Here is a 144,179-nt window from a genome sequence, read left to right on the forward strand (position 1 = left end):
CAACTGGGCAATTCTGATGATCTTGGCTGAACTCAATCATGCATCTGAGGTTGGCTGATTCAACTGGGGTTGGCTGGGGTGACTTGGCTCCACCCTACCTGTTTCATCCTTCTCCTAAGCCAAAGTCCAGCCCAGGCACTCAATACTGCCTCGAAATCTCACCACATTTCCCTAGAAAATTGACTTCTGACCCTCCAGTATGACTATTTCATACTTCTTCCGTTTCCTCAAATCTCCGTCTCATCTATTTCTCACTCCAACCTCCACCATGCGGGTCTCACTGGCTACCTCACCACATCCTTCCTCTGGAAAATAGTTGCAAGTCTACAAAAATTCCCTCCTCTTCTACCCCGTCTACTTGTACCCACTGCTTCTGCTTTATCCTCTATAACAATGGAAAAAACGATCTCTCCTCCTATTTAAGTCCAACCCCTCCATGTGCATTTCCCTGTGATTGGCTCCAACCTCCACCTTCCCTCACTCCAGCCAAGGCTCCTCTGGTCTACCGCACACTGGAACTTGGCTAATGCCACTCGTGTAGCCTGAATGTCACCTCATACTGGAACCCTCTGTGCAGGGCACAAGGAACGGAACCTTAGCTCGCCCCAACACGAATGATCTCAGGAGCTAGTAGAGGGGCTGAGGGCCCTGTTGGGCCTCTGGTCTGAAGGAAGATACCCAAGGTAGTGACAACTAAATTGTAGTTCTATTCATAGTACTGGCATTCTGTAGAGGTTGTAAAGAATAACCTGTTACCTTTGAGAGTTTAAAACCTAACTGAGGATAAGGAACACATCTGAAGGAGAAGGAAAATATTTTATTTGATATAATATTAGATATTAGATATTTTCCCTACATTATATCCTTACCCTTACAACAGACCCAGGAGTTGAGTTTTCTTTGCCTCTAATTCTTGAAGAACAAACCTAGAGAGATTAATTGTCAAGGTCACATTGCCAGGATGTAGCAGAACGTGCATTTAAACACAGATCTTCATGGCTGCAAAACCTCCTCTTTTTCCTGTACCACCTGCAACAATAGAAACGCAGGATGTATATTTATCTGGGTGTATAACTCCAGTCAACCAGTATGAAAGCGACTGCATTCATCACTCTCCCACAGTGGGAAGCATGTGTAGTGTTGGGGCCTTAGGAATCGACACTAAACAGTTTCTGAACACTTGGTGAGTGACTTGTTACAGGATCTTGGTTATTGTTTGTGGCACCAAGAGCTTGAAGGACCTGGATCAATGATACAGTCTCTGTGCCAAGCTGATTGAACAGTCCCTAAAATAGAGGCTATGGGTCTTGGCTCCTCCTGAAACTTTGAGACATAAAGAAGGGACTTCTAAGGGAGGGTTGGGAGAATAGCACCAGTTCCCCTGACAGTGAGTTGCAATGTCCCTGGAGCCTAAAGGCTACCTGATGCCGCCTGGGGAGGCAGTTGCTTTCCGAGTTGTACCTTTGGATCCATGCAATGAAAAGTCACTGGTGGCCCCGAAATCTATACTTATTTCAAGCTGGTCCAAACTAAGACATTGGCCCACTGTCCCCTTTTTCTCCTCTTCCATGAGCTTCTCTTTCTCTGTCTCATGGTGAAATCCCAGGGCTCTCCGATATTCCCTCTCCTGTGCCAATCAAATGCACAGTGCTGTAACCCCAAAGTCCTGAGCCTCACCAGCCTTTAAGGAAGGAATAAAGCTACATCTGAGTTACAGCGTTGCCCGGCACTCCTTAAACCGAAAAGAATGTAGTATTCTATAACACCTGCACTAAAATTAACAGTGACTTCAAGAAATTAGATTCCCAGAAAGTACCTACTCTAGGAGGTCAGCGGTAGGGTACGGTGGGGGGCCGAGGTGGATAGGGACAAGAGATCAAACAGATTTGTGAAAAGTGATGTGACTAATTAGAGTTTACATTGTATGAATTAGCTGCTGCAAAAGTAACCCCCTCCCCCCATATCTTACTGGCTTAATCCATTGAGGTTTATTCCTCTCTAGGATGAAATCCAAAATAGGTCTCTTGAACAGCTGCCAGTCTTCTTTCAGGCGGAAACTTGAGGACCAGGCTCTTTCTATCTTGCGGCATTCACCCGCTTTGACACTTGGCTTCCAGGACCATTTGCCAGTGTGCTTCAGCCTAGTACTGGAAGAAGAGAATGGAGGACTGTGCAGGGGTGGGGGAGGGCAGTTAGGGTCTTCGCGCCAGAAGTGGTGCACAGCGCTTCTGCTCACATTCCATTGCCTAGAACCCAGTCTCACGGCCATAGGTACCTGCAAGGAAAGCTGGGACCTGTAATCTGCTGTGCTCTCAGGAAGAAGCAATGAGTTTGGTCAGTGAGTCTGCCCCTCATACAGAGTTCGCCTTCCTGATTGTGGCCAAAGTTGAATAGACCTGTCCTTAGTGACCAACATTCCAGAGTCATCCTTATAAAATGAATGTTCTTCCAAACAGCTTCGCAAAAGAAACAATGAAACTTATACTAAAAGCTGGATCACTATTTCTGAGAACATGTAGTAAAGGCTGAAAGACTCTGTACAAAGCAGAAGAAGGAAAGAAGGTTGTGATACTCAGATGTGGGGTTTTCCTCGCATGGGAACATGGCTGGAGGCTTATTTACCCAAGACAATGTCTCCTTGTTTGGATTTCAGGTAGTGTGATCAAACAAGGAATTCTAGATAGTTCTATGGAGATTGGGGGGAGAGGAAAGAAAAGAGGATGCCTTTCTCTGTTCCTAGACCAGCACTGAGCCCTGTAATATTAATGTTTGGATGTGAAGTCTGGAGAATGAGAGTGTGGAAGGAAAAGGCATAAACAAGGTCATGTGGAGGAGAGAGCTTCAGATTTGGAGTCAGAAAACCTTGGGTAAATTAAGAAGCTGTGTAACCTGGGGAGTTACTCTCTCTTCTGGTGTGAAGTGGAGATGACCCCTGAGAAGACTTTTGATCTCTATAGGGGGTGGAAATATATATATATATATATACACACACGTGTATGTATATACGTACATATATATGTATTTATATACATAATATTATTTAAAAGTAAATATATAAAAGATTTGTTTACGTGTGTGTTGTAAAATCTGGCACACAAAAGTGCTCAATGAATGCCAGTTCCCTGTCTCCTCACCCCATTGCCCCTGTCGTTCAAAGTGCCCTCCAGTCTTCAGTAGTCTTGAGAATTAGGTGAAGAAGCTATTTCTCTTGGCTCAGAGACCTCTTTGAAAATACATCATTACTCAATGGTAAACACAGGCCCATGTCATCCAGAAAGGTCAGCTGCCTGTCAGGGCTTAAGCTTCCAAATCCGTGTGCCTTGACCCAGGTTCCACATGCTGCCCAGCTCAGTGGGAGGAAGATAGAATCGCAGCCCATCTCTTGCATCTGTGTTGTCACCAAAGGAGACTCCACTCAGCAACGTGACATGGGGGTCTTCCTCCTCCTTGCAGCCCTCCCCACTCAGCACAGAGCTCAGGGGCCGCCCTCAAAACTCACAAGGTGATTGGTGAGTTCAGGCAGCAATGGCGTGTTAATGTCAGGAGAAGGAACTAGATAGAATGAAGTCAGGGCCCAATGTGTACAAAGATGGGAAGAAGGGGGGGCTGGCCCCGTGGCCGAGTGGTTAAGTTCTTGCACTCCACTGCAGGCAGCCCAGTGTTTCGTCAGTTCCAATCCTGGGCGCGGACATGGCACTGCTCATCAAACCACGCTGAGGCAGCGTCCCACATGCCACAACTAGAAGGACCCACAACGAAGAATATACAACTATGTACCGAGGGGCTTTGGGGAGAAAAAGGAAAAAAATAAAATCTTTAAAAAAAAAAAAAGATGGGACGAAGGGGAAGGGAGTGGGGAGGGCAGGAGACACAAGACATTCCACATGAAGGAGGGCAGGGGGGCATTTCCAGTGCCACCTCCACATCTGCTCCCAGGCTCTCCTCTTCTTTTCCAGAGCTCGTGCCTCAGCTGCACTCCCCACCCTGTCCTGGGCCTCCTCTGCTCTTGCACTTGCTGTATTCACCATGGTGCCTTCTGCACATGTAAGAGGAGCTCAATAATACAGAGTTCATTTCCTTTCAAGGAGAAGCTTCCTTTCTCATGTCCATGTGAAGGGAAAGCTCTCACATTAGTCAGATTTTTTTTTCTTTGCTGACGAAGATTCTCCCTGAGCTAACATCTATGCCAATCTCCCTCTATTTTTATATGTGGGTCACCACCACAGCATGAGCAGCAACAGGTGGTGTGGGTCCACACACATCCACACCAGGGAACTGAACTCGGGCTGCCAAAGTGGAGCATACAGACCTTAACCACTAGCCCATGGAGCCGCCCCTCACATCAGTCAGTTTTAAACTAACAACTCTTCTTGGAAAGGAGGAAGATTGAGTACCATGCATAGAGACGACATGACTTATCCAAGGTCACACAGTGGTGACTCTGAGGCTAAAACCTGGTACATTTAGTTACAAATAGGATTTCCTTTTAAAAATAATACTATCAATAAGCCTGAAAACAGCAACGTTTGTTGGGTGCTTGCTCCCTCCCAGGCATTGTGCTGAGTTCTGAATATAATTATCTCATTGAATTCTCACCCCAACACTGGGGGGCAGGTACTATTCTTATCTTTATCTTACAGGGGAGGACACAGAGCTTCGCAAGGTTCAGTGACTTGTCCAGGGTCCCACAGCTACTATCTTGGAGTTGGGATCTGACCCAGGGGTCGGGCTCCTGAGCTCAGACTCTTGCTACATTCTCCAGGTCTGGTTCAGCACACAGAGGTCTAGGTGGGAGGACACACGCTTAACGTCTTCATGGTGTCCAGATCTTACCCTCCGGTCCCCGCCAGTCACCTCAACCTTGGACTCATGCTCTAGTCTCAGAGCACAGGGAGCAGCAGAGCTGGTGTTTGGGGCAGCTGATTATTCACTAGTCATTCTGAGAATGAGCCCGTCACCTTGCAAAGGCTCTCAGGGGGAGCAGAAACCCTTTGGCTGGAGCAGTCCCCTCTAGACAATTGGTATGCTCTTTCCCACCTTGTGGAGAAGTGATGTAAGATTGTTTGTCACTTAATTGAACCTCCTCTAGCCAATGACTACACCGAAACTGGCCAAATACTAAACTTCCTGACCTCCTTATGGGATCACGAACCCACCACAGTCGTTGAGGTGACAATAACGCCAGCTTAAGCCCTGGAGTCTCTTTGTGGCTCAGTGTATAATTTCCAGCAATAAAATATGGACAGGTTCTGATTCATTTTTCTTTTGTGATATTTCCTTAATGAACTGATAAACTTTTCCACGAGCCGTCTATCAGTGCCCTGCTACAGAAGATAGAAGGACATACATTCCCTTTCACAGAAATTAATTATAGTAGCAGCACCGGTTTTGAGGACACTGCCAGGAGGAGGTGTGTGTACATACATGTTCACTTAGTCTGCCCGACAACCCTGTGAGCTAGGAATCATGATGCCCACTTAACAGGTGAAGAAGTGAGGCTGAGAAAAGGACACTAATTTTCCTAAGGTCACACAGGGGGCAAGTAGTGGAGCCGCATGGAAATCGGATCTGTTATACTCTAGAGCCTCACTCCTATCCATGGTGCCATACTGGCATCGGGCTTAGTCTCACAGCCTTGGAGTGGCACGAGTAAACAGCCAGAACTAGGGGCCGCACATTGTTCCTCAACTCTCTGAAACCCAAAGGTGCACTTTTGGGTGGATGAGTCCTGCCTTTGATCAGACTGAGTTCTCTGAATCCTCTATACTATCAATGCAAAATAACCATAGAGAAGAGAAATGAGGGAAGTTTTACTTGAGCCAGAGTGAGGATTATAACCCAGTAAGGCCTTAGAAAACATTCCAGAGAAGCATGATTTTCAGTACAGTCTTATATCTTTTTAGAACAAAGAACATACGTTAAACATGCCCAGGTTACATATTCATCAAAGTTTCAAAGAGGTATTCAGTTGCAAATTAGCAGATCGACGTGACCCTAATGTCCAAAAAGGGACTAATCCAATAGGACATACGAGGGTATGCATTCTTAAGAGAGGGCATTCTTTACTTTCATGGTTAAGCAGATGTACAATGCATATTTGATAGGCCATGAGCCAAGCTTTTTAGTTCAAACCAAATCAGTTTGGAACCCAAGTAGATACCCCATATACCTCAATAAGTGAAAATCTCTTGTCAGTAGCAAGCAGCTTGCCTGAAAGCAGTTGTGCCCTGCTGAGATCTTGACAATGAGTGCCAGGCCAGACAAAGCCCAAGTCTGTGTCCTCAAAAGCTCATTTCTCGGTGCCCCAGAGAGAAGTCAACACGATGCTCTGAGAATGTGGACTCAGCCTGACAGTACTGGGTTCTAGTGAAGAGCACTGTCTTTGGCGTCTGACCTTGTTCTGCCATTTAATTATTATTTTGGGTGTGTCACGAAACCTCTCTGTGACTTAGTTTTCTCATCCGTAAAAGGCAGTAACAATGCCTGTCTGTATTGGAAACCATGTGGGATGTCTTCCTAACTACAACAGCTCCCTGAATGTGCCTCCAAAAGACACACACAGGGCCCTTGGCAGTCAGGAGCGAGGAGTAGGTGAGGTGACATCTGACTCAAACCAGGCCTGGGAAGTTCCTCCTCCAGCATTTTAGATTTGCGGCTGAGAAAATCTAGCACTTTCTGCACTGATCCTGGACTTGGGGGCTCAGGGCTGGTCACATTCCCCCTACCATATGGTTTGAGAAACAGAGGAAGGTGGTCAGCAGACAGAGAGAGAAAGATGAAATAGATGCGAAAGTGAAGTAGAGATGACACCCTTGTATCTTCACATTAAATCCTCCTTTTCAACAATGGGAGTCCTAGCCGACAAACAACCTCATAGCCTTATATGATTAAAGGGATGTCTGTAAAGAGCTCAGCCTGGAACAAAGCAAATGCTCAAGAAATGGTGGTCATGACTTGGTATGCCCTCAGCTCATGTCTGGGCTGGGCTTCTATTCAGACACAGGTCTTGTTGAGTTTTTTTGTCACAAGTCAAAATTAATTTTCTGTAGACTTCATAGACCCAGAACACTTAAAAATCTATTTAACTGGCAGCACAAAATAGCTGCACGCCAATTCAAATCCAGGGAAGACAATCTTACACCAACAACAGGGAGCCCTCCGAGGGTTATTTATTCTTTCCTGGGCAGGCTGGGAGCCCCATCAAGTTTAGATGCAAATGGGATTCCCCTTGGGAGGCCCTGGGCAGCCGGATGACATTTGGTTTCCACCGAACGGTTTCTTTGTACTGGCACAACAGTGTCTTTTTCTCCTATACCAATGTGGGGGCTGTAGCATGTTTATTTGTTTACCTCCTCCATCAAAGCACACCTGCCTTGTTCACACCACATCCCCAGCATTTAGCACAGGGTGTGGTACATAATAGGACATCAATAAGTCCTTTTCTGAAAACTGAATGCAATTTTATATTCACTCACATTAATAATTGCCCACTGCCCCATACCCAGCAAGTGGCCACCTGGAAGGATTCAATTAGGGGTTTATCCAGCTCCAAACCAGATCCTTTCTGCTGTTAGTGCATTTATGGAGCTTCCACTCTGGCAACTGAAAGATCTCACAATGGGTCCAATCAGATACATCCTCAACCCTGAGCTCCACTCGTTCTCTCTGCACCCTCCTCAGTCAAAACTCCAACTTATTTATCACTCTGTCCACCACATGTTCACTTAATAATTATTGAGCACAGTACTTATTATTACAATGATTATCATATAATTAAAACTATTATAATTAGAATTATTGGGATAGGCAGAATTGAGTCAAGGCAGTTTGTAAAACTGCTTTACAAATACTGTATAACTGTATCCCTTACCCCACTTGGGGGAATTAGCAATGTGTGAGGTCAGTTGTTTGCCAAAAGGACTTCTAAGTGGTGGCATTAGAGGGACTGTGGCAAATGAAGCAGAACAGGAAGAGCCTCTTTCTGTGGCTCCAGAATTAGGAACCAGGGCCCCTGGTGAAACACTAAGTCCTCCACTTTCTAAAGGGAGGTCAACCATCTCCCCAGGGCCTTATTAAGAGGCTGCAAATTGGTCTTACCATTCCCAACCAGCCCTGTCATCCTTATCTCACATGAAGGAAGACGTCTTATGGGACACAGCATACATGGCCAAAAGTTATATATGCCTCCCCCTATTCCTGCTGCCATTGTGGAGCGAAGACTGCACATTCCTCAAAAAAAAACCCATGGGAGTATGTGCTTCAGTAAAGCGCTCATCTAGATGGGGAACACCTACAAGAAGGGGGAAATGAAATCTCACTCCCCAGCTGGTTGGTTACTGCAGCCCCGCCCCACTCCCACCCCAGTGCTGCACGAAGACAGACATCCTGGAAGAGCTTAACATATATCATGAGTTTGGGTTCTCAGAAATGAAGGTGGACGAGACGACGTACAACTCCATCCCCAGAAACCTACACGTGTCCTATAGACAAAGACCGCTGTACCTGCTAGGTCAACAGGGGTAGAGAGAATCAGACCAAGCCAGGAGTAGACCAAGGTCACCTCCTCACCACCAGGAAGTGACCTGGGAGCACCCTTGCTGGCTCTCCTACTGCCTCTTCCTGCCCTCAGTACCAGACATGCTGGGGCCCAGAGAAGGGAGGGGAGAAATGGAAGAGTGAACAGCACTCTCACCAGCCAGCACCCACTTCCTAGATTTTAACTTCTACAAGGAGGTATTCCTCATGCTTACCATGTGCCCTGCCCAGAGAAAACATTTGTTGCTTGTGTTGAAAATGAATGAATGAATGAAAGTGCATAATAAGAGTTAGTGCCCACCCACACCCCGTTTCTCAGTCATTCAAGGCTTTCCTAGTTTAGGAGTCTTATTTGTATGTCAGAGGAGGTGGGGTTCCTTGGCTCAGAGACTTGCTTAGATAACAACATGGCATTTCCCAGGGTACACACGGTGTGGGGTGTGCATTCTCCACATGTCAGTCTCTGAGCAGGTCTGAGACTCCCACAGTCCCTAGTCCCTCCCAGCCCTGGCCTTGCATTGCAGCTCAGTGGGTGGAAGAGCATAAATTTCCAATGTCCTCAGTCCTGCTTCATCTTTACCAAAGACTTCCAACAGCAACGTGAAGTTGGGAGGCCTTCTCCCCCTTTTGACCCTCATCACCGTCAGCTTAGAGGTACAGGAGCTTCAGGCTGCAGTGAGACCCTTTCAACATTTGGGTGAGTCCAGGCAGAAGACAGCCCCTTTCTTCTTTGAATGAGGGAGCCAGAAAGTAGGACATCACAGACCATTGTGGGCAGGGGCAGGAAGAGACGAAAGGAGGGAAGAAAAGATATTCTAGTCAAGGAGCCATTGCAGGGACCCACCTTGACTGCAGAATCTCTCTTCTTCTGCCTCTGCTTTCTCCCCTCCTTTCCCTGGGTCACCACTCCACTCTGAACTCTCCACTCTTCCGTTTGCCCCCTCACCAGCCAACTCCATCTCTCCTGCATCTCTTTCTCCACCAACTACTTTGTCTTTGGCTACAGATTGGATCACCTAGAGACAATATATTCTTAATCATGTGAAACATGAATCATCTCAATCTCTTTTTTCCCTTTTACCACCAACATTCTGAAGGAGTAATCTGAATTCTCTTTCCTTACCTCTCCATACTCATTCATTAACCCCTTGAAGACTGACTGTAGTCATTCTTGCCCCCATCATTCTCCTGAAACTTCCTCTCCCAGGTCCTGTTGACAAATCTCTTGAGTCTCCTCAGGAGCCAAAGTCTTTATCCTCTGCAGCATCCAACATTGTCTGCTACTTCATCAAACCTCAAACTTCCTTCTCTTCTTGATTCTCTTCACTGGATATTGTCTTCTCCCTAAAGATTATTCCAGTTAACTCTTACTCTTCTGACTTCTTTGCTCTCCGTCCCTTACATTAAGCCGGTTGTCAAATGCATCCATACTGTGAAACTGTCTCTTGCAGGTGTTCTTTGCTGTCCACCCCCATAGCCACACTGTAGTTCAGCCTTGACTTCCCCATCTTGGACAGCACAATCGCTTCCCAGCAGCTCTCCCTCCTCCTCTCTTTCTCCTGATTTTGCCTGCTTGTTGAATCCTGGTCCATTCTCTGCTCTCCTACCAGAATAATCTTCATAAGTAAACTGCAACCATATTCCTCTCTTGTTCTCCCAAAGGAAATCCACACTCCTCAGGTCCTCAAGATCTGCCTGCTGTAAGCTTGTCTCCTGCCTACTTCTCCTGCTCAACTTCCAACTCTTCCCTAATACTTATCCAGCCTTCCATTTTCTACTCCTCCCAGATTTCTTTTTTTCAGGATGTGGAGTGACAAGATGAGGCACCTAGGGTATACAATTGAAGGACGCGTTCATTCTCCAGGTTGTGCAAGCGCCTCCTTAAACTTTGTGCCCTACGTGCCTCCTGTGCCCCTCCCTGGTCCCGCCCTCTTGCATTTTCCCCTGTGGACTTTTGCTAGGAATTCTTTTCTGTCCTCACAGCACTCTACCACCTCCCTCAATTCGGCCTTTAAAAAATCCCTGTACTTTAAGACTCACCTTTTCTGATTAATCCCATTTGAAGTAATGTCTTCTCTCCTCTGAGCCCTAGTCCTTTGGATGTACCTCTCTCAGGACACTTCTCACAAACTGCTTTATTTCTAGTACTTTAAACATAAGTCTTATCTCCATTGTAAGACTTTAAACTTCTTGAAGGTAATGACCCTCTCTTACATCCCCCTATTTTCTGAATAACTTTCCTCTGTGCTTTATTCATACTAAGAAATCTACAGATATAGTGAGTGACCAAACTGCTGTCAGCAGGGACAAGAAGTCTTCAACCCTCTCACCATAAGCTAACAACAGCTAATAGAAATAGTCTAGTTTCTCCTTATGATGACCTTATGATGATGCTTATTATCACCACCATTTTACATGGACACTGAGGTCTGGAGAAATGAAGTAATTTGCTCAACATCATATAGCAGATAAGTGTCAGGGCCTTAACTATAATCTCATGTCAAACTCTAAGGCCTATGCCTTATGGCATAATGTTTGGGATCTCCAACTCTGAATTTCAAACCCAGGCCCAGCACAGGCCTGTCTGACCTTCAGCAAGTGTCCTAATCTTTCTGTGCTTCAGTTTCCTCATCTGTGTAATAGTATATACTTCATAGAGCTGGAAGGATAAAAGAGGTTAGTTCATGTGAAGTGTTCGGCATAGTGTTTGTCACATAGAAAACATTCAATAATTATTAACTGCAATGATTATTATTATTATTATGAAATAGATGGGCTAATGGCCCTTAGTCCCAATATTCTAAGACTTTCGAACAGAACCCAAGGCCAATCCTCTGTCCTAGGCTTATCTGGTGGAGAGCCTCAAGATCCTACAGGCTGATACTGCGCTTAAACTCTGGCCCAGTTCACTGTGCAGTCGGGAAGAAATCTCAGTTCCTTTGGCTTTGTTGCACAATCACCAAATGAAGTCTTCAACAAGCAACATTGAGATGAGTGGCCTCTTCCTCCTTGCCATCCTCCTCACCATTGACACAGGTCTCCAGGTTGTCAGTGAGTCCAGGCAAAGACCAGCCCCATCTTTTTCAGAATGAGAGAGTCATAAAGTTGGAAATCAAGGACTGGGCATGTGCTGTATAAAAGAGGGATGGAGGGAAGACGGGTAAACATGGAGAACAGTCTCCACAAGGAGACACTGTCACCACCCATCACCATGCCAGCATCTCTCTGTGTCTGCCTCCATCCCCTCTCTCTTTTCACCAACACCAACCTCTCCATCTGCACTCTCCAGCCCTCAGCTCTTGCTCTGAAGCTGCTCCATCAGCTCCTGGGTCTCTGCTCAGACTCTCCAACCCTTTTCTCTCCATTAATTTCTACCTACAAACAGATAAATCTCCACATTCTTGAGAAAACATTTTTCTGAACCCTGCTTCTGTCTTCTCTGTCTCTTTCTTCCCAGCCGCCAATCACTCTCGAGCCCTTACATATAGCTTCAGCCACCACCACCACCACCACCACCACTACCACCATTACAATCACCACCAGTACCCCTGACTCCCACTCTCCAATGGCACCAGTAACTTCATGGTTAACAATCTAATCGTGTTCTTCAATTTTCAACGGCCTTGACATTGTTCAGGATCCTTTCACTCCCGAAACCCTCTTCTCCTGTGGCTTCTCTAAATCTGTCTCTGCTCTTCCTTCTTCTGTGTCTTTTGCTTTCTCTTTTCCCTAAGCCTTATGGACTCATAGCTAACGATGAGTGCTCTGGCTGCCTTACCATATAATCAACTACCAGACTTTGTCAACCCTTCTTTCAAAATTTCTCTTACATCCTTTCCAAACCCACTGCCACCACCCTGATTACATGCCAGACCATTGCAATACTCTTTTAACTCTCTCTCTTCTAAAATCCCTGTTGTGTATTAAATCTGGCCAGTTCTATGCATGAAAGTGCAGCTCCAATCAGACTACTGATTTCCTGGAAATGCAGATGCGTTCTCTCATCTGACAACCTCCCACCTCTGGGTATGGAAAGGTCATTAATCCTTAAAAGCCTCATTTTAATGGCTATTTCCACCATAATATGCTCGACGTACTTGTTTCTTCTAGATGACAGCAGTGTGTCTCACACTTTAATAACAAAAGAATCACCAGAGCATCCTGTTAAAAATCCAGATTCTGATTCAGCAGATTTGGGGAGCGGCTTGAGAGTCTGCGTTTTTAATGAGCTTTCAGGTGTTGCTCATTTTGGGTGGGAAGGTTTCTGGCTCACATTAGAATCGCCTAAGAAGCTTTTTAAAATTACTAGTGCCGGGGCCCTACGCCAGACCAATTAAATCAGGCTCTCTGGAGCTCTCTAGCTGTGTGTGTTCCTTGAGATAAAATTCACCCTTTTAGCAATTTTAAAGTGTATGATTCACTGGTGTTTAGTATATTCACAACGCTGTGCATCCATCACCACTATCTCTTGCAGAACGTTTCCATCACTCCACAAAAACCCCATACCCGTTAAGTAGTCCTCCCCTTCCCCTCCTTCCCTCACCCTCTGTCAAACTTTAATCTGCCTTCTATCTCTAAGCAGTTTCCTGTTCTGGATATTTCATATCAATGGAATCATACAAGATGTGGCCTTTTGTGTCTGCTTCTTTCAATATTTTCAAGGTTCATCTAAGTTGTAGTTTCTATGAGAACTTCATTCCTTTTTATGGCCGAATAATATTCCACTGTATAGCTATACCACATGTTATCTATGCATTCATCAGTCAATGGGCATTTGAGTGTTTCCATTTTGTGGCCATTATGAAATATGCCTGCTATGAACATTTATGTAAACATTTTTGTCTGAACATGTTTTTAATTCTCTTGAGTATATGTCTAGGATGTTTAATTTTTTGAAGAACTGCCAAACTGTTTTCCACAGAGGCTACACCACTTTATATCCCCATCAGCAATGTATGAGGGTTCCAATTTCTCCACATCCTTGTCAACACTTGTTGTTACCTGGGGTTTTGATGATAGCCATCCTAGTGGGTGTGAAGTGGTATCTCATTGTGGTTTTGATTTGCATTTCTTAATGACTAATGATGTTGAGCATTTATTCATGTGGTTATTTGCCATTTGTATGTCTTCTTTGGAGAAATATCTATTCAATTCCTTCTTTTCAAAATTGCAGTGCTTGCCTTTTTGTTGTTGAGTGGTAGGAATTTTTTATACATTCTGTATACTAGTCCCTTATCCGATATGATTTGCAAATATTTTCCCCCACTCTGTGGATTGTCTTTTCACTGTCTTGATTGTGTCCTTTGATGCACAAAAGTTTTTAATTTGATGAAGTCCAATTCATCCACTTCTTCTTTTATTGCTTGTGTTTTTCATGTCATATTTTAAAAACCATTGCTGAGTCCAAGGTCACAAAGATTTATGTTTCATTCTAAGAGTTTTATAGTTTTAGTTCTTACGTTTAGGTCTTTCATCCCTTTTGAGCAAATTTTTGTATATATATGGCTTGAGGTAGTAGTCAAAATTCATTCTTTTGTATGTTTTTCTATTTTTCCCAGCACCATTTGTTAACAGACTATTCTTTTCCCATTGAATGGTCTTGGTACTCTTGTAGGGGTGTGTGTGTGGGGGTGTGGGTGCGTGTGTGTGTGGTAAAATCCCAGGCAATTCTCCAGTGCGGTAGTGGTTAAGCCATTCTTATCCTTTAGCTCTTTGCCGTATCTCTGACTACAGCTGCAAAGCTTTGAAGTGGAGTTCCATGACAGCAAGTTTTGATTTTCCACCCTAGATTTTCCTGCCTTGCTGACACAGAACATTATTTACATCTTTGTATTTCCTGGAACAGCTAATCCTTTCCCTTACATATAGTGGGCCTTTGTTTTTTAGAATGAGTGAATGATTTAGGGACAAGGGAGTGAATGAATGAGTATATGAAGAACGAATGGTTGGATGCTGGGAGACAGTTATAGTCCCCAACCTTCCTCCACAAATTGGCAACAGCTTATGGAATCTTAAAATGTCAGAGCCACACCGGCTCTTGGAGTTTCTCTAGTCCAGCTCTGCATTAGCATTACATGGAGCACTCACTAGAATACACATCGCTAGGCCCAACTCTGGAGAATTGGTCTCATTGGGTCTGGACAGGGTCCTTTACTCTGTAGTTTCATTCTTTTTAAACCTCCAAGGTCTTCTGATAATCAGACACATTTAGGAGTTACTGATCTAGCCCAGCCTCTCTCTACTTCCCCAAGACACACACAAGACACCCCACTCTAGAGATGACAAAAGTGAAACTGACAGAGACTGATAGGGATAGTGTTGGAAGCAGGTCAACTACTGGGCAGGCCCCAAAGTGAGAATTCTCTTGTTGGTGGTGTGGTGATTGCTGGTGTGAGTGTTGCTGTTTTGCCAAAGGCTTGAACACTGCTTCCACGGCCTGTCTCCATCTGTAATCTCTGTCTCCACTAGTATCAAGAAGCCACATTGAACCCTTCTTTAGGGGTTAGAACCCAGGAAATTCTATACTTCCATCAGAAATTACTTCTTGACCTTTGGAAACTCAAGTTTGTATTCAAGGTTAATTTCACTGAGTTGTATAGCAAAGGGACATGTGCTTCAGGGACAGATAGCCCTGGATTCAAATCCCAACTCTGCCGTTAACCAGGTAACCTCTCAATGTCCTCATCTATAAAATGCAAATGATAAAACCCACTGATTAAAGCCCATTGGGGTTACCAATAGCTGCTTTCTTTGAAGATTTCTTTCTTGCAAATACTCCAATCCTAAGGAAATACTCTAAACACTCCTACAAATATTTCAGATCTTATTTGTTGAGAGGGTCAGAGGAGATTATACATATGATCATGTTTAAACAGTGAAGTGCTAGATCAAAATGTAAGTGCCTTATACTATGCCATAGTCATTTATAAGCTAAGCGTTTATTTAAGAGTTTTAGCTGAGTCTCTTCTAATAACGAAGGTGTTTGCCTGGGGTAGTGCCAAGGAAACGAGGCCTGTGGAACAGGGGGATGGTGCAGCAGCCATGGTTGTGATTGTGTCTGCTCACCAGCCCTCACAAAAGAGGTAAATGAGAGAGCCCTCCCTGATTTCCTCAGCCAGTGGGAATATGTGCTTGGTCCTACCCAACCTTTCTGGAAATGCGTTAAATAATAACGAACTCATGAGTATGTTTTTCAAAGTTTTCATTATAAAATGTAAAGAAAACGGGATTCTTTGGACTCACTATTTCCATTGCATTCAATCACTCTCAGCTTTTTTCATTATGATAACTTCTTTTTAAGAGTAAATTTTAATGTTTTTATTCTCCCCATATGCATATTTTTGGTTGAAATACAACTCTCTATAGACAAAACTATACAAACAAATAAATGAATGGCACCCACAATATCATCACCTAGAGAAAAATCATTGTTAACCTTTCAGCATATATCTTTCCACAGCTGTGTGTGTACAAACATGTTAGTAATTTCACATTTTTTACTCAGTAAAATATTTTGAACATCTGTCAACATTTTATTTTTTAACTTTTTATTATGGGAAATTTTAAATGTATACAAGGCAGAAAGAATGGTGTAATGATAGACCACATACCCGTCAGCCAGCTTCAACCATTATCAACATGTAGTCTTTCTTCTTCCTTCTCTAAACCCATATACTTCCCCTCATTCTGTGTTACTTTGAAGCAAATTCCAGACATTATTTCATTACATGCTATCTCTATATGAATCTATAAAAGATAAGAGCTCCTTTTAATTGTATGGTTTAGCCTATCTTTTTGTTATTTTATTACTGTTGTAGCTTTATTCCCTCTTTATTAGATATATGGTCTTCCACTGTGTGATCTATTTTACTTGTGTGATCTCTCTGCCTTTCTCTCTCTCTTACTGTATGCTTTGTACTGAGAAAGATTTATATTTTTGTTTTAGTCATTACCTCGTACTAAGACCTTTAGGTACTACCCTTGATCCCTTCTTTTTTGGACTATTATCTATAGGTGTCCTACGATGAGTAATAGTAATAATAAAATTAGCTAATTTCCTCTTTTCTTTCCTCCCTATTTCACTACTCCAGCAGCTGATTTGAAGTAATATCCTTTCATTCCCACTTAATCATTCTAAGGTGCTCATCAAGCTTATTCTCCTTTTCATACGTTCTTTCCATCCCCCACCACAATTTTTGATAGGTATATCGCGTTCACATTGTCAGAGCATATGGCTATTTCATAGACTCTCTCCATACACCATTATTTAGTCTTAATTCTACTGTAAATATAAATGTAATGGCTGTACTAGTCCCCATTTCAATATCTGCCAGTTACTTTGGTTGGCTGAAGATCAATCTCTAGTAGATTCCTCTGGAAGTTCTCATGGGAGCAAAATCCCCTGTCTTCTCCATCAGTCACCCCATTGCTTCCCGAAGGTTCCTGCAAGGATGCAGATACCTCCCTGGTCTGGAGGATGTTAGTGGTCTGTCCCCTTCCATCCACCCATATTTTGGTGTTTGAAAGGATACCTTGTTCCCCAGTTTTGTTGTCTACATGTATTGAATTTTGCTATTTTAATTGTTCTGTGTGTTTTGGTGAGGAGATGTTGGAAGATTCAAAAATTATGTCAGCCTACTCTATTAAAACCACCTTCCCAGAATTTGATGTTATTTTTAACAACTTCTGACTTTCTCCTTGGTGAAGTGTCTGTTGGATCCTTTGCCCACTTTTCTATTGGTATCTGTATTTTTCCTATTGATTTGTAATGGATTCTGGATACAAGTTGTTTGTTGTATATACATATTATAAACATTTTCTCCCAGTGTGGCTTTCCTTTTCACTCTCTTAATGGTTCCATTTAATGAAGAAACATTCATAACTTTAATGAGATCCCATTGATCCACCTATTTTTATGGTCAGTAATGTTTCTGTAATATTTAAGAAGTATGTGCCTATCTCAAGATCATGAATTAACCTACTATAGTATCTTCTAGATACTACTTTTCACTTAGGTCCATGATCCATTTGGACAGATTTCTGTGTGTGATGTGAAGTAGGAGTTAAGGCTCCTTTTTTTTCCACATGGATAATCTGATTAATCCAGCCACATGTATTGAAAAGTCCATTCTTTTCCCCCTTTGTATTACAACGGCTCCTTTGTCATAAATTCAGAGACCGTGTGTGTATATCTGTCCCATTGGTCTCTTGTCTCTTTTGCACCAATACCACACTATCTCATTTACTGCCGTGGTATAATATCTTGATAAATGGTAGCTGAAGTCCTGCAACTTCGTTTAAGACTGCCTTGATTATTCTTTTTATTATGTTAGTGCTATTTTTAAAATTTGAGTTCATAATAGTTTACATCATTGTGACATTTCAGTTGTACAATATTTCTTGTCTGTCCCCACATAGCTGCTCCCCCTCACCCCCTGTACTCACCCCCAATCTCCCTTCCCCTTGTAACCGCTGAACTGTTTTCTTCGTCTATGTGCTTGTTTATATTCCACATATGAGTGAAATCGTCTGGTGTTTGTCTTTCTCAGTCTGGCTTATTTTGCTAAGCATAATTCCCTCAAGGTGCTTCCATGTTGTTGCAAATGGGATGATTTTTGTCTTTTTTTCTGGCTGAGTAGTATTCCATTGTATATATGTATACCACATCTTCTTTATCCAATCATCAATCAATGGGCACTTGGGTTGCTTCCATGTCTTGGCTATTGCGAATAGTGCTACAATGAACAAAGGAGTACGTAGGTTACTTTGGATTCTTGATTTCAAGTTGTTTGGGTTGATACCCAGTAGTGGGATAGCTGGGTCATATGGTAGTTCTATTTTTAGTTTTTTGAGGAATCTCCATGCCATTTTCCATAGTGGCTGCACCAGTTTGCATTCCCACCAGCAGTGTGTGAGGGTTCCCTTCTCTCCACACTCTCTCCAACATTTGTTATTTTTTTGTCTTAGTGATTATAGCCATTTTAACAGGTGTCAGGTGGTATCTTATTGTAGTTTTGATTTGCATTTCCCTGATGATTAGTGATGTTGAATATCTTTTCATGTGTTTATTGGCCATCTGTATATCTTCTTTGGAAAAATGTCTGTTCATATCCTCTGCCCATTTTTTGATCAGACTGTTTCTTTTTTTGTTGTTCAGTTGTATGAGTTCCTTATATATTATGGAGATTAACTCCTTATTGGATACATGATTTGCAAAAATTTTCTCTCAGTTAGTGGGTTGTCTTTTGCTTTTGATCCTGGTTTCTTTTGCCTTGCAGAAGCTCTTTAGTCTGATGAACTCCCACTTGTTTATTTTTTGTTTCCCTTGTCTGAGAAGACATGGTGTTCAAAAAGATCCTTTTAAGTTTGATGTCCAAGAGCATACCACCTATATTATCTTCCAGGAGTTTTATGGTTTCAGGACTTATCTTCAAGTCTTTGATCCATTTTGAGTTTATTTTTGTGTATGGCGTGAGATAATGGTCTACTTTAATTCTTTTGCATGTGGCTGTCTAGTTTTCCCAACACCATTTATTGAAGAGACTGTCTTTTCTACATTGTATGTTCTTGGCACCCTTGTCAAAGATTAACTGTCTGTATATGTGCGGTTTTATTTCTGTGCTTTCAGTTCTGTTCCATTGATCTGTGTGTCTGTTTTTGTATCAGTACCATGCTGTTTTGATCACTAAGGCTTTGTAGTACATTTTGAAGTCATGGATTATGATGCCTCCAGCTTTGTTCTTTTTTCTCAGTATTGCTTTAGCAATTCTGGGTCTTTGGTTGCCCCATATGAATTTTATGATCCTTTGCTCTATTTCTGTGCAGAATGTCATTGGGATTCTGATTGGGATTGCGTTGAATCTGTAGATAGCTTTGTGTAGTATGGACATTTTATCTATGTTTATTCTTCCAATCCATGTGAATGAAATCTCTTTATGTCCTGATCTATTTCTTTCAATAATATCTTATAGTTTTCGTTGTATAAGTCCTTCACCTCTTTAGTTAAATTTATTCTTAGGTACTTTATTCTTTTTGTTGCCATTGTAAATAGAATTGTATTCTTGAGTTCTCTTCCTGTAAGTTAGTGATTAGAGTACAGAAATGCAACTGATTTTTTTAAGTTGATTTTGTACCGTACAACTTTACTGTAGTTGTTAATTATTTCTAATAGTTTTCCAATGGATTCTTTAGGGTTTTCTATATATAAGATCATGTTGTCTGCAAAGAGAGAGAGTTTCACTTCTTCACTCCCTATTTGGATTCCTTTTATACCTTTCTCCTGCATAATTGCTGTGACCAAAACCTCCAGTACTATGTTGAATAAGAGTGATGATAGTGGGCATCCTTGTCTTGTTCCTGTTCTCACAGAGATGGCATTCAGTTTTTCCCCATTGAGTATGATGTTGGCTGTGGGTTTGTCATATATGGTCTTTATTATGTTGAGGTAATTTCCTTCTATCCCCATTTTGTTAAGAGTATTTATCATAAATGCCTGTTGGACCTTGTCAAATGCTTTCTCTGCATCTATTGAGATGTTCATGTGGGTTTTATTCCTCATTTTGTTAATGTGGTGTATCACATGGGTTGATTTGCAGATGTTGAACCATCCCTGTGTCCCTGTATAAATCACGCTTGATCATGATGTATGAAATTTTTGGTGTATTGCTGTATTTGGGTTGCCAATATTTTGTCAAGGATTTTTGCATCTATGTTCATCAGTGATGTTGGCCTGTAATTTTCCTTCTTTGCATTGTCTTTGTCTGGCTTTGGTATCAGGGTGATGTTATCCTCATAGAATGTGTTAGGGAGTGCTCTGTCTTCCTCAATTTTGGGGAATAGTTTGAGAAAGATAGGTACTGAATCTTCTTTGAATGTTTGGTAGAATTCTTCAGAGAAGCCATCCAGTCCTGGACTTTTATTTTTGGGGAGGTTTTCAAATACTGTTTCAATCTCTTTACTTGTGATTGGTCTTTACAGATTCTCTATTTCTTCTTGATTCAGTTTTGGGAGGTTGTGTGAGTCTAAGAATTTACCCATTTCTTCTATATTGTCCAATTTGTTGACATAAAGTTTTTCTTAGTATTCTCTTACAATCCTTTGTATTTCTGTGGTATCTGTTGTAGTTTCTCCTCTTTCATTTCAAATTTTACCTATTTGAGCCTTCTCTCTTTTTTTCTTAGTGAGTCTGGTTAAGGCTTTGCCAATTTTTTTTATCTTCTCAAAGAACCAGCTCTTTGTTTTGCTGATCCTTTCTACTGTTTTTGTTTGTTTCAGTTTCATTTATTTCTGCTCTATTTTTTATTATTTCCATCCTTCTGCTGACTTTGGGCTTTGTTTGTTCTTCTTTTTCTAATTCTGTTAGGTGTGGTTTAAGATTGCTTATTTGAGATTTTTCTTGTCTGTTAAGGTGGGCCTGTATTGCTATTAATTTCCCTCAGGACCACTTCTGCTGCATCCCATGTGAGTTGGTATGGTGTATTTTAATTTTCCTTTATCTCTAGATATTTTTTGATTTCTCCCTTAATTTCTTCAATGATCCATTTCTTGTTAGGTAGCATGTTGTTTAGTCTCTACATCTTTGTCCCTTTCCCAGCATTTTTCTTGTAGTTGACTTCTAGTTTCATAGCATTCTGGTCAGAAAAGATGCTTGATAGGATTTCAATCTTCTTAAATTTATTGAGGCTTGCCTTGCTTCCCAAAACATAGTCTCTCCTTGAGAATATTTCACGTGCATTGGAGATGAATGTGTATTCTGGTGTTTTGGGGTGGAGTGTTCTATATATGTGTATAAAGTCCATCTGCTTTAGTTTTTCATTTAAATCCACTATTTCCTTGTTGACTTTCTGTCTGGATGATCTATCCACTCATGTAAGTAGATTGTGTTGTTGTTGTTATCTGCTTTTATGTTTGTTGATACTTGCTTTTTGTACTTTGGTGCTCCTGTGTTGGGTGAACATATATTTATAAGTCTTATGTCTTCTTGGTGGAGTGTACCTTTTATCATTATATCCTGTCCCTCTTTGTCTCTCGTTACCTGTTTTATCTGGAAGTCTACTTTGTCTGATATAAGCATGGCAAGCCCCTCTTTCTTTTATTTGCCATTAGCTTCGAGTGTTGTCTTCCATCACTTCAGTCTGAGCCTGTGTTTGTCTTTGGAGCTGAGATGTGTTCCCTGGAGGCAGCATATTGTTGGGTCTTGGTTTTTAATCCATCCCACCACTCTGTGTGTTTTGATTGGAGAATTCAATCCATTTACATTTAGAGTGATTATTCATATATAAGGGTTTAATGCTGCCAATTTATCACTCATTTTCTGGTTCTTCTGCATTTCTTTTGTTTCTCATCTTGTGTATTTTGGACTACAAATTCAGTTAGATAGTTTTCTCTTTATTTATCATTTGTGTCCCTGTTCTGATGATTTGTTTAGTGGGTACCATTAGGTTTGTATTAAAGAAATCTCATAGATGAGATAGTCCATTTTCTGGTAGTCTCTTATATCCTTAGAATAAGCCAGTTCCATCCCTTCCCTCTTCCCCTTAAACTTATTATTGTCACAACTTATTCCATCTTGTGGTGTGAGTTTGTGGTTAAAATGACAAGATTATATCTATTTTTGGTGTTTTCTTCTCTTTATCTTTAATGTTATAATTGTTTGCTAACCTGTTCTGACAAAGAGCTGCAATTTCCTGATTTTGTCTACCTATTTATCTCCTTGCTCAAGGCTTTGTAACACTTTCTTTTTTCTTCAGATTTGAGGGCCTTCTTGAGCATTTCTTGTTTGGAGGGGTGTCTTGTGACGATGAACTCCCTCAGCTCCTGTTTATCTGGGGAAATTTTTATTTCCCCATTATATCTGAAGGATATTTTTGCTGGATTGAGTATTCTTGGCTGAAAGTTTTTGTCTTTCAGAATTTTCAATATATCATTCCACTGTCTCCTAGCCTGTAAGGTTTCTGCTGAGAAATCTGCTGAAAGCCTGATAGGAGTTCCTTTGTAAGTTATTTTCGTCTGCCTTGCTGCCCTAAATATTTTTTCTGTCACTGGCTTTTGCCAGATCTATCATTATATATCTTGGAGAAGGTCTTTTTACATTGACAAAGTTAAGAGATCTATTGGCTTCTTTCGCTTGTATTTCCATCTCCTTCCCCTTGTTTGTGAAGTTCTCAGCTATTATTTCTTTGAGTAAGCTTTCTGCTCCATTCTCCTTCTCTTCTCCTTCTTGAATACTTATAATCCTTATGTTACAGTTCCTAAATGAGCCCATATTTCTTGGAGAATTTCTTCACTTATTTTTAGTCTTAGTTCTCTCTCTTCCTCCATCTGAAGTATTTCTATATTTCTGTCCTCCAGACTGCTGATTTGCTCCTCCATAATATCAGCTCTGTTATTCATGGTGTACAGATTTTTAAAATCTCATCCATTGAGTTTTTCATCTCAAACCCTTCTGATTGGTTTTTCTTTATAGTTTCAGTCTCTTTTCTGAAGAAGCTCCTGACTTCATTGAAGCATCTGTATTTTCTTGTAACTTGTTGAGTTTTTTATGATAAAAAACTCAATTTAATTCTCTGTCACTTAGATTACAAATTTCTGTGCTTTCAGGATTAATGTCATTTTCCTTCTGGACTGTAGATTTAATGTATTTTTTTCATGCTGTTTGATGATGTGGATTTGTGCCTCTACATAGTGATAGTATCTGAATGCAGTTTCCACCTGCCCCACCTGGGTGGGTTTCAAAAGCTCTGTATTCTGAGCTCACTGTGATCTTTGGCTCAACTGCTCACAGCTGCTGCTTTTCTGCATGTGTGGGCACACTGACTGACCAGCTGAGCTGGAGTGCTGGGCAGTGGGAGGGGTGCTTTCTTTTGTCTGTGTGACCCTGGCGGGGGGGCAGTCTCCCTCTGCCCTTGCTATCTGCTCTCCTGGGGTGCTAGCCTGATGAAGACACCCCCACAATAGCTTAATCACTTCTGTGAGGGCTTTCTCATGGTCTGTGAGGGATCTTAGAGAGCGAAGGTGTTCCCATGGAGGGTCACCCCTCTGCCCTCACCTCTCAGAGCTGCATGGTCTGGAGCCCAGAGTGACATCCGTTGGAGGAGGGAAAGGAGATCCCCTTACCTCCTTCCACTTCCTCAGGGGGGTTCAGGACCTCCACCTTCAGATATATGGCTGTAAGTGTCTCTCAGATGTCTTTTGTGTTCTGTGGAAGTGCTCCACTGGTATATGAATGTCCTTTTAGTTGCATCTTAGTGGGGGGAGTCTAATGGGAGCGCTTACTCTGCCATGATGCTGACATCACTGAGACTAAAGTTTTTGATGAATCTTCTCTCACAGGTGTCTGTGAGCTCCAGTGCAAGAGAGACAGGGATGGCAGGGTGTGAAGATGGTGCATCAGGAAGGGCTGTAGCCAGGTCTGCTCCCCTCTCCCTGACCCAGGTAAGAAAAAACCAGGAACCCTGCTTGATTCCCCCAACAAGGTGTGCTCAGGGTTAGCCCAGCCTGGCCTTTCCAAAACTGCTGCTGATCAGAAAAGGGACAGAAACCCATCAGTATTCCTGGGGCCTCTGGCCCCACTCCTTCCCTCCAGAGGGAAAACAGCTCACAGGGCTGTGGGCCCAGTATCTCGTTAATAAATATCCCTTACAAAGACCTGTCATCATTTTCCTTTTTTCACAAGTAATGCTTGTTCTATAAAAATCAAAAACTAGTGATGAGTGCCTCTCTATGTATATGTACACATATATATAAAATCATCAATATTTTGGCTGCCTAGAAAACAACTATTTCCACAGCATTATATTTATTATTTATATTTATATAAATATTAATATTATCGTTATATTTTTAACCAAAAAGCCATTCTGTAAATACTTTTATGTAACTTAAGTTTTATTGTGAGCATCTTTTGCTGTCAACATAATTTAATATGTTTAACTTTATTCTATTTAACTATTAAATTTAATGAATATTTCTTCAATTAGTTTAGTTAGCTGTAGCCCACCATCTAGAATACAGTGCAGCCCCTCAGTAAATCGCCTTCCAGTGGACATTTCAGGTGGGGTTCTTGTTTTATTTGTTCTCCTGTTTGTTGCCGCTGTTCTAAGCAAGGGCTCAGTGCTGACTCTTCTTGCTCGGTGTGGCATACCTCCTTATTAGGGCCCCGTGAGGAAACTGAGGCTACTTGGGTTTAAGTGATCATGAATTGCTCATGGTTACAAAACTGGAGAGTGGCTAAGTCAGAATTTATCCTTGGTCTGCACTTGGCAGAGTGGGAGGTGCAAGGCGCCAGAGCCTTTGAACCCCACCTCCACAGCTCACCAACCTGGGGTTTAGGGCAAGTTGCTTAACCTCAGTTTCCTCACCTGCAAAGCGGGGTAATACCCACCTCAGAGGATCGTGGTGAGGACTAAATGAGCTAATGCAGTAACAAGTGGGCCCTGACCCTAGCACACAATTTTTTTAAAAAATTAGCAGTCGGGAAAAGAATGAAGTAACAGGAAACACTGTAAGTGGTGGCAACATTACATGGATTAAGACTTTACTTCAAAATGTTGTTCTGACACTTGGGAAACAAATGTAATTTTTTTAACCCTCAGTTTCCTCATCAGTGAAATCCAGAAAATGCTATCTCTGTTACTGTGTTGTGTGAGGATTAAATGAAAGGTATGAACATATACAGTGTAAACATCTGGTGAAACCTAAGTGCCCAGAAAACCAGCGACTCTCATTGCCTGGGCCACTCTGCAGCTGAACTCACGGGAGCTGGGGTGAGCAAGAAGAGAGTGAGGCTCCACTCCTCCTCTGATTTCTGTTTCCCCTAAATGAGGCTAATTTAATCACATCTCCCAGAAGAAGAAAATGGAATAAAAATTGGATCAGAAGTGCCTACAAGAAAGGGGAAATGAAATCTGACGACTCAGGGGTTGGTTACTGCAGCCCATCCCAACTCCTGGCCCAGTGCAGAAGGAAGTGAGACAACATGGAAGAGCTTAACATGTGTATTGGGAGTTTGAGTTCTCAGAAATGAAGGTGTATGAAATGAAATGCAACTCCATCCCCAGAAACTTACATGTATCCTATGGGCAAAGACTACCGTACCTGCTAGGTGCCCAGCAGTGGAGAGAATCAGACAAAGCCAGAAGGAGACCAAAGTCACCTCCTCAAAACCAGCAGGTGACCTAGGAGCACCCCTGCTGGGTCACCCACTGCCCCTTCCTGCCCTCAGTACCAAAGGTGCTGGGCCCAGAGCAGGGAGGGGGGAAGTGAAAGAGTGGACTGCACCCTCGCCAGCCAGCATTCAGTTCCTAGGTTGTAATTTCTATAAGGACATAATCCTCTTGGCTACCACATGCCTGGCCCAGAGAAGACATTTGTTACTTGTGTTGAAAAATGAATGAATGAATGAATGAAAGCACATAATAAAAGTGAGTGCCCACCCCCACCCCTTTCTCAGTCACTCAAGGCTTTCCTGGTTTAAGAGTCTTATTTTTTGGTCAGAGGAGGATGTTTCCTTGACTCAGAGACTTGCTTAGGTAACAACGTGGCATTACCCAGCGTACACATGTTTTTTGTTCTCCAGACGTCAGTTTCTGGGCAGGGCTGAGGCTCCCAGAGTCCCTAGTCCCGCCCACCCCTGACTTTGTATTGCAGCTCAGGGAGCAGAAGCACATAAATTTCTGCTGCTGCTCCCAGCCCTGTTGCTTTTTACCAAAGACTTCCAACAGCAACATGAAGTTGGGAGGGCTCCTCCTCCTTGTGAGCCTCATCACCCTCAGCTTAGAGGTACGGGGGCTTCAGGCTGAAGTGAGACCAGTTCAAGATGTGGGTAAGTCCAGGCAGAAGGCAGGCTCTTTCTTCCTTGAAAGAGGGAGCCAGAAAGTAGGACATCTGGGACCAGTGTGTGCAGGTGGAAAAAGGGAAGTAAGGAGAGAAAGAAAGATGTTGGAGTCAAGGAGGCATTGCAGAGACCCCCCTTGACTGCAGACTCTCTTCTGCCTCCACTTTCTCCCCTCCTTTCCCTGGGTCACCCCTCCATCTGGGCTCTCCACTCTTCCACTTTGGCCCCTCATCAGTCACCCTCCATCTCCCATGCATCTCCCTCTTCACCAGCTTCTTTGTCTTTTGCTACAAATAGATCGGATGGCCTAGAAAAATATTTTCTTAATCATATTAAACATGAATCATCTCAACCTCTTCTTTCCATTTTATCGCCAACATTCTCAAAGGACTAATATGAATTCTCTGCCCTTACTTCCCCATAACTCATTCCTTATCCCCTTAAACACTAACTATAGTCATTCTTTCCCCAGCACTCTCCTGAAATTTCTCTCCCGGGTCCTGTTGACAAATCTCTTGACTCTTCTCAGGAGCCAAAGTCTTTATTCTCTACAACATCAGACATTGTTTCCCACTTCATCAATCCTCAAACTTTCTTCTCTTCTTGATTCTCTTCACTGGATCTTCTTCTTCTCCCTGAAGATTATTGCATTCAACTTTTACCCCTCTACCTTCTTCGCTATCCTTCCCCTACCTCAAACTGGTTGCTAAATTCCATTCTTTGTAATTGCCTCTTGCATGTGTTTCTTCCTCTCCACCCCCATAGCCACACTGTACTTCCAGCCCTGATTTCCCCATCTTAGGCCAGCTCAGTCACTTCCCAGCAGCTCTCCCGGCCCCTCTCTTCCTTCTGAAGTTTGTTAGCTTGATGAATACTGGTCCATTCTCTGCTCTCCTACCAGAATAATCTTCATAAGTAAACTGTAACCATATCCCTCTCTTAGCCTCCCAAATGAAATCCACACTTCCCAGGTCCTCAAGATCCACCCACTGTAACTTTGTTTCCTGCCTACTTTTCCTGCTCAACTTCCCAAAGTGACACTGCCTCCTTGACATTGCTCAGTGATCCAATATAGACCTTTGAGTCAATCTGATTTTCTTTTCCTCCTGGGAATTTGAAATGTGGAATGCAGAGACACAGAGACTAGAAGGCTTTCCGGTTGAGTCACAGTAATGACAGCACCCTCAGGAGGAGTTTCATAGAGTTAAGAGAACTGTTACTTATTCCCTCTATGGACAGTGGTGTTCATACAGACTTATCAGGCTCAACAGAACTTATTTGTCTAGGGGAATCCCACAGAATTGGGCAGTATCTTACAGCAGAGAGCGAAAGATTTCAATTATGAATTTCAGTTCCTTAGATCCATATATATGTTCTCTTTCCAAGCCTGTGGGTAGGTTGAGTGGGATTGTGTTGTAACTGGAGTAGTTCGGGACAGAATGAGGATCTCCTCCCATGAGGAGGTATGGGTTTATCTGAGCATTGATTCTAGAACAGTTGTCATGCATTATAAGGACAGAAAGATTGACACCTGCCCAGAAGGGCCACACAGAACCTCTGGTGCTTGCTTGTAATAAGCACTGAGGATAATGAACATCCCACGGGTCATAAATGCTGCAGCAATGGTGTGGGCTGTACTCACTGTCCAACAAGTGAGTGTAAGAACCCAGTGACCTGCTTGTGAGTAGAGGACAGGCCCCCTCTCATCTTCTCAGGGGAAAGGAATACCCACCTGCCCTCTGCACATGGAAGTCTCAATAAGTCCTGGGGTAGAGGGGTTGGGTGCACATGGCAAGAGAACTGGCATTGTCCTACGTAACACAGGACATGGGAAGAATAAAGGATCCCCACCCCAGGCAAGGAGGCAGCTGCTTCCAGCTGCTCAGCTGAGACACACAGCCATGATCCTGGATTCCCAGCATCAAGGTGTCCCACGGCTTTTCACACTTCAAAACTCTGATAAAAATTCCTTGAGATGGTTCCTTCTGCATGATTGAGGTAAAAGATGAGATGTAAAAGATACAGGAAGTAAGCATTTATTGATTGCTGGCCAACACCAAGGCACTGTGCTTGGTGCTGGAATAAGAACACATATCAGATGAGCTCCGCAGGACACACTCATATGTATAATTATAATATCACCTGCCTGATGCCGCAGCAGAGATTTGCGCAAAGTTCTGCAGGAGCACGAAGGGAATTATTAGCTCTTGTCCAGGCTGTTGGGAAAATGTTTAGGTGGGAGGAACTGTGTGAGCTGGAACCTGAGGGGTGAGGTGGAGATCAGCAGGTGCGGGGGGAGCTGGGTGAACCGTCCAGGCAGCAGTACTACTAGCTGCACAGCCTTGGGGGTGGGAAGGGCTGGGGGCTGGATCTTGGGGGAGGTGGGGTTCTAGGGTAGTGGGCCTGGAAGAGGCTTTAAGGGGAGATCCAGGGCCAATTTTGGAGGGGCTTCATTGTTTTGTCCAGCAAGGTGGATAGAGATCCACTGGGGACGATCAAGCCCAGGCAGTGCGATGACCAAATGTGTATTTGGAACAGCACCTCTGGTGGCAGTGAGTGATAGATGAGATCCCTCCTACCTTGCCCATTGAGTCACCCTAGAAAAGTCCTCTAGAGTCTGTGTGCCCAGGATGAGGGGAAGCTCATCCATGGTCCTTTCCTGGCTCTTTTCTACTCCTGGACCCACAGCTGTGGACGGGAAAGACGATGAATGTTGGATTTCTGAGGATTTCGGGAAGCATTGCAGTGTGGTTCCTTTTGTAGAACTTTGATTCTATAGTACCTTTGTTCTTCCTTAACTCTATCCATTATGGGTCATTGTAAGCAATTAATGTGTGTGCAGGAGTTCCTACAATCAGCGTCACATTAAAGAGAAGATACTAACCAAGTGCCACGTGGGCAGATGATGGAGCTGCTAAGAGGACAAAGTAAACATCCTTCCCTCCAGTCTTTTCTTACTGACATCCTCCAGGCCAGGCCACCTGCACTCACTCATTGGGGTCAACTTCCTCAGCCAAGGGTGAAGACAACCCTTCTCTCTGGACAGCTATTAGCAACACAGCTCTCCCTAGGCAGCAGAACTGTAGGCTGTATTCTTACCATACATAACTCATCTGATCAGAATAAGTCAGTAAATTTTGAGTAAAGGAGATATAATAATTCGGATGGGCTTCATCCAATCAATGGAAGGCCTTAAAAAGACCAAAGTCCCCTAAAAAACAAGGAATTCTGCCACCAGATTGTCTTCACACTCACGCTGCAACATCTACTCTTCCTTATGCCAGAATCTCTCCTCTTCAGCCCAATAAGATGAAAACCTCTCACACCCCAACATGGATGACTTTAGGATCTGCAGATCAGTAGCCCATATAATTACTCAGAGTTCTGTAGGATCAGTGCTCTGGAGAAGAAAGTCAATAGGCCATGGCAGAGAGAGTTAAGAATACTTTAACTGAGAGTACAATTTCATTTAGAGTGAAAGGAAACAAGATTTACCTAGCCAGGCTCTCATAAAGTGTAACTTTGCGTGGGCTCAGCCATTAAGTGCATTAGCTAAGATCTGAGATTAGACATCTGTAGTCCTCAGCCCTGGCTCCAGGGTCCCACTGCGGGACATGGAATTGACCCGGAGTCAACGCTTGGAATGAAGCTCTGTTCACCACTCTTCCACCAAGAAAGCCCCAAGAATGCCACAGGCTTAGGGACTGACACCTAACCTGTAGGTAAGGATTCCTCCCTTGTTCTTGGCTTGGACATTTTACAAGGTCATGTCACAAAAGCAATGGAAGCCGGGGAGTGAATGACCTGCATCAGGTCACTGTCTGTCATTTATGTGTGTCTTTCTGAAAACTTGAGAGGTAGACAGGGAGCTTTAAGCAACTTCTATAAGAATGTGGTCCTGGGATGGAGGTCATCAGCTAAGGACTGGAGCAGGCTCAGCTGGGACTCGCTTCTGGTTTGTTAAGCAGTGCAAACTCAAGTGTGTTCCATCTCTCTTCTCCCTGGGTTTGGCCGTCTAAGCTTGGAGCTTGATGCCCTGAGACCATGGGATAGTTCTCCTTACTTTTCTTTCTACAGTGTACAGCTCAGCCACACAACCTCAGTCTGGTGGGGGAATGAAGGCACATTAGCATTTCTGCCCACATTTTCAGGGTTGCTGCATTGCATAACTCCAGGGGCGACTCCTCACACTGCAGTCCAGGGGAATAGCGCCCCCTGGTGCTGTGCAGTCTGCAGGCTCTGCAGCACTGTGCATAACTCTGCTCTTTGCCTGTGATGGTTGCTCTGCAGATGACTCCTCCTCGTCTGCCTCCCGACATCCCAGGAATTTCCAGGAAGGTCACTCCTTGAACATGAATAAACCCCTCACCTCCTTCCATTCTGACTTCTCAGTCCTGGTCTGACCCTTGCAAGGTCACATGATTATGGAAACTCACCAACCACTCCTGTCCCCAGGGCACTGTCTCCTGATCGCAGTATCTTCCTCAAAATTCATAACACTAGTCCAAGCATGAGAAAGCATCAGAGAAATACAAAGTGAGAGGCATTCTGCAAAATATCGGACCCGAGGAGACGATGGCAATGTCACATTCCAAAGGAAAGTAAGAAGATGTAACTAATAAATGCAGTGTAGTCTCCAGGATTGGATCTTGGAACATAAAAAGGAAATTAGTGGAAAAACAGTGGAAGTCAAATTCTGTATTTTGGTTAATAGTAGTATGCCAATATTGATTTCTTAGTTTTGACCACAATACCATGGTTACATACAATTTTAGCCCTAGGAGACTGGGTGAGAGGCATACAGGAAGTCTCTATTATCTTTGCAAGAAATTTGAAAACTTCAATGAAATGGTGAAATTCCTTGAAAGAAAAAAGCTAATTGTACCTCTTATTGATTTATTGCCTCCTAGCTCCAAATTCACCCTTTTAGACTGTCCTGTGAAAATAGATCTGGGCCCTTCAGATATATTTTTTCTTGCCAGACGGCGCAGGAGCTCTGTCAGGGGAGGGCCCTGGAGAGGCGTTTCAGGAGGAGGTTTGCCTCCTGCAGCACCTGCAGCTTGGGCAGTGCTCAGCTCTGCAGTGCTGGCAGCCTCTCTGGCGCTCAGCTCCTGCCCTGCGTGGTGGCCAGCAGCACTCAGTGGCCAGCAGTTCCTCCAGCATCGGCCCCCGCCCCATGGTTTGGGAGCAGAGTGCCTCCAACCCCTGCCGTGCAGGCGGTTCCTCCAGGGCTCGGCTCCTGCAGTGCTCAGCACCCAGGAGCACCCAGCACCCAGGGTCTTCCCTGACACTCCTCTTGGGCAGCTTTGTAGCAAAGTGCCCCTGCTGAGACACTTCCTGGTGAACAGTTTTCCCTGGCACCCTAGAGGGTGCATTTCTGGTAGGTTCTGCTGGGCCAGGACCAAAGTGACTGCCATTCCATGAACCTGACCATGCTTCCCCAACAGGGTCTGGATCTCAGCCCTGGGGGCAAGGGGTGGGGTAAGGGGCTCGTCCTTGGGCACTCTATCTCAGTCCTAGGGTTAGTGGCCATTCCTTACATCTGCCACCCTGATACTCTCTAGAATTCTCCTTACTTCTTACTAGTCAGTCCCTTGTTACTCTAATCCCCTATTGTAGTTAATCATTCTTTATATTAAAATTACCCTGTTCAAATTCCTGTGTGGTACCTTTCTTCCAATTGGACCCAGATTGATACTCTACCAAAGCCAACTCATGGAGACCTAGATAACCTGAATTGCTCTGTATCTATTACAGAGATTAAATTAGTAATTTAAATGCTTTCTCTGTAAAGTAGGAGGCAAGGTCACCTGCTGAGTGTGAGAGACTGAGTTTGAGGAGAATGGGAAGGTTTTCAATAGTCCTCATGAAGCGTGGGAGCTTGTGTTGATGTTGCAGTAAATTGCAGGGCCATGGGGAGGTCCTATGTGACGTTGTTCATCATGAACTTATGATGGAATTCATCCCTTTTGGTGGGACTTAGGTGCAGGGAAGGAGAAGGTGGACAGTTAGGTGCCTCCAACAGTGAGGTTTGGCCTTCAGGTACCATTAAAAGAGAGCAGAGTTAGGGTACTTTAGGTATTGGGAAGAGGGTGCGAAAGATGAGGAGGAAAGGCAAAAAATAAGAGAAACTGGAAAGGAAAGGGAGTTTGTCCTGATTTACAAGCAGGTGGCTAATTGGAATGAACATCTGGGTTTTATCTCATCTCCCTAAGGTCCCATCTCTCCAGATACAGTCAAAGTTGAGGCAAATTGACCTCAGTGGTGGTGAATTCTGTACAAGGCAGCGGGGACAAGGGGTAAAAACCAGAGCTTGTTTACACAGAGTTGGATCAGCCATTTTTTTGGACTAATTACACAAGGATGACCATTTTCCTTCTTCTGAATTTGTTAAGGTAGGAAGAGGAAGTAAACGCCTCTCAATGGTACCCAGCCGGAAGAAAGAGTGCCTGGCATCCAGGGACAAATTTTCCCATCTCTCTCCCAGCACCAGGAGGTCACTCACTGGTGGATTCTCAAGTCCTGTGGGGGGAAAATGGAGTTCAGATAGTTTAGAGGGGATTCCAGTGGTGTGATTCGGTGGGGCAGACCGGCTGGAGGGTGCCAGAGCCCTGCAGCACGACATGTTCCATCAGCCCTCCTAACTGCGTTTCCTTACTCCAGTCTTGCAGCTCTGCAGTCCATTCTCCATGTTTCAGGGGTTTTCTTCCTTCTTCTCTTAAGTTTTCATTGTACAAGTAATATATGAATGTCTTCTTACCTCAATCTTATTTCAGATAAGACTAAAGACCTCTTGGCTGCCTAAACCCTCCCCACTCCCCGCACCCCGCCAACTCACTCTGTTGTTCCTGAGAGGTGGTGCTGTTATTATTTGGGAGGTTATTGTTCCAGAATTCTTCTGCATTTTCCTGTATATATATGTAGATATAAATGCACACATATTTATCACTGCCTTAGGGAAGAGGGAGAACAGATATGTCCCTTAACGGTATCATGCAATGCCATATACTATTTAGACCTAGGTCCTGATGCAGAGGTAGAGTATTACAGAAAATAAGTCATGAAATCTGAAGCCCAAAATACCTGAATTTGATTTGTCAGGGAGGGGAAAATGTCCCCCTACCTCTCTTGCTTCTTTTGGCTGGTCTAATAATCAAATTGACATAAGAGAGATTAACAGGAGACAAAAAACCCAAATTTTATTTCCTATGTACAGAGGCCCCATGGTATGGGACCTAAGAAGCTGGCAAAATAGGCTGTTTGTATACCTTTTTTAGACAAAGAAACAATCACTTGTGAAGGTTTTACAAAACAAAGGAGTTTGGGCTTGGCGTAGCAAATTAATGAAGGAATAGCCAAGTCTGTTTGCACAGCTTTCTCGGCCTTGGGTTCCCTATCTCATGGGATAAGGATGCCTTCGATCCTGCTGGTGTAGGGAGGAGGCCCTCACAGGGGAGGTTTATTCCCTGCCTTCAGGGGAACAAAGAAGGTTCATAGTGTTCTTCTTGTATTGGCTTTTTCTCAAGCAACTTTAAAAATAATCACTATACCACCTGGGCATACTTTCAGGTGATCTGCCCTGGCTCCATCCAATCCCATTTCGTAACTCTATAACCTTGAACAAGATATTTAACCTTGTCACACCTCAGTTGTGATGCCTAGTAGATGAAGCACCTTGTGCACAGATGTTCTTGAGTTATCTTTCCTCCTCCCTGTCTATATCATCTTCTCCCATTCTCTCTCTCTCTTTCAATCTGATAGATTTCTTCATTACCTTAAGGACATATTTCCCTTGACCCAGAGAACTTGTTTGTAAAACTGCCCAACACCACACATGGTCTGTGTTCTTTTTAGCCAAGTCACTTACTTGGAGGAGCCTAAGATTCAAGTTTCCTACATGCTGATGCTGACCTTGACACTAGCCCAGTTCACAGTCCAGGAGGGTAGAAATCTCAGTTCCTTTGGTTTTGCTGCGTTAGCACCAATGAAGTCTTCAACAAGCAAACCTGAAGTTGGGTGGCTACTTCCTCCTTGCCATCTTCCTCACCCTCAGCACAGAGCTCCAGACGGTCGGCAGCTCTAGGCCAAGATCAGATGCACCTTTCTCAGAATGAGAGCCAGAAAGTGGGAAATCTAAGACTGGACATGTGCAGTATTAAAGAGGGGATGGAGGGGAAGATGGGTAAACGTGGAGAACAGTCTCCATAAGGAGACACTGTCACCACTCATCACCATGCCAGCATCTCTCTGTGTCTGCCTCCATCCTCTCTCACTGTTTTCACCAAGGCCAGCCTCTCCATCTGCACTCTCCAGCCCTCACCTTTTGCTTGCACCCAGCTCTGTCAGCTCCTGGATCTCTCCTCAGAATCTCTAACCCTTTTCTCACCTTTTGCTTCTACGTACAAAGAGATAAATCTCCCCATTCTTCTTTTATTGCTTGTGTTTTTCATGTCATATTTTAAAAACCATTGCCTCATCCAAGGTCACAAAAATTTATACCTATGTTTCATTCTAAGGATTGCATAGTTTTAGCTCTTAATTTAGGCCTTTCTCCCTTTTGAGTGAATTTTTGTGTATGCATATGGTTGGAGGTAGCACCCATCTTTGCAGGTGCAGTGGTGGCAAGCATTTGAAATGGTCACCCTGGACTGCAACAAGTACCTAGGAGGTCAGGGATGAGCGTGATTCTTGAAATGTTGATGAGTTTCTGTGCTGAAGGTCAACCATTAAACTCCCTGCAAAATAACCCAGCCGTTGGGCCTCCCAAAAGATGCTTAGGATCCTCAGCCATATAAGGCCCTAGGGAACCAATCTGACAGCATACATGCCTATGTGCATGTCAGGGCATCACAGAGAAGGTCTCTAATCAATACGGACTCAGGGCCAGGTCTGCCTGGGTTCCAACGCCAGCACCACTGCTACAAGCCCTGTCTGTGGGCAAGTCAGTTACATTCTCCGAGCTCCCGGCCCCTCATTTCTGAAATGGGAATTACATACCTCTCAACAACAATTTTTGTGCCACTGGCACACACTGGAGCTGCTGTATGAATATGGAAATCTCTCTTCTCCTTCTGTTTTCCTGCTGATCAACAGCTTTGGCCAAAAAGCTAAAGCTTATTTCTCTGAATTTTCTTTATTTTTTTAATTTTTATGTTTTTTGTTTATTCAAGTTACACATCTCTTCAAAAGTTAAAATGTCATAGATCTAAACAAAAAGGGCTAAATCTTCCCTCAGTTCCCTCTGCTTGAAATAATCACCATTAACAGTTGGATAAACATTATCTTCATTTCCTCTATGAATGTGCTAATAGGTGCTTATTTTTCTATGATGTCCTGTTTCATATGCCGTTCCTCTATGTAATATATACCATGTAGAAGTGGGCCCGTTGCCCAATCACCACCGCTTCCCTATACCCACACCTGGGGCTTCTTTGTATTCATGGGTCTTTTCTAACGTTAGGAATCTGTGTGGACCGCTGCCGAGGAGACCTGGACTGTGGGGCTGGACAGCGGTGTCTCAGGAGGGGATGTCGTCGAGTCTGCACTCCAGCCCTGGGACCAGGTAAAAGCCGCCCGGCCTGCCCAGGGCTCCAAACCCCACACAACCCAGCGAGACTGTGGCTTAGCTCTGCCCAGACTGCCTCCCTCAGGGGCTTAATCCTGTGGTCTCTGCTTCCAGGCTTGTCCTTCCTGAGGGAAGAGCATGTCACAGAGCCGTGTGTCCCGACTTTTGGAGCACAGAACCCTCCTCTCTTATTTTTTTGTGCAAGGAATGCCTGCTCATTACAGAAAACTCAGAGATACTAATAAAAAGATAAATTATCCATGATCCCACCACCTAGATAACCATTTTAAAGAAACGCTTTCAGTATCCATCCACACACACAGATATGTACTTTTTCTGAGTTAACAGTGGATAAATGTTTATTCTTGTGGTTACTGCATGCCTGGCTCTGTGCTGAGTGCTGGGCCATATTTAAGGAGAGGTCTATGTCCTTAAAGATCTTACAGTAATAGTTACCAGTGCTGTTGAGTTGATTCCGACTCCCAGCGACCCCGTGCACAGCAGAGCGGAACCCGGCCTGGTCTTTTTGTGCCATCCTTTCACCTTCCGGTGCTATATTTGCCATGCCTGCTGCTATTCTTAGGTTTTTCATGGCCAATTTTTCTGAAGTCGGTGGCCAGGTCCTTCTTCCTGGTCTGTCTTAGTCTGGAAGCTCCACTGAAACCTGTCCACCAAGAGTGACCCTGCTGGTATTTCTGATGCCGGTGGTATGATTTTTAGCATCCCAGCAACACACACCATCACAGTACAACAACTGTAGAAGAGGAATTTGGTACCCTGACTGGGAAACGGACCCAAACTTCGCCACGAGGGCACTGAATTGCAACCACTAGATCATCATCATACAGTAATAAGGATGAACAGAAAAACCAACAAAAATCTAGGAAAACAGAATATGTGTATGATTTTTACAAACATGGTGTCATGACATCGTCCCTAATTAATAAATGCAATTCTATCACGTTTTAAATGGCTTCACTGCTCTCCAGTAGAGGGATAGGCCTTATTTTCCACAACTTCTTCTCCTCATACAGATTGAGATAACCTGTCACTTTCAGCTACTTTTTAATAACAAATACAATACAAATGTCCTTAACCTAAATCATATTTCTTTAGGATAAATTCCTAAAAGTGGAATGGCCAAATATGCATTTGAAAGCTTCTGATGTATATTGCTAAACTGCCTAATGAAGATGTCTTTGACACCAAAAACATATGTAGCCTCACGCCACATATCTGTAACTTATTGGACAAATACCTGCTAACATTTTATGCACGTATATGTGTGTGTTATTGATGTGCTTCCACCTATATTTGTAAAAGCACAGAGAAAATTCCAGAAGGAGCTACAAGAAATAGGAGATATCTCCTGGGAAGGAGACTTGATACGTCAAGAGAAAGGGAGACTTACTTTTTACTTTATATATTTGAGTATTTTTTATCCTTTAAAAATAAAAATTATTACATTTAAAATAGTGGAAACTATGTAGAATCCATGTGCACATATTTTGAATTGAACAAAAGTTTAAAACAAATAACGCCCTCATAAACCTCCCTTGGTATCCTGCCAGGATTAACAGTTTTCGGCTGAATTTTTTCTAGTGATAGGTATCTGTGTGGAAGAATGCCAGAGACACCAGGACTGTGGCGTAGGACGTCTGTGTGTCAGCAATGGATGCGGCCGTGTCTGCCAGCCAGCCAGAGACCAAGGTAAAAGCAGCAAGCCCTGCCTTCTGCATCCCTGACCCACTGAATGCTTAGCCCTGCTGGGACATGGCCACCAGGCCCCCAGCACAGAAAGAGAGAGAAGGTGGCTACAGCTGGGGCCAGTGGTAGTCTCTGTGAGAATTAGAAAAGATGCTCCTTCCTCCAGGGCTGGAACACCGTGAAGCTAGATTAACAACATTTTGCTTTAGAAGAATTTGTAAGCTTGAAAAAGATGGAAATACTCTTAAAACAGAAGTTACATATCATTAGGGCACCAAATTATTCCTCAGCAAAGGCTGGAAAGAACATGGTTATGGACAAGTTAGCCTGTGTTTTGCACCCAACCACGTGTCCACACTGATGTGAAACACACAGGTCCATTCATTCATTCCACCAATATCTACACCTGCCCAAGCCTTCTTGCCAACAGTGGGTGGCAGCTGCTATTTCACCACAGAAGCTTCATTTCTTTACTCTCCTGACTGAAAGGCTAGGATCGATTGAAACCACTACAAATTTCGTGGGTGCATGCAGTGGACTGGGAAGGAGGTGGGTGTAGAGGGGTTAGGACTGCATGAATAATCCAAATAACAGCTTGCTAACACACCTCTACCTTATCTCAGGCTCAAGGGATAACCTCAGACTTTTAGGGAGGTGGGGTGTGGGGGATGGAGGAGTATGTAAGGGAATCCCACAGATGAAGGAGTTCTCTCCCCCGCATAGAGGAGAGAATTATCATCCACCAGATCTGCTTCACTTGCCTCACAAGTGTAAGAGCCAGCCTGCATTTGCCGTGCCCCTAAATGATAAGGTAGGCTGTTTGGGGGTGATGTCTAACGGGTTCCCGAACATCAACATGCATAAGAATCACTTGGGGGGTTGTCAAAATTCAGATTGCTGGGCCCCAGCCCCAGAATTCCTGAAGTATGTCTGGGGTAGGGCTCAAGAATCTGAATTTCTAACAAGCTCCCAGGGGATGCAGATGCTGCTGGTATATGGGACCCACTTTGCATAGCAGTAGGAGCAGAACTGGGGTTCTCTTTCAGATGGGGAGCAGAGCCAGACTCTGGGACTCAGTGTTAATTGGCACCTGACGGCACATAGCATTTGTGGGAGGCTGGCTCTGTTTCTGATCTGAGATTTAATTCTCTAGTCCCAGAAGAAAAAAAGGAGGGGGCTAGCAGCAATGTAGTCTCCTCTTCTCCCAGGATGCTGCAGCTGCTGGCTATCGGTACATTTTCCCATAGACAAAACAGCACTGTGTGCCCTCAAGGTTGAGAGGGGAGAAGATTGGGGGTGTTAAGAAGGGAAGAGGCTAAAGGTCCACCAGGGACCAAGGCACTTCAGCCCTCTCTCTCTCTCAACACCAGGTCCCACTCCCTCTACAGAGGTAGTCTGGGTTCTGGAAAGACTGTTTGGTTTTTCAGATGGATCAAGACGTGGAAGTTGTCCAAGGCTGCCTCCAGGAACTATAGGAACTTGTGTTGAATTGTGTAGTGGAGATGAATCCTGTCCCAGGGGACAAAAATGCTGCAGCCATGGTTGTGGCCACTCCTGCCAAACTGCTGTTCCAGACGTGAGTATAACATAGAGAGCTGCTCATGGGAAGCATGAGTCCCTGCCAGCCTTCAGAGCACAAAAGGGATCCCACCAACCCCTGTGTTCATTGAAGTCTGGGTGGCATGGGGAGAAAATTGGTTGGTAGCAAAGAACCGGAATTTCTGGAAAGTGTCATGATTACCTTTGTGTTGTAGGAGGAAGACTTCCTTATCCGTTTGGATGATTAATGAACCTTGGCCTCCTTCAGTGACCACTCCCAAGTTTCATCTTTATTCCAATACCTGGCTTCCCACTTTCCTACTGTCTTCTCCTGGCTGCTTTCTATTCCTGGAACCCCAGTACCACAGGATGAGGATCTAAAATAACTTTGTCTTGAGTGTTCAGTTCTGGCGATTGTTGGAGGTATCATGGCATAACTTCTTCCAAAATTATCCTTTTTCTAAATAAAATTACTTCTGTGGCATTATCCAACCTGGGTCATTTTTTTCTATGTAAGATTTTAGCTCACTTACATTAGTACCTCCATCTTCAAAAAGTATTTAATCCCAACCCTTGGAACCTGTGACGTTTCCATTATCCATAACCCCCCATATCTTCTCTGTCCCCCTTATCCTAACTCCTTATATCAGATATTTATAGTCACAACAACTATGTATAACAAGCTACCCCAAAACTCTTTGGCCTAAAATAACAATCATTCTCCCAGACTGTGAGTTGGCTAGGGGGTCAATGAATCTGTGCTGCACTCAACTGGGCAACTCTGATGTTCTTGGCTGGACTCACTCGTGCCTCTGAGGTTGGCTGATTCAACTGGGGTTGGCTGGGGTGACTTGGCTCCACCCCACCCATTTCATCCTTCTCCTAAGCCAAAGACCAGCCCAAGCACTCAATACTGCCTGGAAATCTCACCATATTTCCCTAGAAAATTCACTTCCTACTTTCCAATATGACTATTTCCTACTTCTTCTCTTTCCTCAAATCTCCATCTCATCTACCTCTCACTCTAGCCTCCACCATTCAGATGTCACTGGCTATCTCACTACATCCGTCATTGATAAAATAGTTGCAAGTCTGCAAAAATTCCCTCCTCTTCTATTCCCATCTATTTGTACCCATTGACTCCACTTTATCCTCTGTTCTAATGGAAACAATGATCCCTACTCATATTTAAATCCAACCCCTCCACTTACTAGTTGGATGCTTCTTGTCTAATCAAAGAATTCACTTCTCTAATTATTACCTTAGTACTGTGGATGTCTCCATTGCTCCTGGATCACTCCACCCTTGTCATACAACTATGTATTGACTCCTTGCTTCAATCCAGGTACCATCCACTCCACAGCTGAAATCCAACACACCATTGTGTATCTGTACTTGCTTTTCTGCTTCCTCACCCCTGCCCACCCCCATTCTCTCCTCAGGGAGCAGTCTCCCTCTTCCCTGTGATTGGCTCCAACCCCCACCTTCCTCACTCCAGCACTCCAGGCAAGCTTCCTCTGGTCTACTACACAATAAAACTGGGCTAATGCCACTGATGTAGCCTTAACTACACCTCATACTGGAGCCCTCCAAGCAAGGTACAAGGAACAGAATCCTAGCACACCGCAAAACATATGTTCTCAAGAGCTAGTAGAGTGGCTGAGGGCCCTGCTGGCCTCCAGTCTAGATGATGCCCAAGGTACTGACAACTGAATTGTGGTTCTATTCATAGTACCAGCGCTCCATAGAGGTTATAAAGAATAGCCTGTTACCTTTGGGAGTTTAAAACCTAACTGCGAATAAGGAACACATCTAAAGGAGAAATAAAATATTTTATTTGATATATTATTAGGTGTTAAGATATTTTCCCTACATTATTTCCTTATTCTTACAGCAGCCCCAGGAGTTGAGCATTCGGAGCCTCTAATTCTTGATGCGGTAACCTAGAGTGATTGATTCTCAAGATCACTTTGCCAGGATGTAGTAGAACCTGTATTTAAATCCAGACCTTCATGGCTCCAAAACTCCCTCTTTTTCATAAACTCTATTACCTCCGATAATAAAAATGCAGGATGTGTATTTATCTGGGAATTTAATTCCAGCCAACTACTTTGAAAGCGGTTGTACTCACCACTCTCCCACAGTGGGAAGCACGTGTAGTGTTGGGGCCTTAGGAGCTGACACTAAAGGGTTTCCTAACACTTGGTTAGTGACTGGTTACAGGATTCTGGGTAAAGTTTTGGGGACCAAGAACTTGAAGAACCTGGATCAATGATACAGTCTCTGTGCCAAGCTGGTTGAACAGTCCCTAAAATCGAGGCTATGGGTCTTGGGTCCTCCTGAAACTTTGAGAGGTAGAGAGGGGACCTCTAAGAGCGGGTTGTAAGAATACCACCATCTTCCCTGACAGTGGCTTGCAATGTCCCTGGAGTCTAAAGGCTACACGAGGCAGCGGCATTCTGTCTGGTGTATTTGGATCCATGCAATGAAAAGTCACTGGTGGCCCAGAAATCTGTACTCATTTCAAGCTGTCCAAACCAAGACATTGGTTCACCCTCGTCATTTTCTCCTCTTCATTGAGCTTCACCTTCTCCATCTCATGCTGAGATCCCAGGGCTCTCAAACATTCCCTCTCCTGGGCCAATCAAATGCACAGTGTTGTAACCCCAAAGTCCTGAGTCTCACCAGCCTGTAAGGAAGGAACAAAATTATGTCTGAATTACAGCCTGGGTCGGCATGCCTTAAATCAATAAGAATGCGTAATTCTGTAACACCTGCACTACCACCATTATTCAGGAAAAATGAATACTGACTTCAAGAAATTACAATTCTCAAAAAGTATCCATTCCCCTTAGGAGTGCAGTGTGTGTGTCTGTAGGAGGAAGGTGATGGATATGAGCAAAGGATCAAACAGATTAGTCAAAATTATTCTGATTAATTAGAGTTCACATTGTATGAATTAGCTGCTGCAACAAATAAACCCCTGAAATCTTACTAGCTATTTCAAATTGAGGTTTATTTCTCCCTGGTATGAAATCCAAAATGGGTCTTCTGGAACACCAAAGAGTTTTCCTTCAGGTGGTAATTTGGAGACCAGTCTCCTTCCATCTTGCAGTGTTCACCAACTTCAACACTTGGCTTCAAGGACCATTTTCCTATGTAGGTGCTTCAGCCTAGCAACAGGAAGAGAATGGAGGAAGGTGCAGGGGTGGGGGAGGAGAGTTAGGGGCCTCACCCCAGAAGTGGTGCACAGCACTTCTGCTCACATTCCCCTGCCTAGAACTCAGTCTCACGGCCATAGCTACCTGCAAGGAAAGCTGGGACCTGTAATCTGCTGTGCTCTCAGGAAGAAGAAATGAGTTTGGTCAGTCAGTCTGCTGCTCATATAGAGGCTGGCCTTCCCGATTGTGACCAGGGTTGAATAGACCTATCTTTAGTGACCAACATTCCATAGAGCCACTCTTGTAATGAAGGTTCCTCCAAATAGCTTTTCACAAAAAGAAAAACGAAAACATATACATAAAAGCTCAATCAAAATTTCTGAGATCTTGTAATAAAAGAAGTCCTGAGGATTCTGCACAAGGCAGAAGGGGAAAAGAAAGTTGTTATGATACTCAGATGTGGGGTTTTCCCCGCTTCAGAACATGGCCAGAGGCTTATTTACCCAAGGAAACTCTCCTTGTGTGCATTTCAGGTAGTGTGACCAAACGAGGAGTTCCAGGTAGTTCTGTGGAGACTGGCAGTGGGGGGAGAGAAGAGACAGTTCTCATCCCTGTTCCTAGATAAGCCCTGATCCCTTTAATATTAACGTTGGGATCTGAAATCTGGAGAACGAGAGTGTGGAAGGAAAAGGCATAAACAGTGTCATGTGGAGGCGAGAGCTTGGATTTGAAGTCAGAAAGAGTTGGGAAATTAAGAAGCTGTGTAACCCGGGGAGTTACTATCTCCTTCTGTGTAAAGTGAGGATAACCCCTGAAAGCACTTTAGATCTTTAAAAGAGATGGAGATAATACATATTTTTATGTAAAAGATTTGTGTGTGTGTGTGTTGTAAAATCTGGCACACAGAAGTGCTCGGTAAATGCCAGGTCCCCATCTCCTCAGCCCATTTCCCCTGTCATTGAAAGTGCCCTCCAGTCTTCAGTAGTCTTGAGTATTAGGTGAAGAAGCTATTTCTCTTGGCTCAGAGACTTGTTTGAAAACACATGATTATTCAATGGTAAACACAGGCCTATGTCATCCAGAAAGGTCAGCTGCCTGTCAGGACTTAAGCTGCCAAATCCTCGTGTCTTGACCCAGGTTCCACATGCTGCCCAGCTCAGTGGGAGGAAGATAGAATCGCAGCCCATCTCTTTCATCTGTGTTGTCATCCGAGGAGACTCCACTCAGCAACATGACATGGGGACTTCCTGCCCCTTGCAGCCCTGCCCTCTTAGGACAGAGCTCAGGGGCGGCCCTCAAAACTCACAAGGTGATTGGCAAGTCCAGGCAGCAAAGGCCTGTTAGTCAGGAGGAGGAATCAGATAGAAGGAAGTGAGGGCCCAGTGTGTACAAAGATGGGAAGAAGGGGAAGGGAGTGGGGAGGGCAGGGGACACAAGACATTCCACATGAAGGAGGGCAGGGGCTATCTCCAGTGCCACCTCTGCATCTGCTCCCAGGCTCTCCTCTTCTTCTCCAGAGCTCGTGCCTCAGCTGCACTCCCCACCCTGTCCTGGGCCTCCTCTGCTCCTGCACTCGCCTTATTCAACAAGGTGCCTTATGGGCACAGAAGAAATGCTCAATAATACAGAGTTCATTTCCTTTCAGGAAGAAGCATCCTCTCTCATGTCCCTGTGGAGGGAAACCTCTCACATCAGTGTCATTTTAAACCGACAACTCTTCTTAGAGATGAGGAAGATTGAGTCGCACACATAGAGAGGGCATGTCTTCTCCAAGATCATACAGTCGTGACGCTGAGGCTTAAACTTGGTGCATTTAGTTATAAGAAGTATTCCTTTTTTAAATAACACTGCCACTAATCCTGAAAACAGCAATGTTTGTTGGGTGTTTGCTCTCTCCTAGGCGTTGTGCTGAGTTCTGAATATAATTATCTCATTCAATTCTCATCCCAACGATGGGGGGCAGGTACTATTCCTATGTTTGCTTTACAAGGGAGGAAAAAGATCTTGACAAGATTCAGTGACTTGTCCGGGGTCCCACAGCTACTATCTTGGAGTCTGGACCTGACCCAGAGGTCGGGCTCCTGAGCTTAGACTCTTCCTGTTACATTCTCCAGGTCTGGTTCAGCACAGGGAGGTCTGGGTGGGAATACACATGCTTAACATTTTCATAGTCCCAGATCTTCCCCTGCGGTCCCTGCCAGTCAACTCAACCTTGGACTCACACTCTGGTCTCAGAGCACAGGGAGCAGCAGAGCTGGTATTTGGGGCAGCTGATTATTCACTAGTCATTGCTGAGAATGAGCCCCCCACCTTGCAAAGGCTCTCAGGGGTGTGGGAATGTTATAAACCAATGTGACCTCAATAAAAGAATAAATTAAAAATACAGAAATTAATTGCAACATAGTGTGCTAAGGGCTATGACCAGACAAGTACAAAAAGGAAGTTAACTCTCTCAGGGGTGGGAGTTGGAACTTTCAGAGGTGACACTGGTGCTGAGCCTTGTTACATAGGGCAGAGAAAGAAAGGGAAAAGGGATTCCAAGTTCAAGGAGCAGCCTGAACTGTGGTAGAAAGGCATGAAGGCCTTGACGAGGGGCAGCAATAGAGAAGCCCGGAGTGCCTGGGTGGTTGGGGACCTGGAGTGAGGAGCAAGGGAGGAGCAGGGAGCGGCTGGGCCCCATTGCCAGGGCTCTGAAGGCCCCGCTCAGCCCTGAGTAACCCAAAGGACCAACTGAGCACGTGCTGAGGGCTCCAGCAGAACAGGGACCCAAAATAAGGTGAGAAAAGAGGACATTGACAAAGAACAAACTGAATTTCAACATGCCTGTGAGTTTCTGCAATTTCAAAAAATGTTTATAGCATTTTCAGCATTTTTGAAAATTTGGAATTCCATATGGAGAATATCACTATAGCACTCTTTCCAGTGTTTAGGCTCTCTAAAAGTTTCTCTCTGGACCTGACTCTGTTACAGAAATTAGACTCCAACCAACCTCAGCTTTGGGATAGGCAGGATTTAGTTAAGGCGGTTTGCAAAATTCCTTTGTGAATAACCTATAACTGTACCCCTTATCCCACCTGAGATTATTAGCAATTTATGAGGTCGGTTGTTTGCCCAAAGGACCTCTAAGTGGCGGCATTTCAGGGAGAATGACAGTGAAGCACATCATGGGAGTCTCTTCCTGTAGCCCCAGATGTAGGAACCAGGACCCCTGGTGACACATCAAGTCCCTCACTTTCTAAAGAGAAGTCAATCATCTCCCCAGGGCCTGATTAAGAGGTGGCTAACTGGTCTTGCCATTCCCAACCAGCCCAGTCATCCTTACCACACATGAAGGAAGACATCAAATGGGCCACAGTGTACATGGCCAAAAGTTATACATGCCACCCCCATCTCCGCTGTCATTGGGGAGGGAAGAAGGCATATGTCTCCAAAAAACCAAAGGAAGTGTGTGATTCAGAAAAGCACTCATCTACATGAGAAGTGCCTACAAGAAGGGGAAATGAAATCTCCCTCCCCAGCTGGTTGGTTACTGCAGCCCCGCCCCACTCCTACCCCAGCTCTGCATGAAGACAGACATCCTGGAAGAGCTTAACGTATATCATGAGTCTGGGTTCTCAGAAATGAATGTGGAGAAGATGAAGCACAACTCCATCCCCAGAAACTTAATTCATGTTTTATAGGCAAAGACCACCGCACCTGCCTAGGTGCCCAGCAGTAGAGAGAATCAGACCAAGCCAGAAGGAGACCAAGGTCGCCTCCTCACCACCAGCAAGTGACCTGGGAGCTTGCCTGCTGGCTCTCCTCCTGCCTCTTGCTGCCCTCAGTACCAGAGGTGCTGGGCCCAGGGCAGGGAGGGGGTTAGTGAAAGAGTGGACTGTACTCTCGCCAGCCAGCACTCAGCTCCTAGATTGTAATGTCTAGAAGGATGTATTCCTCATGCCTAACACCTTCCTGTCCCTGAGAAGACATTTGTTACTTGTGTTGAAAAATGAATCAGTGAATGAAAGTACACAATGAGTTAGTGCCCGCCCGGACCCCTTTCTCAGTCACTCAAGGATTTCCTAGTTTAGGAGTCATCTGTCTACCAGAAGAGGATGTCCCTTAGCCTCAGAGACTTACTTAGATTACAACACGGCTTACTCAGGGTACACACGGTGTGAGGTATGCATTCTCTAGATGTCATTTTCTGTGCAGGACTGAGGCTGCCAAGGTCCATAGTTCCTCCCAGGTCTGACTTTGTATTCCAGCTCAGTGGGTGGAAGGGCATAAATTTCTGCTGTTCCCAGCCCTGCTGCATTTTTACATAAGACTTCCAACAGCAACATGAAGTTGGGAGGCCTCCTCCTCCTTGTGAGCCTCATCACCCTCAGCTTAGAGGTACAGGAGCTTCAGGCTGCACTGCGACCCTTCCAACATTTGGGTGAAGCCAGACAGGAGGCAGTCCCCTTCTTCTTTGAATGAGGGAGCCAGAAAATAGGACATCACAGACCAGTGTGTGCAGGGGCAGGAGGGGAAGAAAGGAGGGAAGGAAAGATATTCTAGCCAAGGAGCCATTGCAGGGACCCACCTTGACTGCAGAATCTCTCTTCCTCTGCCTCCGCTTTCTCCCCTCCTTTCCCTGGGTCACCCCTCCTTCCCCCTGCCCCATCATCAACTACCCTCCATCTCCCCTGTGTCTCCCGCTCCGCCAACTTGTTTGCCTCTTGCTACAAATAGATTGGATCGCGTAGAGATAATAGTTTCTTAACCATGTGAAACATGAATCATTTCAATCTCTTCTCTTCTTTTACCACCAACATTCTCACATGATTAATCTGAATTCTCTGCTCTTAGCTCCCCATAACTATTCCTTAACCCCTTGAAGACTGACCGTAGTCATTCCTGCCCCCAGCCCTCTCCTGAAACTTCTCTTCCAGGTCCTGTTGATAAATCTCTTGACTCTCCTCAGGAGCCAAAGTCTTTATTCTCTGCAGCATCTGACACTGTTTCCCACTTCATCAATCCTCAAACTTTCTTCTCTCCTGGATTCTTTTCACTGGATCTTTTTCTTCTCCCTAAAGATTATTGCATTCAACTTTTACTCCCCTCACTTCTTTGTTTTCCTTCCCCTGCATCAACTGGTTGCCAAATTCTGTCCATTCTTTGAAATTGTCTCTTGCCTGTGTTCCTTCCTCTCAACCCCCATAGCCGCACTGTATTTCCAGCCCTGACTTCCCCATCGTGGACAGCACAATGGTTTCCCAGCAGCTCTCCCTGCCCCTCCCTTACTTCTAAAATTTGCCTGCTTGTTGAATCCTGGTCCATTCTCTGCTCTCCTACCAGAATAATCTCCATAAGTAAACTGCAACCATATCCTTCTCTTGGCCTCCCAAAGGAAATCCACACTCCCCAGGTCCTCAAGATCCGCCCACTGTAACTTTACCTCCTGCTGACTTTTCCTGCTCAACTTCCAACTCTTCCCTAATACTTATCCAGCCTTATATTTTCCATTCCTTCTAATTTCTTTATATTTCAGGGTGTGGAGTGACAAGATGAGATGGCTTGGGTGCAAAATTGAAAGAAGTGTTCACTCTCAGGGTTGTGCAAGCGCCTCCTTCAATTTTGTGCCCTACGTGCCTCATGCGCCTCTCCCTGGTCCCACCCTGTTGCATTTTCCCCTTCTGAACTTTTACTAGGAATTACTTTCTCTCCTCACAACACTCTACCACACCCTCAATTATGTCCTTAAAAAATCCCTGTACTGGGGCTGGCCCCGTGGCCGAGTGGTTAAGTTCGTGCTCTCCGCTGCAGGCGGCCCAGTGCTTCGTTGGTTCGAATCCTGGGCGCGGACATGGCACTGCTCATCGGACCACGCTGAGGCGGCGTCCCACATGCCACGGCTGGAGGAGCCCACAACGAGGAATACACAACTATGTACCGGGGGGCTTTGGGGAGAAAAAGGAAAAAATAAAATCTTTAAAAAAAAACCAAAAAAACAGCTTCCAAAATCTTTAAAAAAAAAAAAAAAAATCCCTGTACTTCAGGGGGCCGCCCTGTGGCTGAGTGGTTAAGTTCACGAGCTCCACTTCTGCGGCCTGGGGTTTTGCCGATTCAGATCCTGGGTTTGGACATGGCACCGCTCATCAGGCCATGCTGAGGTGGTGTCAGACATAGCACAACCAGAGGCACTCACAACTGGAATAGGCAACTATGTACTGGGGGGCTTTGGGGAGAAGAAGAAAAAGAAATCCCTGTACTTCAGGACTCACCTTTTCTCATTAATCCAGTTGGAAATAATGTCTTCTGAGCCCCTCTGAGTCCCTTTAGTCCTTTGGATGTACCTCTCTTGGGACACTTTTCACATGCTGCTTTGTTTCTAGTACTTTAAACATAAGTCTTATCTTCATTGTTAGACTCTAAGCTTCTTAAAGGTAACGACCCTCTCTGACGTCTTTGTATTTCCTGAATAGCTTTTCTCTGTGTTTTAATCAGAATAAGAAATCAGCAATTATAGTGAGTGATCAAACTGCTGTGAGTGGGGACATGAAGTCTTCAACCCCTCGCCATAAACTAACAACAGCTTACAGACCTGAGGGATCATACTGATTTTGTCCTGGGTCTGCGGGTACATTGCAGACATCCCACCAGGCCCCCTTCTTACACTCTCACACATTGCTAACCAATCCTAGCACTCTTCTCTTGGAGCCTGGACAAAGCTTCCCAGCCTTCTCAACACAGCATGAGACAGCCATCTCTATGCGTTGGAGTTGACACTGGAGAATGAACTTCATTTCCCATCTGGATCTAAGGGTTCCATTTTACATATGAGGAAACAAAGGCCCAGAGAGGTCTAGGGTCAAAATCAGGTAGAGAAACTCCTGATTACAGCTGAGTTGCCGAACAAGCACAGCACACATTCGTCCAGAGCTCTGCATACATTTTGCCAGAAGGTCCTGTGAGAGCTAACCCAGCTTCTTGGACCTACTTCATTGATGCTCAAAGACTAACTTGAGGTCCTAGGAACTTCAGGAGCCTCCACTCAGGTCAGGAGTGACTCCTTGAAATTTGGAGATGTGCTCTTCATGTCAGTGTCTGCTTCACCATATGGGACTGCGGAGGGAGCCTGGGCGTGGGGGCCAGGCAGGTTCTGCAAAACAAGACAAGCTGAGGCAGAGGGCTCTTGACATAACGGTATCTCTTTAGACTGAATACTAATGCTGACAGCACTAATGCTACTAAACCGGATGGCATGAATAATACATTACTTCACCAATTAATGTTATGATGTTGCAAGCTGATGGAAAATAAACACTCAGAGCAAAAACAGAGGGAAGAAATTCCAAAAGCAAGTACAATACAGCAATCCATCTAATATCTCTCCTGGATTAGGACGTGGGACAATATTCTTGCAACTCTGCCAAAAGAATGCAAAATCAACAACAATTGTTGCTTTCTCATTGCCAAATTGTGTTCTACCCATGATGTGTCAGAGCAAAGACATTATACAGACGACTGTGATTCAAGGTAAATAACCGATGAATAGACCTGAGTTTCAGGTAACTAGGTGTGCCCATCAACAATGACTCATTGTGATGCTAGGAAATGCAAATTTTTAATTATCAAATTCTGCAATTAGTATAAAATTATATGCCATATGTTAAAACAAGTAACAGAAATAAAACAGATATAAAAGACATACAATGAGGATATCAGAAAACAGCTCAAATATGTATCTTGAACTGAACCAAATACGTATCAGTCCAAATGATCTTGATATTTCTCCAAGCATTAAGCTAAAATATTTTCAGAATATTACCCAAATACCCACAGATTTAGATTGATGGATAGAAAGACAGATATAGAGACTATCTCTAAATATGATAATACTGGCTGCTTTCGGAGAGGAAACAGGGCGGGAAGGATTGGAGGTCAGAGATGGGGAGGAATATAACTTTTCATTGTAAATCTTTATACTTAAATTCATGCATTTACATTTTTCAAAAATCACAAATACAACCTATAGAGGTCCTACTCCACTTACATCAGAAAGGATATTATCAAGAGAGAAGGTAGACTCTGACCCTCCTTTTTCTTCCTGAAAGCAGGAGATAAACCTCTCACATGAAAGGTGCCCTCACTGTACCAGGAGAAAGGAAGACATTCTTGTCATTAGAGTTGGAAATTCTGGAAAATGTGTGCAAACAAATCTTGTTAACCAGTCCTGATCTTCCCTGTCACTGCTCCACAGTTTACTACCCCAGCCCACACCCCTCTGCCTTGTCAACGCTTCATAAATTATTGTTTCTTATTTATTGTTTCTAAAAGCTATAAAAGCTTCTGCTTGGATCACTTCTTTGGGTCTTCATTCTCCTGTGAAGGCTCCCATGTACATGTAAAAATTTAGTAAAATTTGCGTACTTTTCTCCTATTAATCTGTTTTATGTCAGTTTCATTCTTAAGCCAAGGCCTAAGACCCTAAGAGGGTAGAGGAGAATTTTTCCTCCCCTACGTGCCTCATGTACAGCCCCTCATCTCCCCAGCCCCAGACAGGGTTGAAGTGACCTAAGCTTCACGGACACACTTTTCACAAAGTCAGCCTCCCAAGATATGAATATTCCCACCACCAGCTATGCAAAAGGAAACAGAAGTCCATAGCTAAGAGCTAGCTGAAGAAGACTGTAAAATAATTGTGAAACTTGGATTTTTAAATTCATTTTGTGTATATTTTATAAAAGAAGGCAAAGGCGAAGGAAAACCATTCATATCTGGGTATGGTCCCCTTGCCCCCATACAAAGTATAGCAAGAGACTGATTCCCCAAAAAGGACTGCTGACTGGTGGTCTCTCAGGTGGTTTGGCCAAGTGAAGGACTTCAGACAGGTGGGTGGAGTTCAGGAATCTGGGAGGGAGTGGAAGAGAATGCCCATCTCCTCCTTACCCTGGCCCCTTCCATATCACAGGTACACCTGAGCCCTGGTGGGGATGGGCAGTAGAGGAAAAGTCAGGGTAGGTGGTGTGGAGGAAAGAGCATGAGCTGAGGCGTCGGGAGAATTGGGTTAATCTCCTACCCACCCACACAACTAAGTTGCTCAATAAATCTGAACAAGTTACTCTGGGTCAGATTCCTCATCTGTGCATCGGAGACACTCAGTATGATGACTTTGTTGAGTTGGCACAATGAGGTGATGCCCAAGAACTTCTGGGTGTGGAGAAGGTGCTCACTAAATGTGAGCTCTGTCTCCCTACTCCACTTTCTTTCATTTGCTCACATGGCAAAAAGCAGTCATCTTTAGTGGACTTGTCTGCTGAATGGGGAAGGCTGCTGCTGCTGCTGTTGCGCAGGGAGCTTGTCTGGGAAAGCAGCACACACAGGTGTGTGTTATCCTTGGCCAGCTGCCTAAGGGCTTCATCTTCCACATACATACTCTCCGGCCCGGCTCAGTACGGGTGAGGGAGGTCAGGTTCCCTCAGCCCTGCTTCACCTTCACAGAACTGAGGCTCCAACAACAACATGGATTGGGCATCTCCTCGTGGCCCGCTTCTCTAAGAGTGGAACTAGAGACTCCCTGAGGCCTGAGAGGTCACAGGTGACACTCATCAATCTCAGGAGGATGGAAGTGAGAAAAGAGAACCAGAGGCTCAGTGTTTTATGTGTGTTTCCTTGCAGCCTCTTAGCCCTCAGCTCAGACATCATCTATAGGGACTGGGGACAAATCTAGGTGACAGTCCCCAAGCCCTATGGAGCCCACCCCCTCTGACAACCACAACCTTGTTACTGAGCTGAAATCTTCTACTCCAGTCTCCCTTTCCCTCAGGGTGAGCCTGTCCCAGGCTGCTGCTCACTCTCTCAATGCCGAGCACACTTGGCACAGTCACCTGACTGCCCAGTCTGACAAGCCCCAGACATGCTTTCCTGTGAGTGAGTTCACATGAATTGGGTGGTGAGAAGCTGCCGGGAAGTCTGGGGTGTCCACGTCAGAGACAGAGGCAGGAGAGATGGGGGAACTGATTTCCTACCTGTCTTCTCTAGCCAATCCCTCACAGGACTTCTGAGCCCTGTGAAGTGAGAGGTAGTCTCCCCATTGCTGTGCAGAACATGGTGTAACCAATGATATGAGGACTAATGGGGACATGGCACCATCTTAGCACTTGGAGGGACTTTAGCTTTGGGATGACCTGGAGAGAGTGCCCTGCTGCAGAGGGCAGCATGCCCCTGAGGACACTGATGATGGGGGCAGTGATGGGCCTCCAGGCTCAAGTGGCTTTACAGAGAGAAGACCACACCACAGAGGCCATATGAGAAGGACACGAGCGGGCTTGTTTGTGAGCACGTGTGGACACTTTGGGGACTCCTAGAAATATGTGGATGTGACTAGGGAGATGGGGTGGGAGTAAACGGGTATGAGATAGGAGCAGCGAGGCAGCCAGGTGTGGATATAAACACAATATGACCTCTTCCTCTCCCCAGGATGGTTAAGTCTCGGAACCTTGGGGTTCAAGATACGTGACACATTAGGAATAGGAGAGGGAGGGAGAGAGCTTTTGGAAAAAGTGTTGCCGGTCATATGGGCACTGGAGGGAGTATGGAGGGAACCCAGCTGTGTCCCTGGAATCCTTTTTTAGATCACCACAAGTCGAGGTAGAAGTTAGCGGAAGACCAATGCAACTCCCTGAGGCAGTCCTCCAACGCTCCGGCTCCTGGAAGCTAAGCTTTGGGTCACCTCACCTGGCAACAATTCTGCCCCACTGAGATGCTTGCTTAAGGCCAGGAGAACTCGGACTGGATGTTGGAGTTAGCCTCCTAACAATTTGCAGTATAAAGATGGCATCTTCCCCCATGTTTTTGTTCATACTGCTAAACTATAATGCATAGGAGATATTTTTCCTTTTCACAGAGAATCTTATTTTCAATAATATTTATTTTCTCTTTCTTAAACCCTCTATGATAGAAAGGCAGCACTTTTTATTTTAATCCAGGATTAGTATTGCTCTCTGTGTAAGGACAAGTAGAATGTCTAATTAATTAGCTCTTAGGTTGGATTACTTTCTACCCAAAAAGAACCTTTCAAATCTACCAAGGCAGACTCAGAGCCTAGTCTATATCCCTAATTACATAAATGCATTTATTATGACAATGGGAATGGTGAGTGAGCCATCCTAGGGACATGAAATGGAAAATCCAAGTGTGTGTGTATCATTTATAAAATGCTGAAACAAACTCTTTTGGGTTCATGATACTATATAACTTAGCTCTTCACTTTTGACACACATGAGAAATTCCTAGAACGTAATTCTCAAAGGTACCAGGAAATTTTGTATCAGAGACAGTAAACCGATGAGTAAATTAGCTGAGAACCTTTCCAACTATAAATCAATTGGCTTTTTCTATCTCCAAAAAGCCATCTGAACCAGACAGAAAATTCTCCCTCCACAGCAGAACAGAATAATGGAGCCACCTTACCATGTGGATATTAGAAGGTATTCAATATTACTTCTTCCTCTAGCCCAGTCCTGCTGCCTTCCCTCGTGATGGAAGGATGCAAACTCTCTGGTTTCTGTGTGTGCATCGCACTGTCTGCCGACAGGAAGCTCAGCACCACCTTCATCCTGGCAGCTCTCCTTACTTTGGGGATGGAGGGACTGGGCATACAGACTAAGTACCACAGGTCAGTCTGCTGAGGGCTTTCTGTCAGCCAGAACTTGGAGAGATTAATAAACTCTAGTCTTTGACCTGGAACCACCTTGTCCACAGAATCCCACAGAATTAGGCAATATTCCTATAGCAGAGAGTGAAATATTTTCAATTATGAGTTTGAGAGTCCATGTGAGTGTTCTCTTTCCAAGCCTCTGTGTAGGTTGAGTGGTATTTTGTTGCAACTGGAGTAGTTGGGGACAGAATGGGGATCTCTTCCCATGAGGAGGTATGGATTTATTTGAGCGTTGACTCTTAGAACAATCGTTGTGTATTACACGGACACCAAGATGGAGACCTGTCCAGAGGGCCAGAAAGCACCTCTGGTGCTTGCTTCCTATTATACACGGAGGATAATGAATGTCCCACAGATCTGAAATGCTGCGGCAATGCTGTGGGCTGTGCTGCAGGGTCGCTGTCCAAGAAGTGAGTGTGAGGAGCCCGGTGACCTGCTTGTGAGTGAAGGACAGGCCCCCTCTCATCTTCTCGGGGAAAAGGAATACCCACCTGCCCTCTGCACATGGAAGTCTCAATAAGTCCTGAGGTAGAGGGGTTAGTTGCACATGGCAAGAGAACTGGCATTGTCCTACATAACACAGGACATGGGAAGAATAAAGGATCCCCACTCCAGCCAAGGAGGCAGCTGCTTCCAGCTGCTCAGCTGAGACACACAACCATGCTCCTGGATTCCCAGCATCAAGGTGTCTCAGGGCTTTTCACACTTCAAAACTCTGATCAAAAATCCTTGAGATGGTTCCTTCTGCATGATTGAGGTAAAAGACGGGATGTAAAAGATACAGGAAGTAAGCATTTATTGATTTCTGGTCAACACCAAGGCACTGTCCTTGGTGCTACAATAAGAACACATGTCAGAGGAGCTCTGCAGGACACACTCATATGTATAATTATAATATCACCTGCCTGATGCCACAGCAGAGATTTGTGCAAAGTTCTGCAGGAGCACGAAGGGGAATTACTAGCTCTTTCCCAGGCTGTTGGGAAAATGTTTAGGTGGGAGGAACTGTGTGAGCTGGAACCTGAGGGGTGAGGTGGAGATCAGCAGGTGGAGGGGGAGCCTGGTGAACTGTCCAGGCAGCAAGATCAGCGTGTGCACAGCCTTGGGGGTGGGAAGGGCTGGGAGCTGGATCTCAGGGGAGGCAGGGTGCTGGGGCTGTGGGACTGGAGGAGGCTTTAAAGAGAGATCCATGGCCAATTCTAGAGGGCCTTCATTGTCATGACCAGCAAGGTGAATAGAAATCCCCTGAGGACAAACCCAGGAAGTACGATGATAAAATGTGTATTTTAGAACAGCACCTCTGGTGGCAGTGAGTGATAGATGAGATCCCTCCTACCTTGCCCAGTGACTCATCTCAGAAAACTCCTCTGGACTCTCTGTGCCCAGGATAAGGGAAAGTTCATCCATGGTCCTTTCCTGGCTGTTTTCTACTTCTGGAACCACAGCCATGGATGGGAATTGACGATGAATGATTTCTGAGGATTTCAGGTAGCACTGCAGGCTGGTTCCTTTTATAGAAGCTTTATTCTGAATAAACTCTTGTTTAACCCTATCCGTTCTGGGTCACTGTAACCATATAAGGTGTGTGCAAGAGTTCCTGCAATCAGCATCATCTTAGCGAGGACATAAGAACCAAGTACCACATGGGCAGGGCTCTTACTCCAGGTGATGGAGATGCCAAGAGGGCAAAGAAGATAAGCTGCCCTCCAGGCCTTTCTTACTGACATCCTCCAGGCTGGACCACCTGCACTCATTCATTTGTGTCTACTTCGTTGACTAACAGCAGAGACAACCCTTCTCTCTGCCCAGCCGTTGACAAGATAGCTCCTCCTAGGTCATGGGACTGTAAGCCATGTTCTTACTATATGTAACTCATCTGGTCAGAATAAATCAGTAAACTTTGAGTAAAGCAGATATAATGATGTGGATGGGCCTCAACCAATCAGTTGAAGGCCTTAAACAAAAAAAGACTGAGTTCCCCTGAAAAACAAGGAATTCTGCCTCCAGTCTGCCTTTGCACTCAAGCTGCAACATCGACTCTTCCTTATGCCAGAAACTTTCCTCTTGAGCCCAAGATGGTGAAAACCTCTCACACCCCAACATGGATGACTTTAGGATCTACAGATCAGTAGAACATATACCTGCTTGCAGTTCTGTAGGGTCAATGCTCTGGAGGAGAAGGAAGTCAATAGGCTATAGCAGAGAGATACCTAGCATATATACTTAGCTATAGCAGATATAGCAGAGAATACTTTAACTGAGAGTACAATTTCACTTGTGTGAAAGGAAACAAGATTTGCCTAGCCAGGCTCTCACAAGGTGTAACTTTGCACGGGCACAGCCATTAAGTGCATTAGCTGAGATCTGAGATCAGACGTCTGTAGTCCTCAGCCCTGGCTCCAGGGTCCCACTGCGGGACATGGAATTGACCCGGAGTCAACACTGGGAATGAAGCTCTGTTCACCACTCTTCCACCAAAGAAGCCCCAAGAATGCCACAGGCTTAGGGACTGACACCTAACCTGTAGGTAAGGATTCCTCCCTTGTTCTAGGGTTGGATGTTTTACAAGGTTGTGTCAAAAAAGCAATGGAGGCCAGGGAGTGAATGACCCGCATCAGGTCACTGTCTGTCATTTATGCGTGTCTTTCTGAAAACTTGAGAGGTAGACAGGGAGCTTTAAGCAACTTCTATAAGAATGTGGTCCTGGGATGGAGGTCATCAGCTAAGGACTGGAGCAGGCTCAGCTGGGACTCGCTTCTGGTTTGTTTAGCAGTGCAAACTCAAGTGTGTTCCATCTCTCTTCTCCTCCCTGGGTTTGGCTGTCTAAGCTTGGAGCTTGATGCCCTCAGACCGTGGGTTAGTTCTCCTTACTTTTCTTTCTACAGTGTACAGCTCAGCTGCACAACCTCAGTCTGGTGCGAGAATAAAGGCACTTAGCATTTCTGCCCACATTTTCAGGGTTACTGCATTGCATAACTCCAGGGGCGATTCCTCATGCTGGAGTCTTAGGGAAATAGCGCCCCCTGGTGCTGTGCAGTCTGCAAGCTCTGCAGCACTGTCCATAACTGCTCTTTGCCTGCTGATGGTTCCTCTCAGATGACTCCTCCTCCTCTGCCTCCCTTCTTCCCAGGTATTTCCAGGAAGGTCCCTCCTTGAACATGAATAAACCCCTCATCTTCTTCCATTCCGACTTCTCAGTCCTGGCCCAACCCCCCAACCCTTGCAAGGCCACTTGAGTATAGAAACCCACTAACCATTCCCGGCCCACAGCACTATCTCCTGTTTGTAGTGTCTTCTTCAAAACTCATAATATCAGACCAAGCATGAGAAAAACATCAGACAAATACAAGTTGAGAGACATTCCACAAAACATCGGACCAGAGGAGAATCATATTCCAGAGGAGAGTAAGGAAACATAACAATTGCAATGTGGTATCCAGAATTGAATACTGGAACATAAAAAAGAAATTAGGGGAAAAATTAGTGAAAGTCAAATAAATTCTGTACATTGGGTTAATAGGAACATGCCAATATTGATTTCTTAGTTTTGACAGAAGTACCACGGTTATGTGTAATATTTACTATAGGAAACCAGATGAGAGGCATACAGGAATTCGCTGTATTATCCTTGCAATAAATTTCACAGCTTCAATGAAATGTTCAAATTCCTTGAAAGACATCAACTCTCTGTACCAGTTATTGATTTACTGTCTCTCAGCTCCAAATTCACCCTTTTAGACTGTCCTGTGAAAATAGATCTGGGCCCTTCGAATATATTTTTTCTTGCCAGACGGCGCAGGAGCTCTGTCAGGGGAGGGCCCTGGAGAGGCGTTTCAGGAGGAGGTTTGCCTCCTGCAGCACCTGCAGCTTGGGCAGTGCTCAGCTCTGCAGTGCTGGCAGCCTCTCTGGCGCTCAGCTCCTGCCCTGCGTGGTGGCCAGCAGCACTCAGTGGCCAGCAGTTCCTCCAGCATTGGCCCCCGCCCCATGGTTTGGGAGCAGAGTGCCTCCAACCCCTGCCGTGCAGGCGGTTCCTCCAGGGTTCAGCTCCTGCAGTGCTCAGCACCCAGGAGCACCCAGCAGCCAGGGTCTTCCCTGATCCCTGTCTTGGGCAGCTTTGTAGTAAAGTGCCCCTGCTGAGACATTTCCTGGTGAACAGCTTTTTCCCTGGCACCGTAGAGGGTGGATTTCTGGCAGGTTCTGCTGGAGCAGCACAAAGCGACTGCCATTCCATGAACCTGAACATGTCTTCTCCAGCAACGTCTGGATCTCAGCCCTAGGGGTATGGGGTGGAGTGTGGTGCTCAGCCTTGGGCGCTCTCTCTCGGTCCTAGGGTTAGTGGCTGTTCCTTATATCTGCCACTCCAATACTCTCTAGAATTCTCTTTACTTCTTACTAGTCATTTCCTTGTTAATGCAATCCCCTAGTAGTTAATCATTCTTTATTTTAAACTTACCCTGTTCCGATTCCAGTGTGGTGCCTTTCTCCCAGATTGACACCCTACCAAAGTTAACTCAAGAAGATCTATATAACCGAATGACTCCATGTCCAATATAGAAATTGAATTCGTAGTTTAAATGCTTTCTCTATAAAGTAGGAGACAAGGTCAGTTGCTGAGTGTGAAGGACTGAAAGAGATTGAGATTTGAGGAGAATGGACAGGGTTTGCAATCATCCTTATGAAGAGTGGAAGCTTGTGTTGAAATTGTAGTGAAATTGCAGAGGGCAGTTTTGAGGTCCTCAGTAAAGCTATTGATCATGAATTTATAGTGGAATCCATCCCTGTTGGGTGGGACTCAGGTGCAGGGAAGGAGAAGCTGAATAGTTAGGTGCCTCCAACAGTAGGATTTTGCCAGCAGGTGCTATTAAAAGAGACCAGAGATGGGGTACTTTTGGGTATTGGCAAGAGGTTAGAAAGACGAGGAGAGAAGTCAAAAAATAAGAGAAACTGGAAGGGGGTGTAGTTCCTGCTGATTTAATATCACGTGACTGATCGGAATGAACATCTGCAATTTATCTCATCTTCCTAAGTTCCCATCTCCCCAGATGCAGCCAAGGTTGAGACGAATTGACCTCAGTAGTCTTACTTTCCATACAAGGCAGGTGGAACCAAAACTTGTTTACACACAAGAGCAGGCTCAGCTATATTTTGGACTAATTACAAAAGAAGGGTCATAATTTTATTTCTTCTGAATTTGCTAAGGTAGGAAGAAGGAGTAAATGCCTCTCAGTGGTACCCAGCCTGAAGAAAGAGTGCCTGGCATCCAGGAACAGGTTTGCCCATCTCCCTCCCAGCACCAACAGGTCACCCACTGGTGGATTCTCAAGTCCTTTGGGGGAAAAAAAGAATTTCAGATAGTTTAGAGGGGATTCAGCGGGGCAGACCGGCTGGAGGGTGCCAGAGCCCTGCAGCACGATATGTTCCATCAGCCCTCCTAACTGCGTTTCCTCACTCCAGTCTTGCAGCTCTGCAGTCCATTCTCCACATGTCAGGAGTTTTTCTTCCTTCTTCTCTTTTCATTGTACAAGTAATATATGAATGTCTTCTCCTTACCTCAGTCTTATTTCAGATAAGACTAAAGGCCTCTTGGCTGACTGAAGCCCCCTTCAACCACAACTGACTCTATTGTTCCTGAGAGGTGGTGTTGTTATCATTTGAGAGAGTATTGTTCCAGAATTTTTCTACATTTGCACGTAGATATAAATGCACACCTATTTATCACTGCCTTAGGGAAGAGGGAAAACAGATATGTCCCTTAACAGTATCACACGATGCAATATACTATTTAGACCTAAGTCCTGATACGGAGACAAAGTATTATAGGAAAAACTTCATAAAATATGAAGACAAAAATATCTGAGTTTGAGTCTGTCAATGGAAGAGAAAATTTCCCCCTACCTCTCTTGGTTATTTTGGCTGGTCTAATAATCAAATTGACATAAGACAGATAAACAGGAGAAAAACAAGTTTAATTTCCTATGTACAGAGGCCCCACGGTATGGGACCTAAGAAGTGAACAAGGCAGGCTGTTTATGTAACGTCTTTGTCTTTTGGACAAAGAAACAATCATCCGTGAAGATTTGACAAAACAAACAGGTTTGGGCTTGGGGGAGCAAATTAATGAAGAAGCCAAGTTAGCTTACACAGCTTTCTTGTCCTTGGGTTCCCTATCTAAGGGGATAAGGATGCCTTCGATCCTCCTGGTGTAGGGAGGATGCCCTCGCAGGCCAGGTTTATTTTCTGCCTTCAGGGGAACAAAGAAAGTTCACAGTGTTCTTCCTGCTTTGGCTGTCCCTCAAGTAACTTTAATTTGAAATAATCAATGTGCTACCTTGTCATTCTTTGGGGTGATCTGCCTTGAGCCCCATCCAATCCCATTTAGTAGCTCTATGACCTTGAACAAGACATTTAACCTATCACACCTCAGTTGTGATGCCTAGTAAATAAAGTACCTAGCATAAAGATGTTCCTGAGTTATCTCACCTCCTCCCTGTCTGTATCATCTTCTCCCATTCTCTCTCTCTCTCTCTCTACCATTCTCTCTCTCTCCTTCTCCCATTCTCTCGCTCGTCTCTCTCTCCGTCTTTCAATCTGATAGATTTCTTTATTACATTAAGGACATATTCCCCTTGTCTCAAAGAACTTGTTTGGAAAACAAGCACTACCCAACACCACACATGGTCTGTGTTTTTTTAGCCAAGTCAATTGCTTGGCAGAGGCCAAGATTCAAGGTTCCTACATGCTGATGCTGGCCTTGAACTCTGGCCCATTTCACTATCCAGGAAGGTAGAAATATTGACACCTTTGGCTTTGCTGCATTGTCACCAATGAAGTCTTCAACATGCAACATGAAGTTGGGTGGCCTCTTCCCTCCTTGCGCTCCTGCTCACCCTCAGCACAGAGCTCCAAGGCAGTCAGTGAGTCCAGGCAAAGACCAGCTCACATCTCAGAATGAGAAAGCCAGATAGTGGGAAATCTAGGACTGGGCATGTGCCATACAAAAGAGGGGATGGAGGGGAAGATGGGTAAACATGGAGGATAGTCTACACAAAGAGACACGGTCACCACCTATCACCACGCCAGCATCTCTCTGTGTCTGCCTCCGTCCTGTCTCTTTTCACCAAGGTCAGCCTCTCCATCTGCACTCTCCAGCCATCAGCTCTTGCTCTGACCCTGCTCCATCAGCTCCTGGGTCTCTCCCCCAGAATCTCTAACCCTTTTCTCTCTATTTGCTTCTACCTACAAACAGATAAATCTCCCTATTCTTGAGAAAAAATTTTTCTGAACCCTGCTTCTGTCTTCTCTGTTTCTTCCAAGCCACCAGTCACTCCCAAGCCCTCACATATAGCTTCAGCCACCACCATCACCACTACCACCACCATTACAATCACCACCAATATCCCTCCACACTCCCACTCTCCAATGGCACCAATAACTTCCTGGTTGACAGTCTAATCATGTCCTTCAATTGTCAACCTCCTTGACATCTGTGGTATCTGGCATTGCTCAGGTTCCTTTCACTCCTGAAACTATCTTCTCCTGTGGCTTACTCTAACTCTGTCTTTGCTCTTCCTTTCTGTGTCTTTTGCTTTCTCTTCTTTCTCCCTCTACTCCCTAAATGTTATGGGCTCATAGCTAAAGATGATTGCTCTGGCTGCCTTAACATGTAATCAATTACCAGACTTTGTCAACTCTTCTTACAAAATTTCTCTTACATCCTTTCCAAACCCACTGCCACCACCCTGATTACACACTAGACCATTGCAATACTCTTTTAACCCTATCTCCTCTAAAATATGTGTTCTGTATTAAATTTCAGCCAGTTCTTTGCGTGAGTGTGAGACTATTCTTCCTAGCAGGCAGCTCCAATCAGGCTATTGATTTCCTCAAAATGTAAGTCTGTTCTCTCATCTGACAGCCTCCCCACCTCTGCCTATGGAAATCTCATTAATCCTTGAAAGCCTCATTTTAATGGCTATTTCCACCATAAATATACTCGACACACTCAGTTGTTCTAGATGAAAGCAGAGTTTCTCAAACTGTAATATGGCAAGAATCACCCAAGGATCCTGTTAAAATGCAGATTTTTGATTCAGTAGGTCTGGGGTGGGGCTTGAGATACTGCATTTTTAACCAGCTTCCAGGTAATGCTGTTGTGCCTGGTCCACAGACCACCTTTTGTGTAGGAAAGTCTCTGCCTGCACATTAGAATCACCTGGGAAGCCCAGAATTAAATTTAAATTAATTATCACTGCCAGGGCCTTATGCCAGAGCAATTAAATCAGGGTCTCTGGAGGTCTCTAGCTGTGTGTGTGTGTGTGTGTAGGCATTCATTGAGATAAAATTCACTCTTTTAACCATGTTAAGGTACACAATTCAGTGGTTTTTAGTATGTTCACAATGTTGTACAGCCATCACCACTATCTAATTGCGGAACATTTTCATCACCCCAAAAAGAAAGCACGTACCCATTTAAGCAGTCACCCCCTGTTCCCTCTTTCCCCTACCCTCTGACAATCCATAATCTCCTTCCGTCTCTATTTCCTACTCAGACTGTTTCATATAAATGGAATCATACAATATGTAGCCTTTTGTGTCTGGCTTCTTTCAATATTTGCAAATTTCATATAAGTTGTAGTGTCTATGAGAACTTTATTCTTTTTTATGGCTGAATAATATTCCATTGAATATCTATACCATATCTATCTATACATTCATCAGTTGATAGGCATTTCGGTTGTTTCTACTTTGTATTATGAAATAATGCTGTTATGGACATTCACATACAAACTTTTGTGTGAATATGTTTTCAGACTTCCTGGGTATATATCTAGGAGTAGAATTGCTGGGTCATATGGCAATTCTATGTTAATTTTTTGAGAAACTGCCATACCATTTTCCATAGAGACTACACCATTTTACATTCCCACCAGAAACGTATGAGGGTTCCAATTTCTCTGCATACTTGCCAACTCTTCTTGGTACCTGGCATTTTGATTATAGCCATCCTAGTGGATGTAAAGAGGTATCTCATTATGGTTTTCATTGGCGTTTCTCTAATGACTAATGATGTTGAGCATTTTTTCATGTCATTATTGGCCATTTGTACATCTTCTTTAGAAAACTGTTCACATCTTTCTCTCTTTTCAAAATTGGAGTATTTGCCTTTTTGTTGCTGAGTTGTAGAAATTCTTTATACATTCTGTACACTATACTGTTATCAGATATATGATTTGCAAATATTTTCTCTCATTCTGTGGGTTGTCGTTCCATTTTCTTGATAGTGTCCTTTGATGCACAAAAGTCTTTAATTTGATAAAGTCCAATTTATCTACTCATTCTTTTATTGCTTATGTTTTTGGTGTTGTATTGTAAAAATCATTGCCTCATCCAAAGTCACAAAAATTTATACCTATGTTTCATTTTAGGGGTTTTATAGTTTTAGCTCGTAATTTAGGCCTTTCTCCCTTTTGAGTGAATTTTTGTGTATGCATATGGTTTGAAGTAGTAGCCATCTTTGCAGGTGCAGTGGTGGTAAGCTTTGAAATGGTCACCCTGGACTGCAACAAATGCCTGGTCTCAGGGACGGGTGTGATTCCTGAAATGTTGATGAATTTCTTCCCTGAAGGTCAACCATTAACCTTCCCCCAATATAGCCCAGCCATTGTCCCTCTGAAAAGATACTTAGGATCCTCAGCCATATAAGGCCCCAGCAGAGCAAATCCAAGAGCATCCTTGAATCTATGTGGGCATATGTGCATGTCGGGGCATCACAGAGAAGGTCTCTAATCAATATGGACGCCAGGGTCAGGTCCACCTGGGTTCCAACGCCAGCACCACCACTACAAGCCCTGCCTGTGGGCAAGTCAGTTACATTCTCTGAGCTCCCAGTTCCTCATTTCAAAATGGGAATTACATACCTCTCAACAACTCTGTTTTTGTGCCAGTGGCACACACTGGAGCTGCTAGGTGAGTATGGAAATCCCTCTTCTCCTTCTGTTTTCCTGCTGATCAACAGCTTTGGCCAAAAAGCTAAAGCTTATTTCTCTGAATTTTATTTTTTAATTTTTATGTTCTTTGTTTATTCAAGTTACACATCTCTTTAAAAGTTAAAATGTCATAGATCTAAACAAAAAGGGCTAAATCTGTCTACAGTTCCCTTCGCTTGAAATAATCACATTAACAATTGGGTAAACATTATCTTAATTTCCTCTATGAATATGCTAATAGGTGCTTATTTTTCTATGATGTCTTGTTTCATATGCCGCTCCTCTATGCAATATATACCAAGTAGAAGTGGGCCCATTGCCCAATCACCACCGCTTCACGATACCCACACCTGGGGCTTCCTTGTATTCATGCGTCTTTTCTAACATTAGGAATCTGTGTGGACCGCTGCCAACGAGACCCGGACTGTGGGGCTGGACAGCAGTGTATCATGGTGGGATGTCGTCGAACCTGCGCTCCAGCCCTGGGACCAGGTAAAATCCCCTCGGCCTGCCCACGGCTCCAAACCCCACACAACCCAGCGAGACTGTGGCTTAGCTCTGCCCAGACTGCCTCCCTCAGGGGCTTAATCCTGTGGTCTCTGCTTCCAGGCTTGTCCTTCCTGAGGGAAGAGCATGTCACAGAGCCATGTGTCCCGACTTTTGGAGCACAGAACCCTCCTCTCTTATTTTTTTGTGCAAGGAATGCCTGCTCATTACAGAAAACTCAGAGATACTAATAAAAAGATAAATTATCCATGATTCCACTGCCTAGATAACCATTTTAAAGAAAAGTTTCCATAATCCACCCATACCCCCAGATACACACTTTTTCAGAGTTAACAACAGATAAATGATTATTTCTTGGTTACCGAATGCCTGGCCCTGTGCTGAGTGCTGGAGAGAAATAAGGAGAGGTCTATGTCCTTAAAGATCTTACAGTAATAGTTATAAGAGGCATCCAGTTGATTCCGACTCCTAGCGACCCCGTGTACAACAGAGCAGAACCTGGCCTGGTTTTCTGTGCCTTCCTCTCACCTCTGGCGCTGTATCAAACAATGCTCTGCTGCTAGTCACAGGGTGTTCATGACCAATTTTTCTGAAGTGGGTGGCCAGCTCCTTCCTCCTAGCCTGTCTTAGTCTGGAAGCTCCACTGAAACCTGTCCACTAGGGGTGACCCTGCTGGTATTTGAAATGCTGGTGGCATAGCTTCCAGCATCACAGCAACATGCACCACCAAAGTACAACAAGCAACAGATGAATGCTGTGGTTCCCTGAGTGGAAAACGAACCAGAACCACTCTGGTGAGAGCACCAGATCGTAACCACTAGACCACCATATGGCGATAGAGATAAACATAGAAACCAACAAAAAACTAGGAAAATAGCATATGTACACAAATTTTACAAGGTATCACACATCATCCCTAATCAATAAATAGAACTCCACCACACATTTTAAATGGCGTCACTGCTTTCCAGTAGAGGGATGCGCCTTATTTTCCACACCTCCTTCTCCTCTTACAGACTGAGAGAACCTGTCACTTTTTGGGCTACTTTTTAAAAAAGAGTCCAAGATAAATGTCCTTGAGCTAAATCATATTTCTTTAGGATATATCTGCAAAGGTGGAATAGCCAAATTTGCATTTGAAATCTTCTGAGGGATGTTGCTAAACTGCCTAACGAAGATTTTTTTCAACACCAAAAAATTGTATGGCCTCAGCCCACGTATTTGTAATTTAGCAGACAAACATCTACTAACATTTCGCATATGCATGCGTGTGTGTTGTTGATGTTCTTATACGTATATTTGTAAATTCCGGAAGGAGCCACAGGAAACAGAAGCTACCCCCTGGGAAGTGGACTCGATGGACTGAGGGACGGGAGACTCACTTTTTATTTTATATAGTTGAGTACATTTTGTCTTTTAAAAATAAAAATGTATCACACTTAAAAAGTGAAAACTATGTAGAAGCCATATGTACGTATTTTGAATTGAACAAAAGTTTAAAACAAAGAAGCCCCCTCGCAGTCCTCCCCGGCTATCCTGCCAGGCTTAACAGTTTTCAGGTGAATTTTTCTCGTGGCAGGTGTCTGTGTGGAAGAATGCCAAAGTCACCGAGACTGTGCTGTAGGATGTCTGTGTGTCGGCAATGGATGCGGCCGTGTCTGCCGGCCAGCCCAAGACCAAGGTAAAAGCAGCAAGCCCTGCCTTCTGCATCCCTGACCCACTGAATGCTTAGCCCTGCTGGGACATGGCTACCAGGCCCCTTGCACAGAAAAGGTGGCTACAGTTGAGGCCAGTGGTAGCCTCTGTGAGAATTAGAAAAGATGCTCTTTCCTCCAGGGCTAGAAGACCATGAAGACAGATTAATAATATCTTGTTTTAGAAGTATTTGTAAACTTGAAAAGGCTGGGAATACTCATAAAAATTAAATATCATTAAGGTACCAAATTATTCCTCAGCAAGGGCTAGAGAGAACATGGTTATGGACAACTTAGCCTGTATCTTGTACCCAAACACATGTCTGCACTGGTGTGAAATACACAGGTCTGTTCATTCATTCCATCAATCTTTATGCCTTCCCAGACTGATTCTTGCCAACAGTGGCTGGGAGCTGTTATTCATCACAGAAACTTCATTTCCTTACTGCCTTGACTGAAAGGCAGGGATTGATCGAAACCACCACAAATTTGCTGGGTGCATTAAAATGGACTGGGAACTAGTGGGGCGTTGAGGAGTTAGGACTGCGTGTATCAGCCAAGCAACACTTCCTAACACACCTCTATGTTGTCTCAGGCTCAAGGGCCAAACTCAGACATTTTAGGAGGTGGGCTACAGGGGGTGGAGGAGTGTGTAAGGGAATCCCACAGATGAAGGAGTTCTCTCCCCCGCATGGTGTAGAGAATTATCATCCACCAGATCTGCTTCACTTGCCTCACAAGTGTAAGAGCCAGCCTGCATTTGCCATGCCCCTAACTTGATAGGGTAGGCCTTTTCAGCAGTGTTGTATGACAGGAGTTCTCCAACAGCAACATGCATAAGAATCACCTGGGGTCTTATGAAACTCCAGAGGGCTGGAACACAGCCCCATAGATCTTGTGTCAGTAGGTCTGGGGTGGGGCTCAGGAAGCTGAGTTTATAACAAGCTCCCAGGGGATGCTGATGCTGCTGGCTCATGGAACCCACTTTGAGTAGCACTAGGTGTAAGTTTGGGGTTCTCTTTTAGGCAGGGAGCAGGGTCAGGCTGTGGGGCTTAGTGTTAATTGGCACCTGAAAGCACATAGAATTGGTGGGAGTCTGGCGCTGTTTGTGATCTGGGATTTAATTATCTAGTTACAGAAGAAACAAAAAGGGGGTTAGCAGCAATTCGATCTCCTCTTCTCCCAGGATGCTGCAGCTGTTGGCCATTGGTATGTTTCCCCATGGACAAAACAGTACTGTGTGCCTTCAAGGTTGAGAGGGGAGAAGATTGGGGATGTCAAAAGGGAAGAGGCTGACGATCCGCCAGGTACTGAGGCACTTCAGCCCTCTCTCTTTCTGTCTCAACACCAGGTCCCACTCCCTCTACAGAGCCAGCCCAGTTCTGAAAAGACTGTTTTTCAGATGGATCAAGACCCAGAACTTGTCCAAGGTTGCCTCCAGGAACTAATGGGCTTTGTGCTGAAATGTGTAGAGGAGATGAAGCTTGTCCCAGGGGACAGAAATGCTGCAGCCATGGTGGTGGCCACACCTGCCAAATCGCTATTCAAGACATCAGTATAAGATAGAGAGCTGTTTACGGGAAGCATGGGTCTCTGCTGATCTTTACAGCACAGAAGGGAACCCATCCGCCCCTCTGCTCACTGAAGTCTGGGTGGCATGTGGAGAAAGCTGGTTGGTAGCAAAGAGCAGGAATTTCTGGAAAGTGTCATGAATATCTTGGTGTTGTAGGAGGAAGATTTCCTTATCCGTTTGGATGATTAATCAACCTTAGCCTCCTTCAGTGACCATTCCCAAATGTCACCTTTGTGCCAGTACCTGGCGTTGGGCTTTCTACTATCTTTTCCTGGCTACTTTCTATTCCTGGAACCCCAGTACCATATGATTAGGATCTGTAATAACTTTGGCATCAGTGTTCAGTTCTGGCAATTACTTCAGAAATCATGGGGTGAATGCTTCCAAAATAATCCTTCTTCTGAATAAAATTATTTCTGTGGCATTAGCCAACCTGAATCATTTCATCATTTCTGTGTAAGACTTCAGCTAATTTACATTAGTACCTCCACCCCCAACAAGTATTTAACCCCAACCAGTGGAACCTGTCTCTGTTTCTTTATCCCTCAGCCCTCATATAGTCTCTGTCACCCTTATCCTTACTCCTTGATATTTATAGTGACAATAACAATGTATAACAAGCTACATTCAAAACTCATTGGCTTAAAATAGCAATCATTCTCCCAGACCTGTGAATTGGCTAGGAGGTCAATGATTCTAGGCTGGGCTCAACTGGGTAACTCTGCTTATCTTGGCTGGACTCACTCATGCGTCTGAGGTTGGCTGATTCAACTGGGTTGGCTGGGGTGACTTGGCTCCACCCCACCCATTTCATCCTTCTCCTAAGCCAAAGACCAGCCCAGGCCCTCAATACTGCCTGGAAATCTCATGACATTTCCCTAGAAAACTCGCTTCCTACCCTCCAAGATGACTCTTTCATACATCTTCTCTTTCCTCAAATCTCCGTTTCATCTACCTCTCACTCCAACCACCACCATGCAGGTCTTACTGGCTACCTCATCACATCCTTCATTGAGAAAAATACTTGCAAGTCTACCAAAGTTCGCTGATTTTCTATCCCTATCTATTTGTACCCATTGACTCTGCTTTATCCTCTATAATAATGGAAAGAACAATTCCTCCTATTTAAGTCCAACCCTTCCACTTACATTTTGGATGCTTCTTATCTAGTCAAAGCCTTCACTTCTTTAATTATTGTCTCCAGTATCATAGATGTCTCCCTTGCTCCTGGTTCAGTCCACAATTGTCATACAACTAGGCCTTGACTCCATGCTTCAATCTAGCTACCATCCACTCCACAGCCGAAATCCCAGACACCACTGTTCGTCTGTAAATGCTTCTCTGCTTCCCACCTCTGCCTACCCACATTCTCTCCTTAGGGAGCACGCATCCCTGCTCCCTCTGGTTGGCTCCAACCCCCACCTTCCCTCACTCCAGCCGAGATTTTTCTGGTCTACCACACACTGAAACTTGGCTTACATAGCATGAAAGTCACTTCATACCAGATCCCTCTGAGCAGGGCACAAGGAACGGAACCCTAGCACACCCCAACACAAATGATCTCAGGAGCTAGTAGAGTGGCTGGGGGCCCCGTTGGCCTCTGATCTGGAGGATGATACCCAAGGTAGTGACAACTAAATTGTGGTTCTAGTCACAGTACCAGCACTCCAGAGAGGTTGTAAAGAATAGCCTTTTACCTTGGGAGTTTAAAACATGAGGATAAGCAACACACCGGAAGAAGAAAGAAAATGTTTTAGCTGATATATCATTAGGTGTTAGACACTTTCCCTACATTACTTCCTCATGCTTACAACAGTCCAGGAGTTGAGCAATCTGAGCCTCTGATTCCTGATGAAGAAACCTGGAGAGATTAATTGTCAAGGTCACATTGCCAGGATGCAGTAGAACGTGCATTTAAATACAGATTTTCAGGGCTCCAAAAACCCCCTCTTTTCCCTATACACTACTACCTCAAACAATAAAAATGCAGGATGTATATTTATCTGGGAATTTAACTCCAGTCAACCACTTTGAAAGCGGTTGTACTGACCACTCTCCCACAGTGGGAACCATGTGCAGCGTTGGGGGCTTAGGACCTGACACTGAAGGGTTTCCTAACACTTGGTTAGGGACTTGTTACAGGATTCTGGGTAGTGTTTGGGGGACCAAGCGCTTGAACGACCTGGATCAATGATACAGTCTGTGTGCCAAGCTGATTGAACAGTCCCTAAAATAGAGGTTACCAATCTTGGCTCCTCCTGAAACTTTGAGACATAAAGAGGGACCTCGAAGGCGGGGCTTGTGAGAATACCACCATCTTCCCTGACAATGATGCTAACTTGGGAGGCAGCTGCTTTCTGACTGGTGTATTTGGATCCAGGCAATGAAAATCACTGGCAGACCATGAATCTGTATTTCTTTCTTGTTTTTTCTTTTTCTTCTTTTTTTTTTTTTTAAGCAGAGGAAGATTGTTCCTGAGCTAACATCTGTACCAATCTTCCTCTATTTTGTATGTGGGATGCTGCCACAGCATGGCTTCATGAGCAGTGTACAGGTCTGTGCCCCAGATCTGAACATGCAAACCCTAGGCAGTCAAAGCAGAGCGCACAGACTTAACCAATACACCACTGGGCAGCCCCTGTAGATATTTCAAGCTGGTCCAACTCCAAGACATTGGTCCACCCTTTTCTTTTCTCCTCTTCATTGAGCTTCACTTTCTCCATCTCATGCTGAAATCCCAGGGCTCTCAAACATTACCTCTCCTGTGCCAATCAAATGCACAGTGCTATAACCCCAAAGTCCTGAGCCTCACCAGCCCGAAAGGAAGGAATAAAATTACATCTGAGTTACAGCCTGGGTTGGCATGCCTTAAATCAATGAGAACGTAGTATTCCATAACCACCACCATTATTCAGGAAAAATTAATAGTGACTTCAAGAAATTAGGATTCCCAAAAAGTACCCACTTTCTTAAGGAGTACAGTGTGTGCGCGTATGTCTGTGGGGGGGGGGGGTGCGGGGGGGGCGGGGTAGGGGGTTGATGGATGGGAACAAGAGATCAAACGGATTTGTCAAAAGTGATGGGACTAATTAGAGATCATATTATATGAATTAGCTGCTGCAACAAATAAACCCCTCAAATCTTACTGACTTAACTCAAATTGAGGTTTATTCTTGCACGGTGTGAAATCCAAAATGGGTCTTCTTGAACACCAGACAGCTTTCCTCCAAGTGGAAATTTGGGGACCAGTCTCTTTCTATCTTGCAGTGTTCACCCACGTCGACACTTGGCTTCCAGGACCATTTGCCTATGTATACACTTGAGCCTAGCAACAGGAAGAGAATGGAGGAGTGTGCAGGGGTGGGGGAGGGAAGTTAGGGGCCTCACCCTAGCAGTGCTGCACAGCACTTCTGCTCACATTCCATTGCCTAGAAGTCAGTCTCACGGCCGTAGGTACCTGCAAGGGAAGCTGGGACCTGTAATCTGATGTGTTCTCAGGAAGAAGAAATGAGTTTGGTCCTTCAGCCTACCGCTCATATGGACACTGGCCTTCCTGATTGTGGCCAAGGTTGAATAGACCTGTCCTTAGTGGCCCAACATTCCACAGAGCCACTCTTGTAAAATGAATGTTCTTTCAAACAGCTTTGCAAAAGGAACAATAAAATTTATAATCAAAAGGTGAATCAACGTTTCTGAGAACATGTAATAAAGGAAGGCTGGAGGATTATGGACAGGGCAGAAGGAGGAAAGAAAACTGTGATACTCAGATGTGGGGTTTTCCCTGCATTGGAACATGGCAGGAGGCTTGTTTACCCAAGAGAATCTCTCCTTGTTAGCATTTCAGGTAGTGTGACCGAACGAGGAGTTCTGGATAGTTCTGTAGAGATTGGAGGGTGGGGGAGAAGATGACCATCCCTGTTCCTGGACCAACACTGATCCTGTAATATTATGTTTGGATCTGTAATCTGGAGAATGAGAGTGTGGAAGGAAAAGGCATAAACAGTGTCACATGGAGGAGACAGCATAGATTTAGAGTCAGAAAGACTTTGAAAATTAAGAAGCTGTGTAACCTGGGGAGTTATTATCTCCTCCTGTGTCAAGTGGAGATGACTCTAGAGGACTTTTGGTCTTTAAAAGGGGTCAAGGCAATAAATAGATATAATTAAGTATATTATTTAAAAGTATATACATAAATGATTTGTGTATGCCTATGTTGTAAAATCTGGCACACAGAAGCATTCAATAAATACCAGGGCCCCGTCTCCTCACCCCATTTCTCCTGTCATTCACAGTGCCCTCCGGTCTTCAGTAGTTTTGAGTATTAGATGAAGAAGCTATTTCTCTTGGCTCAGAGACTTGTTTGAAAATACATCATACTCAGTGGTAAACACAGGCCCATGGCATCCAGAAGGTCAGCTGCCTGTCAGGGCTTAAGCTTCCAAATACCCGTGTCTTGACCCAGGTTCCACATGCTGCCCAGCTCAGTGGGAGGAAGATAGAATCGCAGCCCATCTCTTGCATCTGTGTTGTCACCAAAGGAGACTGCACTCAGCAACGTGACATGGGGGCTTCCTCCTCCTTGCAGCCCTCCCCACTCAGCACAGAGCTCAGGGGCCGCCCTCAAAACTCACAAGGTGATTGATGAGTCCAGGCAGCAAAGGCGTGTTAATGTCAGGAGAAGGAACTAGATAGAAGGAAGTGAGGGCCCAGTGTGTACAAAGATGGGAAGAAGGGGAAGGGAGTGGGGAGGGCAGGGGACACAAGACATTCCACATGAGGAAGTGCAGGGGGACATCTCCAGTGCCACCTCCGCATCTGCTCCCAGGCTCTCCTCTTCTTTTCCAAAGCTCGCCACTCCAGCTGCACGCCCCACCCTGCCCACAGCCTCCTCTGCTCCTGCACTCACTGTATTCACCATGGTGCCTTCTAGACGCATGGAAATGCTCAATAATACCAATAACGTAAGTTCATTTCCATTAAAGGAGAAGTGTCCTCTCTTGTGTCCATGTGAAGGGAAAGCTCTCACATCAGTGAAGTTTTAATGTAACAACTCTTCTTAGACATGAAGAAGCTTGAGTCCTATTCATAGAGAGGACATGACTTATCCAAGGTCACACAGTGGTGACTCTGAGGCTAAAACCTGCTGCATTAGTTGTAAGTAAGATTTCCTTTTTTAAATAATGCTATCATCAATCCTGAAAGCGGCAGCATTTATTGGGTGCTTGCTCTCTCCAAGGCATTGTGCTGAGTTCTGAATATAATTATCTCATTGAATTCTCACCCCAACACTGGGGGGGCAGGTACTATTCTTATCTTTATCTTACAGGGGAGGACACAGAGCCTCACAAGGTTCAGTGACTTGTCCAGGGTCCCACAGCTACTATCTTGGAGTCGGGATCTGACCCAGGGGTCGGGCTCCTGAGCTCAGGCTCTTCCTGCTACATCTCTAGGTCTGGTTCAGCACAGAGAGGCCTAGGCAGGAGGACACAGGCTTAACGTCTTCATGGTGTCCAGACCTTACCCTCCGGTCCCTGCCAGTCACCTCAACCTTAGACTCATGCTCTAGTCTCAGAGCACAGGGAGCAGCAGAGCTGGTATTTGGGGCAGCTGAATATTCACTAGTCATTGCTGAGAATGAGCCCCTCACCTTGCAAAGGCTCTCAGTGGGAGTGGGAATGTTATAAACCAATGTGACCTTAATAAAAATAATAATAAAATATACAGAAATTAATTGCAATATAGTGTGCTAAGGGCTATGACCAAATAAGTACAAAAAGGAAGTTAACTCTCTCAGGGGTGGGAGTTGGAACTTTCAGAGGTGACATTGGCGCGGAGCCTTGTTACATAGGGCAGAGAAAGAAAGGGAAAAGGGATTCCAAGTTCAAGGAGCAGCCTGGACTGCGGTTGAGAAGCATGAAGTCCTTGACAAGGGGCAGCACTCAGAGCAGCCCGGAGTGCCTGGGTGGCTGGGGACCCGGGGTGAGGAGCAAGGGAGGAGCAGGGAGCAGCTGGGCCCCATTGCCAGACTCTGAGGGCCCCGCTCAGCCCTGAGTAACCCAAAGGACAAACTGAGCACGTGCTAAGGATTCCAGCAGAACAGGGACCCAAAATAAGGTGAGAAAAGAGAACATCGACATAGAACAAACTTAATTTCAACATGCCTGTGAGTTGGTGCCCTTTTAAAAAATCTGTATAGCATTTTTGAAAATTTGGAATTATATGTGGAGGGTATCACTGCAGTTCTCATTTCAGTGTTTAGGATCTCTAAAAGTTTCTTTCTGGCCTGGACCTTGTTATAGAAATTAGACACCAACCAATCGAAACTTTGAGAAGGTAAGACTGAGCTAAGGAAGTTTGCAAAATTCCCTTGTGAATAACCTATAACTGTACCTTTATCCCACCTGGAGGTGTTACCAATGTATGAGGTCAGTTGTTTGCACAAAGGACCTCTAAATGGCGACATTACAGGGACTGACAAATGAAGTATAGCAGGGAGAGTCTCTTACTGTAGCCCCAGAATCAGAAACCAGAGCTCCTGGTGAAACATCAAGTGACCCACTTTCTAAAGAGAAGTCAACCGTCTCCCCAGCGCCTTATGGAGATGCTGCACACTGGTCCTGCCATTCCCAACCAGCCCAGCCATCCTTATCTCACATGAAGTAAGACATCTTATGGGGCACAGTGTACATGGCCAAAAGTTATACATTCCTCCTCCTATCCCCACTGTCACTGGGGAGGGAAAAAGGCATATGCCTCCAAAAAACCAAGGGGAGTGTGTGATTCAGAAAATCGCTATCTGGATAAGGAGTATCTACAAGAAGGGGAACTGAAATCTCACCCTCCAACTGGTTGGTTACTGCAGCCCCGCCCCACTCCCACCCCAGTGCTGCATGAAGACAGACATCCTGGAAGAGTTAACATGTATATCAGGAGTTTGGGTTCTCAGAAATGAACATGGACAAGAAAAAATGCCACACTATCCCCAGAAACCTACATGTGTCCTACAGGCAAAGACCACTGCACCTGCCTAGGTACCCAGTGGTAGAGAGAATCAGACCAGCCAGAAGGAGACCAAGTCACCCCCTTACCACCAGCAAGTGACCTGGGAGCACCCCTGCTAGTTCTCCTACCACCCCTCTCTGCCCTCAGTGCTGGAGGTGCTGGGGCCCAGAGCAGGGAGGGCAGAAGTGGAAGAGTGGACTGTGCCCTCGCCAGCCAGCACCCAGTCCCTAAATTGCAATTTCGATAAGGATGTATTCCTCATACCCACCATGTGCCTGGCCCAGAGAAGACTTTGTTACTTGTTCTGAAATATGAATGAGTGAATTAAAATACATAATAAGAGTTAGTGCCCACCCCCACCTCCTTTCTCAGTCAATCAAGGCTTTCCTGGCTTAGGAGTCTTAATTTTTGGTCAGAGGAGGGTGTTCCCTTGGCTCGGAGACTTGTTTAGGTAACAACGTGGCATTTACTCAGGGTACACATGCTGTGTGATCTCCAGAAACGTCAGTTTCCAGGCAGAGCTGAGGCTCCCACTGTCCCCAGTTCCTCCCACCCCTGACATTGCATTACAGCCCAGTGGACAGAAGCATATAAATTTCCACTGTTCTCAGCCCTGCTGCATTTTGACCAGAGACTTCCAACAGCAACATGAAGTTGGGAGGCCTCCTCCTCCTTGTGAGCCTCATCACCCTTAGCTTAGAGGTACAGGAGCTTCAGGCTGCACTGAGACCCTTCCAACGTTTGGGTGAGTCCAGACAAGAGGCAGCCCCCTTCTTCTTTGAATGAGGGAGCCAGAAAGTGGGATTATCAGGGAGCAGTGCGTGCAGGGGCAGGAGGGGAAGAAAGAAGGGAAGGAAAGATATTCTAGCCAAGGAGCCACTGCAGGGACCCACGTTGACTGCAGAATCTCTCTTCCTCTGCCTCCGCTTTCTCCCCTCCTTTCCCTGGGTCACCCCTCCATCTGGACTCTCCACTATTCCCCTTTTGCCACCTCATCAGCCACCCTCCATCTCCCCTGTGTCTTGCTCTCCACCAGTTTGTTTGTCTCCTGCTAGAAATATATTGGATCACGTAGAAAAAATATTTTCCTAATCGTGTTAAACACAAATCATCTCGATCTCTTTTTTCTTTTACCACCAACATTCTCAAAGGACTAAACTGAATTCTCATCCTTACTTCCCCATACTCATTCCTTATCCCCTTGAAGACTGACTATAGTCATTGCTGCCCCCTGCACTCTCCTGAAACTTCTCTCCCAGGTCCTATTGACAAATCTCTTGACTCTCCTCAGCAGCCAAAGTCTTTACTCTCTGAGGTATCTGATATTGTTTCCCACTTCATCAATCTCCTGACATTCTTCTCTCCTGGACTCTTTTCACTGTATTTTTTTCTTCTCCCCAAAGAGTATTACATTCAACTCTTACTCCTCTCCCTTCTTCGCTCTCCTTCCCCTACATTAAACTGGTTGCCAAATTCCATCCATTCTTAGAAATTGTCTCTTGTGTGTGTTTCTTCCTCTCCACCCACATGGCCACACTGTATTTCAAGCCCAGACTTCCCCATCTTGGACAGCACAATGGCTTCCCAGATACTCTCCCTGCCCCTCCCTTCCTTCTGAAGTTTGCCTGCTTGTTGACTCCTGGTCCATTCTCTGCTCTCCTACCAGAATAATCTTCATAAGTAAACTGCAATCATATCCCTCACTTGGCCTCCCAAATGAAATCCACACTCCCCAGGTCCTCAAGATCTGCCCTCTGAAACTTTGTCTCCTGCCTACTTTTCCTGCTCAACTTTCAACTCTTCTCTAATACTCATCCAGCCTTCCATTGGTCATTCTTCCTGGATTCCCTGTATTTCAGGTTGAGAGGTGTGGAGATGAGACACCTCAGGTGCAAAATTGAAAAAAGTGTTCACTCCTAAGGTTGTGCAAGCCATTTCTTAAGTTTTGTACCCTATGAGCCTCTTGCACCTCTCGCTGGTCCCACCCTGTTGCATTTTCCCCTAGGGAACTTCTGCTAGTAATTCTTTTCTGTCCTCACCACACTCTACCACCTCCCCTTGCCTTAAAAAAGTCCATGTACTTCAAGAGTCACCTTTCTCATTAATCCAATGGAAGTAATATCTTCTCTCCTCTGAGCCCCTTTAGTCCCTCAGATGAACCTCTCTCAGGAAACTTCTCACAAACTGCTATTTCTAGTACCTTACACATAAGTCTTACCTTCATTGTTAGATTCTAAGCTGCTTGAAGGTCATGACTCTATCTTACATCTTTGTGCTTCCTGAATAACTTTCATCTGCGCTTTAAATGTGGTGAGAAATCAATAAATATAGTGAGTACCAAACTGCTATGAGTGGGGACAAGAAGCTTTCAACCCTCCCACCATAAACTAACAACAGCTAACAGAAACATGGAGGGATCATACTGATTTTGTCCAAGGTCAGCAAGTACATTGCAGACATCCCACCAGGCCCCCTTCTTACACTCTCAGACATTGCTAATCAATCCTAGCACTCTTTCTCTTGGAGCCTGGACAAGGCTTCCCAGCCTTCTCAACACAGCATCAGACAGCCATCTCTATGGATTGGAGTTGACACTGGAGAATAAACGTCATTTCCCCTCCTGGATAAAAGGGCTCCATTTTACATATGAGGAAACAAAGGCCCAGAGACCTCCAGGGTCAGAATCAGGTAGAGAATCTCCTGATAGTAGCTGAGTAGCCAACTGAAGCACAGCACACCTTCATCCAGAGCTCTATATACGTTTCCCCAGAAGTCCCTGTAGGGTCTTAACCAGCTTCTTGGACCTACTTCACTGATGCTCAAAGACTAATTTTGAGGCTCTGGGAACCTGGGGAGCCTCCACTCAGGTCAGGAGTGACTCCTTGAAATTTGGAGATGTGCTCTTCATGTCAGTGTCTGCTTCACCGTATGGGACTGCGGAGGGAACCTGGGCCTGGGGGCCAGGCAGGTTCTGCAAAACAAGACAAGCTGAGGCAGAGAGCTCTTGACATAACGGTATCTCTTTAGACTGAATACTAATGCTGACAGCACTAATGCTACTAAACCAGATGGTATGAAATACCTTACTTGCACCGATCAATGTCATGATGTTACAAGTTGGTAGGAAATAGAGACTCAGAGTAAAAACAGAGGAAGAAATTCTAAAAGCAAGTACAATACAGAAATTCATCTAATATCTCTACTGGATCAGGGTATGGAACAATATTGTTGCAACTCTGCCAAAATGATGCAGAATCGATTACAATGTTTGCTTCCTCACTGCCAAATTGTGTTCTACCAAAAGCGTATCAGAGGAAAGACATAAAAACAATGATGATTGAAGGTAAATTACTCGTGAATAGGCCTGTGTTTCAGGTAACTATGCATGCCTATCAACAAGGACTCATTGTGATGCCAGGAATCGCAAATTTTTAATGGCCCATTTCTGCAACTAGTATAAAATTATATGCCATATGATAAAGCAAAGAACAGAAATAAATATAAAGAGTTACACAATGGAAAGATCAGAAAACAGACCAAATTTGTATCTTCAATTTAACCAATTATGTAACAGGCCAAATATACATTCCAAATGGTATTGACATTTATCTAAACATGAATTTAAAATATTTTCAGAATATTATCAAAATATGCATACACATAAATGACAGATAGATAGATGATAAATAGATAGATAGATAGACAGATAGACTGTCTCTAGAAGGAAAACCAAGAACTTATAATGGGCGTTCTCTCTGGACAGGGAACAGGGTTTGGAAGTTAAGTATGGGGAGGAAAACTACATAATTGGGGTTCTCATTCAGGCAGGGAGCAGGGGCAGGCTATGGAACTCTGTTAATTGGCACCTGAAGGCACATAGAATTGGCGGGAGGCTGCCTCTCTTTGTGATCTGGGATTTAATTATCTAGGCCCAGAAGAAATGAAAAGAAAGGAGTTAACAGCAATGTATGTGATCTCCTCTTCTCCCAGGATGCAGCCGCTGCTGGCCATCCATACATTTTCCAGCAGACAAAACAATACATTGTGCCTTGACGATTGAGAGGGAGAAGATTGGGGGTGTCAAGAAAGGAAGAGGCTAAAGGTCCACCAGGGACCAAGGCACTTCAGCCCTCTCTCTCTCAACACCGGGTCCCACTCGCTCTACAGAGCCAGTCTGAGTTCTAAAAAGACTGATTGCTTTTTCAGTTGGATCAAGACCCAGAAGCTGTCCACAGCTGCCTGAAGGAAGTGCTGGAGTTTGTGCTGAACTGTGTAGCGGAGATGGGTCTTGTCCCAGGGGACAAAAATGCTGCAGTAATGGTTGTGGCCACTCCTGCCAAATCGCTGTTTAAAACGTGAGTATGAGATAGACAGCTGCTTACGGGAAGCATGGGTCCCTGCCAGCCTTTGCAGCACAGAAGCTTGTTGGTAGCAGGAATTTCTGGAAAGTGTCATGATTACCTTTGTGTTGTAGGAGGAAGACTTCCTTACCGTCTGGATGATCAAGGAACCTTAGCCTCCTTCAGTGACCACTCCCAAATGTCATCTTTATTCTAATACCTTGGAGGAGAGTGGGCTTTCCTACTACATTTCCTGGCTGCTCTCTATTCCTAGAACTCCAGTACCACATGATGAGGATCTAAAATAACTTGAGCATTCAGTTCTGGCAATTGTTTGAGGAATCACAGGGTTACTGCTTCCAAAATTATCCTTTTTCTGAATAAAATTATTTCTGTGGCATTAGCCAACCTGAGTCATTATTTCTATGTAAGATTTCAGCTCACTTACATTAGTATCTCCACCTCCAACAAGCATTTAACCTCAACCCATGGAACCTGAATGTTTCCATTATCCATCACCCCTCATATCCTCTCTGTTTCCCTTATCCTTACTCCCTGTACCAGATATTTATAGTGACAATAACAATGGATAACAAGCTACCCCAAAATTCTTTGACCTAAAATAACAATTGGTCTCCCAGATCTGTGATTTGGCTAGGGGGTCAATGGATCTAGGCTGGGCTCAACTGGGCAACTCTGCTGATCTGAGCTGGACTCACTCATGCGTCTGAGGTTGGCTGATTCAACTGGGGTTGGCAGGGGTAACACGGCTCCACCCCACCCATTTCATCCTTCTCCATTCAAAGACCAGCCCAGGCACTCAATACTGCTTGGAAATCTCACCAAATCTAACATTTCCCTAAAAAATTCACTTCCTACCTTCCAAGATGATTCTTTCATTCTTCTTCTCTTTCCTCCAGTCTCCATCTCATCTGCCTCTCGCTCCAACCTCCATCATGCGGGTTGCGCCGGCTATCCCATCACATCCTTCACTGAGAAAATAGTTGCAAGTTTGAAAAAATTCCCTCCTATTCTATCCCCATCTATTTGTACCCATTGACTCTACTTTATCCGCTGTAATAACGGAAAAAACGATCCCTCCTCCTATTTAAGTCCACCCCTCCACTTACATTTTGGATGTTTCTTATCTAATCGAAGACTTCACTTCCCTAATTAGTACCTCCAGTATCATAGTCTCCCTTGCTCCTGGTTCAGTCCACAATTGTTATACAACTATGCCTTGACTCCATGCTTCAATCCAGCTACCATCCACTCCACAGCTGAAATCCCAGATGCATACTTGTTTCTCCACTTCCTCACCCCTAAACCCATTCTCTCCTCAGGGAGCACACCTCCCTCTTCCCTGTGATTGGCTCCAACCGCCACCTGCCCTCACTCCAGCACTCCAGTCAAGCTTCCTCTGGTCTACCCCACACTGGAACTTGGCTAATACCACTCATGTAGACTGAAACTCGCCTCATACAGGAACCTTCTGAGCAAGGCACAAGGAAGGAAACACTAGGACACCCCAACACTAATGATCTCAAGAGCTAGTAAAGTGGGTGAGGGCCCAGTTGGGTCTCTGGTCTGGAGAACAATGCCCAAGGTAATGACAACTAAATTGTGGTTCTATTCATAGTACCAGTGCTCCATAGAGGTTGTAAACAATAGCTTTTGGCTTTTGGGAGTTTAAAAGCTAACTGAGGGTAAGGAACACATCGGAAGGAGAGGGAAAATATTTATCTGATATGTCACTAGGTGTTAGACACTTTCCTTGCATTATTTCCTCATCCTTACAACAGCCCAGGAGTTGAGCATTCTCAGCCTCTAACTCTTGGTGAAGAAACCTGGAGAGATTAATTGTCAAGATCACATTGCCAGTATGTAGTAGAACCCGCATTTAAATCCAGATTTTCAGGGCTCCAAAACTCGTTCTTTTTCCTATCCTATACTACCTCCGTCTCATGCTGAAATCCCAGGGCTCTCAAACATTTCTTCTCCTGTGCCAATCAAATGCACAGTGCTGTAACCCCAAAGTCCTGAGCCTCACCAGCCTGTAAAGAAGGAATAAAATTACATCTGAGTTACAGCCTGGGCTGGCATGCCTTAAATCAATAAGAATGTAGTATTCCAGGGTCCCCCGGTGGCATAGTGGTTGGGTTTGTACACTTGGCTTTGGTGTCCCAGAGTTTGTGGGTTCAGATCCCAGGTGTGGACATACACACCGCTCATCAAGCCTTGCTGTGGTGGTACCCCACATACAAAATAGAGGAAGATTGGCATGGGTGTTAGCTCAGGGCCAATCTTCCTCAACCAAAAAAAGAAAAGAAAAAAATATACTATTCTATAACAGCTGCACTACCACCATTATTCAGGAAAAATTAATACTGACTTCAAGAAATTAGAATTCCCAAAAGTATTCACTCTCTTTAGGAAAGCAGTCATGGGGAGGGGTAGGTGAATGGGAGAGAGGGATAAAACTGGTTTGTCAAAAGTGATCTGACTAACTAGAGTTCACATTATATGAATTAGCTGCTACAAAAAATAAACCCCCTAAATCTCACTGGCTTAACTCAATTGAGGTTTATTCCTCCCTGGTACAAAATCCAAAATGGGTCTTCTTGAACAGCAGGCAGCTTTCCTCCAAGTGGAAATTTGGGGACCAGCCTCCTTCTATCTCGTGGTATTCACCACCAACAACACTTGGCTTCCAGGACCATCTGCCTATGTGTGTGCTTCAGCCTAGCGACAGGAAGAAGAGAATGGAGGACTGTGCAGGGGTGGGGGAGGAGAGTTAGAATCTTCGCCCCAGAAGTGGTGCACAGCGCTTCTGCTCACATTCCATTGCCTAGAACTCAGTCTCACAGCCATAGGTACCTGCAAGGAAAGCTGGGACCTGTAATCTGCTGTGCTCTCAGGAAGAAGAAACGAGTTTGGTCAGTCAGTCTGCCGCTCGTATAGAGGCTGGCCTTCCCGATTGTGGCCAAGGTTGAACAGACCTGTCCTTAGTGACCAACATTCCACAGAGTCACCCTTTGTAAAATGAATGTTCTTCCAAACAGCTTTGCAAAAGAAACAACAAAACTTGTAATTAAAAGGTGAATCAACATTTCTGAGACCATAATAAGGGAAGGCTTAGGGATTCTGCACAAGGCAGAAGGAGGAAAAATGTTATGATACTCAGGTATGGGGTTTTCCCCGCATCAGAATATGGCTGGACACTTATTTACCCAAAGGAATCTCTCTTTGTTTGCATTTCAGATAGTGTGACCGAAAGAGGAATTCTAGAAAGTTCTGCGGAGATTGGGGGGAGAAAAAGAGAGGATACTAGTACCTGTTCCTAGACAGGCCTGAATCCTGTAATATTAACGTTTGGATCTGAAATCTTATGAATGAGAGTGTGGAAGGGAAGGGCATAAACAGTGTCACGTGGAGGAGAGAGCATGGATTCGGAGTCAGGAAGACTTGGGTAATGAAGAAGCTGTGTAACCCGGGGAGTTACTGTCTCCTCCGGTGTGAAGTGGAGATGACCCCTGAGAGGACTTTATCTTTAAAAAGGGTGGAGATAATATATTTATATAATTAAATATATTATTTAAAACTATATATGTAAAAGATTTGTGTATCTGTATGTTGTAAAATCTGGCACACAGAAGTGCTCAATAAATACCAGGCCCCCGTCTCCTCACCCCCTTTGCACCTGTCATTCACAGTGGCCTCCAGTCTTCAGTTCAGAGACTTATTTGAAACTACATCATTACTCAATGGTAAACACAGGCCTAGGTCATCCAGAAAGGTCAGCTGCCTGTCAGGGTTTAAGCTGCCAAATCCCCGTGTCTTGACCCAGGTTCCACATGCTGCCCAGCTCAGTGGGAGGAAGATAGAATCGCAGCCCATCTCTTTCATCTGTGTTGTCACCAATGGAGACCCCACTCAGCAACGTGTCATGGGGGCTTCCTCCTCCTTGCAGCCCTTCCCACTCAGCACAGAGCTCAGGGGCTGCCCTCAAAACTGGCAAAGTGATTGGCGAGTCCAGCCAGCAAAAGTGGGTTAACATCAGAAGGAAAAGCCAGATAGAAGGAAGTGAGGGCCAGTGTGTACAAAGATGGGAAGAAGGGGAAGGGAGTGGGGAGGGCAGGGACACAAGACATTCCACATGAGGAAGTGCAGGGGGACATCTCCAGTGCCACCTCTGCATCTGCTCCCAGGCTCTCCTCTTCTTTTCCGAAGCATCCCCCTCCAGCTGCACTCCCCACCCTGCCCTGGGCCTCCTCTGCTCCTGCACTCGCTGTATTCACCATGATGCCTTCTGCGCATGTAAGAAGAGCTCAATAATACCGAGTTCATTTCCTTTCAAGGAGAAGAATCCTCTCTCATGTCCATGTGAAGGGAAAGCTCTCACATCAGTGCAGTTTTAATCTAACAACTCTTCTTAGACATGAGGAAGCTTGAGTCCTATTCGTAGAGAGGACTTGACTTATCCAAGGTCACACAGCAGTGACTTTGAGGCTGAAATCTGGTGCATTTAGTTATAAGTAAGATTTTCTTTTTAAAAAATACTATCATTAATCCTGAAAACAGTAATATTTATTGGGTGCTTGCTCCCTTCCAGGCATTGTGCTGAGTTCTGAATATAATTATCTCATTGAATTCTCACCCCAACACTGGGGGGCAGGTACTATTCTTATCTTTATCTTACAGGGGAGGACACAGAGCCTCACAAGGTTCAGTGACTTGTCCAGGGTCCCACAGCTACTATCTTGGAGTCGGGATCTGACCCAGGGGTCGGTCTCCTGAGCTCAGACTCTTCCTGCTACATCTCTAGGTCTGGTTCAGCACAGAGAGGTCTAGGTGGGAGGACACACGCTTAACATGTTCCTGGTGCCAGATCTTACCCTGCGGTCCCTACCAGTCACCTCAACCTTGGACACACGCTCTAGACTCAGAGCACAGGGAGCTGCAGAGCTGGTATTTGGAGCAGCTGATTATTCACTCGTCATTGCTGAGAATGAGCCCCTCACCTTGCAAAGGCTCTCAGTGGGAGCAGGAATGTTATAAACCAATGTGACCTCAATAAAGAAATAAATAAATAAAAGAATTAATTACAATATATTGTGTTCAGTGCTATGACAAGAACAAAACACAGTTAAAGCTCCCAGGGATAGGGGTTGAGGAAAGTTTCAGAGGTGACATTGGCACTGAGCCTTGTTACATAGGGCAGAGAAAGAAAGGGAAAAGGGATTCCAAGTTTAAGCAACAGCCTGAACTGCGGCTGAGAAGCATGAAGTCCTTGACGAGGGGCAGCAATAGAGCAGCCTGGAGTGCCTGGGTGGTTGGGGACCCGAGGTGAGGAGCAAGGGAGGAGCTGGGAGCGGCTGGGCCCCATTGCCAGGGCTCTAAAGGCCCCACTCAGCCCTGAGTAACCCAAAGGACAAACTAAGCACGTGCTGAGGGCTCCAGCAGAACAGGGACCCAAAATAAGATGAGAAAAGAGGACATCGACAAAGAATGAACTGAATTTCAACATGCTGTGAGTTTGTGCAATTTCAAAAAATATTTAGCTTTTTTCTTTTCTTGTCTTTTCTTTTTTGCTTAGGAAGATTCAGCCTGAGCTGATATCTGTTGCCAAACTTCCTCTTTTTGTCTGTGAGCTGCCACCACAGCATGGCAACTGACGAGTGGTGTAGGTCTGAGCCTGGTAACCAAATCCAGGCCACTGAAGCAGAGTACACCAGACTTAACCACCAGGCCACAGGGGCGGGCCCTAGCATATTTAAAACTTATGAAAGTTTGGAATTACACATGGAGAATATCACAATAATCTTTTTAGTGTTTAGGACCTCTAAAAGTTTCTCTCTGTCTCTGACCCCTGTTACAGAAATTAGATACCAACCACTCTCAGCTTTGATATAAGCAGGATTGAGTTAACACAGTTTGCAAAACTGCTTTGTAAATAACCTACAACAGTACCCCTTAACACACCTAGGGGTGTTAGTATTGTATGAGGTCAGTTGTTTGCACAAAGGACCTCCAAATGGTGGCATGTCAGGGATTGTGACAAATTAAGTATAACTGGAGAGTCTCTTTCTGTAACCCCAGAATTAGGAACCAGGGTCCCTGCTCAAACTTCAAGTCCCCCACTTTCTAAAGAGAAGTCAACCATCTCCCCAGGGCCTGATTAAGAGGTGGCTAACTGGTCTTGCCATTCCCAACCAGCCCAGTCATCCTTACCACACATGAAGGAAGACATCAAATGTGCCGCAGTGTACATGGCCAAAAGTTATACATGCCACCCCCATCTCCGCTGTCATTGGGGAGGGAAGAAGGCGTATTCCTCCAAAAAACCAAAGGAAGTGTGTGATTCAGAAAAGCACTCATCTACATGAGAAATGCCTACAAGAAAGGGGAAATAAAATCTTACTCCCCAGCTGGTTGGTTACTGCAGCCCCGCCCCACTCCCACCCCAGTGCTGCAAGAAGACAGACATCCTGGAAGAGCTTAATGTGTTTATCAGGAGCTTGGGTTCTCAGAAATGAACATGGACAAGACAAAATGCCACACTATCCCCAGAAACCTACATGTGTCCTGTAGGCAAAGACCACGGCACCTGCTAGGTGCCCAGCAGCAGAGATAATCAGACCAGCCAGAAGGAGACCAAGGTCACCTCCTCACCACCAGCAGGTGACTTCGGAGCACCCCTGCTGGCTCTCCTCCTGCCTCTCCCTGCCCCCAGTACCAGAGGTGCTGGGGCCCAGAGCAGGGAGGGGAGAAGTGAGAGAGCCGAATGTTCCCTCGCCAGCCAGCACCTAGTCCCTAAATTGTAATTTCTGTAAGGATATATTTCTCATGCCTAGCTCATGCCAGAAAAGACATTTGTCACTTACTTTGAAAAATGAGTGAATGAATGAAATTACAGAATAAGAGTTAGTGCCTATCCCTACCTCCTTTCTCAGTCAATCAAGGTTTTCCTAGTTTAAGAGTCTAATTTATTGGTCAGGTGTTCCCTTGGCTTGGAGACTTGTTTAGGTAACAATGTGATTACCCAGTGTACACACGGTGTGCCGTGTGCATTGTCCTGAAATATCAGTTTCAGGGCAGGGCTGAGGCTCCCACAGTCCACAGTCCCTCCCACCCTGGCCTTGCATTGCAGCTCCGTGAGTGGAAGCACATAAATTTCCTCTCTTCTCAGCCCTGCTGCTTTTATACCAAAGACTTCCAACAGCAACATGAAGTTGGGAGGCCTCCTCCTCCTTGCGACCCTCATCACCCTCAGCTTAGAGGTACAGGAGCTTCAGGCTGCAGTGAGACCCTTCCAACGTTTGGGTGAGTTGAGTCCAGCAGAAGGCAGCCCCGTCTTCTTATATGAGGAAGCCAGAAAGTAGGATTATCAGGGAACAGTGTGTGCAGGGGCAGGAGGGAAAGCAAGAAGAAAAGATATTCTAGTCAAGGAGCCATTGCAAGAAAACACCTTGACTGCATAATCTCTCTTCTTCTGTCTCCACTTTTTCCGCCCCTTTCCCTGGGTCACTCCTCCTTCTGAACTCTCCACCCTTCCCCCTTTGCCCCTTCTTCAGCCACCCTCCCTCACCCCTGCATCTACCTCTCCACCAGCTTGTTTGTCTCTTGCTACAAATACGTTGGACTGCTTAGAGATATCTTCTTAATCATGTGAAATACAAATCACCTCTATCTCTTTTTTTTTTTTTTTTTTTCACCACCAACGTTCTTAACGGACTAAACTGAATTCTCTGCCCTTACTTCCCCATGACTCATTCCTGAACTGCCTGAAGACTAACTTTGGTCATTCCTGCCCCCAGCCCTCTCCTGAAACTTCTCTTCCGGGTCCTGTTGACAAATCTCTTGACTCTCCTCAGGAGCCAAAGTCTTTATCTTCTGCAGCATCCGCCATTGTTTCCCACTTCATCAATCCTCAAACTTTCTTCTCTCCTGGATTCCTCTCCCTTAAGACTATTGCATTCAATCTTTACTCCTCTCCCTTCTTCGCTCTCCTTCCCCTACATTAAACTGGTTGCCCAATTCCATCTATTCTTTGTAATTGCCTCTTGCATGTGTTCCTTCCTCTCCACCCCCACAGCCACAGTCTATTTCCGGCCCTGATTACCTTGCTTGGACCCACAAAATCACTCTCCAGCAGCTCTCCCTGCCCCTTTCTTCCTTCTGAACTTTGCTTGCTTGTTGGAACCTGGTCTATTCTCTGCTCTCCTATCAGAATAATTTTCACAAGTAAACTGCAACCATATCCTTCTCGTGGCCTCCCAAATGAAATCCACACTCCTCAGGTCCTCAAGATCCGCCTGCTGTAACTTTACATCCTGCTGACATTTCCATCTCAACTTCCGACTCTTCCCTAGTATTTATCCAGCCTTCCGTTGGCCATTCCTCGTGGATTCCTTTATTTCAGGGTGTGGAGTGACGAGATGAGGTGACTAGGGTGCAAAATGGAGGGTGTTCACTCTCAGGATTGTGCACTCAGCTCTTTAAATTTGGTACCCTACATGCCCCATTCACTTCTCCCTATTCCTGCTCTGTTGCATTTTCGCCTTGTAACTTTTGCTAGTAATTTTTGTATCTTCTCACAACACTCTACTACCCTCCTCAATTCTGCCTTAAAAAAAACTCCCTGTACCTCAAGACTCACCTTTTCTAATTAATCACATTGGAGGAAATGTCTTCTCTCCTCTGAGTCCCTTTAGTCCTTTGGATGTACTTCTTTTGGGACACTTCTCACAAATGGCTTTGTTTCTAGTACTTTAAACGTAAGTCTTATCTTCATTGTTAGACTCTAAGCTTCTTGAAGGTAATGACCCTCTCTTACGTCTTTGTATTTTCTGAATAACTTTCCTCTGTGCTTTAAATGTAGTAAGAAATCAACAGATATGATGAGTGACCAAACTGCTGTGAGTGGGGACAAGAAGTCTTCAACCACCTCACCATAAACTAACAACAGCTAACAGACAGGAGGGATCATACTGATTTTGTCCAGGGTCTGCGAGTATATCGCAGACATCCCACCAGCCCCTCTTCTTACACTCTCAGACATTGCTAATCAATCCTAGCATTCTTTCCCTGGGAGCCTGGACAAGGCTTCCCAGCCTTCTCAACACAGCATCAGACAGCCATCTCTATGGTTGGAGTTGACACTGGAAAATAAACGTCATTTCCCCTCCTGGATCCAAGGGCTCCATTTTACATATGAGGAAACAAAGGCCCAGAGAGGTCCAGGGTCAGAATCAGGTAGAGAACCTCCTGATAACAGCTAAGTAGCCAACCAAGCACAGCACACATTCATCCAGAGCTCTGGATACATTTTGCCAGAAGTCCCTGTGGGGCCTAACCAGCTTCTTGGACCTTCTTCATTGGTCCTCAAAGACTAACTCTGAGGTTCTGGGAACCTGAGGCACGTCCACTCAGGTCAGGAGTGACTCCTTGAAATTTGGAGATGTGCTCTTCATGGCAGGGTCTGTTTCACCATCTGAGACTGCAGAGGGAGCTTGGGCCTAGGGGCCAGGCAGATTCCTCAAAACAAGACAAGCTGATGTGGAGAGCTCTTGACATAATGGTATCTCTTTAGAATGAATACTAATGTTGACAGCACTTATGGAATTAAACTAGATGGCATGAATAATACATTACTTGCACCAATCAGTGTTATGATGTTACAACTGGTAGAAAATAAACATTCAGAGTAAAAGCAGAGGAAGAAATTTCAAATGCAAGTACAATACAGCAATCGATCTTATATCTCTACTGGATCAGAGTATGGGACAATATTGTTGCAACTCTGCCAAAATGATGTGGAATCGATTACAACCTTTGCTGCCTCACTACCTGATTGTGTTCTACCAATGGTGTATCAGAGCAAGGACATTACAGAGATGAGGGTGATTGAAGGTAAATTACCGATGAATAGACCAGTGTTTCATGTAATTACGTGTGCTTATCAACAAGGACTCACTGTGATGCTAAGAAGTGCAAATTTTTATTTGCCTGTCTCTGCAATTAGCATAAAATTATATGCCATATGTTAAAATAAAGAACAGAAATAAAACAGATATAAAAGAATTATACAAAGAGAAGATCAGAAAACAGCCCAAATATGTATCATAAATTTTGGCAAATATGTATCAGGCCAAATATACATTCCAAATGGTCTTGACATTTATCTAAACATTAAGTAAAAATACTTTCAGAATACTATCTAAATACATACACACACAAATAAGGAGATGATAGATAGATAGATATAGAGACTATCTCTAGAATAAAACCCAAGAAATTATAATAGGTGTTACCTCTGGTGAGGGAACAGAGTAGGAGGGATTGGAAGTCAGGAATGGGGACAAAAATTACAGGATTGGGTTCTCTTTCAGGCTGGGAGCGAGGCTAGGCTATGGGATTCAGTGTTAATTGGCACCTGAAGGCACATAGAATTGATGGGAGGCTGGCTCTCTTTGTGTTCTGGGATTTAATTACCTAATCCAGTAAAAAACAAAAAGAAGGAGGTTAGCAGCAAAGGTCTCTCCTCTCCTCCCAGAGTGCTTCAGCTGCTGGCCATCAGTATGTTTTCCAGCAGACAAAACACTACTGTGTGCCTTCAAGGTTGGGAGAGGAGAAGATTTGGGGTGTCAAGGAGGGAAGAGGCTAAAGGTCCACCAGGGACCAAGGCACTTCAGCCCTCTCTCTCTCAACACCAGGTCCCACTCCCTCTATAGAACCGGTCTGGGTTCTAGAAAGACTGTTTTGTTTTTCAGAGAAATCAAAACCTGGAACTTGTCCAGGACTGCCTCCAGAAACTATTGGACCTTGTGTTGAATTGTGTAGTAGAGATGAATCTTGTCCTGGGAAACAAAAATGCTGCAGCCACGGTTGTGGCCACTCCTGCCAAACTGCTGTAAAAGACATGAGTATAAGACAGAGAGTTGCTTATGGAAAACATGGGTCCCTGCTGTAGCACAGTCGGGATCCCATCCGCCCCTCTGCTCACTGAAGTCTGGATGACACATAGAGAAAGCTGGTTGGTAGCAAAGAGCAGGAATTTCTGGAAAGTGTCATAATTACCATTGTGTTTTAGGAGGAAGCCTTCATTATCCATTTGGATGATCAATGAATCTTCAATTCATTCAGTGACCGTTCCCAAAAGTCATCTTTATTCTAATACCTTGGAGGAGAAAGGGCTTTCCTACTATCTTTTCCTGCCTGCTCTCTATTCCTGGAACCCCAGTATCACAGGATGAGGACCTAAAATAACTTTGGCTTCAGTGTTCAGTCTGGCAATTGTTTGAGGAATCATGGGGTAACTGCTTCCAAGATTACCCTTCTTCTGCATAAAATTATTTCTGTGGCATTAGCTAACCTGAGTTGCTATTTCTGTGTAAGATTCTAGCTCACTTACATTAGTACCTCCATCTCCAACAAGTATTTAACCCCAACCCATGGAATCTGTCTCTTTTCCATTATCCATCACCCCTCAAATCCTCTCTGTCCCCTATATCTTTAGCCCTTATATCAGATATTTATAGTCACAACAACAACGTATAACAAACTATACCAAAACTCATTGGTCTAAAATAACAATCATTCTCCCAGATCTGTGAATCAGCCAGGGGTCAACGATTCTAGGCTGGGCTCAACTGGGAAACTCTGCTGATCTGGGCTGGACTCATGAATCTAAGTTTGGCTGATTCAGGTGGGGTTGGCTGGGGGGACTTGGCTCCACCCTACCTATTTCATCCATCTCCTAATTCAAGGACCAGTCCAGGCACTCAATACTTCCTGGAAATCTCACCACATTTCCCTAGAAAATTCATTTCCTACCTTCAGAGACTACTTCATACTTCTTCTCTTTCCTCAAATCTCCAGCTCACTCTAAACTCTGCCATGCAGGTCTCAGTGGCTATCTTATCACATCCTTCATTGAGAAAATAGTTGCAAGTCTGCAAAAATTCCCTATTTGTACCCATTGACTCTGCTTTATCCTCTGTAATAAAGGAAAAAATGATCACTCCTCCTATTTAAGTCAAACCCCTCCATTTACATTTTGGATAATACCCCTTCTTATCTAATCAAGTATTTCACTTCCATAATTATTACCTCCAATATCATAGATGTCTCCCTTGCTCCTGGATCAGTCCACAACTGCCATACAACTATGCCTTGACTCCATTCTTCAATCCAGCTTCCATCCACTCCACAGCTGAAATCCCAGCCACCCTGTGTGTCGGGACTTGCTTCTCTGCCTCCTCACCCCTGCCCATCCCCATTCATTCCTCCAGGAGCACATCTCCCACTTCCCTGTGATTGGCTTCAACTTCCACCTCCCCTTACTCCAGCCAAGCCTCCTCTGGTCTACCACACACTGGAACTTAGCTAATGCCACTTACGTAGCCTGAACGTCACCTCATACTGGAACCCTCTGAGCAGGGGACAAGGGACGGAATGTTAGCACACCCCAACATGAATGATCTCAGCAGCTAGTACAATTGCTGGGGGCTCTGTTTGGCCTCTGGTCTAGAGGATGATGCCCAAGGTAATGACAACTAAATTGTAGTCCTTCTATTCATAGTACCAGTAGTCTCTAATTCTTGATGAAGAAACCTAGAGAGATTAATTGTCAAGATCACATTGCCAATGTAGTAGTAGAACCTGCATTTAAATCCAGATATTCACGGCTACTAAACTCTTTTTCCTTATACTATATTACCTCCAACAATGAAAATGCAGGACATAGGTTTATCTGGGAATTTAATTCCAGTCAACCACTCTGCAAGTGTTGTACTCACCACTCTCCACCAATGAGAAGCACATGTAGTGTTGGGGCCTTAGGAATCGAAACTAAAGGGTTTCCTAACACTTGGTTAGTGACTTGTTCCAGGATCTCAGTTAATGTTTGGGAGACCATGAATTCAAAAGACTTGATTCAATTATACAGACTCTGGGCCAAGCTGATTGAACAGTCCCTAAAATCAAGCCCTTGGGTCTTGGCTCCTCCTGTAACTTTGAGAGGTAAAGAGGGGACTGCTAAGGGAAGGTTATGAGAATAGCACTATATCCCCTGACAGTGGCTTGCAATGCCTCTGGAGTCTAAAGGCTACGTGATGCTACCTGGGCAGGCAGCTGCGTTGCGTAAAATCTGTGTGTTGTAAAATCTGGCACACAAAGTGTCCAACAAATACCAGGTCCCTGTCTCCTCACCCCATTTCCCCTGTCATTCAAAGTGCCCTCCAGTCTTCAATAGTCTTGATTATTAGGCAGAAGAAGCTATTTTTCTTGACTCAGAGACTTGTCTGAAAATACATTATTACTCAATGGTAAACACAGGCCTAGGTCATCCAGAAAGGTCAGCTGCCTGTCAGGGCTTAAGCTTCCAAATACCCGTGTCTTGACCCAGGTTCCACATGCTGCTCAGCTCAGCAGGAGGAAGACAGAATAGCAGCCCATCTCTTGCATCTGTGTTGTCACCAATGGAGACTCCACTCAGCAACATGACATGAGGGGCTTCCTCCTCCTTGCAGCCCTCCCCACTCAGCACAGAGCTCAGGGGCTGCCCTCAAAACTCACAAGGTGATTGGCAAGTCCAGGCAGCAAAGGCCTGTTAGTATCAGGAAGAGGAACTAGATGGAAGGATGTCAGGGGCCCAGTGTGTACAAAGATGGGAAGAAGGGGAAGGGAGTAGGGAGGGCAGGGGATACAAGACATTCCACATAAGGAAGTGCAGGGGGACATCTCCAGTGCCACCTCTGCATCTGCTCCCAGGCTCTCCTCTTCTTTTCCGAAGCATCCCCCTCCAGCTGCACTTCACACTCTGCCCTGGGCCTCCTCTGCTCCTGCACTTGCTGTATTCACCATGATGCCTTCTAGATGCATAGAAATGCTCAATAATACCCAGAACACAGGTTCATTTCCTTTAAAGAAGAAGTATCCTCTCTTGTGTCCATGTGAAGGGAAAGCTGTCACATCAGTGCAGGTTTAAACTAACAGCTCTTCTTACAATTGAGAAAACTTGAGTCTCACGCAGAGAGAGGGCATGACTTACCCAAGGCCACACAGTGGTGACTCTCAGTTTTAGACCTGGTGCATTTAGTTGTAAGTAAGATTTCCTTTTTTAAATAATACTATCATCAATTCTGAAAACAGCAATGTTTATTGGGTGCTTGCTCTCTCCCAGGCATTGTGTTGAGTTCTGAATATAATTATCTCATTGAATTCTCACCCCAGCACTGAGGAGCAGGTACTATTCTTATCTTTATCTTACAGGGGAGGACACAGAGCCTCACAAGGTTCAGTGACTTGTCCAGGGTCCCACAGCTACTATCTTGGAGTCGGGATCTGACCCAGGGGTCGGGCTCCTGAGCTCAGACTCTTCCTGCTACATCTCTAGGTCTGGTTCAGCACAGAGAGGTCTAGGTGGGAGGACACACGCTTAACATGTTCCTGGTGCCAGATCTTACCCTGCGGTCCCTGCCAGTCACCTCAACCTCAGATTCACGCTCTAGACTCAGAGCACAGGGAAGAGCAGAGCTGGTGTTTGTGGCAGCTGAATATTCACTAGTCATTGCTGAGAATGAGCCCCCCACCTTGCAAAGGCTCTCAGTGGGTGTGGGACTGTTATAAACCGAAGTGACCTCAATAAATTAATAAATAAAATTAATTACAATATAGTGTGCTAAGTGGTATGACCAGACAAGTACAAAAAAAAGTTAACTCTCCCAGGGATGAGTGTTGAGGAAGAACAGAGGGTGACATTGGTGCCTTGTTACATAGGGTAGAGAAAGAAAGGGAAAAGAATTCCAAGTTCAAGGAGCAGCCTGAACTGCAGCTGAGAAGCATGAAGTCCTTGACGAGGGGCAGCAATAGAGCAGCCCGGAGTGCCTGGGTGGTTGGGGACCCGGACTGAGGAGCAAGGGAGGAGCTGGGAGTGGCTGGGGCCCATTGCCAGGGCTCTGAAGGCCCCGCTCAGGCCTGAGTAACCCAAAGGACCAACGAAGCACGTGCTGAGGGCTCCAGCAGAACAGGGACCCAAAATAAGATGTGAAAAGAGGACATTGACAAAGAACAAACTGAATTTCAACATGCCTATCAGTTTGTGCAATTTCAAAAAATACGTAGCTTTTTTGAACATTTGGAATTACATATGAAGAATATCACTACAGTACACTTTTCAGTGTTTAGGATCTCAAAAATTTCTTCCTGGCTCTGACCAGAAAGATTTCCGTAATCTGACCAGATTATAGAAATCAGACACCAACCCCAAGGTCAGCTTTGAGATAGGCAGGATTGAGTTAAGGCAGTTTGCAAAATTCCTTTGGAAATAACCTATAACTGTACCCCTTATCCCACCTGGGGGTATTAGCAGTTAGTGAGGTCAGTTGTTTGCCCAAAGGACCTCCAAATGGTGGCATTTCAGGGACTGTAACAAATTAAGTATAACTGGAGAGTCTCTTCCAGTAGCACCAGAATTAGGAACCAGGCCACTGATGAAACATCAAGCCCCCTCACTTTCTAAAGAGAAGTCAACCATCTCCCCAAAGCCATATTAGGAGGCTGCAAACTGGTCTTGCCGTTCCCACCCAATCCAGTCATCCTTATTTCACATGAAGTAAGACATCTTATGGGACACATGTACATGGCCAAATTTTATACATGCCTCCTCCTAGCCCCGCTGTCATTGGGGAGGGAAATGGGCATATTCCTCCAAAGAACTGAGGGGAGTGTGTGATTCAGAAAAGCACTCATCTACATGAGAAGTGCCTACAAGAAAGGGGAAATAAAATCTTACTCCCCAGCTGGTTGGTTACTGCAGCACCGCCCCACTCCCACCCCAGTACTGCGTGAAGACAGACATCCTGGAAGCACTTAATGTGTATATCAGGAGCTTGGGTTCTCAGAAATGAAGGTGGACAAGACAAAATGCCACACTATCCCCAGAAACTTACATGTATCCTATAGGCAAAGACCACCGCACCTGCCTAGGTGCCCAGCAGTAAAGAGAATCAGCCAAGCCAGAAGTAGACCAAGGTCACTTCCTCATCACCAGCATGACCTGGGTGGATCCCTGCTAGCTCTCCTCCTGCCTCTCCCTGCCCCCAGTACCAGAGGTGCTGAGGCCCAGAGCAGGGAGGGGGGAGGTGAAAGCGTGGACTTCTCCCTCGTCAGCCAGCACCCAGTTCCTAGATTGTAATGTCTATAAGGACATATTCCTCATGCCTACCACATGACCGGCCCAGAGAATACATTTGTTACTTGTGTTGAAAAATGAATGAGTGAATGAAAGTACAGAATAAAAGTTAGTGCCCACCCCCACATCCTTTCTCAGTGATTCAAGGTTTTCCTAGTTTAGCAGTTTTATTCATCTGTCAGAGGAGGATGTTCCCTTGGCTCAGAGTCTTGCTTAGGTAACAACGTGGCATTACCCCACGTAGACACCGTGTGGGGTGTGCCTTCTCCAGAAATGTCAGTTTCTGGGCAGGGCTTAGGCTCCTAGAGTCCCTAGTCCCTCCCACCCCTGGCCTTGCATTGCAGCTCACTGGGTGGAAGGGCATAAATTCCTGTTCTCAGTCCTGCTGCAACTTTACCAAAGACTTCCAACAGCAACATGAAGTTGGGAGGCCTCCTCCTCCTTGTGACCCTCATCACCCTCAGCTTGGAGGTACAGGAGCTTCAGGCTGCAGTGAGACCCTTTCATATTTTGGGTAAGTCCAGGGATAAGGCAACCCCTTCTTCTTTGAATGAAGGAGCCAGACAGTTGGACATCAGGGACCAGTGCGTGCAGAGGCGGGAGGGGAAGAAAGGAGAGAAGGGAAGATATTCTAGTCAAGGAGCCACAGCAGGGACCCAACTTGACTGTAGAATCTCTCTTCTTCTGCCTCCACTGTGTCCCCTCCTTTCCCTGGGTCATCCTTCCATCTGGAGTCTCCACTACTCACTTTGCTCCCTCATCAGCCAGGCTCCATCTCTTCTGTGTCTCCCTCTCCACCAGTTTCTTTGTCTCTTGCTACAAACAGAATGGAGGGCTTAAAGAAAATATTTTATTAATCATGTTGGCCATGAATCATCTCAATCTCTTCTTTTCCTTTTACCACCAACATTCTCAAAGAACTAAACTTAATTCTCTGCCCATACTTCTCCATGACTCATTCCTGAAACCCTTGAAGACTGATTATAGTCATTCCTGCCCCCACCATTCTCCTAAAACTTCTCTCGCAGGTCCTGTTGACAAATCTCTTGAGTCTCCTCAGGAGCCAAAGTCTTTATCCTTTATAGCATCCGACATTGTTTCCCACTTCATCAATTCTCAAACTTTCTTCTCTTCTGGATTCTCCTCACTAGATCTTTTTCTTCTCCCTAAAGATTACTGCATTCAACTCTTACTTCTCTCCTTCTTTGGTCTCCTTCCCCTACCTTAAACTGATTACCAAATCCATCCACTCTTTGAAATCGTCTCTTGCAGGTGTTCCTTCCTCTCTTACTCCATAGCCACATTGTATTTCCAGCCCTGATTACACCATGCTTGGGCCAGCACAATCTCTTCCCAGCAGCTCTCCCTGCCCTCTCTTCCTTCTGATTTGACTTGCTCGTTGAATCCTAATCCATTCTCTGCCCTCCTTCCAGAATGATCTTCATAAGTAAACTGCAACCATATCCCACTCTTGGCCTCCCAAATGAAATCCACACTCCTCAGGTCCTCAAGATCTGCCTAATGTAACTTTACCTCCTGCCTACTTTTCCTGCTCAACTTCCAACTCTTCCCTAGTATTTATCAGCCTTCCATTTGCCATTTCCCCTGTATTCCTTGTATTTCAGGGTGTGGAGTGACGAGATGAAGTGCCTCAGGTGCAAAATTGAAGCAGATGTTCATTCTCAGGGTTGTGCAAGCGCCTTAATTAATTAATTAAATTAAAGCGCCTTAATAAATTAAATTTATTGCCCTACATGACTCATGTGCCTCTCCCTGGTCTCAACCTGTTGCATTTTCCCCTTGTGAACTTTAGCTAGTAATTCTTTTCTCTCTTCACAACATTCTACTACCCTCCTCATTTCTGCCTTAAAAAAAAATCCCTGTACTTCAAGACTCACCTTTTCTAATTAATCCCATTGGAAGAAATGCCTTCTCTCCTCTGAGTCCCTTTAGTCCTTTGGATGTACCTCTCTTGGGACACTTCTCACAGTCTTATTTCTAGTACTTTAAACGTAAGTCTTATCTCTATTGTTACTCCCTAAGCTTCTTGAAGGTAATGACCCTCTCTTATATCTTTGTATTTCCTGAATAACTCTCCTCTGTGCTTTACACAGAGTAAGAAATCAACGGATAAAATGAGTGACCAAAATGCTGTGAGTGGGGACACGAAGTCTTCAACCCTCTCACCAAAAACTAACAACAGCTAATAGAAATATGGGGAATCGTGCTGATCTGCTCTGAGGTCTGCAAGTCCATGTGGACATCCCACCTTTCCCCCTCCTTACCTTACATTGCTAATCAATCCTAGCACTCATTCTCTTGGAGCCTGGACAAGGCCTCCCAGCCTTCTCAACACAGCATCCGACAGCCATCTCTATGGATTGGAGTTGACACTGGAGAATGAACTTCCTTTCCCCTGCTGGATCCAAGGGCTCCATTTTACATGTGAGGAAACAGAGACCCAGAGAGGTCCAGAGACAGAATCACCTAGTAACCTCCTGATAACAACTGAGTAGCCAACCAAGCACAGCACACATTCGTCCAGAGCTCTGCATACATTTTCCCAGAAGATCCTGTAGGGTCCTAACCAGCTTCTTGGACCTACTTCATTGATCCTCAAAGACTTCCTTAGAGGCTCTAGGAAAATGGGGAGCCTGCACTCAGGTCAGGAGTGACTCCTTGTTATTAGGAGATGTGCTCTCCATGTCAGGGTCAGTTTCAGCATGTGGGACTGCACAGGGAGCTGGGACTAGGGGCCAGCTTGGTCTGGGTTGAATCCCCCTTCTGTACTTACTAGTGGGCGAGTCACCTCTGTGAGCCCCAGCCGCCACACCTGTAAAATGGGGCTAGCGAGACTCACTGCGCAGGGTGACTGCCAGGCACCCTCGACGGTATTTGGTAAATGTGAGTCTCCCTTCCCCACTCCTTTCCCTGCAGAGGGGGAAGTGAGGACATTTAAGGGGGTTTCTTTCCACTTCCCCTCCACAACCACAATCACCCTCATCGTTAAAGTAGGCCTTGCTTTATTGGGATTGTGTGACTGCGCTGTTTTTAACTGAAATATATAAGATGTTAATGAGTATTATTCTGTGAGTTATCATTTATAAACTACATTATGTATTCAACCAAAAGAAAAAACGTGGGACTGGCTCCTTACTCAAAGGCTGTCCTCTCCAGCACCTGTGCCGAAAGCTTGGCGGTTTTCAGCTGGTCTGTTCTAACGCAGGCACCTGTGTTGAGCTCTGCAGCGGTGACTGGGACTGTGGCCCAGAGGAGCGCTGTGTCAGCAACGGCTGTGGCCACATCTGTGCTTCAGTCTAAGGACAGGTAAAAACATCAGGCCCTTCCCTGCTTCCTCAAACATTGTCCAAGCCAGGCAGGCTGTACACCGGCCTGGACGGGACTTTCCAGAAATGGGTGGGACAGAAGCCTGTTTCTCTGTGGCCTTTCCCTCTTCACCCACCCTTCCTAAGAAAAAGAAGCATCTGTCACAGGATGGTGGTTTCCAAACCTTTAAAGTAATTTCCTTACCCAGTATATCCTGGAGAGAAGTCAGACTATTTATATGAGCAAAAGAAGGAGAAAAATCACCCATAATCCCCTACTCCAAAATGATGTCTGCTTGACACTGGTGCATATTTTAAAAATACATGCTACCTTATATTAACATACAATATTTACATAAAAGTGAGATCATCTTGTAGCTCTCTTGATTTCTTGATTAGTTCACTTAGAAATCTAGTGAAATTTTTTTCTTTTTAGATTTTTAATTTTTATTCCTTTTTCTCCAAAAGCCCCCCAGTACATAGTTGTGTGTTTTTTTAGTTGTGGGTCCTTCCAGTTATGGCATGTGGGATGCCACCTCAGCATTGCCTGATGAGTGGTGCCATGTCCGTGCCCAGGATTCGAACCGGCGAAACCCTGGGCTGCGGAAGTAGAGTGCTCGAACCCAACCACTCTGCCACAGGGCTGGCCCAATGAACAACTTTTAATATCAGTTCAGATGCTTCTATGCCATCATCTTTAATAACCTCATAGAAGTCCATCATGTATGCTCATATACTTAACATCAATTAATACACATTCAATATATTTATTATTCTTTATATCATCAATACGGCTGTAATAATTACTAAATTGTTGTACATGCCCTTATGAATTTCCTTGGGATAAATTCTAAGAAGTATAAGTGATGACCAAAGAGTATGCTCATTTTAAGCCTTTGATGCACGTCACCATATTGACCTTTGAGAACCCAGTTCCTGTAAAAATATTTCAGGGTCCTCACATAGTGGTTTCTTTATTTCCAGTAGCCAATAAATGGAAGGAAAAAAAGGATAATTGAAAGCTACCATGATTAAGTTTTGATTATAAATCAAGTTGTATTAAACACAATGGAATCAACATATACTTTAAAAAAAAAACATTTGTGTTCAGGACATATTATTTCTCCAATCCACCCATGATCCTTGGGACACCTTTGGCTTTGCTGGCTTTTTGCAGGTCCTTATTGATTCCCAGAACTGGGAACCATTACCTCTCAATTGTATTCTGTGGATCCAGGTCCCCAAAACAGCAAGTTTCACACATGACTTTCTTGTTCATTTCTCAGATGAAGACTTATCTTAAGGGTCATCCCTTTCTATTGCTCATCCCTTCCTGGAGTTTCTATCTTCAAAGATGTGATTGTTTGGAGCTCCTGCTCAGGAAGACAGATGAAAATGGAAGCTTGTGAATGGAGATTACAAGGGATGTGGGAGTGAAGGAAAAAGAATTGCTTCTTTTAATAAATCATCATCAAAAGTATCCATACTACTTGAGTTATTTGGTTAGGGGTGATGAGGGGCAGGAGGAGGAGAAGAAGGGGGGCAACATATGGCATTTGTTGAGTACTTGCTATGCAACAATATAATATAAAACTGCATTAGAGTCTCCACAGATATCATCTAGATTCTCCTTATGACAACCTAGTGACTACGCTTATTATCACTACACTTCTACATGGACACTGAGGTCTGGAGAGATGGAGTAATTTGCTCAGTGTCACATAGCAGATAAGTGTCAGGGCCTTAACTATAATTTCATGTCAACCTCTAAGGCCTATGCATGATAGCATAGTGGTTGGGAGCTCCAACTCTGAATTGCAAACCCAGGCCCACCACACAACTGTGTGATCTTCAGTAAGCGTCCTAATCTTTGTGCACTTCAGTTTCCTCATCTGTATAATGGTACATACTGCACAGAGCTTCAAGCATAAAAGAGGTTAGTTCATGTAAAGTGCTTGGCATGGTGCTTGACATACAGAAAACATTCAATAATTGCTAACAGCAATGATTATTATTATTACCAAATAGATGGACTAATGGCCCTTAGTTCTAATTTTCTAAGACTCTAGAACAGAACCCAAGGCCAATCCTCCTTCCTAGCCTCTCCTAGTTCATCTGGATAGTGCAAGCCAGCCCCGCTCTTCTGGCTTTCCTCATTACAAAATGTGGGAGGTAAAAATAGATTTACAATTTCTTGCCTATGTTCTTCACAATTGCAGAACTAAGATTCAACTGGCCTGGGTTGTAGTCTAATTTTGACAATTTACTGCCTGTGTGGCCCTTGACAAATCATTTAAACTCTTTAAACTTTCTCTCTTTAAACCACTTAAACTTTTCTTAGCTGTACAAAGGGGAAAATAGTAATATCTAACTCACTTGGATGCTAAGATTTATAGAACTTTACAGCTTACAAAGCATTTTCCCAAACATCCCATTTGAGTTTCACATCAACCAACAGATGGAAAATAGAGGGCTCTGAGTAAATAATAGTGAAGTCATTTATTCTGTCAAAAAGTATTGTGGGTGCCTACCACGTCCAGGCACTGTGCTAGCACTGGGGATACAACAGCAAACCAGACAGACGGGATCTGTGCCTTCATGAGGCTCACATTCTGGAGGAAGAAACAGATAATAAACAAGTAAACAAATAAAGGAGATAACTACAGATTATGGTAAATGTTCTTAAGGAAACAAACCAAGATGTGAATTGGAAGGGGAGGCGGAGATGAAGTCAAGTCTACTTTGGTTAGGTTGATCCAGACTCTAACGAAGTGATGAAAATGAAGTCTTGACAGGGTTCCAAAACATGAAAAAAGTGAAATTCCAGAGGAAGGCTCCGGACTACATTATGCAGAATTTAGAGAAGGAAATGGCTGTGAACTTACTTAGCATCCCTTAAACCCCCCAGTCACAGTAAGACTAAAAATATTGAGAATGAGGATATGTGAGGAGATTCTCTTGGGAGAGATTTTGCCAAATTGTGAGTTTGCACAGTTTGAGGGTTACCATCTAAACACAAGCCAATGAAGGGGAATCTTCAAAGGCCTCCCTGAGAGCTTGACATATGTTTCCTTCAGTTGGTGATCACCATAGAGTAGGCACATTCATTTCCTTGGAGAAACCACACTGCCATCCACCAGGGTATATTCCATCAGAACTCAACAGACTGTGTCAGTATATTTTACAATATCTGGGTCATTCAGTCTTGAATAACACCATGTGTGAGTCACTGATGTTGCAACCTAAGATGAGCCCCATCAAACCCAGGTTCTTTCCATAGTCTTTTTCACACTTCCACCACTGTGGTGATAACCAGGCCTCACATCCTTCTAGCCCAGTGTGTTCAACGTCTCTTAGGCACTGCTTCAAATATTCTTGGCCTTACACTCTCATTCTAACCATTGCTAAGTAACCAGTTTGTCGCAGGCATCTACTAACTTAGCACAAGATAACTTGTCAGAGCCTTGCCTTGGACTTGTGCTCTAGTACTCTACACCTCTCGTCTTTGCCCCAGGGCTTCTTAGACTATACAGCGAGATTCCTGTAGGAACCAGGCACACTGCTGACTCATGCTTAACTCAGAAGTGCTGAAGTATTAGTGCTTGGTGGGGTAATGCTTGACAAAAGGGGTCAAAGGTTGACAGATATATACTTCCCCCTTCCATTCCATTCAGGAAGGGGATTCTGAGAGCATTCCATAAGGCTTCTCAAAAAGTCCTGAGGGTTGAGCAATCACTCACTCCTTGCAACAGACACTCCATAGCACATATTTGTATTGATTCTCCTTCCTTCCCTGCTCGTTTCTGAATATATCACTCACATATCAACCTTGTCTAAGGCTCTGCTTTAGGAGAACTCAGACTAAAACATCAGTGACTAGGTCTCAGCTCCTGATCTTCTCTAAGCAAGTGCTTGAATATCACAAATACACACACACATAACGTACATATACACACATCCCAAGAACAAGCAATAATATACAAGTGCAGTGAAATCTAAATTCAAACAAAAAATAAACATTTCTCCCCAAGGAAGCCCAAAGTCTTCCGAGAACTAGTTCTGCTAAAGCATACCCTCAATTTTCATTGCTGAACAGAAGTGTCTTATTCTCAGGATTCACCATGTACACCAGGGGCCTTCAAGGTTTTCCTTAAGAACTGTGAGTGAGAATTTGCTTTATATTTACAAAACTCAAAGTTCTTATCAATGGTTCGGTTTGAATGCCCAAATTACTTGTCTTGTGGGGTGAGGAGCCTCAAGATGCACAGGAGGATTTTCGTGGGGAAAAGGGGAGAAATGGGAACAAAGAGTGCAGGCGGTCAGTGTCGCCTAAGTACCTGAATGCTGCCCTACATTCCATTGGCCAGATTTAAATCACTTGGCCAAAGCCAGCTGTAAGTAATACTGGGGAGTGTAACCTTTATTCAGGGTGGTTTTGTACCTGGGGAAAAAATCAGGAGCTCTAATACTACGTAAGAAGAGTAGAAGGATGTCATAGAACTAGCAGTTTCTGCCACTGCCATCCACAATGTCTCCTCTCCAACCCCAGCCCGAATCTGAAGTACTAAACAGTGATGTCAGCCCCGCCCAGGAACAAATTTTCTGGGAGGACAGAGTCCCCACTTTTCCGACAGGGCTCAAGGAGAGGTGGGCGGCGACAAAGTCTGCAAGGGGATTTCTGACAAGTATTCGCAGCGCACCAGCCCCGTAGTCTTGGAACAACACCCGGGGAGGGAATCTGGTCCAAATAATGCATTTCCGGAACTGGTGAGAGGAGACTGGGGATGCCCCGGAAGTGTTTCCCCGTTGTCCTACGTAGGAAAAATGGCGGCAGTGCAAGTCGCCGGCTCCTTGCCCGGTGGGCAGCCGCGGGAGGCGCCGCGGGAGCCACTCCCCGAGCAGGGCAACGGATTCCGCTGCTTGTCAGCCCGCCTCCGCGCCCTGCGTCCGGATGACAGCAGCTCCGCCCGCACCGAGATCCACCTGCTCTTCGACCAGCTCATCTCCGAGAACTACAGCGAGGGCGGCGGCGTGGCCCCCGAGGTAGGCGGCGCGCCGGGTGGGGCCGACGCGGGCCGCGCCTGCTGGCCCCGGCCCACCCTTCCAGGATGCTAGCTGGTAGCTCCCGCCTGCCTCTCCCCGGGAGGGCTTTTCCCACCCCCGCGTCCCATGACTCCGTTCCAGGCTCGTTTGCCCTCTCTGCCCGTGGCACATTCTCTGCCCTCCTCTATCCCGGAGACCCTGCAGTAGTACTGGGCAAACTCGCGTCTTTCAGAACCCAACTTGGTGACTTCTGCTCTGATAACGCCGCAGGTGTCATCTCTAGTCCCACCTTTCCGGCCCCCCCCCCAACCCTGTTCCACGCTCTGCATCCAAAACAATTTGTATATAACATTCACTACTACCATTTACTGAGTGCGTGGTACGCGGACCACTACTGTACTTTACCGGACACAGTTCCAGGAATCTTAGAAAGTGGGTATTATTGGGGCTATTTTACTGATAAAAATACTGAGGCTCGTAAAGATCCAATGTCATATTGCTGGCAAAAGGCGGAGCTAGAATTGGAACCTAAGTCCGTCACAATGTCCTTGCCATTTTCTGTTTCTGCGTGCTAGCTTCCCCCCCCCCGCCTCCTCTTCAGAAGTGTTTGATACTATTCACACATATCAGGCCTTGGAGATGACTAACTTAATTCCCTGAACTCTTGACCCGGTCATACCACTGCCTTCTGGTGCTCTCAGGCACCTCAAACTTGACAGTTCCTAAAAATGAGTACATTAGCTACATACACACACTCCATCCCCAACCCTCCCACCCCCCCAACACACACAAACATGCACAGTCTGCCAAGTCACACAGGAACAAACATTGATTTCTCCTTCCTTCCTCCCAGATCCTATCCAATCTGGATTCTTCAGAATCTATCTCATAAATATTTCTCAGTCCATCCCCTCCTTTCTATACCCACTGCCAATGCCTTAGGCCCTCAGGCAAGGTGACTTTTTCCTGGTCGATTCCACTCCTCTCTAACTAATCTCCGGCCTCCAGTCCAGCCCTTCTCCGAACTGAGCCTTGCTCTGCTGCTAGCGTGATCTTTTCTTTCATGGAAAAAAATCTAATTTGGGAAGATCTTCAGGACGTATTGGTAAATGGTCAAAGCAAGTTACAGAACAGTTCATACAGTATGAGACCAATATAGGGCAGGGAGAGTTTAAAGATAAATATACGTTTATACATGGAAAGAGTTCACAACAATGTATGTAAGAGTTTACAACAAAGTGATAGTGTGTCCCTAGGGAGCAGAGTGGAATTAAGGGAGTAGTCAGGAACTTTTGCCATATTTGTGTAATTTGATATATTTGCACCAAAAATGTGTGCCTTTCCAGTCTGCTGTCCTGTCACTCCTCCTTTTGTGCCCTGTGTGCAGTCATTTAAAACTTGCAGTTCCTCAGGCACCTACCGGTGTTTCACACCTCCTGGTGTTCCAAGTTTTTGTACACTCTATTCCCTTTGCTTGCAGTATCTTTCAGTGCCTTGTCTGTCTGGCAGGTTTTTACTCATCCTTCAAATCATTCCAGATTCTGCTTAAAAATCACCTCCACAAGACCTCTCTAATTCCCGTTTCCCGATGGTTTGTACATAGTTCTTTCAGCATGTAAATCACTTTAATTATTTGCATTTCTATCTCCCTCACTAGATGGTAAGCTCTTTGAGATTCAGGAATATGTTTGTTCACGTGTGAACCTCAAAGACGTAGCATACTGCCTGGCACGTAGTCCTGCTCGGAGCCTTTTAATTCAATAAACATCAATGGATGAACGAACATCCATTTGCAAATAGGGTGATTTGCAAATAGGGTCCTCTTTTTTTTTTTTTTTTTTAAGAATTCCCTAATTTCACAGTGAATTCATACAAGTGTCATTTCTGAATTTCCCAGTGGCATTGAAAGTCTGGTTCACTCACTTTTTGGTATTTTTAACTTCACTGTGTGCTTTTATATTCTGGAAGCCTTTCTTTGGTTATTTAATTATAGTGTCTACATCTGTAGAGACTCTAGAGTCTTTAGCCTGATAAAAGCCATGTAGAGGGGCCAGCCCAGTGGCGTAGTGGTTAAGTTTGCATGCTCCACTTCAGCAGGCCAGGGTTCACAGGCCCGGTGTGAACCTGGCACGGCTTGTGAAGCCACACTGTGGTGGCATCCCACAGAAAATAGAGGAAGACTGGCAGGGATGTTAGCTCAGTGACAATCTTCCTCAAGCAAAAAGAGGAAGATTGGCAACAAATCTTAGCTCAGGGCCAGTCTTCCTCACAAAAAACAAAAACAAAAACTAAGCCATGTTGATGTTGATTCTTTTCCTTCTTATTTAGCACATCCTATTTTTGTGCTATCATTTCGTTTTTTTCCTGCTTGCTGCCTCAAATTTCATCTTTCCCTATTTTGAGTGTGAATATTCACTTTTATTTTCCCATTCGGTTGTGTTTAGGGAGTCTTTACCTGACTAGTAGATATGTCACCTTTTCATTGTCTTTTTCTTTTTTTTTTTGGTAGGATGTCAGTACTCTTCTTGTCCAAGCTTGCCGACTGGTGCCTCCTAATCAGAATCATCTTGTCAGCAAAGTGTCTCAGCTGATCCACCATTTACTTAACAGATTACAGGTAATCATGTGTGTACCTTTAGCATTCAGATCATGAACTTTGAGAATAAGTAAGTACCTTTGAACTACTACATCTGTGGTAGGTATGATAGCCCAGTCTTTTGAGAAGCTATAAAAACAGCAGGTGCCTTACTAAGAATGATATTAAAACAAATATAACTGACAAAAAAAATATGCTGCATAATTCTAGAAGTTTGTCCATTAGAGGTATTCCTTTCTGTTTGGTTCTAGTAACCATTATCATTCAAGCCCCCGAGTCTTGGAATTCTTCATGGAAGGTGTATTTGACTGAGATCTATCTAAGAATAAATTGAAATCTACTCCTGCTCCTTTTCTACCAATATTTTTCCCCTTTCCCAAAGCTACCATTTTTGTAGTCTACTTTTGTTCTTCATAAAACATAAGTAGCTTGGGGGCAAGAGGACACTGGTTAAAAAGACCCCTGTTATTTATATCAAGGTCATACTATAGCTCCCCTCTCTCCAGAACCTCTTCCAACATGCTGAATAAATCTAGTATCTTTTTAGGAACAGTTCAAAAATCAAGGCTGTTACCGTAAGATACCATATGATTATGTGAATGTAGGTAGCACGAAACTTGTCAATTAGCATTATGTAATCTAGGATGCTTTTGGCTGCAAGAAACAGAGAAGCCTACCCAGAATAGCTAAACAGTTTTTTAAAAAAATTATCTCCCATTGCAAGCCCCAAGGGGGGCAACTCCAAGGGCACTTAATAATAAGAGGCTTACTGGCATCTTTCCATCCTGCCCTCCTCAGTATATGGGTTCTCAGCTGGCATCTCTCACAGTCATAGGATGGCTGCCTCAAGTGCACGCATCCCATGCAAAATAAATAACATCCAGCAGAAGCAAAAGACCTGTTTATTTTGTGTCTCTTTTATTTCAAAATGAGGAAACGTGTCCCACAGACTCTCCAGCAGAACTCCCTTGATAGCTGGCTGGGGAGAGCTAGGTCATATGAGAACCCCTCTACACCAGTCTCATCAGGGGAGTGGCCTTAACCTAAGTGGCTTAAACCAGAAGTTTCAGCCTTGACTATACATTAGAATCCCCTGAAGGGCTTAAGCTCCCTTGAAGATTATAACGTGCAGCTCATCCCTTACATCAGGGTTTCTCAACCTTGGCACCATCGATATTTTGGAATGGATAATTCTTTGTTGTGGGGGGCTGTCTTGTGCGTTGTAGGATGTTTAGGGGCATTCTTGACCTCTACCCACTAGAGACCAGTAGCATCCCTCCAATTGTGACAATCAAAAATGTCTACAGACATTGCCAGATGTTCCCTGGGGGGCAAGATTGCCCCTGGTAGAGAACCACTGTCTTAGACTAATTAGGATGTACCCTCAGGTCTCCTGTGGGAGGGGTAGGCACCCAAGTAAAATCAGTACTCTGGCAGCAAGGAAATAGGAGATGAGTGCTGGTAGGTAAGCAACGTCTGCTACATGTGACTTCCTAAGTGAAATAGGGCAGTTTTCAAGTTTAGAATTTTCCAAACTGATACGGTGGCTTCTGATTGTTTACTATTCTCACGTATATCTTCTTTGTTAACAGTGGCAGTTGGAAAAGTTCCTCATCACCTGTGGCACCTACAGCCCTTAACCGACTTTCCAGCATTTGATGACCGTTTATCTCAATTGTCCATGAATCGATACTTGGATTAGCCCACTTTGTCCCAACACGATTATAAACTCCTTGAGGACGGGGCTAGCCATCTCTTCCTCTTGTATTCCCGACATCATAGTAGAGACAGGGTAGCTATTTAGCAGGCATATTTATTCACAATATATTTGTTGAGCAAACATTTACTATGTGGAGGGCAATTTAGTTGAATTAAGATATTTCAGTGGATTGAGTCTTACATATCTGTGTATTTACAGCTGCCAGTGTCTGGCTATTTCAAGGAAAAGTTACAAGGACTTTGCTAGATTCTCCTTTAGTGGAGGGAGTAAAGGGGAAAGTAAAGAGAAGGCCCTGTCTTGATCAAACTTTCAGTGCCTTTACAGCTGATCTTTTTGACACAAAAATGATGGACACACACACTTTCTTGCTTTTACACAACTCAATTCAGGTGAGTATGCATGTCTGAAAAGGATAAAAATATTTCTTTAGAAGTTAGATCATATTTGTTTTTTCTTCTATCAATAGGTCATTGTTGATGAACAGAACTTGGATTTCCTGTTGGCATATACCATTTCTGCTATTCAACAGTGCAGTTCCTGGACACATGTGGAAGTTCTTCAAGCCCTGGCAGCTCTGGTTTACTGCAATGGCTCGAAATGTCAAAAGGTAGTTTAAACTGTGTTCTGTCTTTCCTTGAAAGGTCGGGAGCACAGGCTCTGAACCAACAGACCGCTATTGAGATTTTTATCCTGTCATTAATTGGATATGTAACCTTGAGCAACCCCTACTCAACCACTCTGAGCCTCGTTTCCTCATGTGTAAAATAGTTCCTCTGAGGATGAAGTGGGACAGTACTCGTAAAGTGCTGAGTGCTCAGTAAATAGTAGCCGTTATTATTATTATCACTACCCTTCAGCTAGGCAGCCGAGAACAAAGAGCTTCAGCAACTACCTACGCTGGGAGTGATGACCCCTACTGATGTTTTTTGGTGTATCTTTGCATGCCCATCTGAAAGGTTTACCTAGCAGCTAGTTTTTGGTACTTAACTACCCTTTAGTTAAAAAAATGAAATCTGTCTAAAGAGTGTTGTTTTCCTAGAAGCTTTTCTTCAAGAACCATTGGCTATTATTTTGTCTTAGTACCTCCCAGACTTGCTAGGCAAGAGTGGACTCTTGATGAAGTTGAGTGACTCGTCTCAGTCGGACCCTGAAGTTAGGAGAGCTGCAGTGCATTGTATGGCAAACCTATGTCTCAGGTATGTGGATCCATCAGATGCCCCAGTTGTAATCAGATAGGGCCTCTCATGGGCTCTTGGTAGGTGGTTCCCTCTGTCTGAAGCCAGAGACTTATAAAAATAACCTACTTTGCATTTTCTGTGTTCTTTGCTAATAAGATCTTCTTATATTTTTTATTTTTATTTTTAATATTGCTTGTAAAGAAAGCTTATAAAAAAGTGAAGGGGAAAATAGACTAGGACCTTAATCCCTAAAATATGGTAAAGTATATGTGTGCAGTATGTCAAGGTTTCGTTTTCTATTGGTTTAAATTATAACCATGCTAAGTCTTTTAGAAGGATATATTCATATGAATTTAAGCTTTGGTGAGATTTATCTGTCAAAGCCGATTTCTTCTAAGAAAATGGAACCCATCTCAGCTGCCCCATTCTAGATTCACGCAGTAGAAGATGAGCAGCACGGGCTGGAACTGATGTATGACGTCTCGTCTCTCCATTGCAGTATTGTCCAGCGTTCAGCTGTGTGGCTCTAGCTTGATGGGACCTGTCTGCACTATTTCCCTCTAAGAACCAGAAAGCAGAATTTCTCCCTCTCCATACTTCTTCCACCACAAACTTCCATAACTTTTCCTTAGGGAAACCATCCGTCCTTCTTCCTATTCTAGTCTTGTGCCTGCCCCACAGCAGTAATTAATTAACCAAAGTACATAATCTTCCATTATACGGTTTCGTCCAAGGGTGTATTCCAACTCCATTAGTCTGTATTGTTGCTATTTTTAATTCTTATTTTTTTGCAAGCCCCATTTCAAAGGAGACTGAGTGTGAGTTGCTTTCTCTCTGTGTGTTTTAGTGTACCAGGACAGCCGTACTTGGAGGAGCCCTATCAAAATATCTGCTTCCAGGCTTTCTTGACCACTTTACAGTCTCCAAAGTCATCTGATATGGATGATATCACATTTTGCATGGTAGGTGGGACTACCGCTACTCTTGTGAACGTTACCCATGTGTCTAGAAGCCGCAGCAGAACAGGGGCTCTTAGTAAAGAGTCTAATTTGGTTGTCGTACTAGTTTGTCTAGAGGTGGAGGCATAAGTGGAATGTTTAGAACCTAAAAAGACTGAAGTCATAGCTTTCAAGTTTAAATTGCAAGAAACTGTGTGTGTTTGTTTTGTTTTGCTGTTGTTTTTGTTTTGCAATTTGAGGTTTTTAAAGAAAACTGTATTTTTTCCCTCCTGACTATAAAAACAGACTAGCGACTATCTTTTAGTTGGAAGGGAAGGAGTAGAGTTCAACAATACCTGCAATATTTTATTTCTTTTTTTAAAAATCTGATGTAAATATGACAATTTGTTAACATGTTTTAAATTCAGAGTGACACATTTCAAAAATTACATATCTAAGATGGTGACAGTTCCTTATATGGACTTTCAGTTATGACCACTGGGAACAATTTGTTCTCCTTGCCCCTAGATTTTTTTCCCCATGTAAATGAGTATATTTATAACTTTTAAGTGGGATCGTATTAAATACGCTGTTTCGCAATTTTCTCTCCTTTTTAAACTTAGTATCTTCAGTAGTTGATATTTTCAGTACCTGTTGATGTGCCTCACGCTTTCCAACTGCTGTAGCTGGAAGACCTTGCACAAGTTAACTTCTTGAACATTCAGGTTCTCCTTCTCTGAAAAGGGCCAAATGGTATAACTACCTCATAGGGGTCTTGTGAGGAGTATATAAAATAAAGCATTTAAAGTCCTTGGCAGAGTGCTTGCTATTATTGTTGAGTTTCACATGTAGCAGAGGTTAGCTTCTTATGTAATCATTGTCATAATTGATGGAAATTGAAGTTTTTTCGATGTTTCCATGATTTCAAACAAGGCTACAGTTCACATCCTCTCCATATAGGGAATGTTACTTTTTTTTTTTTTTTTGGTGAGAAACATTGGCCCTGAGCTAACATCTTTTGCCAATCTTCCTCTTTTTGCTCGAGGAAGATTGCCCCTGAGCCAACGTCAGTGCCAATCTTCCTCTATTTTTTATGTGGGACGCTGCCACAGCATGGCTTGATGAGCGATGTGTGGGTCTGTGCCCAGGATCTGAACCCACGAACCCCAGGCCACCGAAGCACAATGCGTGAACTTAACACTATGCCATCAGACCAGCCCTGGGAAGTGTTTCTTAAGGAAAGAATCCTGGAAATGAGATTACTGAGTCACAAAACTAGTCTTGATCAGAATTACCTTTCAGAAACCTGCTCCCAGATACATTCCTTTGCCTTAAGAACCACCGAGGTTGCCATGTTAGAGATTCCCCACTTCTCATCTCTGCTGCCACTTTTTCATTCCTGTCACACTTTCCCCACTAGGTGTCTCTTCTTTTTTTTCTTGCTCACTATTTGTACATGCTGGTTTATAAACATATACAATAAGACCACTCTTACTCAATAAGAGTATTGTTTTCTTTCAGAAAATAATTAGTAGTAGTTTATCGGATTTCTTCTCTGGATCTTCATCTCTGCTTTTTTTTTCCCCTGTCTAAAGGTTTTTTCATCATCTGAAGACTTTTTCTCCTCTGTCCTAAGTAGTGCTGGAAAGTTGATCCCTGGACAATGAAATTTCATTTACCTTTTAAGTTGGTCTCCTTTTTTCCCCTAGTTGTTACAAAATGCATTAAAAGGTATACAGTCTCTTCTAAATGGTGGGAAGATGAAACTGACACAGACTGATGAACTTGGAGCTCTGCTAGCTGTGCTAAAGGTAAGGCGTTGCCCATTTAAACCCCAAGACCTCATTATGGTTAGTGTCTTTCCTGTTTTAAACCCCAGGCCTAAGGACCACTTTATGTCATCAGTCCAAGGCTAGCTTTCAGGTATCGTATTTTAAGAGGGAAGAATAAAATGTTCATATTCAAGCATACTTAAAATTAAGAACCAGAAATAATAAACCTTGATTTAGGAAATGTATCATTCTAAAATTTTAAAATTTTATCTAGGAAGGGACTAAGTTGTGAGATATGATTGGTAGATTATCTAATTTTAGATTATCTTGAACCTGTTTGTACTTGAAAGAAGAATCAGGGCTTCCCTTGGCTCTCTCCTGCGTAGGCCAGTCAAGACGTGTGTCAGTGGGCTGCTATCCTTAGGTTTCTGAGCCTGCCAGTCAGTGGGAAGGTTAGGGCAGCCTCTCAGGGAACCCGGAGGTTTTCATTTCAGCCAGGAAATGGTAAGAAGCTTTGTGCCTGCCCCGGTCAAAGCCATGGATAACCTAGCTTTATCAAGACTAAGATTTTAATTCTTTCCCTCTGCCGTGTCTCCTACTCCCAAATAGATAGACGATAGCTAGATGTGGATATAGATAAGCTAAATAAAAATAATAGATTTGTAAAAAATTTATAGGTAGATAAAATAATTGGATAAAAATGACGATAAATTTTAAAAATTAATAAATAAAAGTAATAAGTAAATAAACTAAAATCAAACCTAACCTGATCTGGCCAAACCAGATCCAGCTGGAGGCTGGATGAGATTACACTCTTCTTTAAGCCCTAAATCTTCAAGCTATCTATTGTCAAGCTATCTATTTCCATTTTTATTTCCTTTAATAAACTTCTAAACTTAATCTGTTTGTGTGATCCAGAACATGATGAATCATTGTATTTTGATTTATGTTTTGTGGGTGTGTGTCTCCTTAATCACCATGAATAGAAATCCATGTTTCATGGACTCCCTGGACTGAGCATAGAGATGCCTACGGTGTTATACCCCACTCCACTTCCTCAGTATGATGGGCGACCACCCGACAAACCACAGCAATCGGAATCCAGTGCTTCTCGACCAACTGTGGTACATTTATGTCTCTAGATTTAAGTTGTGGACTGTTTTTAATTGCTTGCTATGTGTGTTTTCAATGATTTACATCACTACTGCACCAAAGACTTACCTTGGATTTGATTTAATTTAGAGGTTTTAGCATAGTAAATTTAAATTCATCACACTGCTAAAATACAAGTTAGAGCATCTTTTAGTTACTTGTAGGCAGTGTAACAGCTATAAAAATGGGCATTCACTTTACACCCAAAGCCAAGCATCCTCATCTCTCAAATGCTCAAGACTACAGGTCAGCAAATTTTTTCTTTAAAAGACCACCTGGTAAATATTTTAGGTCTCTTACAACTGCCAACTCTGTCCTCCTAGTGCAAAGTCAGCCATAGACCCTATGTTAACGAATGGGTATGGCTGTGTTCCAGTAAAACTTTATTTACAGATACAGGCTGGGCACTGGGCTGAATTTGGCCTTCAGACTGCAATTCACCAACCCCTCTCTAGATCGTTAGGAACCCACCTACCAGTCAGCTCACTGTCTCCACATGCCTTACATTCCCAAGTTTCCCAGCCTTTCCTGATAGCTGCCATCTCCCTCATGTTTCTCTTGGAGAACCTAGAATATACAGATATAGGGCCAAAGGTATTACATCTAGAAATATAATACCTGGTAAAAATGCTTATAATTAGGAATTCTTTCACTTGTTCACTTATTCAATATTTACCAAACATCTGCTGTATCCCAGACATTGTGCTGAGCATTAAGGATATAGACTCCTAAGTGTTTTTAGGAGTTTGGAGGAGAAGGCAAAGCTGGATAAACAAACAGCTACAATGCAATATTGTGATTTCTTTCATCAGAATATTCACAGGGTACTCTGGGAACACCGTCAGGGGACCCAGTCCAAATAGAGGAGTAAGGAGACTTTTTAAAAGGTATGGTGGCAGGGCTGGGCTGGTGGCATAGTGGTTGAGTTCATGTGCTCCACTTCAGCAGCCTGGGGTTCACAGCTTCAGATCCCAGGCTTGGACCTAGTGCTGCTCATCGAGCCACGCTGTGGCGGTATCCCACATGAAATGGAGGAAGATTGTAGCTCAGCAACAAACTTCCTCAACCAAAAAGAGGAAGATTGGCAACGGATGTTAGCTAAGGGCCAATCTTCCTCACCAGGAAAAAAAAAAAAAAATGTGCTGGCTAACCTGAGACTCAAGAATGAGTAGCAGTACAGAGAGGGAAGGACTGTGTTTTATTCCAAGGGAACAGAAGGTGCATAAAGACAGAGAATGAGAGTGCCTGTAGCCCATTGTTAACCAGCAGGGCTAGAGTGTCAGGTGCACTGAGGGGAAGGGTGGGACAAATATGTAGCAGAGGCCAAATCATAAGGGTCCTATATAGTATGCTCAGGAGTTTGGGTTTTTGTTGTATAGGTGGTGGAGATTCACTGAAGAATCTTATGTAGGGGAATAGTATGATCAGATTTGCATTTTAGAAAAATCACTGTGGTAGCAAGTAAAAGGGTCTGAGTCGGGAGCCACGTTAATAATCTAAAGTAGAAGTGATGAGGACCTTCCTTCCCCAAGCCCAGAGACTGAGAGTGCAGAGGAGGGCACAGGTTCCAAAGATACTTGGATGCCAGAAAGAAGAAAGTAGGTGAAAAGGAAGAAACTGGCGTTTACTTACTGTCTACATCTAAAAAGCCCCATTGCCCTAAAACATGCATTGTATGTAATGGCTTCAAGTTTCTCCTGGGCATCTAGAGTGGTACTAACTATGTATCTTATTTGGGAGAACTGAGAAAATAGTCTCTCAAGCCATTTTCTGTAGACCTTAATTCCCTTGCGGAACCCCAGTTGAGAAGGCTGAGTGCTTCCACAACTGTGCAAGGTGGGTGGGATTCCCCTTGTGCTTAGAGCTGAGGAAGTTCAGGCTCAGAGAGCCTAAGTGATTTGCCCAGGGTCACAGTGGTAGAATTTAAACCCAGGCCATAAGTTTTGTTCTGTCCCGTGTGTTTCGTACCTTGCTTCTTAGTAGTCCTGTAGTGTATGTGTGAGCACTTAACACAGTTCCTGACACACAGGGGATTAAGTAAGTGCCACTTTTTTCTCTTCTCCTCTTTTCTTCAGACTACATGTCAGGGACATATTTAGTAATTATCAAATGAGAAAGTACCAATGATTCAGTTAAAAAATATTTTGAAATAGTTATCGTACATATGTTTCCATTTGCTCCTAACATCAGAATAGAAAGAAAAAATCAAAAGTAAAACCAAAGAAAACCCAGCAAGGAGAAGATGAGGAGGAGGAAGAACCCAGCGGTGAAAGAGAAGCAGCCTCGGTCACTGGCTCAGGCAGAGCGAACCTGCGTGAAGGGAGCCCTCAGTGTCCCCCCTCCGCGGGTGTCCAGAGTTTGCCGTTCAATGGAAGTGGTGCTGCAGGAAAAGAGCGAGCCTCCTCACCCCTCAGTTCTTCCAGCTGGAAAAGGGTCAGCAGTAGTGAGTCAGACTATTCTGATGCTGAAGGAGGCATGCAGAGTAAAATGAGGTAGTAGTATTTTGTTGTGTTTTTATGCCTTGTATTCTAAGTTGCATGTAAGTTTATAACTTTGCTTAAAAACCCTTCTACTGCATGTGATTTAACTTGAAGATTCTGATTTATGTGGGACTTTGCATTACTCTGCATTTTGCCTTGTTCTCTAAATCTGTCTTTGTACATGTGGTTCCTGTGCCTGGAATATTCCTTCTTTCACTTTTTTCTCCTTGTTAACCACTACTCATCTTCAGTATGAGCTCAGCAATCACATCCTCTGAGGAGCCTTTTCTGACCCCCCATTCTGGCTTAGGTACCTGTCCTGTGTGGCCCTTTCACCTGTCTCTGCCTTAGGGTGATCATAACTTGCTGCAGTTATCTCTTTAACTGGCTGTCTCTGCCGTTAATAAGCTCGTCAACAGCAGGGGCTTAGTTTACATCTTCCAGCCTTGGCACACGCCTGGCACGTGCATGAGGACACTCAGGACCTGTCAGTTGGATGAATGGATTCTCTCAGTGTCTCATGTCTAACACTAGTTTCCTAACATCAGCGTGTTGCCCTCTTATTCTTTATCTAGTTGGGTTTTTTTAATTGTCAATTTTATTAACTTGTTATATAAACAAATTGCTTTAACATGTTTTGATCGTATTTTGAAAAATAACTTTTTTGATATCATGTTGGCATCTTTAGGACTTATTTAGAATGTTGACTTTTTCAGTGTATCATTTGAGTTGGCTGTAATAAATAGCATTTCGTATTAAAAGACTTTTTCTTCCTTCTCTTGGTTATTAAAGGTCTTACCAAGCCAAAGTTCGCCAGGGAGCATTAGCTTGTTTTCTTTCTACTATAAAATCAATAGAAAAAAAAGTTCTTTATGGCTACTGGTCAGCCTTTGTTCCTGATACCCCTGAACTCGGAAGCCCACAGTCTGTGTCCTTGATGACTCTTACATTAAAAGATCCTTCTCCAAAGGTAAGAGCATTTAAATTCTGCTCAGTTACTCTAGGAAGAAAAGCTTTATGAGTCTGTGTTGTTTTCTCTGCCCTGTTGGATCATATCCGAACCCAGCTCTTGTTAGTACTGACCCGAGTCCTGACTTGAGAACCACGAGATGGGCAGGAGTAGGAAACGGGCTTATGTGAGTAACAGGTCGAGAGCCACACTGAGGGCACCTCCTGCCCCAGGCTTGCTTGAAGCCTCAGCATGCTGAGTTACTGCTTCAGTGTCCCCTTTGAGCTCCATTGAAAAAGCTGTGTTTCGCTCTCTTTTATGAAAATGTTTATTGCCCTGATATTTATAATAGGAAAAAATTTAAAAATGGCTTAAGTACTCTGGAATATCATGGTACATCGTGGTTATGAGGGATGTGTATGGCTTAGAAAAATGCTTATGCTGTTTTATGAAAGTACAGGATATAGAATTACATGATCCCAACGATGTTTTTTTCTTTCAACTTTTTCATATCTTTCAAATCACATGTAATAAATATTTACATAGTTTAGTGAGAATAACTTATTTTTTAAAAAGAAAAAAATAACTTGGCAGTCATGGATAGCTACAGCAAGGTAGCTCTGGCTGATCAAATATTTGCCTCTTCTTGAATATGTTAACCTCCTCTCCAGAAGTTCACCTCTTGCCCAGTCAGGAAACTGGTCTGCTGCTTAGATTCCCCTTACAGTAACATTACAAAGTTATGCTGAATGCCGTCTGGGTGTCCTTAGGTAGCCAACTACCCTCTCACAGTGAAGAGGGTTGATGAGGCCAACAGTATTATTCCTTTTCTATTTTCCCTTAAAAATAAGGAGGAGCCCTAGTAATCCACAATACATTGGAACTCCGTGTGATCATCTCCTTGATGGCTAATGGCTATATAAGAAAACTTCTAAATGACCCTTCAAAAGCTTTACAGGATAAAGAAAAATAAAATAGCCTCAATTATACACAAAAAATGTCTTCTAGCATATTTCAAATACCCAGTATCCCGAGTAGTTAAACCAGTAGAAATTTTTCAGGTTGACTGACTCAATAGCGAGTAAGAATCTGAGAGAAAAATGGAAAATGAATGGTGGCAAATAAATCAGTAATGAAGCTCTTCTAGTAATTGAAAGGAAAACTATAAAAGTTAAAAAATATACACACACACGCACACACGCACACATTTGAAGACCCTCCACCTGAGAGGAGCTGCCGTAAGTAGCCACGGAGATGGTGCTATGGAGCAAGTAGTGGGCCAGCTGCCCAGCACTGCAGCTGCCCAGCGAAGGGGATGTGGGACGTGTGAGTTTGGGATATGAAGACAGAGAGGTTATGAAGTCATATCTGAGGGAAGGCGATTGAAATAATTTTATGTTTTCATCTTTATATTTTTTAAATGTTTACATTTGGCTTAGAGTGCCAAAAGAGATTTTACATATTGCAAAGTGGTCCTCCTTGATTTGGGTACCTTTTAGATATGTTCTTGTTGTTTAGCTTCAGTGAATGCAAGAAATGTGATGAATAAAAAAATACAGACCTTCCCTTGGGAGATGTCCTACATCCTGGACAAAAGCTGCATGAAGGGCCTGGAGACATGGGAAACCAGTCACCATTCTTAAAGAGGATTGAAAAAGATCAAAATAATGATCAAAATTCATCATTTCAGTGCAGTGGCAAGTGAAATGATTATACTCAATAGATTCTTAGCAGATGCTTGGTTTAGAAGGGTGTAAATAAGTGTGGTGAGTATTGTCCCCCACGAGGCTTGGAGCACACCTCTGCAGACTGTCCATAGTATAATTAATTGTTCACCAAGACACACACTAGAAGAAAGCGTTTGGTAGACGATGTCAGCGAGAGAGGCTTTCTATAAAGACTTCCAGAAAGTTATGTGCAAAAATTAAAAGTGCTGGTTTATGTAAATGGAATGGAACAGGATTCTGGAATGATCAGAGCTAGATTAAAAGGCATAGAATGTGTAAAGGCTGAGTGGTCATCTCAGGTGCTCACTGTGAGTGTAGAGTTGGATGACTGAAGTTTCTCTTAGGATGAAACATGACAAGACAACAATAGAGCATCTTGTCATCGAAGTGCACAGTGATGATAGTTTTGAGTTCATGGCAGCTCTGATATGCCCTGTGGTAGATTCAGCTGGAAGCACAGTTTTCATTGACATACTGAGAAATTTTCCAAACAGAAATGGGCAGAAGGGAGGTGAGTGGACTCTTCCATTCAGAACACCAACAGTAGACAGAGATCACTTCCAGGAAATTGAAATATAAAATGCTAGAATGGTTCCTTGTGAAGGAGGAAACTTAGAAATTTCCTCTAGGATTTGGCAGTGTGGCAGTACTTAGGAAATTGTGACGTGGTTACGTGTTAGAATTGTGCTTCAGAAAGCACATCCTTTATGTTTCCAGGGGGCATGGAGCAAATTATCAATAAAAATAGCATGACTAATTTACAGATTTCTTGTATATGATTTCCTCAGGTGTTACAGAGGTAGATTATGTAGATATATCCACAAGATTTGATCAAACTATAGGACAAACTTTCCTCTTGGTACCTTGAGAATTATGCTGACTTTCGAATTCTGTGGTGAAGAACAGATGACCTTTGCTGGGATGTCTCCGAATCTGGAGACCCTGACCCAGTGTTCAAATGCCTCCACCCAAAATACAGCCAGCTTTAGGAGTGTGAGCAAGGGATTAACGGTGAACGTGTGTGAAGAAGAATCAGTACTTAGAGCCAAAGAAGACAACAGCCGGGGGCCCTGCATCGAAACCTCAGTGGCACCCTCTCCCGGCAGTGACTTCTTCATCTCCCTCCCAGAAATATTCTGAGACCAAACATGCATAAAAAAGGGGAAAATAAGTATTGAGGGAGCTACCTCAGCAAACATTTCTGCTACCTTGTTAAGTAGCAAAAAAGGAAAAGTGCTTTCCTGTTTCATTACCTTAGAACAAGTGTTCATGTCCAAGGAGGGGGAACTACCCGCCAGTGAAACTGAGCACACTGATGTTTATAGGATTGAAAAGTCATCTATCATTGGAAATATTCAGACAACAGAAACTGAATCAACTAAATGAGCTCTCTGGAGAGCTGCACCTCTTATGGTTTGCTTGCACAAACCATAATTTCAGTAATTTCTGCTTAAAGTGCTGATTAGAACTGGTAAACAGTATATTAAATATTGATATAAGAATAAGTGAAGCAGAACTTTGATTAGATTTAGTGTCATAAATAGCATTTTTACAACAGATGTATTAAACAGGATTTAAGGGAAATTAAATCAGAACTATGAGGTATAATTTGATATAGTATCATATTTCTGTATAGATTTTATACCCCAGTGGTGAAAAATAACCAATTTCAATGACTTTCCTTTTGTTTTCATCTGTGATAGTCATGGGTGCTTTTTCTGTGTTAGGGTACCAAAGTTAAATGAGCTGGAAATTTTTAAATATCAGTTCATTTCTTTCCACAACTTAGTTTTTAATTTTATTTGGTTTGTGAGCTTTGGGAATTGTGATTTTTAATAGCCTTCTAAAGAAATGGAGGTTTAGCGTAACATCTGCCTTTTTCAGTTCAGACCAGCCAGCTGTCTAATCAGGTGTTGGCAGACTACGGCCTCTGGGCCAAATTTGGCCCACTACTTGTTTTTCTATGACCCATAAGCTAAGATTGGCTCTTATGCTTTTAAATGGTTTTTTTTTTTTAAATCAAAAGAAGAAGATTTCAATACATGTGAAAATTACATGAAATTCAGATTTCATTGTCCATAAGTAAAATTTTGTTGGAACACAGTCACATTTATTTCTTTATATAGTGTCTGTGCTACCATGGCAGAGTTCAGCGGTTGTGCCAGAGACTGTCGCCTACAAAGTCTAAAATATAAGGGGCTGGCCCCGTGGCTGAGCGGTTAAGTTCGTGCACTCCTCTGCAGGCGGCCCAGTGTTTCCTTGGTTCGAATCCTGGGCGCGGACATGACACTGCTCATCAAACCACGCTGAGGCAGCGTCCCACATGCCACAACCAGAAGGACCCACAACAAAGAATATACAACTGTGTACCTGGGGGCTTTGGGGAGAAAAAGGAAAAAATAAAAAATCTTTAAAAAAAAAAAAGTCTAAAATATAAATTATGTACTGCTAGCCCTTGATCTAAGTTCTTCTAGGATCAGCTGACTGCATGAGTGCACGTTCTCCCTCTCTCTCTCTCTCTCTGTGTCTCTCTCTGTCTCTCTCTCTCTCACACACACACACAGTTTCCTAGTACATTATCAACTTCCTAACTTGAGTGATTATGCTTACTTCCAAAGAAGCATACTGCTATACTACAAGTTTGTTCTCAAAGCAATAACTCTTTAGTTTTTTGTGTATGATTCCATTCTACACAAGGCGTGGAGGACTGCTTTGTTCTTTGCTTACTTGGAGATAACATAGTTGAAGACTTTCTGGAAAACCTTTTTCGCACCAAACCCAGATATGCTTTGAGTAAATATTTAGATTAGATCCTAGAATTATAATATTGATTCTCTGCTTTTTGACTGAAAGTGTTTACTTGGCATTTTTGGGTGTGCTGGACAAAGGGGGTACAGTATTGTTTCATGTTAGTAGTCCTGCATTTATCACCCACATTCCATTTTGGTTAAATTGGCTTTCTTGTCTTTTTTTTTTTTCTTTTCTGATTTTTAATACCACAAAATCATCACAGTATCAGTTGGAAGTAGTCTTTCAATCGTGTAAAGAAAATCTTGATGCAGTGACACTTTTCCTGACAGATGCAGCAGTCCACTGACAAAGGTGCACGGGTTTCCTTCCACCCAGGAAGTTATTTTTCATGGTATTTCTTTCTTTGATTATCGAAGACTTTCCCTGCAGGCAATGTTATTTCCGCCACCTAAGAGTGTTTGTAAAAAGTTGGATCACTAATGGTGCCTGCCAAGATGAATTTGCAGAGTTCCTCATATCCTGTTTCATTAACATTGAGCACTGGTAGATGCTTCAGGGTGGAGTATACAGCAGGATGTCCTTGGGAACTTTGATATGAAACAGACTCTAGACGCATACATATGGGCTGTGTAGCTCTCTCTTTTCAGTTGGCCTTGTGCTTGAATAAACTAGGCCTCTAATCTCTAAATTATTCTCATGCCCACGATTTCAGGTTTTTGTACTATGGTGTAGCTTAGACTTATTCCTTACTGTAGGAAAACCTAACAGCAATGTGATTTAAGATTTTAAGTGTGGGGTGCAAGTAGCCTAATTCATGGCTACTCTTAGGACTGATAGATAATCCCATTGCTTTTATTCTTTTAATTAAAATGATCCTAAGTACTTTGAAAATTAAGAATATATATGGAAGAAGGGGATCCGACTCCTGATTTTTAACTAACTGATGCAAATCGTCCTGAAATTTCAGACGCGTGCCTGTGCTCTGCAAGTTTTATCGGCCATCTTGGAAGGCTCAAAGCAGTTTCTTTCTGTTGCTGAAGATACCAGCGACCACAGAAGGGCTTTCACCCCCTTCTCTGTGATGATTGCTTCCAGCATTAGAGAGTTGCACAGATGTCTGTTGTTAGCTTTGGTGGCTGAGTCATCCTCACAGACCCTTACTCAGATAATTAAGGTAAATATGCCAAGTGATCCGTAGGTTCCACAGAGGGTTTCTGTTTCAATTTTGTGTAATGCTTTACGTTTCCCAAAAGTGACTTGACTTAAGAATATAACCAAGTAGTAATTTTATTTAAATATGTCCTATTTGGAAGTCTATACCTACTTGTGTGATCTTACTTACAATCTCTGTAGGTCCAAATAAATGATTTACTAAAAATACTCCTTTATCTTAGTTGTACCATGAGAATACAAGTGCTGTTCCCGCCCCCAACCTAAAAAAGAAGACAAAAAAGAAAAAGACTGACTTTCAAATAGGTGTAAAGACTTTTCTTGTTAATTAAATGCTATAAAATTTCGTCTCTGTGCTGTGACTTAATCAGGCATGTTGATGAGCTGTTCTTGTGTTTTGCAGTGCCTTGCAAATTTAGTATCCAATTCGCCTTACAACCGTCTGAAACTCAGCCTGCTGACCAAAGTCTGGAACCAGATAAAGCCTTATCTCCGCCACAAAGGTTGGTGGTCATTTAAAACTGATTGTTCTCTATATCAAATCTAGATTATTAGTTAAAGCAATATTCAGAGCATTTTTATGGCTCAAAGATATCTCTACTTATTCTCCTCAAGTTTCTGGGCGAACTAACAACTGCTAGGACCCCAGTTTGCCCCCTGCAGCCCCAGTGGGCACCATCGGAAGAAAGTGAGCTGGGCAGCAGTGTAGTTGAATGCCCCTTCAGTGCTTCTGTGCAGTAGCCAGAGTATTCCTTTAGAATTAGGACTGAGCCAGGCACCAGAGGTCCCCCTCTAGTATATAACAGTCCGTCTCTAGGCATAAGGAGAGGCTGGTTGGACAGTCAGATACAGACATCATCTCTTTTTGGAAAGAAAAACTGGAATATAAAACCTAACTTCTTTAGCATTATCTCCTCTGAATATTCCAGAACCTCAAATCCCCACTCACTGCAGAGTCTTATTGTTTATTTCCTAACTTATTCCCACACATCATATATATGTGCTGTAGACATTTGTTTTCTTTTGTTTGCAAGCTTTAGGATCAGACCACTTTCTGACAAGTCGAGTTTTTCAGTCAGAATTAAAGAAGTTGAAGGAGGCGTGGATGTTTTTTGTGACATCATGGAAGGGGTACTGGACCCGGAGCCAGTCCAGGGTCTGCAGCCCACTCTTTTTTCTCTCATTTCTGCCACCTCATAGTCCTGCTCTCCCTGAACCCTAATTTCCTCCTAACAAGAGGAATTATACCTACCTCATAAGATTTTTGAGGCTTACAGGAGATAATGATGTGTAAACTAAGTCAGTTCACTCCTTTCACCAGTGTATGAAACGGAACCCAGAAAGATAAATCTTGCCTTAAGGTGTCTCATCACGTTAGTGGGAGAAGTAAGATTAAAATAACCCAGGTCTCCTGGCTCAGTCCCCTGCTCGTTCCACTGCACTGGCTTTTCTTCAGCTGCAAACCGAGGGGAGTGGACCATATCTCAGAGGTCCCTTTCAAGTGTCTGGCTTTGTCCTCCAGCAACTTTTTATTATTAGAATGTTCAAATCCATAGAAAACTTGAAAGAATAATACACTGCACACCTGTATGCCTCTACCTAGACTTAACAGTTAACATTTGTCATGTTTGCTTTCTGTCTCTCTTTCTACATATGTGTGTCTGTGCGTGTATGTATGCATATGTGTGTATATGTATATTTTTGTGTATGTATATGTATTTATGTAGATTTTTTTCCCTTGAACCATTTGAAAGTAAATTACAGACATGATATTTTACCCTAAATACCTCAGTATTCATCTCCTAAGATTAATCTCCTAAAAAACAAAATATTATTCTTGTACCTAAAAATATTGAATTAATTCCATAATATTGTCTAATATTAATTCGTGTTCAAATTTCCCCATGTGTCCCAAAAAGTCTTTTATAGCTTTTTTTAAAAAAAAACTGGGGTTCATTCGAGGTTCATGCACTGCATTTAGTTATTATATGTCTCTTTAGTCTTTTTTAATCTAGAGTAGTCTCCCCACCCTTTTTTTTCCTCTTTCACCATACTGATTTTTGGGAGAGTCCAAGCCAGTTGTCTTGTAGCATGTCTCACATTCTCAGTTTGTTGGGTCGTTTCTTTATGGTGGTAACTTATATTTCTGTCCCATGTATTTCCTATAAACTGGAAGTTAGGTCTAGAGGTTTCGTTAGATTCAAGTTAAACGAGACACCATAATTCTTAATTGCCTGCAGCGATAATTATGATCCTTACGATAGTTGTTCCCACAGTGACAGGTTCTTATTGTTTCCTGTGACAGATGTTAATGTTCGAGTGTCAAGCCTCACTCTCCTGGGAGCTGTAGTTTCCACTCACGCACCTTTACCTGAAGTCCAGCTACTTTTACAACAGCCCTGTTCTTCTGGACTCAGCAATAGCAATTCAGCGACTCCTCACCTCAGCCCTGCTGACTGGTGGAAGAAAGGCAGCTCGGGACCCCTTCTGGAAGAGGCATCAGTTAGCTCCCCTAAGGGCTCTTCAGAGCCCTGCTGGCTCATTCGACTTTGCATTTCCATTGTTGTGCTGCCCAAGGAGGATTCCTGCTCAGGTGGCGATGCTGCGTCTACAGCAGGAAGCACCTATGAACCGTCCCCCATGCGATTGGAGGCCTTACAGGTAGGAGGTTTCATTGGCTCATCTCTGAAGTGGCAGTAATCGTTCTTCCTTCATACGACGATGCGAGGAGTGAGTCCATGAAAATCATGGAAAACCTGCTTATAAAATGTCAGGTTCAGTCCTTTGTGTTGCAAGCCATTTTAGTCACCTCAGTTATTAGATGACAGGTGGGTATACTAAATTCTGTAATAATTCTGAAAGAAATTATAGAGCTGATCTTTGATTTCTGCAACTTAAAGTTAAATAAATGTTTAATTTTCCATAGACTTCTCTTTGGTTAGAGACAAAATAATTGCTGCTACAAAGGAAGAAAGCAACCCTAGGTTAAAGTATTTTCTTTTTCTGTACTCAAATATGATCTAAGACCTGGGTTTGCTCCTGGCGTCTGCTGCTAATTGTCTGGTTAATATTACACATGTCCTTTAACCTCTTTAACCTTTCACTTTTTCAGCCCGATTTTCTTCAGTTGAAATGTTCAGTTAATACCTACCTCAAAAAATGGTTCCTAGGCTTAAAGGAGATGATACTGATAATCTTAATGAAACACATTTCATAAACTATAAAGTGCTATAAAATTGTGTGATATAGTTTATTTTAGTCATAAAGATAATGGTTGTTTTCCATTTCATTCCACATCAGATTTCAGCCCTTGCAAAGTGTGAGCGATTTCTGAAATACCGAAGCACTTTCTGGATATTGCAGCCCTGCATTCAGGTCTGGGGTTGATCCTCTGTTCTCCTTGCAGGTGTTGGCTCATTTGGCAAGAGGCTACTTCTCAATGGCTCAGGTCTACCTGATGGAGCTTGGAGAGGTGATTTGCAAGTGCATGGGTGAAGCAGATCCATCCATTCAGCTTCATGGAGCAAAGGTAATTTTCCTCAAAAGCCACATGCTTTTTTCTTCTCTTCCCTTTATGTTCTTCCCTCTGCTGCATGTCCATCAGTTCTGAGGTTTCTTTGAGAGGTTTCAGATAGGGAAGTCATACATTCCTCTATTTTCAGCTCTACGTATAAGCCCAAAGAATTGACTTGGTAATAAATGAACAATATATAGCTGGTGATTTTGCTCCTGGAAAGAATGCCTCTGACATAGGAGTTACTGAGAAAAGAAGGGAAATCATTTGGAAATTATTTTTCCTCTTGATTTGAGATCATCTCCAGACCAAAGTGGTTTTTTTACCTCCTCCATGGTTCTAATACTCTGCTTTGATAATCTATTTATCTTGGCAGCTTCTGGAAGAAGTGGGTACAGGCTTAATACAACAGTATAAACGAGATTCCACCGTCGCACCTGATCAGAGAGTGCCCGTCACCTTGGTAAGTAAATGTCAGTTCATAGTTTTCTCTTTTCTTAGTGCTTCAGTCATTTTTATTTTGAGGCTCAGTGATAAAGTGGAGTAGATGGTATGGTTTCTTCCAATGTCAAAAATTATGGTTTATAATCTAGGATGATTTGATACTTGCATAAATAAGTATTATTTGCATTTCAGTTTATTTGCAGTTGAGTATGTGGTAGGATTATGTGTAACATAGAGTCAGCAATGGAAAAACCAGTATTTATTTTGCATAAAACCTAGTTTGGTTACTCACCCTAGAATGGTGGGAAAAGCCAAGTATTTGGAATTAGAAGGCAGGAGATCAAATCTAGGGATCACCACTTAATGGATGTGATTATGAGCATAGTTTCCTTCTTGTAAAGAGAAATAAAAATTCTTAACTCATAGAGCTATTGTAAGATTGAATGAAATGTAAAGATACTGACAAATAGTAAATGGTCAATGAATGTTAATTCCCTTAGCTCCCTCACCACCACACCCCACCCCCCGATTCCTATTAAATTCCTGTGGTCTTAGGTTGTTTCTGTTGCCCTTACACTGTGCCAGTTCTTTGAAAGAGGAACACATGACCTCACTAAAAAAGGCTCTGCTTAGTGCCAAAAGCAAAATTAGCTCAACGTTCATGGTGTTTTCTCCCTCTGCCCTCCTCATTCTCCCTATTCTTTTCCCTTCATAATTTCCATCATCCTTGCAGTGAGTTAAGAATGTCTAGCCCTACTTCCTTTCTTAGACTGCCACGAAAGCTGAAATGTCTCCATTCGCAGGGAGATGAGTTGAGCTTTGCTATCACAGACCTGGTTTTGAATCCAAACTTCTCCCCTTACTCATCAAGTGACTTTAGGCAAGTCTTAACTGTTCACACTCAGGTATTGTTTCATCTTTTAAAAAGGGATATACTTTTCTGTATTACTTATCTCTTGTTGAGTAATAAATTATCCTAAACACTTAGCAGTTTAAAACAATATTCATTTATTCTCATATATTTTCCGTGAGTCGAGAATTGAGAGCACCTTAGCTGGGTGGTTCTGGCTCAAGTCTTTCGTGAGGTTAAGTCAGCCAGACTTGACAGGGGTTGGAGGCTCTTCCCACCTGGCCACTCGCATGCCCAGCAAGTTAGTGCTGGCTGTTGGCAGCAAGTTTCACTCAGTTCCTCCCCAGAGGACCTCTCCAGAGGGCTGCTTGAGTATTCTCTTGACATGGCAGCTGGCTTCCCCCACAGCAAGTGAGTCGAGAGAGAGAGCAAGACAGGGCTGCGGGGTTTTTATGACCCAGCTTCGGAAGTTTCACACTGTCATTTCCACAATATCCTATTAGTTACACAGGTCAACCCGAGTCAGTGTGGGAGGGGGCTGCCTTCTAAACGTTAAGAGGCAAGAATCATCGTGGGCCATCTTGGAGGCTGGCTTTCACACTTGCCCACAGTCTTCTGGTTTGGGGCAGGGAGAACCCAGACTGGGTTTCCAGGAGCTAGGACTGTGGGGAGGACAGAACTGATGCATGGGATACACGGCCCAACTCAGGGCCCAGTCCAGGGAGCAGAAAGTGAAGACACCAAAACCCCAGGCAGATCTGCAAATGCACATGAAATCCCAGGGTTTTTATAAAGCAGGGGAAGGAAACTGTTAAGGGTACTCTTCAGATGCCACCTTAAGGGGCTTTGAAGTGAGATAATCCTTCAAAGTGCTTAAAACAGAGCCGACTGCCCAATTTAAGAGTCTCCACTGTGCACCAGGCACTGTGCTAGGAACTTTACACACAGCATTACAGTGCATTATCACACAAACTCTGCCAAACAGATGTCTTTGTCCTATTTTACTGAAGAGGACCCAAAGCTTAGACAGGTCCAGTGACTCACCCGAGGCTGGAGAGACAGGAAGTAGCAGCCGAAAGACAGTCCCAGCTCTGCCTCCAGATCCTGTGCTCTTTGGACACCGGCACACAGCCTCCCGGCTGCCCCAGGACCCTGAGCCCACAAGGGATCAGGGGAAAGAGCCCTAGCTGGGTGTCAGTTGATCTGAACTCGAGTCCAGCTCTGCTGCCTACTAGCAAGTTACATTCTCTCTTCATGCCTCAGTTTCCTTGTGTGAAAATGGAGATAATGATATATTTAATTCAGCTCTGCTGAGGGTTAAACTGGGTTGCTATGTGTAAAGCACTGAGAGCAGCGCCTGGCATATAAGCTCTCTGAAGAACGTTAGCTGCTACTGCTACTGCTGTTACTGTCATCATCACCTTCATCCTCTTCCTCATCACTATTGCTGCTTGACTGGAGCAGACTGTAGTTTTCTAATCGATAAAATGGAAGGATTCAGTTAGTAGTTTTCTAAAGTTCTTTCATCTCTGGAAGAAGAACCAGTGAAAGTATTTACAAAAGGCCACTACTTTAAAGAAAAATGTTTCATTACCATGGTCACTTCTCGTAGCTTAGCATCGGTTGGTTCCGCTGTCGTCCCTCCGGCCGTGGTTTTAACTGCGCCCCTCTTCCAGGTGGTGATGTTCTGGACTATGATGCTGAACGGTCCTTTACCGAGAGCCCTGCAGAATTCAGAGCACCCGACCCTCCAGGCGAGCGCCTGCGATGCCCTGTCTTCCATCTTGCCGGAAGCCTTCAGCAGCCTGCCGGTAACTTGGGGCGTTTTCTCATCCTTAAGTCGTGCCCCTGAGCATCAGAGCTTGAGTTTGATTTTGATTCTTTTTCATTTTGAACCAGCATTTCCCATCATCTCTGAGGAGAAGGTGCTTATTCTCCCTGAGTGTGGGGCGAGGGCAGTAGGAAACTTAGAATCTCAGTGTCTTTGGAGAGCTTTCCTCCCTGTGCTTAGAAAGCGGGTGGGAGAAGTAGGGGCAGCGGAGGGTTTGACGTCAGAGAGATTTCAAACCCAGCGTTAGAAAAACCTGCCTTTAAATCCCGGCTGTTCCGTGTTCTAGCTCTATGATTATCTTCTGCAAAACTGAGTTTTCTCGTCTACAAGTGGGAGTGATGTGAGTAATAACACGAAGTCAGTGAAAATACTTAGCTGGTGCCCAACACATACAGTGTCCAGAGCGCTCCGCTCCTTTAGGCCTCAATGGCGTTTGCATCTGTTCTTATTTATGTAAATTAGCTTTTATAAAAAAGGCATCTTTAATAAAGTAGGAGAATAAAATGACCTACTTCACACAGTGGTAAGGATTAAATGTGATCCCAGATGCTGTGTGCGCCCTGCGCCAGCTGGCCCTCAGGTAGTAGCTGCGTCTGAGCAGAGACCCTCTGCTCTCTACCAAGGGGGCCTCCAGGTCTCAGTTGTGTTCAACTCCTGAATGTGGACTCAAGCACGTGACACGTCACAGTCCCTTGGCACAGATGGTGGCGAAGTTATTCCATCCTCACTGTTCCTTGCCATCCTTTCTCGTTGCAGAGTGACAGGCAGATCCTGTGCATCACTCTGCTGCTTGGGCTGAACGACAGCAAGAACCGTTTAGTGAAAGCTGCGACCTCGCGGGCCCTGGGAGTCTACGTGCTCTTTCCCTGTCTCAGACAGGTGAGGGTGGCCCGCGGAGCTGCTCCGTGCCTCTCAGAGAGCCCGTGGTGGCTGTCAAGCTGTAGGGTTGGACAGTAAAGGAAATTAAATTGCTCTGTAATGTGGTTTCCTTAATTTCTACTAAAATATGGCCGTGCTTGTAGTTCATTTACTTTTAGTTACTTAGCACACTGCCTAGGACCCTGCTTGCCCAGTAAATGTTTAAATTAATGGATAATTGAAAAAAAATTAAACGGGACATTACCATGTAATAGTAATAATTTAGAAAACTGAGAGTGTTTACTATGAAGGAAATGTACTTCTCCTTCACTCTTACTTGTGACACTTCTCTCACTGAGAGGTGTGTAAGTGAATAGGAGGTATTTTGGAAATGCTCTTCATTGTCAGCATCATTTCCTGAGGTGGAAATATCCAAGCCCAGAGTTCACAGATAACCATCGCAGGCCGGGTTCTAAGCTGTTCGCACAGGCAGATTCCACAGGCTCCTCAGGGGTGCCTGGCACACACCAAAATCACGGGGGACCTTCCCCTAGACTTTGAGTGTCCAAATTGTAACATATAAGAAGAATAGTAAATTGACTGAATAAATGAATTTTTATTTCCAAATAGAAATTCATAGTAAAGGCATATCGCTTTTATCAGAAAACAAATTTCAGAATTTCCAGGGTAGCAGCATGAACTCGTAAAGTAACTACAGTGTTTTGTTTTGTTTCTCTTACAGGATGTCATATTTGTTGCAGACACAGCAAATGCAATATTGATGTCACTTCAAGACAAGTCTCTGAATGTCCGCGCCAAAGCAGCCTGGTCCCTGGGCAACCTGACAGACACCCTGATTGTCAACATGTAGGTGTCACAGCTCGTTTCACCGGGTTGCTTCTGAAGCTGAGGTCCCAAGAGGGTATCTTTGATCCCAAGAATTAGCAGTAATTCCCCTAAATTATGTAGTCAATCTTCCTGCTTTGTTTTATTTTTTATTTCTTCAAGTAAGAAGATTCGTAAGCTGTTCTTAACATGTACGTATAAAAAATACTCTATGCTGATATAAGTAATACATCCACATTATAGAAAATGTCGGAAGTAGAAAAGTAGAAGTCCAAAACCTTAGTAATGGTTGCCCTACTTTTTAAATATCGTATTTGTATTTTTTTAAGTAATATATTCACAGATAAAAAGAAAATTCAGACAGTACAAAGGGTGCTCGGTGTAAAGCCTTTCTCCTGCCTTAATCCCCTAGGGCCCCTCCCCAGAGGCAACTGTTGCTATTCATACACAAGTGTCTTGCTTTTTGTCACTTAACTCTAACATGTGACATGTATGAGCATTCTGCTGACTTCTCCTGACTCTTATAAATCGTTTTTTATTATTACCCAGTCATCACTATGTGATGATCATTTAACCCTTGCCCTGCTGTTGAACCTTTCTGTTGTTCGAGGCTTTTACATGCCGTGAACGTTTTTGCACGTGACATCTCCATTTTGATATACTCCTTTGGGTTACGTGCCTAGATGTGGACTAGGTGTAAACTGTCAGTCCTTGGTATTCTCTGAACAGGTTTGTGGAGCTGTTTTCCTAAAGTGTTTTTAGTTATACTAGGTGAATATATTCGTATAGGTGTATATTTAAAGGGTTTTACCTTTCAACATGTTTTGCCTCCTTTGGGTGGAATAGGGAAACACCGGACCCAAGTTTCCAGGAAGAGTTCTCTGGTCTCCTGCTCTTGAAGATGTTGCGGTCAGCCATAGAGGCATCGAAGGACAAAGACAAGGTAGACAATCAGCAAACCCAGTGTTCCTCAGTTAGCTGCTTCACGTATTATCGTTTTATGCCACTAAGTATATCCCTGTTCAGAGGAGATGGAGAGTGTGCGCAGGGTATCAAGTGGCCCGCTCTTGGGCAGTTTCTTTCCTGTCTCCCAACTCACGAAAAATATCAGTGCCATTTGTAATACCCCATGATATGTCCATGTTTGTTTTAATGTTAATTTGCTTTTTTGTAAAAAATCCTTAAGTAGAATTGACCAGTCAGAAAGATGAGCAGCTTGGCTTTGAATATCCCCTGTTATACACTAATAAGTTTAAAAAGCGTAGACCCGAGCTTTAGGGTCAGACAGACACGGTTCACATCCTGGCTGTCCCTTTAGTAGCCGGGAGGCCTTTGGTGCATGATTTAACTTCTCTGAAGGTGAGTGTGCTCATCTAACATGGACGTCATCACACATACCTCAGTGGATTCTGAGATGCCTTATGTTAAAGCGCCTGGCGTAGTACCTGACCTGCACCAAGTGCTTAATTTACTACAGTGGCTCTGAAAACCTGGGAAACCCGACTGCAGGCTAGTTCAATCAGAATTTCCAGGGTTAGGGCCTGGGAATTTGTTTTGAAAAAAGAAAGCTCCCCAGATGATTCTGTTAATGCTGCAAAGGTTGAGACTCTAGCTGAAAAGTTTTGGACTGGAATCATGAAACCCAGCTTCTCCTCCTTACCTTGTGCAAACCAGCCATGTCCTGCTGCCCCTGGGCCTTAGATGCCATCTCTATGAAACAGTGAAGATGGATGTCTCTGAGGTCCAGTCTCACTGAGAAATCATGGCGAGGAGCTCTGGAACCTCACCTCTCTGGTGGCTCGGAACGTTAACCACACCAGACCTGGCGGAGATCCAAGGACTTGCACCTTTACTGGCCACATTTTTCATTAGCTCTCTTGCTTTAGGATGTCTGGGACTGCCTGGGCTTTTAAAGCTGAAATTATACTTTCTGACACATCTCTTTGGCAAAACAGATTTCTAATACTTTTACATGTTATTCTAGGTGAAAAGCAATGCAGTCCGGGCCCTTGGAAATTTGCTTCATTTTCTGCAACCGTCTCATATACAAAAACCCAGATTTGCTGAAATCATTGAGGAGTCTCTCCAGGCCTTGATTTCTACTGTTCTGACTGAGGCTGCCATGAAAGTCCGATGGAATGCTTGTTACGCACTGGGAAATGTGTTTAAAAATCCTGCTCTTCCGTTAGGTAAGAGAGTGTCCCTCTTCTCGCTGGTGGACGGCCTCCTTGGACAGCACACACCAGTCTGCATTGTTATTAAAGATGTTCGTCACAAGATTAGAAAAAATGGAAACATATAGAACACCAAGTGTAGGATGTGCTGAGGGAAATCATGATTTGTATATATATTCAATGGATATTTTGTGGCCATTTAAAATTGTGTTTGCAAAATGTTTTGATAATGTGGCAAAATGCTTCTGATGTTAAGCAAACTCTAACAGGATATGAAATTGTTTCTACCGTATGATCTCAGTAAATAGGTAGAAAAAAGACTGAAAGGAAAGGAGCCTAATTGTCAACAGTGGTTGCCTCTGGATGAGAGGAGTAGCAGGATATTTTTTCTGCTTTCATTTTCTAAATTTTCTACAATAAGCACATGTTGTTTTAACAATCAGGAAAAAAATAAAGGAGAAAACTGGCGTGGGAGAGGGAGGGTGCCATTGGAAATCCTGAACTGCAGTGGCGCGCTGTGCGTGGGGAGGGCAGCTGTCTCGGAGCAGTGGCACATGCCGTGCACCTTGGTGTGTCACCAGAGGCTGACAGCTGCTTAGGTGTGTGGATCACAGCCTCCAAATGCCTTTCACTTCAATTGCCAGCATTCGCCTTACACGTTTGTCTCTGTGACAAGATTTGAAACATAAGCCTGTGTTCTTGGAGGGAAAAAATCATTCTGGACCAGCAGAGCATGCAGGAAGCTGGCTGTGCTCTCCTTTCTTGTCAAGAGCGTCCATGCAGACCAGTCAGCCAGGAGCTGGTGGAGAAGCAGCCTGGTGGCTTTTTCCACTGAGGGAATAGCCTAAGGTGACCTTTGGGGTTGGCGCTCACTGAGGTGGGCATCTTCCTTCCTCTCTGGAATCAGCAAAGAGTTGGGAAGGGCTGGGAGAGTAGGGAAGCTGCGTTTTACTCTGCTGCCCATCTTGAGGAATAAGAACCCCCCCAAATGGAGTGGCTGGTGGGTAGTGGTAGCTCTGACAAGGAGGAAAGCAGGCTGATTTCCTGGGGCCAACAGGAAGGGAGAGAAGACAGAAATCTCGGCACCATCTTCTCAGAATCAGCAAATTGAGCTTTCAGTTAATCTGAGTATGCTGTTCCCCAGTCACTGCCTACATAGTGTTTTCCTTTTCTTTGCAATAAAATCCATGACATGCTGTGGCCAGAGCAGGGTCTAGATGCTAAGCCGGGTGAGGAAATATTCTTTTGCCAGCATGAACAGGGCTGGGTGCACAGTTGTGCAGTTTGCGCACTGCTCTGAAGCACCCAACTGAGGGGACAGGTGTGGCTGCAGTTCAGTCCATGCTTCTCCCGTCAAGCCTCACCCCTCGAGACAGTATCCTCCCAGAGAAGAAGCTTCTTTCAAAGTCGCCAGAGTCCCTATTTAGGGTAGCAGAGGCCCTGAGCCTGCAACAGGCTTGTCTGGGGACAGAGGGAGGTTTGGGAGTCAGGACTCAGCCACTGCCTTAGGATCTGGCAGTTAGTCACTCACCACTCTGATCTGACAGGATTACTGTGTGTATTAAATGAAAACATAAGATTTTTCTAACTTGAGCACAAATACGTGTTTCCTTCTGTCCCACTACCCCTCACTTATTTCTAAGCCTTCATTTGTTTTAATGACTATGGATTCTTTCCAGGAACAGCCCCGTGGACCTCCCAGGCCTACAACGCCCTGACATCCGTTGTGACATCATGCAAGAACTTCAAAGTGCGCATCAGATCTGCCACTGCCCTTTCCATTCCGGGCAAGAGGGAGCATTATGGGTCTGTTGACCAGTATGCTCAGATCTGGAACGCATTGGTCACTGCCTTACAGAAGAGTGAAGACACCACAGACTTTCTGGAATTCAAGTACTGTGCCAGCCTGCGGACCCAAATCTGCCAGGCGCTGATTCACCTCCTGAGCTTGGCCAGCACCTCAGACCTGCCCTCCATCAAAGAAACCCTTGAACTGAATGGGGACATGATCCAGTCCTATATCCTACAGTTTTTAAAGTCAGGAGCAGAGGAAGATGACACTGGAGCACCCCACAGCCCCCAGGAAAGAGACCAGATGGTCAAAACAGCCCTGGAGCACATAAGCAGCGTCCAGGCACTGACTGGCGACACAGCCAAAAGGGCCATCATGGGCTTTTTAGAGGACACCCTGACTATTTATTTTGACTCTGGATCACAAGTAGCACTCGTAGGATTAACACATCGGTGAATATTCCACCATACTTTCTCGGTGTCAAGTGGTAATAGGAAGATCTGAGTGTGAGCATCAGATGTGTGGCATTTAGTCTTAGGGGCAGACACAATCCATCCACTGTTTAGTTAGAATGAGTTAGCAGCTGTTTAAGTTTATCAAAGGGCTCAACCACTTTAGAGAGCGGTTCCACTGTGATGGCTGTGGTCCGGGTTGTTGGAACCTCTGACTTGTGCAACTAGGAGCAAGGAGTTGGGTTCTAGTGTGAACAGAGCAAACCATGGGGAGGGGTTGTGAAGGGTGTTTAGTCTCAGTAGATTAAAAAACAATGCAAAAGGATTTAGAAATTAGAATGTTGTATATTGTGTCTGTGGGAACTGTTTTTCTTTTCTAATAAACTAATGAAACAGTGTGCCCATAATCTCCTGTTTTTATTGAGTTGCGTTTATAGAAAGCGGCAGGCAGAGCTGCTGTTCAGGCAGTTGGCACTGGGACGGCAGCATCAGTTGCTACCGTACAGAAACAGTTCCTAGGTTGGTAAATGGCTGCTGCCCTGAGCTCCCCTAGTGCCCACCCCGGCAGCCCCTCCACGCCGCCCCACAGCCCGGCATCCAGAGTTGACTCCCGACACGTGGGGGCCTGCAGCCTAGGCCCACGTCCATCTCACCCTGGCCGGAACATCAGCCTCTATCTAAACTTCCTGATGCCCTTTAGGAGAGTGTGGTCCCAAATGCCAAATTTATGGTTGTTTTGTTACCTTCGAGTTTGTGCCTTAAAAAAGAATTATTTAACTTAGGTGGTTACAAAGAGAGGTTTTTAAATTATATTTTGGTAATATCCAAGCAGTTATAAAGGAATTTCTCACTGAAGGATTATTTACATTGAAATTTTGCATTCATCTCTTGAGCACTGACAATTTATTGGAATTGATTTCACTTAGGAACTTAGTAAAAGCATCTATTAAAATTATTTGACTCATATTTGATGTGGGATAAATAAGAATCAAGATATACAGAATGGGTATGGGTGATGTATTATTTAACTATTGTTATTTGGCTTAAAATGTATAATTTGAGGGCATATGTCCTCAGTTTTTCTCCTCTGCCTTTACGTCGCCCTTTTCCCTGTAGTTCAGTGTTGGTTGCTCAGAAGATGCTGTCTAGGCAGAGACTGGGAACAGTGCTCAGATAACAGGGCTCAGTTTTCCATTGGTAGAGTACCAGTTTCCTAAGAATTAGACTACGGGCATCGTAAAAATGCCCACATAGAACATTCTTGAAACTCACTTTTCTTTGGAGATGATTCGGGCCACAAATTGTTAAAGAGGCCCGGGGACTGAGTGCGGCTGTGCTGACCCTACAATGAATCTTGGAACTTCCTTCTCCTGAAGGAATACATCCTTGATAGCAGCTTGTTTACTTGTCTTTTGCATAAAAGTAAAAATGTGGCATACGCAGCTTATTACTGGTTCTTTGGGCTTTTATTGGTGGGTTTCTTAAAGTATTTGTGAAATGACTTCAAATGGTTTCATTTGATGATTTATTCATATCCTTTGCTTATCTCAAATAAAATCTAATTTTTTCTTTTTAAACCTTTTGCCTCTGTAAAGGTGTCCAGGTCTCTGAAAGCCGGTGTTAATGTTCATATGCAGGGAAAGACCAAGGGTAAACTCTGCTAGAAATTCCAGCAGAAAGTCCGCAAGTCAGGGTACGGGCTTCTGTCCTGATGGGGTGCTGACTGCCTTCTCACTGTGACGTTGTGGGTGTACGGCAGGGGCGGGAGCTCCTCTCAGACCCCTGGGCTGGTGCCTCAGTAAAGCTGCCATCGTGAGAGGAAGCCACACAGACAATCAAGAGTTAGAACTCTCGCTCCTGCGGAAACAGTAGAAAGTCCGGCTTTGATTCAAAATTCTAATTCAAGATGCCAGATTCTGAACTTGATGACATTTAAAAAAGAAAAGGAGGAGAGGTCGATCAGGCACAGATGGCCGAGCCTTTATTCATGAAACTGACAGCATTTTGAAACACAGCTTATCTTCCTCTTTGAACCTTTCCCCTGACCACTAAAAGAAACCCACTAATTCCTACGCACCTCTAGAACTCAGGAAGACACACGTTTGTAACCTCCCTTGTGGTATTAGCTAATGGTAAAGCAGGTGTCCTAGGGTGACTACAGGGCAGACAGAAACCTCCCATAGAACACAGGGCAAAGGCTTCCTTAATTTTGGTATTTGTGCATGAACCCAGACCAGAGGCAGAACCTCACCGTCTTCTCAAAATAGAGCTAAGTGAGTTCTAGTGACTGCTTCATTCAGCCTTCCCTTCATTAATACAGTGCCATGGTTAAAAGCCTCAGCTTAAATCCTGGCTCTGCTGCTCTATCTGTGAGTGTTACTTAACCTCTCTTGTGCCTTAGTTTTCTCATCTGTAAAATGAGGATATTAGCGCCTACCTCACAATGATGTACAAGGATTAAATTCATTAGTACCTGGAAAATTCTTAGAACACCATCTGGTATTCAATAAATGTCAGATATTTCTTTTCCTTGAATTTTGAGAGCGCTAGGCAGAAATACAGTAACATACCATGAGCTTTCATGATGACAAACAGCTGGATTCCCCTGACTGCAGTTTCAGGTGAGTTGTCAGCCTAGAAGCCTCTGGAACCTGGATCCAGCAGTGTGGGAGAGGTGCTGCCCCAGGACCTCTGTTGCCTGCCAGAAACTGCCCTCCATCTTGCCCCCACAGGTCCCTCAAAGGCAAAAGAAAGGATTAGAAGTGTGAGAAGCCACACACTTAACAGGGGAGTAGTAACCTCTGCCTCGTGACCCATCCCTGAGAGCCAGTCTTCAGAAATTACAGATCCAGTTTACACAGCCTTCAGAATTACACCTGGTTTTTAAAGGACAACTCTGCTATGTAATAACTATCTCCTTGGGCAAGTTACTTGACCTCTTATCTGTAAAATGGGGATAACAGTACCTCATAGGCTTTCAGGAGGTCACATAATACGAGTAAAGCATCTGGCCCGGAGCTGGCACAGAGCAGGTGCTCAATAATAGATGGTGCCCTTGTTACACTTTTCTTCAGTATCCTCCTTAGGCTTGAACATCTCCGTCTGCTCCCCAGAGTAAGATCATGGCTGTGGGATCTTGCGGAAGGAGCATCTGTCTGCTTCTAGTACAGACCTGGAGTTCTCAGGTCTAAACCAAAGTAAACTAAAGGGAGCCTCAGCTCCAGGGGACAAGGACATTATGTTAGGGTTGGGCCAAAGTCTCAGATACTGAGCATTCATTTGCCTTTTCTGTCCAACGCACCCAAGGACTGCAACACTGTCATGGGTAGCAGTAGCTCACTGGACTAATGGGGGCAGGAGGGAGGTGGTGGTGGTGCAACCTCTCTGGGGACATTATTTAAAACAGGAACAGCTTGAGGCCGGCCCTGTGGCCTAGTAGTTAAGTTTGGCACACTCTGCTTCAGTGGCCCAAATTCACAGGTTCAGATCATGAGTGCAGACGTACACCGCTCAGCAGCCATGCTGTGGCAGTGACCCACATACGAAATAGAGGAAGATTGGCACAGATATTAGCTCAGGGCAAATCTTCCTCAGCAAAACAAACAAAAACCTAGGAAGAGTTTGTGTCACTTGCAAAAGCTCTTCCTTGAGAACTATTGCTCTGCAATCTATTCCATGACCAACTAGGATTTACTGTAGGAATGCAGGCTCTTTTTGAATGAGAAGTTCTATTAACAAAATGTTATCACATTAATAGGTCAAATAAGAAAGTTCAAATGGTCATTTTTATGGATGCTCAAAGAGCATTTGATAAAATCCAATGTCCTTTTCTGGTCAAAATTCTTGTTAAAAGATAAAGAATGTTTAAAAAGATATTTCATTAACATCATAAAATAAATCTATGTCAACGATGACTTTCCTAAAAAAGTCAGAACCAAGAGAAGCAAGACTGTTACCACCATTACCTAATATTATACAAGATTTAATGGCCAATATGATTAAATAACCCAAAAATAGAATTTTTCAAAAAGTTTTGTCAAAGAAATTTTCCCAATTATCATTATTTGTGAAACACCAGTCTGAGAGACTGAATTCACAAATCACTATTTGAAGAAAATCAACTTGGAAAATAATAGAACCAATAAAATCCTGTAAGGTAGCTGGTTACAAAGTAAATTTATGCCAAAATCAGTAGCTGTTCCATAAATCAGCAATAATCAATTTGATTTTTTATGTTAAAAGAAGATCCTAGGATTGCTGGGAAGATGGTGGCACAGGAGAACTCTGAACTCACCTCCTCCCACACACACAACAAATTTACAACTACCCTTGGAATAATCACCCCTGAGAGAGAACCTGAAACTGGATAAAAAGAACCCCACAACCCCAGGGACAGTGCTGACTGAGGTGGAAGAGGCAGAAATCGCTTTCTGGAGAGGAAAAAAGGCACATTATAGCCACAGCACTTCATGAACAGGAGGAATCTTAAGCCATATAGGGGATCTGCCCCACCTGCCAATGCCTGAAACAACTGTGTGCTGCCACGCCTGGATCTGGCCCCACCTAGCTACACTCCTGAGAGAGTTGACAGCAGCCTTGCAGGCTGGAGGCCTACAGCAGTTGTAAGCCCCTGAGCCTAGCAACCAGCCATGCTGAGGACCTGTTCACTTAACAGAAAAACTGCCCCAGGAATGTGCTATTAGACCTTGCAGACAACTGTGCTGGGGCTCCCCCTGCCCAATAAAGTGACTGAAGGGACCATAGAAGCCACATGCAGCTGAGCCTTACAACTAGCCAGCCAGGGGGACAGCCTAGTGTTCCCATTCACCTGCAGTAAGAGCAACCCTGCCACAACAGAAGGACACATGTAGCCCACATGGGACACTCCTGGAACATTTGGAACTGATGACAAGAGGGAAGCACATTGCTGGGCTTCATAAGGCATCTCTTACATAAGGCCACTTCTCCAAAATGGTAGACGTAGCTGATCTACCTAAAACATACATATAAGCACAGAGAAATAGGCAAAATGAGGAGACAAAAGAATATGTTCCACATAAGGGAACAGGACAAATCCTCAGAACTAAACAAGACAGAGATATACACTCTACCTGATAAAAGAGTACAAACTAATAGTCATAAGGATGCTCACTGATCCTGGGAGAAGAATAGATGACTACAGTGAGAACTGCAACAAAGAATTGGAAAATATAAAAAAGAACCAATCAGGGGCTGGCCTGGTGATGCAGCAGTTAAGTTCGCATGTTCCGCTCTGGTGGCCTGGGGTTCGCCAGGTCGGATCCCAGGTGCAGACCTACGCACTGCTTGTCAGGCCATACTGTGGAAGGCGTCCCACATATAAAGTTGAGGTAGATGGGCACCGATGTTAGCTCAGGGTCAGTCTTCCTCAGCAAAAAAAGGAGGATTTTCAGCAGATGTCAGCTCAGGGCTAATGTTCCTCAAAAAAAAAAAATTTTTTTTTAAAAAGAGCTAATCAGAACTGAAGAATACAATAATGGAAATAAAAATTCACTAGAGGGAATAAATAGCAGAGGAAATGATGCAATAGAACAGATCAGCAAGCTGTACAAAAGATTAGACCAAAGACCCAAGCTGAACAGAAAAAGGAAAAAAGAATTAAAAAGAATGAGGATAGTTTAAGCGACCTCTGAGACAATATCAAGTGCACTAACATCTGTATTATAGGTGTCTCAGAAGGAGAAGAGAGAGACAAGAGGGCAGAGAATTTATTTTAAGACATGAGAGCTGAAAACTTTCCTAACCTAAGGAAGGAAACAGATATCCAGGTATAGGGAGCATAGAGAGCACGAAAGAAGTTGAACCCAAAGAGGCCCACACCATGACACATTAAAATGTCAAAATCATAGACAAAGAATCCTAAAAGTGGCAAGAGAAAGGCAACAAGTTGCATATAAAGGAAATTCCATAAGGCGATCAGCTGACTTCTCCTGAGAAACCTGAGGATAGTTTAAGCGACCTCTGAGACAATATCAAGTGCACTAACATCTGTATTATAGGTGTCTCAGAAGGAGAAGAGAGAGACAAGAGGGCAGAGAGCGCTTAAACTATCCTCCTGAGACAAAGAATCCTAAAAGTGGCAAGAGAAAGGCAACAAGTTGCATATAAAGGAAATTCCATAAGGCGATCAGCTGACTTCTCCCGAGAAACCTTACAGGCTAGAAGGGAGCAGCAGGATATATTTAAAGTGCTGAAAGGAAAAACCTACAGCCAAGAATACTCTACCTGACAAGGTTATCATTCAGAACAGAAGAAGAGATAAAGAGTTTTCCAGATAAGCAAGAACTAAAGGAGTTTATCACCAAGAAACCAGCCAAAGGGACTTAAGTAGAAAAGAAAAAACCACAAATAGGAATAAGAAAATTATCAAAATAATAATAAAAATCACTAGTAAAGGCAAACATACAGTAAAGTTAGCAGATCAACCACCTGTGAAACTAATATGAAGGTCGAAAGACAAAATTACTGAAATTATCCTATTTCTAAGACAAGAGGTTAATGGATACACACACACACAAAAAGAGGTTAAATAGGATATCAAAAACATAAAACATGGAAGGAGGGGAGTAAAAGAGTGGAGCTTTTAGCAAGAGGTCAAACTTAAAGAGACTATCAACTTAATATAGATTGCTATTTACGTAGGTTATTATATATGAAGCTCATGGTAATCACAAACCAAAAACCTAAAATAAATACACAAAAAAATTAAAAGAAAGGAACCCAAACATAATACTAGAGAAAGCCATCAAACCACAATGGAAGAGAGCAAGAGAAGAACAGTGAAGAAATAGTAAAACACCCAGAAAAAGTAACAAAATGGCAATAAGTACATATTTATCAATAACTACTTTAAATGTCAATGGACTAAATGTTCCAATCAAAAGACACAGAGTGGCTGATTGGATTAAAAAAAACAAGACCCATATATATGCTGCATACAAGAGACATACTTCAGACCTAAAGACATACTTCACAAACTGAAAGTGCAGGGATGGATGGAAAAACATACTCCATGCAAATGGCAATGAAAAGAAAGCTGGGGTAACAATACTTACATCAGACAAAATTGAATTTACAACAAAAACTGTAATAAAAAAGGGCACTGCACAGTGATAAAGGCAACCATCCAACAAGAGGATATAACACTTGTAAATATCTATGCACCCAAAATAGGAGCACCTAAATATATAAAGTAATTATTAACAAACATAAAAGCAGAAATAGACAGAAACACAATAATAGTAGGGAACTTTAACACTCCACTTATGTCATCGGCTGGATCATCCAAACAGAAGATCAATAAGGAAAGTTTGGCCTTAAATGATACATAAGACCAGATGGACTTAGTAGATATATACAGAACATTCCATCTAAAAACTGCAGAATACACATTCTTTTTAAATGCACATGGAACATTCTCCAGGACAGATCACATATTAGGCCACAAAGCAAGTCTTAATAAAAAGAGCGAAGTCCAAAATCAGTAGAAGGAAGGAAATATTAAAAATCAGAGCAGAAATAAATGAAATAGAAACTAAAAAAACGATAGAAAAAAATCAATGAAACTAAGAGCTGGTTCTTTGAAAAGATAAACAAAATCAACAAACCTTTATCTAGAATCACCAAGAAAAAAAGAGAGAAGGCTCAAATAAACAAAATTAGAAATGAAAGAGGAGAAATTACAATGGACTCCTCAGAAATACAAAAAGATTATAAAAGAATACTAGGAAAAGATATAAGCCAACAAATTGGATGATGTAGAAGAAATGGATAAATTTTTAGGATCATGCAAGCTTCCAAAACGTCAATAGGAAATAGAGAATTTGAATAGACCAATCACCAGTAAGGAGATTGAAACAGTAATCAAAAACTTCCCAAAAAATAAAAGTCCAGGACCAGACAGCTTCACTGGTAAATTCTACCAAACATTCAAAGAAGATTTAGTATCTATCCTTCTCAAACTATTCCAAAAATTTGAAGAGGAGGGGGAGCTTCCTAACTCATTCTATGAGGCCAACATTATCCTAATACCAAAACCAGACAAGGGCAACACAAAAAAAGAAAATTACAGGCCAATATCACTGATAAACATCGATGCAAAAATCCTCAACAAAATACTAGTAAATTGAACACAACAATACATTAAAAAGATTACACACCATGATCAAGAACGATTTATTCCAGGGATGCAGAGATGGTTCAACGTCTGCAAATCAATCAACATGATACACCACATTAACAAAATGAAGAATAAAAATCACATGATCATCTCAATAGATGCAGAGAAAGCATTTGTTGAGATACAACATCCATTTATGACAGAAACTCTGAATAAAATGGGCATAGAAGGAAAGTACCTCAACATGATAAAGGTCACATATGACAAACTCACAGCTAATATCATCCTCAACTGAGAAAAAGTGAAAGCTATCCCTTTAAGAACAGGAACCAGACAAGGATGCCCACTTTTACCACTCTTATTTAACATAGTATCAGAAGTCCTAGCCAGAGCCATCAGGCAAGAAAAAGAAATAAAAGGGACTCGAACTGGAAAGGAGGAAGTGAGATTGTCTCTATTTGAAGATGACATGATTTTATGTATAGAAAACCCTAAAGAATCCACAAAAAACTTTTAGAAATCATAAATGAACATGGTAAAGTTGCAAGATACAAAATCAACATACAAAAATCAGTTGCATTTCTATACACTAACAACAGAGTAGCAGAAAGAGAAATTAAGAATACAATCCCATTTATAATTGCAACAAAAAGTATAAAATACCTAGGAGTAAATTTAACTAAAGAGGTGAAAGATCTGTACACTGAAAACTATAAAACATTCTTGAAAGAAATTGAAGGAGACACAAATAAATGGAAAGATATTCTGTGCTCTTGGATTGGAAGAATTAACATAGTTAAAATGTCCATACTTCCTAAAGCAATCTACAGATTCAATGCAATCCCTATCAAAGTTCCAACAACATTTTTCACAGAAATAGAACAAAGAATCCTTAAATTTATGTGGAACAACAAAAGACCTCGAATAGCCAAAGGATTCCCGAGAAAAAAGAACAAAGCTGGAGGCACCATAATCCCTAACTTCAAAATATACTACAAAGCTATAGTAATCAAAACAGCATGGTACTGGCACAAAAACAGACACAAAGATTGATGGAACAGAATTGAGAACCCAGAAATAAACTCACACAGCTATGGACAGCTAATTTTTGACAAGGGAGCCAAGAATATACAAC

General features: G+C 43.8%; 2 protein-coding genes and 3 long non-coding RNA genes across 5 annotated transcripts; 4 read left to right on the forward strand and 1 right to left on the reverse strand.

Annotated features, from left to right (window-relative positions):
* The first annotated feature begins 26,165 nt into the window (after positions 1 to 26,165).
* Positions 26,166 to 39,666, forward strand: LOC106844669 (WAP four-disulfide core domain protein 3-like). Its single transcript, XM_014862250.3, has 5 exons — positions 26,166 to 26,356; positions 35,829 to 35,930; positions 37,536 to 37,643; positions 39,068 to 39,216; positions 39,395 to 39,666. Exons 1-5 carry the CDS (start codon positions 26,260 to 26,262, stop codon positions 39,425 to 39,427), a joined length of 489 nt encoding a protein of 162 aa, XP_014717736.3. The 5' UTR covers positions 26,166 to 26,259; the 3' UTR covers positions 39,428 to 39,666.
* Positions 39,667 to 40,994: 1,328 nt separating this feature from the next.
* On the reverse strand, positions 40,995 to 85,512 carry LOC123276413 (uncharacterized). The gene is made up of 3 exons (XR_011493510.1): positions 85,360 to 85,512; positions 80,008 to 80,120; positions 40,995 to 41,868 (listed from the first exon to the last, which is right to left on the reverse strand). It is a non-coding gene; the product is annotated as an uncharacterized lncRNA (long non-coding RNA).
* Positions 75,379 to 79,531, forward strand: LOC123276412 (uncharacterized). The gene is made up of 3 exons (XR_006512847.2): positions 75,379 to 75,533; positions 78,995 to 79,143; positions 79,263 to 79,531. It is a non-coding gene; the product is annotated as an uncharacterized lncRNA (long non-coding RNA).
* A 10,134-nt stretch (positions 85,513 to 95,646) lies between the features above and the next one.
* On the forward strand, positions 95,647 to 100,129 carry LOC106844670 (uncharacterized). The gene is made up of 3 exons (XR_001401444.2): positions 95,647 to 95,837; positions 98,550 to 98,650; positions 99,936 to 100,129. It is a non-coding gene; the product is annotated as an uncharacterized lncRNA (long non-coding RNA).
* A 3,305-nt stretch (positions 100,130 to 103,434) lies between these two features.
* HEATR6 (HEAT repeat containing 6) lies at positions 103,435 to 135,284 on the forward strand. Its single transcript, XM_014862251.3, has 20 exons — positions 103,435 to 103,692; positions 106,202 to 106,309; positions 108,475 to 108,615; positions 109,089 to 109,204; positions 110,034 to 110,148; positions 111,834 to 111,935; positions 112,883 to 113,020; positions 115,239 to 115,540; positions 116,321 to 116,498; positions 121,923 to 122,129; positions 122,529 to 122,628; positions 124,431 to 124,786; positions 125,532 to 125,654; positions 126,016 to 126,102; positions 128,610 to 128,744; positions 129,521 to 129,643; positions 130,365 to 130,489; positions 131,315 to 131,411; positions 132,453 to 132,657; positions 134,322 to 135,284. The coding sequence occupies exons 1-20, from the start codon at positions 103,474 to 103,476 to the stop codon at positions 134,888 to 134,890; spliced, it is 3,546 nt and encodes a 1,181-aa protein (XP_014717737.3). The 5' UTR covers positions 103,435 to 103,473; the 3' UTR covers positions 134,891 to 135,284.
* The last annotated feature ends 8,895 nt before the right edge of the window (positions 135,285 to 144,179 follow it).

This window comes from Equus asinus, chromosome 13 (genome assembly GCF_041296235.1).
Source record: "Equus asinus isolate D_3611 breed Donkey chromosome 13, EquAss-T2T_v2, whole genome shotgun sequence".
Taxonomy (NCBI): Eukaryota; Metazoa; Chordata; class Mammalia; order Perissodactyla; family Equidae; genus Equus; species Equus asinus.

Coding starts and splice junctions, on each gene's coding strand:
- HEATR6 (XM_014862251.3), top strand. CDS start 103,474: ATGGCGGCAGTGCAAGTCGCCGGCTCCTTGCCCGGTGGGCAGCCGCGG. Junction 103,693..106,201: donor GCGGCGGCGTGGCCCCCGAG/GTAGGCGGCGCG, acceptor TTTTTTTGGTAG/GATGTCAGTACTCTTCTTGT. Junction 115,541..116,320: donor GGCATGCAGAGTAAAATGAG/GTAGTAGTATTT, acceptor TGGTTATTAAAG/GTCTTACCAAGCCAAAGTTC.
- LOC106844669 (XM_014862250.3), top strand. CDS start 26,260: ATGAAGTTGGGAGGGCTCCTCCTCCTTGTGAGCCTCATCACCCTCAGC. Junction 35,931..37,535: donor CACTCCAGCCCTGGGACCAG/GTAAAAGCCGCC, acceptor AATTTTTTCTAG/TGATAGGTATCTGTGTGGAA. Junction 39,217..39,394: donor GCCAAACTGCTGTTCCAGAC/GTGAGTATAACA, acceptor TTTGTGTTGTAG/GAGGAAGACTTCCTTATCCG.